The 144,179-nt window shown below is 39.2% G+C and overlaps 1 protein-coding gene across 1 annotated transcript; it reads left to right on the top strand.

Annotated features, from left to right (window-relative positions):
* The first annotated feature begins 63,454 nt into the window (after window positions 1-63,454).
* On the top strand, window positions 63,455-127,486 carry Got1 (Glutamate oxaloacetate transaminase 1). Its single transcript, XM_067152504.2, has 8 exons — window positions 63,455-63,631; window positions 68,215-68,396; window positions 72,913-73,021; window positions 84,563-84,780; window positions 95,876-96,026; window positions 101,009-101,174; window positions 118,454-118,596; window positions 127,170-127,486. The coding sequence occupies exons 1-8, from the start codon at window positions 63,520-63,522 to the stop codon at window positions 127,310-127,312; spliced, it is 1,224 nt and encodes a 407-aa protein (XP_067008605.2). The 5' UTR covers window positions 63,455-63,519; the 3' UTR covers window positions 127,313-127,486.
* Window positions 127,487-144,179: the final 16,693 nt, after the last annotated feature.

The following is a 144,179-nucleotide window of genomic DNA, read 5'->3' as shown; positions in this document are numbered from 1 at the left end:
ATGTAATTGAAAAGTCGTCAATACGGAATTAAATTTGTACTATGCAACATAGTAGGCCTACATATTTCTAGTTATTCGTGAAAAGAGGCCCTTATGTCGTCGGATCTCCTACCTGAAAAACCTCCTGTCACCTGCCGAACTTATTGCAAATATCTGTGAACAAGACTACAATAGGTCTGATGATCACCTACATCTGGGGCGGATAAGGCACGCGAAGAAGAATGTTTTCTCTTGATGGATATAATGCAAACATTCACCTTACTTCCATGCAAGTGGGATCACAATGGATACCGATCAATCACTACTGATCTGCATTTAGTTTTACGTCCCACTAACTACTTTTACAATTTTCGGAGACACCGAGTGCTAGAAATTGTATGTTGGAGGAGTTATTATACTAACCTGGCAGATAAGAGAAAATTCCATCGAACGGACCCAGGATCGAACGCGCCAAACGGACCCAGGATCGAACCCACCAAATTGGACTGAGAAATACATCTCTGCACCGCCTGAGCCGCTCTGTTCGGCCATCTTATTTATACCGACAACATTTGCAAGGGTAAGGATTTTTGATTTTGATTTTAATAACGTGACTATTTTAAAAACTAGGTAAAGGTGGCATAAGATTCTCTAAGCGTAAATGACGTTATAATGAAATATAAATAATGGTAATCTGACCTCATATTACTTGTAGAGGAGGGATGTGTTCGTCTTGAAAGCCGGGTACCCAGCATCCGACCCGAAGAAGTATATCAAGTACTTTAATAACCTAAGATCAACAATCGTGCATCGTCTTTCATATTTCCTACGGCTACTACCATTCGAACTACCATTGCCATTAGGTGGAATTTCATGCAATACGATGGTTACTTCAAGAAAGAAACAGAACTAGGTTACCAAGTACCGCACAAGAAAATATCCTAAGCAATATGGGCCAATGACTGACACGAAATATAATGACGATGATACTTGTTGTTTTAAAGGGCTTAATATCCAGATCATCGGCCCCTAATGGTACGAGATGAGACGAAATGTAATGACAATTAAATTTCAAAATTCATCCACTGACCAGAATTCAAAACATGATGATGAACAACGATGCCTATGAATTTAAAATAATCAGCGGATCCAACTCACAATATTGAAAGTTCAAATAATGCCAAAATCCATCCACTGACTAGAATTCAAAAAGACGAAAATGATTAATGATTGGATGTGTATGTTTAGTCATCAGCCCGAAGGCTGATTGGATCCTCAACAACAGTTCCGCCATGAGCTGTCATAGATGGCCTAGGCATCACTGAAGAGGCGTACTAGGGAAATGAGGAGTGAGGCAGATTCCCGTTGTTTTCCTCACCGAGCCAGAAGTTGCTATTACATATCAGTCTGCCAGGCCCACTGAAATGCATACACCAACCGACCCTATGAGCAATATTTTCACACCATTCATAGCAGGGACTGGCTGCGTAAGGAATGGCATTACTAGCATCGCTCATACCTCAGTCACTTTCATTTTGTCAAAGCCAAGAATAAGACAGAGACAGATCAATGAAAGTAACAAAATTGCTCTAGCCTATACCAGAAGACATAGTGCACTGTAAGCACTAGGTCCTGCCAGCAAAGGCATGATTAATTATTATGAACTTAAAACAATCAGTGCATCAGACCCTCTATGCTCCTCCTTCCCATAACTTAAAACAATGGTATAAACTGAATAAGGGACTGCTTCCAAAACAAAATCCTAAATCAATGATCTTGTTGTATAAAGGGGTCCAATTTTCAGGTCACCGGCCCCTCATAATGGTACTAATCGCTGATAAAGCAGAACCAGGGTGTTCCTCGTGTAGCTGAACTAATCACAAGTAACGCAGACTCACGGTGTTCCTCACACAAAGGTACTAATCAAAGGGAATGTATTACTCAAAAGTAACGTTGAGCCATGGTGTTCCTCACATAGTGGTACCGGTACTAATCATGGGCAACGTAGACCAACGGTGTCGCTCATATAGTGGCACTAATCACAGGCAACGCCCAGACCCCTGGTGATTCCCAAATAATGGTACCAATCACGGGTTACACAGATTTATGGTGTTCCACACATAGTGGTACTAATCACGGGTACTGTAAACCCATAGTGATCCACCCCAGATGATATTAATCACAGACCCACGGTGTTCCTCACATAGTGGTACTAATCGCAAGTGAAGTCGACCCATATTGTTCCTCGCTAGATGGTACTAATTTCAGGTAATCTCATGGTTTTAGATGCATCATTCCTTGACGCTTCCTTTTAGTCGCCTCTTTCGACAGGCAGGGGATACCGTGAGTGTATTCTTCGTCTGTGTCCCCCACCCACAACGGGTGTGACACGAAAGAGAGCCTCCAGATTCTCTCTGGAAAAGCCGCAGTTAGAATAGTTACTAGCATCGCTCATACCTCAGTCACTTTCATTTTGTCAAAGCCAAGAATAAGACAGAGACAGATCAATGAAAGTAACAAAATTGCTCTAGCCTATACCAGAAGACATAGGAAAAGGAAAACGGCACGGTTGTTCTGGGTGATTTCCGACAAAGGAGTCGAGTAGCGTTACGAAAATGTTGCAAACTTTGGGCTGGGAATATTCGGGAGTAAGGACGAGAGATGCTCGACCGTGCGATATGTTTCGAGTTGTCAGTGGAGAGTTGGCGTGGAATGACAGAAGTTAACGAATAAGCTCTTGAGTGGAGCTTTTGAAAGCAGGAAAGATCATAGTATGAAGATAAAGTTGGAATTCAAGAGGACATATTGGGGCAAATATTAATTTATAGGACGAGGGGTAAGGGACTGGAATAAATTATCAAGGGAAATGTACGATAAATTTCCAAGTTCTTTGAAAATGTTGATTGATTGATTGATTGATTGATTGATTGATTGATTGATTGATTGATTGATTGATTGATTGATTGATTGATTGATTGACTTAAAAATTAAAGACCTTTGTGTTTCGCAAACTTATGATCGTTGGGATTGAAAGAGAACAAGAGTAGATTACGAGAGGTAAAGGTCGGAGAGGAAAATTAAAGAGAGGAGCGTTGCATAAGTGGAATCATTGCCTTTTATTGCGGTGCCTGAGAAAGTTTACTACCTTCCGTACAGCTGTAATTTCTCAGAGCCATTTATTGGGATGGATCACTCACTTGAGCTACTACCTTGAAATACAGTAGTGTGAAAATTTAAAAGCTTAGACCCAGCGTGATGAGATACTCCTTGTGATAGAAGTGGAAAACCATATTCAAGAAATCTGACAGTAAAACCGAATGGTAAATGTGGTTAATTGTCAGTATTTCCATATATAATTCAAAACATTGTTGGAAAATTACACTCACTTGAGCTATCTTGAAATACAGTAGTTATGTGAAAATTTAAAAGCTTAGACCCAGCGTGATGAGATACTCTTTGTGATAGAAGTGGAAAATCATATTCAAGAAATTTGACAGTAAAACCTAATGGTAAATGCGATTAATTGTCAGTATTTCCACATATAATTCAAAGCATTGTTGGAAAAGTACACTATTTTTACATCCCATAACATCTACAGAGGTCAGGAGGATTACATTTACAAGCTGCTATAGGCAGTGCAGGTTAATCCCACGTCTAAGACATTGGTATTAAACATTGTGTATCTCAAAAGGATTGCAGAACACGCTAAGAGAGATTTTCCACACTACGAGAAGCAAACACATTGTATAAACACAGAGTAAGAATGTACCGAATGTTTGGCAATGACAGGTAATCAAGTCTAATTACCATCGGCTGCTCCATGTAATCAGTTTTAGATTACATGAGAATGACTAATAATAATAATAATAATAATAATAATAATAATAATAATAATAATAATAATAATAATAATAATAATAATAATAATTAAGCGTGGCCTCTGGAGAGGTCTTTCGATTTGACACCCCGAACCATGGGAATTAACCAATGAAGGTTAAAATCCCTGACCCAGCCAGGAATCGAACCCAGGGTCCCTTAGACCATAGGCCAGCACGCTAACCATATGGCCATCAAGCCGGACTGTGAGAATGACTGACTGGTAGGAAATGCATAACATTTCGCGCCACTACCTTCATCTCATCTTGTAACCACACAGAATAGGGAACATGCATGATCCGGGTTTTTAATTAAAAATATGCTAATCTGATTCAAAATTTCATGCAGAATTCAAAAATGTGATCAGAATGTACAAATAATAACTCCAAACATGATAAAAATCTACGAAAATGTCACGTCACGCAAGTACGCGATCTCATTGGTCTGACGTCATCGTACAGGTTGACTGAATTAGCAGACGAAATAACACATAGTGTGCTGTGAGAAGCAGGATACACTTCGCGTATTTCTACTTTATGTTAGTGTCTGGTATGGTTAAATTCGAGGTCTATACATTGGATAATAATCTGAGTGGTATATTTTAGACTTAAAATGAATCCTGCGCAGACAGTGAGGCAGAAAACTTATAAATGGTGTAGAGTTCCGATGTGCAATAGCACATCGCATACCATACCATACCAAACAAATTGTTTATAAATGTTCCAAAGACGCTAAAACTAGGCAGAAATGGATTTTGGCAAGCCGGAGAAATGCTGGTGATATATCGGAAAAGTCTACAGTTTATTTTTTTTTGAAGATTTTAACGTAAGATGAATTTGTTTGAATTTTCAAATCACTTTTCCATGTCAGCTGTTCTAGTGGTAAAACTTTAAATTTTAATGTATTATGCTTTATTTAAATGCTTCAATTACATCTTGGAATATGAAAGTAATAAACAGTGCATTAAATAATGCTGATTATTAAAGTATTCTCCAAACCTAACCTATGTTTTGGGTGATCCATGTCAAGATAATAAATCAAAGGGGTTATGGAACATTTTGACAGCTATAATTCTACCAATATATCTTGGCATGGGACAGTTATGTATGTCTTTATTGAAGAGCTTAATTGGTAAAGAAATTTAGGCTATATCTAAATACTCTATAATGTAACAAAGAATAGGCGTGTACATCATGAACGGAAACAACGTGAATTTAACAAACGTATAACTACACAAAACCAATGCTTGTCTGTTGGGGGTCTTATAAGTTAACAATGCTCAATTATAACAATTATCATAATATTAATGAAATAAATAACATAATTGCACACAGGTGAAAATAGTGATGTAGGTGTTTAAAATATTATCCTACTTAGCCAAAGTTTTAGGTTATACAAGCCAAGTTAATAAACCGAAGGGTAAAAATACGGCGCGAGTTGGCCGTGCGGTTAGGAGCGCGCAGCTGTGAGCTCGCATCCAGGAGATAGTGGGTTTTGAACCCCACTGCCGGCAGCCCTGAAGATGGTTTTGCGTGGTTTCCCATTTTCACACCAGGCAAATGCTGAGGCTGTACCTAAGGCCACGGCCGCTTTGTTCCCATTCCTAGGCCTTTCCTGTCCCATCGTCGCCATAAGACCTATATGTGACGGTGTGACGTAAAGCAAAAAAAAAAAGTCACAGCACCCAAAGACATTCCTGTATTGAGCGACTAAAATGTCACCAGGACACTTTTCTTTCCTGATATGCTCAGCTTGTTAAAAGCCAAATGTAATTAATGTTATTGTCTTCACGCCTCACTAACTACTTCTACGATTTTTGGGAGACGCCGATGTGCAGGAATTTAGTCCTGCAGGAGTTCTTTTACGTGCCAGTAAATCTACCGACACGAGGCTGACGTATTTGAGCATCTTCAACTACCACCGGACTGAACCAGGATCGAACCTGCCAAGTTGGGGTCAGAAGGCCAGCACCTCAACCGTCTGAACCATTCAGCCCGACTTGTGAAAACTAGATGAAGTCATATTTATCTTTATCATGTTTAATTTTTTCCCTCCACAAAGATATTTAATTCTCTTTCATGGGCCCCGGAAGTGGGTAGACCAGTTGTCCCAACCATAAATATTTTTTTTTGGCCGGGGGGGGGGGGGGAATGATAGATTATAGCCCTATAGTACTATGATCTTTCTTTCTTTCCTTCTTAATCAGTTTATCCTTCAGGGTTGGTTTTCTCTCGGACTCAGCGAGGGATTTCACCTCTACCACTTCAAGGACAGTGTCCTGGAACGTGAGACTTTGAGTATGGTGATGCAACTGATGAGGAGGGCCATTACCTCGCCCAGGCGGCCTCACCTGTTATGCTCAACAGGGGCCTTGTTGGAGGATGGGAGGATTGGAAGGGATAGACAAGGAAGAGGGAAGGAAACGGCCGTGGCCTTAGGTGCCTGGAGGAGAAGTAGGAAAATACGAAAAACCACTTCGAGGATGGCTGAGGTGGGATTCGAAACCGTTCTACTCAGTTGACCTCCCGAGGCTGAGTAGAGCCCGTTCCAGCCCTCGTACTATTTGTTTTCAACTTTCGTGGCAGAGCCGGGAATCGAAACCGGGCCTCCGGGAGTGACACACATTAACCACTACACCACAGAAGCGGACTAGTACTATAATGCTACCTATATGTTTATGTTAGTGCTGAAATCCGATTTCTTACTTTACTAATGCTGAAAGCCCGAAAATGTAATGTTATTCTTTAATAGGGGAATCAGTCTAGGAGGAAATGTTGAAAGTGATGTGATATCTATCCAGGTTCGTTGTTATCCTACTACTATGGGTTACAGTACATTGCACGTATATAAAAGACGCCACTTACGAACTTCCTTGTTATCCGCGAATTTCTGCGGCCACAAAAGTCACATTTTTCAAGAATGATGACATCTACACATGGTAGATTGTCTCACTGTGCTGTTTTGAACGTTTCTTCTGTCACTTCGAAGTTATTCGCGATCATGAATAATAAACAATCGGCTTTTAGCAACGGCTGATGCACAACGGCTGGTAGAGCTCCATGCGGTACTGGATCGTGACGTCACAGCGCGCCGCTTACGTCAGAGGCCGTTTCACTCGCCTTGCGGAAAGGCACTATTAAATATTTTTTTAATGGTAGAAAACAAGGCAACATACCACAATGTAATACGTTTACGTACTATTTCATTGGTGTACTTTTCAAAAAAAATATTTTTGAAAATGATGCATGTTCCCAATTGATGACCTATTATCTACGTAAACAGAAAAATTAATCAGCAAAACCATGTGCAATATCTTATGCACTATCTTCTCTTCTTAGGTACAATCGCCTTTCTTCTTCAATTGGAGACTCCAAAGAGCAACGGTGTCCAGTTTGCTGATGGTTAGCAACGAGTCCTGCGTAGTGCTCTTCTGGGGAACCAAGGTAAATATCTAACTAATTTACTGACCTTGCCCGTGGTATTTTACATCGCAATAGTAAAGAGAGATAGAATGATTGTACCTTCATTGTGTCCTATGTCCTAGCTACATAATAATTTCCTTTGACATTCCTGAAAGGAAAGGAACTAACAGCAATCCTCCCTTTCAAGCGTGTTTGGTGTGTAAACGGGACTATTTTTTTTATATATTTTTTTTTGGCAATGGTTTCAGTTACTTTCTTTTCTTTCTTTCTTTCTTTCTTAATCTGTTTACCCTCCAGGGTTGGTTTTTCCCTTGGACTCAGCGAGGGATCCCACCTCTACCGCCTCAAGGACAGTGTCCTGGAGCTTGAGACTTTGGGTCGGGGATACAACTGGGGACGAGAGCCAGTACCTCGCCCAGGCGGCCTCACCTGCTATGCTGAACAGGGGCTTTGTGAGGGGATGGAAGACTGGAAGGGATAGACAAGGAAGAGGGAAGGAAGCGGCCGTGGCCTTTAGTTAGGTACCATCCCGGCATTTGCCTTGAGGAGAAGTGGGAAGTAGAAATACCGACAGGTCCTGAGGACAAAGCATACAAAGAAATAGTTCCTCTCAAAGGTAAGAAAATCGAAGATGTTCAAAAAATCATCAAGTACATTCCTTCAGAGTATCAGGGATTTTACAATAATATTGTTTAGTGGTCGACCAGAAGTGATGGTCAGTCTGGTGTAGAAATTGATTAGGATAATGAAAACAAAATGTTTTCATGTAAAAACAAAATGTTTTCATGTAAGGAATTGCAATATTGAGTGGTATGCGCCGAGCTAAGAGGTATTCCTTGTATCTGTTATAGATTTATACGCAATAATTAATTGGTTACGGTGACATAAACGAGCATTCCTCTTAAAATAATTTTCAGTACCTCCAAAAATTTGAATAGTTGGAAAAACGAAGAATGTCCAAGGCTTTCTACCTCAAATTACTTTTAATCGGTTGTGAAAATGCCCTCTATCTGGCTGTCATAATGTTCCTGCTGCATAGCTTTACAACTTTCCAATGTATGACAAAACTCCAGGACCAATAACACGAATGCTATTCAGTTTTTTACAGTTTTCTCAAAACAGAGTTGCTTGGACATTCTTCCTTTTTCCAATAACCGATTATTCTTTACATGCCAATGTGAATGTTTTAAATGTTAATGCTCACAGAGTGTATTTTCTTGCAATTTGTTCATTTAATTTAGTGGTTTTTTTCACATTCAGTCATAGAAGATTTTAATGGAGTGGTGTTTACACGATTATATCTGTTTCAATATAGGCATGCAATCCTACAATGAAATGTTCTTGTCTCGATCGGTGGACCTATGTGCTCTCTTGATAGGGTTGTATGGCCAGTCCACGAGTTTGAGTTCACACTCCACACCTAGTTAGACTTTTCTTCAAAACAGTAATACCACCTTCCTCTAGTTGCCAGATATTGACAGAAAGGACACTGTAACTTGCTTAATCGTAATTTGCTATTTTAGACTTTAGGAGAAACTTCTTCATTTACAGGAATTATAAATATTTTGAAGTACATGTTTTTCAGCTTGAAGACGACTATGATCGTTGGAGCCTGGGGTTGAAACAGTTACCAGTTCAAATCAGCTCATGTGGACTAGACGATAATTATACAACCGTGTGTGTAACTCCGTTGGATCCCAAATCTAGTGCGTGCATGGTAAGTACTGTCAAGAACACGGCTCATAGTTTAATAATAATAGTGACCACCAAACAAGCGTTTACAGCAAATTCCAGCGAGGTGCGCATAATAGTAAGTAGACGGAAATGACAGGACGCATTCTCCCTAAAACCCTAGGCCTACTGGTTCTTCCCGCTGGAGACAGCCGCTGTTCTCTTCAACAGGAAGGAATTAGGAAACAGCCTGTTCATCGTAAAAAGAACAGGAATGAAATGAAAAGCAGGCAATTATTTTCCTTTTCTTATCTTCATGTCATAGAACTTGCTGAAATGATTTCCATTTTCGCCGATGTAGACCTGGAATCTTGAAAGGAAATTCTGTGACACGCGCCGTAATTAGGGTGACCATATCCAGATAGATAAAACGAGAGGACAAAATTATTTAAGAATGTGGGCAATGCCGGAAAAAGGAGGGCACAGAATCCTCCATTCAGGGTCTGAATTTAGACTTAAATATTCTAATGTTCACTTACATAAACAAAATGTATCCATTCTTACAAAAATTAAACAATGGAACTAATTTACAAGCCTTGCTGGTACTTTTCTGAAGATCCAGTTGGCTTCAGGAGTTTTGGTATGTCTAACATATACTTATAAACAGATCAATATGCAAATTCCATCATCATCATCATCATCATCACCATCATCATCTTCCCTCCAAGTATTGGGCCATGTGTCCCGTTACGGTCTTGCATTTTCCCCCCATCTCTTCATCGGACGTCCTACAGATCTTTTTTACTATGGGTTGGTATCGAAAATTTCTTTTGGGAATTTGCCAGGTTCCATTCTTTGTATATGATGTTTCCAACTTTCCTGATATCTGTAGATGTAGTCAGTTATCGGTTGTACTTTCAGTTCTTTTAGCACTTCATTCGTTTTATGGTCTCATTTTGTATACCTTGCTGTACGACGCATGAATGTCATTTCTCGTGCTGTAATTCGAGACAAGTCTTGAGATCTTAACGTCCATGCCTCAGATTCATAGCAAAGTGTTGGTTTAGCTAGGCTATTATAAAGGCGCAATCGAGTATGTTTCTGAACAAGTGATGGTTTCATGGTGTTGTTTATTATTCCTGTAGTTGTTGTGAATTTATTACTTTTTGTTGGTATATCTAATTCTGATTCGTATGATAAGTTGTACCCGAGATAATTGAACACATTTACTCTTTCCAATAATGTATTATCTAAACATATTTTACTAGGAATCGATATGTAAATTCCTTTAGATTATATTTAACCAATAAGAGGATATTCACAGATCCTACTTCGAAACGGTTTCTGTTATCAGTCCATTGTGCTGAGATCAATGAAAATAGTTTCTACATTTGCATTGTGCCTTTGTATATAAAAAAGTATTACGCAAGTTTTAATAACTCTGAACTACAATCAGTTGACTTACGTGAATTGAAATACTTTGCCCATTTCTGACTACAAGGTAACTTGTAAAATTCAGAGTCATTACCACTCTCATTCGGGAGTTGTTTGAAATGGCAGAACTGATAAAAATATTTCAAATCATCAAAATGAAAGGATTTAGACTTAGTCTACAAACACAGAATACATATTTCAACATCATAATAATCAGTATCACTTTTCAGCGCCATTCATTTAAAACAGGCTTCCTTCAAATCCCGGTTATCTCCTGTTGCTTGTCACGTTGTCAGCTGTCACACATTGACATAGCAGTGTTTTGACTGGGTGTTGCTGGGAGAGAAGCATGCAGTATACAGAGTGGTAAATAGCGAACACAATACAAGGTATGCACAGAATATACGCATGTACTGTATATCCATAACCACATTTCTATGTATCGATATTATATCGATGATGCTGTCGCGTAATGAAGGATACTTGTAAAAACGAAGTAGGGAAACAGATTACCCCAAATAAGCTAATTCACTAAAAAAGGAGGACATTTTGGTTTTTTAAAATAATCCACCCGGACCCCGGACAATGGCGAGAAAAGGAGGACATATCCGGATAAAAGAGGACGTCTGGTCAGCCTAGTCGTAATTCGTCTTTTACCATTTCAACTGTCACTCTCCACAGTCTCAACTCTACGGGGATTGCTCCAAGAGACTTCCCGCTTCAGATTTCTCCACAAATAAAAGTCGCACACATTCTGAGATCTGAAAAACGAGCTGTCCATAATCCTTCAATAATTATCCGATCATCGAACACATTTCTCATTCATCATCATCATCAATGTTCCACTCCAGTCGCCCGGGTGTGGTTAACAAACCTCATCCACTCCGTTCTGTCCTTCCACTTTTCCTGTTCCCTTACTTCCGCCACTTCCATTACTTCTCTAATCTCCTTCCAAATCTGATCCATCCACCTTCTTCTCGGTCTTCCAACTGGTCTCTTTCCCTTAACTTCTATTTCCAGTTCCCTTCTTGCTACCCGTTCCTTTCCCATTCACTTTACATGTCCGAACCATCTCAGCCTTGCTTTCTATATCTTCTGTACTAACGGTTCTATATTTAGGTCTTCTCCGCCAAATAGGAGCGTCCGGCTAGCTTGTATCTGGCGGCAGAGAAGAGCATAGTAGTGGTGAGACGAGTGCTAAGAAAGTAAGGTACTAAAAAGTGCTGTTAGACGTGTAGGATAGTGATGCTGAGGATGGAGAACAGTGTAAAAGCAATGTATAGTGAAAGGGGTCAGACACTCCTACTTTATACAAACTGAGCATCATGCCAGAAGATCCATTACGGTACTCGCACAGTTTGCTGACGACCTCATAGATTATATCGACGAGGAAAACGCATCTTTCTCACCTTGTATTTGGGCAGACGAATCCTCTGCGCTTTAGAGAACGACATAGGCGTGCGAGAGTCTTCATTCTCGTTCTAACTCTTGTTTGAACCGAATCACTCTAACATTTACATTTTTGTGAGTAACTTGAGAAGAGTACAAACAGGCTCTTACAGTACATTCAGCTAAATACTGCCGGTTCTGTTTCCGTACCAAAAACTGACAAAAACAAAGAAGACAAGTATTTATCCAGAATAAAACTGTGCAATGACAAAATGGCGAAATAGACAGATTGCACTTCTTGAAATGTGTTTCGAACAAAGCTTAAATGTTATCATTAGCTTAACACACTCACTACCAGACCATATTTATGCACAGGTCCCAGAAAACCAGGCATTTTCTGCAATATTTAAATTTATTTTTTGTTGTGATTATGCTACAAACTTTGATGAAACATATAACATCGAAGGTCTATTCTTCTGCAATTACACATAAGCAAAAAAAAAAAAAAAAGAAAACACAATTATTTCCAATACTGTAAACATCAAATGTTACGGGGGGATGTTTCAACCATGTAAATGTCACACAAAAAAGTCCAACAAAGGATCACTGTTCATAAAATTGTATTTCACTTATTGTCACTAAACCCATGGCACAAGAGTCCCGAAGGGCCATGGTCTACCAAGCGGCTGATGCTCAGCCCGAGAGCCTGCAGATTACGAGGTGTCGTATGTGGTCAGCATGATGAATTATCTCGACCGTTATTCTTGGCTTTCTAGACCGGGGCCGCCGTCTCGTCATCAGGTAAATCCTCAATTGTAATCACATAGGCTGTGTGGACCTCGAACCAACCCCCAAATCCATGACCTCGCCGGGAATCGAACCCCGGGCCTCCGAGTAAGAGGCAGGCACGCTGCCCTTACTCCGTGGGGCCGGCACACTTATTGTCACTACGGATAGAATTTATTGCATGTTTTACACAATTATTATTAATGTTAGGTAAATTACTATACGGAATCATATTGTTTCTTCGTGTGATGAATTTTGAAGCATGGCTCCCTACACACAGCAACACCGCACTGCTCACACTGGTGGCGTGCATCCTTTACGAGACGCTTTTCCGCTTGATTTCTTCTCGCGCTGTAAACGTGGCATATCCTAGCAGGATACTTATTGGCTGTAGAAGAAATTACTCAAACCACTAACTATGCATAAGCCTGGAGTTGATTTGAGTGATCAGTGCATTCGGTATAATCCACGTGGAGAAAGGACTGTGAAATGGTAAAGGAAAGTGTACTGTTTTTGTAAACGCTCGTAATTTTGTTATACCGTGTTTGTTGTATAGTATTTTTCAAGCACATACCATCAAATATACCAGCATCTAATTCCTCGTATTCTAAATCATCCACATCGTCATCTGTAGACTATTAGCGAAACAATCCTCAATATCATGCCGCGATAAACTTTGTCGAGCTTCCATTTGGGGTCGTCACGATTGCGAACACTCAATATTTGGGAAGAGTGCCAGCTCAGTTGCGTCTTTATTGCGGACAGTCTCGATTGCGGACTTCAAGTTTGTCAATCTGGAAAAAATGAAATTGGGTTACACATACAGTATTAAATATAATGTATTTTAACACATTTGCACCTAAAATTTAAATGAAAGAGTTGAAACTTAATAGATATGTGTACACAGGTCCCGATTTACAAATGGGCGGACTGGGCATTTGCCCAGGGCGCCAGTTTTGAGGGGCGGCGGCCGGCGGATCGAATAATTATGGCCTGCGTGAGTTACGTCTTAAATTAATTCCACTCAAATTATTCTTACATTCCACAAATTATTCCAATTATTTTATTAGCCTATATAAAACCTTTAAACTATTCTAACTTTAAAACCTGAATTTATATATTTAAATGTTATGAAGAAAATGTGTCTTATTTCCAAAATTATTTACTTACATACAAACTATCAAACTGAACCAACGGCTTTTTAAATAAAAATAAAAACAGCCTGATTCTTGTTTGGCTGTTACCTTTATTTGGCTTGATAAGTTTAATTATGAGAATTAACTGTATTTGCATAATGTGCTGTTTTAAAACTCATAATCTTGAAAACTGTAATATTTAATTTCTAAACAATTATTTTTAGAGGAACAGGAAAACGAGCAGAGGTGGGGGTTGGGGCGGCTAAATAATGTTTGCCCAGGGCGCTAACTACTTGAAATCGGGGCCTGTGTGTACATATTAAAATTATTCAAAAAATTAAAATATAGTTGTTACACACCTACAGTAAATCATTTCCTTTGCACTTCTTCGTTTTCTCCTTCAAACGAATCCATGTGGTAACATTATTTTTACCAATTCTAAATTGTCTGTAACTATAACCATTCAATAAAGCACATGGCTTACCTGTCTCCCTCTGATTAAATTCCTTAATAGCACAGCAACGATTAAAGAACAGAAACAAGCAAACGAACTAAAAACTCAACACAGTGGTAGAGCTAACGTTCTGTATGACAGCCAGAGCAGAACTGGATTGGTAAGACGGGTGGAAGAGGGGTGGAAACGAAAACCCTGGAACGAGCTGGCACTCTTCCCAAATAGTTTGCGTCCGCAATCGATACTGCCCGCAATCAGCACACAACCTTCCATTTCACTAACGCGCTCGCGGTGAAGTGGTGCGAGAACACTGCCATAAGAAAGGCGTGCATTTAAAAATATGTCTACTGGAGTGTCATCTCTTGCTGTCCGGCTCCATGGCTAAATGGTTAGCGTGCTGACCTTCGGCCACAGGGGTCCCAGGTTCGTTTCCCGGTAGGGTCGGGAAATTTAACCATCATTGGATAATTTCGCTGGCACGGGGGCTGGGGGTTGGGTGTAGTCTATGCGTCGTCCTCATCATCATCATTTCATCATCATTTCATCATCATCATCACCAACACCACGACGTGCAGGTCGCCTACGGGAGTCAAATCAAAAGACCTGCACCTGGTGAGCCGAACATGCCCTCGGACACTCCCGGCACTAAAAACCATACGCCATTTCATTTCATCTCTTGCTCAGTATCGTTTCTGACTGATGATGATGATGATGCTTGTTGTTTAAAGGGGTGTGACATCTAAGGTCATCGGACCATCGTTACTAACAGTAAGAGGCATAATCCTTCGACGTCCAGATCAGTAGATACACCGCTTAGTAAAATAGCATTCGTTTAAATGAGCGAGCCCGTAGTGGAGATTACGGGCTGGGCGATTTTCAGGAGGAAGGCGGCCCGTAAAATCTAGAGGATTGGTAGCGAAAGTGTTAAAATTATCTTATGAATAAAACTACTTGCAATTGAAGCAAAATATAGACTAACTTTTCTCTTTAAAATTTTTCAATACAAGTAAACTTATTTGCAATTGAAGCTCGTTATTATACGGCTTACTAATGTCTTGCGGGAAGTGGCCAAGAGGAAATCACTGGTTTGGTGCTAGTTGCGGAGTTCGTGTGCTGGCGGTAAGGCAGATTTGGGTACGTTACGGAGTTCGGATGCTGAGCAGGTAAAAGTTGCAGAGTTCGTTTGAGGTGCGTTTCATCTCTGTGGGTACATTGATTCTCGAAACACTCGACACCGGGACACCGAAAATCTCTGCGCGATACACATGATGGTATAGAAATTCCCGGGAATCGTTTGTAATACATCTGCACACACCTATCATACGATTTCCTAAAATGTTATGTTTCAACAAAAAAGCACTCGTTGTTCAGTAGTGTACTTAGTCATGATGGATAATTGTCACTGTATACTTTATAATCACTGAGCGCGTCAAGTGAATCACGTGCCTCCCTAGCACGAATACAGAGCTCTATACTAAAGACCAAGCAGTAGCGCTGACTTTGGAGGGGTTGGGCGGAGGGCGTTTTCTGACCCCGCCCCCAAAGGGTCTTAGGGGAGAAGAGTGCCATTTTGCCCCCTCAAAAATCCTCCTCCTAGATGTTAAGTCCCCTTAAAATGTGAGTCTGGTATATAGTCTTCGGAGGCTGGTAAGGCGTTAAATCTGGAGAAGGTGGTAGATAATTATATCGAGAAATGAGATTAGAAAGCGGGCATTCCTTCAGAGAACTACATTTCCCAATGGAGACTGTTTTGATGATAGAGCTTTTCACATTTCGTATCATTAAATGCCTAATTTACAGTACGGTAATAATATATTTATTAAGAAAATGTATTTATGAAGCAAGTTATACATTTTTTTACTTGCGATTATTTTTGATAGCTTCGTACAAAAAAAACTCCTTCAAAATATCTACTGCGTTTATGAATCAAGTTCTATTTTTCTGTTTACTTGTGAATCTTATCAAAAACTCCGTACATAAGACTCGTTCAATAATGTATTTGGGAAACAAGCTCTATTATTGTTCTATTTTTTTTTTCCTGTTTGTGAATATTGTAACTATATAGGAATGTTTGCATTAATAGTTGTTCCTCATTTCACATGCTTGTGTTCATGTTAATCATGCCCCACCCCTAATAATACCACTGTTGCTCATGTCCGTAGGTTTAACCTTAAATTACCCTACACATGTCCCCCGGGTGGTGCTAAGTGAGCAACATCAGAATAAGATGAGACCGAACTGTCGTATACGACCTCCCGGTCAAGGAAAATGGAGAAGAATCATACCTAGAGGCCCTTCTCAGGGCCCTCAAGTTCGTAACATTGGCCCTTCAATGAAAATATGCCAGCTTAACATCGAGGGCATAAGCAGAGCAAAGTGTGAACACCTAGCAAAGATTCTCAAAGAACACCAGACTCATATCATCCTGCTTCAAGAAACCCACACGGAAAATGATCTCCAGCTGCAATCCAGAGGGAGAATTCCAGGATTTAAATTAGTGTCCGCAGTTAATCACGCAAAGTATGGGATTGCCACCTATGTGAGGAGTGATATTACCCACTATCAAGTCTTGCCATCCTTCTCAGATAATGAAATATTTACTACCTCAATCAAAGTTTGTGATTTGACAGTAGTTAACGTATATAAACCTCCTGGAACTCCCTGGCCGTCTCCACCAATTCCATCTCTGCAAAATCCAAGTATAATTGCAGACGACTTCAACAGCCATCACACACTATGGGGATACAAAGAGAATGACAGTAATGGGGAAGAGCTCACTGACTGGATGGAAACTGAAAACCTTAAGCTTATCTATGATGCCAAGGATAAGGCTTCCTTCTCTTCTGCACGATGGAACAAAGAATACACCCCGGATCTCTGTTTTGTAACGCAGTCACAACACCCACTCAGCAACATACGACGCACAGTGCTCAACAAATTTCCTCACAGTCAGCACAGACCAATAATTATCCAGTCTGGATTGCTTGTGCCCATCGTTCACTCCTGCCCGAAACAGAGATGGAATTTTAAAAAAGCCAATTGGGAAGAATTTTCTAAACAGATTGACTCCAACCTGCGATGGATAAGACCTATCCATAGTAACTACAGCAGATTCATCGGTGTGGTTAAAAGTGCAGCAAAACGATGTATCCCAAGAGGATATCGTAAACAATACATCCCCGGCTGGAACGAGGAGAGTGAAAGGCTCTTCAAAGAATTTGAGGCCAATGGTGATCCAGATACAGCTTCGGAACTGTTACAATCCCTAGATGAAAATAGGAAGAGAATTTGGCAAGAAACAGTAGAGTCCCTAGACTTCACTCACTCCAGCAGAGAAGCTTGGAGCCTGATCAGGAAATTGGACACACCAAATAGCAAAATTAGACCGAAAACAAGCATCAGTCTAGACGACATGGCCAAGCATATGATCTGTACCTCAAAGGTCTCAGTTGAAAAGCATCATAGAAGGCACGTAAAGCACCTCCTGAAGGAAAAGAAACGTTCGGCTCAACGATCCTCTGAATTCTCTGCCCCATTTCAACTACAAGAAACTAAGCAGGCCTTAGAAAGTCTAAAACCTGGCAAAGCGGCAGGCGCTGATGGTATATATCCAGAGTTCCTTCTTCATCTTGGACCAGCTGCTGCTAAATGGCTTACTAACTTCTTCACAAACATACTAGAGACAGGTAACATACCTTCAGTCTTCAAGAAAACAAAAATAATAGCTGTATTGAAAACATCTAAGGACCCAACAAAAGTTGAGAGTTACCGGCCAATAGCACTACTCAGTGTTACAATGAAGCTTATGGAAAAGCTGATATATAACAGGATTTTTGCGACAATAAACCAGCATATTCCAGTCGAGCAAGCTGGATTTAGACCTGGACGAGGATGTGAAGAACAGGTTTTAGCACTAGTTACCCATATTGAAAATGGATTTGAGAACAAAATGGTAAGCACGGCCGTCTTCTTAGATCTGACAGCTGCATATGGCACCGTGTGGCAAGATAAGCTCCTTCTCAAATTTATCAGCATCATCCCTTGTCTGAAACTCTCCACATTACTCAGTAACATGCTGAGTAATAGGTACTTCCAGATTTTTTCCGAAGACTCCAGAAGTAAAGTACATAAGATAAATGGCGGACTCCCTCAGGGCTCTGTATTGGCCCCTCTTCTATTCAACCTGTACACACATGACCTTCCTGTAACTAAGTCCAGAAAATTCATCTACGCAGATGACATCGCATTGGTTGCCCAACATCAACGCTTCGATGAGTCTGAGTCGACGCTTACATCAGACTTAAAGATTCTAGACAGTTACTTTTATCACAACAACCTTAGACCAAACCCCAAGAAAACTGTTGTGTCTACCTTCCACTTGCGGAATAGAAGTGCTGGGTACAAACCAACCATACCATTCAAAGGAGAGAATCTACAGTATTGTAGTAACCCAAAATACCTGGGAGTCACCCTGGACAGGTCCTTGACCTACAAGAATCACCTCTATAATGTGTCAGCCAAGATCAAGACCAGAAATAACATCCTCCAAAAGCTGGCAGGTACATCCTGGGGTGCTAATGCTCAAGTCCTGAGATCCACTGCTCTTGCACTCTCTTATTCCGTCGCTGAATATTGCTGCTCTACCTGGCTTAACAGTGCTCACACTGGATTAGTAGACACCCAGCTGAACCAAGCAATGCGTATCATTACAGGATGCATCCGACCAACTAACACACACTGGCTTCCCACCCTAAGCCACATACCACCTCCATCCCTAAGAAGATCACAGTCACTGCTTAACTTGTGGAAGAAAATTGAAAACAATCCTCACCTCCCTATTCATTCTGACATAGCAGCTTCCCCAGCTAAACGACTGAAATCCAGACACCCTTCTTGGCGTACTGCAATGAATTTACAGGACACCTCCTTTAATGTATCGGACTCCTGGAAAGAACAATGGCAACAGCAATCCGCATTACCACATCACCACATCATTGAGAACCCATGCAAGTGCCCAGATGGTTTTTCTCTTCCCAGACGGCAGTGGAGGATGCTAAATCGAATTAGGACCGGCCAAGGTAGATGTGGAGCCACTCTCTTCAAATGGGGATGGAAGACATCACCGCAATGTGACTGCGGACAAGGGGAACAGACAGTGGAACACCTTGCATTTGAGTGTCCTTTGCGTAGTTACAGAGGCTCTATTGAGGACTTAAACTGTGTCTCAAACGAAGCTCTTCTCTGGCTATTAAATTTTGACATGGAACTTTAGTTATGAGCTTGAGATGGTAGTTGTATATATTGTAAATAATATTGTATTCATCATACGCTAAATAATAACCCCTAATAATTACCCGAAGTCGGCGCACCTGAGACCGAGCCTTACATTATAGAGGATGGGACAAAGACGCTCTTGTCTCCCGCCAGGTAGCCCCTTGTTCGTACCCGAGTGAAAGAATACAGCATGTTCTTCCCGTCAACTCGTTATGCGCGCCTCGCTTGAGTGACTTGAGTCTGCCGTAAACTCTTGTTTAGTGGTCACTGTGCAGTAAATCACTACATAAAATTACATGACGCAGAGTGTTGGGCGTACATAGAATTCAGCGAGTAGCACAGAGTATTCCTTTTTACCACTCCCATTTTGAGGCGATGCTGTTATTGTCGTGTTTGATATAAAGGTCTAGAGACATTGGAGTCGACGACCCAGAGAAGAATTTATTGGGTACCGGTAATGTGATCCCATGTAAAACTCCTAACACCTGCTGGGTCCGTGCTATCCCGAATTTTAATAATAACATCTATATATATAAAATAAGAGTTTTGTCTGTACATTGCTCAGAATTTGAAAAGAATGGTATTTCTTTATCGGTCATGTCCACAGCAATAAGGAAATGCACTTTTTACTTTTCCGTAATTTCTGTCTGTCTATCTGTCTGTCTGTATGTACACGCATCACTAGAAAACGGCTAATGAGAATTTAATGAAAATCGGTATGCAAAGTCGGGAAATAAGTCGCTACAATCTAGGCTATAAATAATTTTATTTACGCTGATAGAAATGGTAGTTTAGGGGAAGGCCTAAAATGTAATTTTCAAATGTTTATGTTATTAGTGATCCTATCTTAATGAAATTTGATATGCAAAGTCGGGGAATAAGTCGCTACAATCTCGGCTATAAATAATTTTATTCACGCTAAGCGAAATGGTAGTTTAGCGCAAGGCCAACATTTTACGTCTTAAATATTTACGTTATGAGTGGTCCTACCTCAATTAAAATCGGTATGCATAGTCGGAGAATGAGCCACTATAATCTAGGCTATGAATCATTTTATTCGCGCAAAGTGAAATGGTAGTTCAGGGAAGGCCTAAAATTTAATTCTCAAGTATTTATATTATTAGTGGTCGTATCGATAAATACTACATAACCAAAGTTATACAGAATTAAATTTTCGACCATTTAAGTCTTATACATTTTTACCGTACCAGCTATGATAACACATATATTCGTGAATTTGTAATTTTTTTGCTAAGTCCATATCAACGCCGAGCCACGAGAAAATGGGTTGACAGAATTTAATGAAAATCTGTATATAGAGTCGGGGAATAAGAAACAACAGTCTAAGCTATAAACACATTTATTCACCCTGGATGAAATTGTAGTTTATGGGAAGGCACCACTATCGGCAGCCCTGAAAATGGTTTTCCGTGGTTTCCCATTTTCACACCAGGCAAATGCTGGGGCTGTACCTTAATTAAGGCCACGGCCGCTTCCTTCCAACTCCTAGGCCTTTCCTATCCCATCGTCGCCATAAGACCTATCTGTGTCGGTGCGACGTAAAGCCCCTAGCAAAAAAAAAAAAAAAAAAAATGTAAATTTTAAATATCTATGTTATTGGTCATATCGTCCGACTCGTTGGCTGAATGGTCAGCTGTTCAGATGGTCTCGGGTTCGATTCCCGGCCGGGTCGGGGATTTTAACCTTAATTGGTTAATTCCAATGGCCCGGGGGCTGGGTGTTTGTGCTGTCCCCAACATCCCTGCAACTCACACACCACACATAACACTATCCTCCACCACAATAACACGCAGTTACCTACACATGGCGGATGCCGCCCACCCTCATCGGAGGGTCTGCCTTACAAGGGCTGCACTCGGCTAGAAATAGCTACACGAAATTAATATATTACTAGCTGATGTACCCGTGCTTCGCTACGGGATTCTCAGAAAGACTGACTTTGTGGTTTTCCTAACCTGAAATCAACGAAGGTCATTACAAAAACGTAAGTATGAATGTAGCGATTAAAAGCAATGCTATCATATAAAATACTCGATCAAATGGAAAGCCGCACGTTTTATCACTTTTAACGAACGTGCTGCGGTTAGATTGCGGTGCCAATCTAATAGTCCAAATTTCCAGAGCTGGGATGACCAGGCCGCAGATTGCCATGAACACTCATCTGCCATTATTCCGCTAAATATGCACACTGTTCATTCCAATCAGTGCCTCAGAGTAGGGATTGAATAGCCCGAATGCTATGATGATCCAGTGTGTTATGTACCAGTAGTATCAGAAAATTTATAAGCCAGGGGAATGGCATGCTAAAGAAGAAAGTTATCTAACTCCCCACCTATTCCCATCAGTATTCAGACAGGCTGTTACACTCTGTACGACTGGGCGAGTTGACCGTGTGGTTAGCGGTGCGCAGCTGTGAGCTTGCATCCGAGAGATAGTGGATTCGAACCCCATTGTCGGCAGCGCTGAAGATGGTATTCCGTGGTTTCCCACTTTCACACCAGTCAAATGCTGGACCTGTACCTTAATTAAAGCCTAAGGCACTTGTAGCCCTTTCCTATCCCATCGTCGCCATAAAACCTATCTATGTCGGTGCAACGTAAACCAAATAAAAATACTCTGTACGCAGCAGTAATCCTATCTACCGGAGATGAGGGGCAACAGAAGACACAAAGCACATCACGACAAACAATGGTCAATGTAATGTTATTGTTGATCAATGTTATGAGCATTCTATATTGTAGACCTTTACATTTCGTTTTCTTTCGACTCTGTGATTTGTAAAATATTTTATACCATAAACTGTAGTTTCTTATTCTCCGACTTTACATACCGATTTTCATTAAATACTGTTTACCCATTTTCTCGTTACTCGGCGCTGATATGGACTTAGTAACAAAAATCCAAATTCATGAATATCTTTGTGATCATAGCCAGTACGGTAACAATGTATAAGACATGAATAATAGGAAATTTAATACTATATAACCTTAGTTATGTAGCATTCATCGATTACACCTCTAATAAGAAATATTTGAGAATTACATTTTAGGCCTTCCCCTAAACTACCATTTCACTCAGCGTGAATAAAATAATTTACAGCCTAGACTATAGCGACTTATTTCCTGACTTTGCATACCGATTTTCATCAAGATAGGACTACTAATAACAATATTTGAGAATTAAATTTTTGGCCTTCCCCTAAACTACCATTTTTCTCAGCGTGAATACAATTATTGATAGCCTAGATTGTAGCAAATTATCACCCAACTTTGCATACCCATTTTCTTTAAAATACGACCACTAATAACAATAAATAGTTGAGAATTCAATTTTAGGCCTTCCCCTAAACTACCATTTCACTCAGCGTGAGTAAAATTATTTATAGCCTAGATTGTAGAGGCTCATCCCCCGACTTCACATACCGATTTTTATTAGACCACTAATAACATAAATAGTTGAGAATTCAATTTTAGGCCTTCCCCTAAACTACCATTTCACTCAGTGTGAGTAAAATGATTTATAGCCTAGATTGTAGAGGCTCATCCCCTGACTTTATATACCGATTTTCATCAAATTATCTTCAACCGTTTTCTCGTGATGCGTGCACATACAGACAGACAGACAGACAGACAGACAGACATTACGGAAAAGTAAAAAGTGCATTTTCTTTTTACTATGGACATGACCGATACAGAAATACCATTATTTTCAAATTCTGAGCAATTTACAGACAAAACTCTTATTTTATATATATAGATTGGGCCTATCGAAAAGTATTACATAACAAAAGTTATAGAGAATACAGTTTCCGATCATTTATGTTTTATTCAATTTTACCGTATCGACTATGGTAAGAGTGGTATTTCAGAGTCGGAAGAAAACTAAATGTGAAGGCCTACAATATCGAAAGCGCATAACATTGATAACAACAACATTACATTGACCATTGCTTGTTGTGATGTTCTTTGTCTATTTTGCTGCCTCTCAACTCCGATAGATGGGATTACTGTTGCATACCGAATATAACAGTCTGACTGAATATTGGCGGGAAATAGGTGGGGAGTTAGAAAACTTTCTTCTTTAGCATGCCATTCCCCTGCTTCATACATTTTCTGATACAGCTGTTACGTAACACACTGGTTCATCATAGTATTCCACCTATTCGATCCCTACTCTGACGCGCTGTTTTGAATGAGCAGTGTGCGTACTTAAGGCAGAGGCTCACTTAGTAGTAGTAGTAGTAGTAGTAGTAGTATGCGAGGTGGCCGTGCGGTTAGAGGCGCGGGGCTGTGAATTTGCATCCGGGAGACAGTGGGTTTGAATTCCACTGTCGGTAGCCCTGAAGATGGTTTCCCGAGGTTTTCCATTTTCACACCAGGCAAATGCTGGAGCTGTACCTTAATTAAGACCACGGCCGCTTCCTTCCAACTCCTAGGCCTTTCCTATCCCATCGTCGCCATAAGACCTATCTGTGTCGGTGCGACGTAAAACCACTAGCAAAAAAAAAAAGTAGTGGTATGGCCTGGTCTACAATAACAATTTAGGCCTATTCCAAATTATAGCACCACAATTTACTAAATAACTCAAAATTCAACCTGAAAAGAGCCGTTTCTTAAAAAGCTTCTTTCTCTTCACTTTTATTAAATTCTACATTCATGTTATTCCAAATTAGCAGTGAAGAGGGAAAATTTTGCCTCCAAGTCAGATAGATTTTTCCGCCGCCAGTGTAGTGAATTAAGATTTTTCGCTCATCGGGTATTCCTAGGAAATAGATTAGTAAAAGGGCATAGTTTTTGCCCTGGGAGTGTCCACTATTCGACCCCCTCCCCACCGAAAAAAGACGAAAAGTGTTAACGGACCACGGCTGTCTGCGGCTTTGATCATTCCAGCTCTGGAACTTTGGACTGTTAGATCGGCAGCGTAGTCCTGTTCGTTAAAAGTGACAACATGTGGTTTTTTTTATTTGATTGAGTATTTCATACGGCTCTACTTCTAAATTGACGTTTTGGAAGATTTTGGCTCTCTCTGGTGATTATGCGCTGAAGCATAGACATCCAACCAATCCCAAGCTGCCATTCATATCGATTTATATCGGCAGAGCACGGTCTCGAAACCTAGTTGCCAACTATATTATTTATATTCACCACGTGGTTAACGTATCTCGCCCAGCGTGTATTGTATTCGATATGGTTCGCGATCTTTTGCATTTTCCTTCAGTAATTAGTGTGTTTTTCATATTGTTGGAGGGTTCCAGTGACTCTGAGATTAGTGGAGTGTTGCCTTTGTAGGCCATAACCTCCTTCCTGTGCCAGCCATTAGTGGTGAGTGATGTGTTATTTCCTCATTCTCTTTTATTCTTAATAATATACTTATTAGTGTCAGATGTTGTTAGTAAGTGTAGTTTTTGTGAATTTGTTTTCAATCCATATTCACTAGTTTTTCTGAGTGCGGTATTACATTTTACAAGGGCTGTTTATCGCGGTCGTATCGCATCAGCTGTTCCAGCTGGCGTAGCGCGCTGGCAACAGAGGAAAGGCGATGCTCATTTGTTTTGCGAAACTTCAATTTAGAAGTAAGGCCGTGCGGAATATAATCGCGCCATTCCTACTGACGTCATTGTAATGACGTATATTCATTTCAGTTTGGAAAACCACTAAGACAGTCTTTCTGAGGATGTAAAAATGCAGCTGGAGAGTGAGTGTCTACCATTATAATGAAAACTTCCCAATCTGATTGTGCCTGATAGTAGGCAAGCGGGCCTACCATTACAATGAAAATTCCCTGACTCAGTCTTCATACAAGAAAAGACGTTTAGTGTCTTCCCCGTCGTGTTTCTAGGGTAACGTTAAGAGGTTTGCTCACAACGTGTACACTACCTAACCTAGAATTCTGTACACAATGTAAAATTCCGTAGCGAAGCACGGGTACATCAGCTAGTTAATAATAGTACCAGGGGAGATGGTCATGTGGTTAGGAGCGCGCGGCTGTGAGCTCGCATCCGGGATAGAGTGGGTTCGAATCCCTAGTCGGCAGCCCTGAAAATGGTTTTCCGTGGTTTCCCATTTTCACACCAGGCAAATGCTGGGGCTCTACCTTAATTAAGGCCACGGCGGCTTCCTTCCCACTTCTAGTCCTTTCCTATCCCTTCGTCGCCATAAGACTTATCTGTGTAGGTGCGACGTAAAACAAATAGCAAAAAAAAATGATACTCTAATATGTTTCTTTGGACACATAATGAGAATGCAGGATTCGAGACTACTGAAACAACTGGTAGAGTATAATCTCGACTCAAACAGATACTACAACGGACTGCAGATGGATCAGAGAAATAAGAGAGGATCTGCAAGAAATTGGCCTTACACCAGAAGACACCACAGATAAGATAGAATTAAAACATTAAAAGCTCTCGCATTCAAATCGCCCATTAGAACTACCCTATCCTTGTTGTTGACCATCACTACCACGATATCACTCAGTGCTTCATAAAACGGTCTATTTCCTCCTCATCTGCACCGTGTCATGGTGAGTACACTGAGACAATTCCCGTCCTGATTCCTCCAACTGCCAAATCTACCCACATCATTCGATAATCTACGTGCCTAACAAAACGCTGCGAGGCTCGTGGTTTCCCAGGCTGCGAAGCGGATCAGTTGCCGAGCACATGTCTCGCAGCCTGTGCGCTACTGTTGGAAGAGGAAGCGGATTATGTGTCAGTACTGGAGGGTTTTCTTCACCCCTATAGCAGTATCAATGGAAACTGTTGATGATCTTGTGATGTCAGCCTGTATCGTCCATAACCTTCTCCGGAATGAGCGAATTCCTTGCCCAAATTAACACTTTATTGGCTATTTGGAATTAACAGAAGAAAACATGATTCCTCTGGCAGCTGACAACGGAGGTAATTATATACATGATGCTTTCATTAGGATACGTCTGAAAGTATTTTAAAAATTAATGTAGTGTACTGTACAGTAGTATACGAGTAATATCCTATTAGAATTGAGTGTGCTTATTTTATTATTGTAAAATATTTGTGTAGTACTGGTGTAGTAGAGGTATCCGTAGAAACTCTTAATAAAATATTGTTGAAATTAGGATAGACTTAATTGCAGTTTGGAATTGTGTAGTTCCTGAGTATTACTTTCGATATTCAGTAATTAACAACAGATTTTATCCTGTTAGGGGTTGTAGGATAAAAAAAAAATAGAGCACGACTAAGTAGTATTGTAGTGTAGTCGTATATTAATTACCTTATTGTTGTGTACTATCCCAGACAATATATCCCTCCGTTCATTTTTTTTTGCAAATAAGTTATTTTATTTTTTTAATTTAAAATTCCCCCCCCCCCCCGCAAAGAATGGCTAAGGAGCGCGAGTGTACTTATTGTGGGTGTGGTGAGGCATTGAGGGGTATGAGGGAGGAGTTGGAAAGTTTGAGGGAGATAATTAGGATTCTCACAGAAGACAGGAAGGAAGATAGGACTCCCTCAAACAATGTACAGGTTACAGTAGGTGTACAAGAGGGAGGGGAAGGAAAGGGAGGAGTTGTAGAAGACAGGTGGTCTAATGTTCTAAGGGGAAGGAGATTGCAGGCCAAGGGCTCTATTCAGGATCAGAATTCAGGACAGGTGTCTGTGCGAAATCGGTACGAGTCACTCCAGGTAGAACAACAGAGGGATGATGAGGGACAGGGAACTGTTGCTGAGATGCGTGGAGGTAGGAGGAAGGGAAAAGGTAGGAAAGGGAAATGTAGAGTAGAGGATAGGAAAAGACAGGTGGAACAGGGTCATGGGAAGGAGAAAAGGGAGGAGGAAGTAGCTTCTGCAGCTATCAGGAAAGATAGGGCTGACCAGGAGGGGAAGGGATCAAATGAGGTGGGTAGGGTTGAGGCTCTGGTCATGGGGGATTCCATCGTTAGACACGTGGGGAAAGTGTGTGGAGGAAAGGGAACCAGGGTAGAATGTTATCCAGGAATTAGATTGAGGCAGATGTTGAGGAAAGTAGAAGAGAGGGAGGAGGGGAAGGAGAAGGTGGTAGTGTTTCACGTTGGTACCAACAACGTAAGGCAAGCTGATATAAGTACCAACATAGTTGGAGATGTGTGGGATCTGGTAAATGCAGCACGGGTGAAGTTTAAGAAAGCGGAGATTGTTATTAGTGGAATACTGTGTAGGAGGGATACTGACTGGAGGGTGATTGGGGATTTAAATGAGACTATGGAGTGGGTATGTGGGAAACTGGGAGTGAAATTTCTAGATCCTAATGGGTGGGTAGGAGATAGGGATCTGCGCTCGGATGGCCTTCATTTAAACCGCAGTGGTACGTATAAGTTAGGAAATTTGTTTGGAAGGGTAATAGGGAGGTACATTCAGGGAAACGGGATGGCCTAGGGAGCGGTGATAAGGGAACAGGGAACTGGAAATCAAGTAGGGATGACATAAAATTGTTAGTGTTGAACTGTAGAAGTATTGTAAAGAAAGGAATAGAATTAAGAAATTTAATAGATATATATTTACCAGATAATGTAATAGGAGTTGAATCATGGCTGAGAAATGATATAATGGATGCAGAAATTTTCTCACGGCACTGGAGTGTGTATCGTAGAGATAGGATAGGAAAGGTGGGAGGGGGAGTTTTCATTCTGGTGAAAGAAGAATTTGTAAGCTACGAAAAAGTTAAAGATGAGACACATGAAATTCTAGGTGTAAGGCTCATTTCTAAAGATAATAGGCAACTTGATATATTTGGAGTGTACAGATCGGGAAAGGGTAGCACTGATGCGGATTCGGAATTATTTGATAGGATAGTCAGCTATGTGGGAAATGACATGGAAAGAAATGTGATTGTAGCGGGAGATCTGAATTTGCCAGATGTAAATTGGGAAGGAAATGCGAACGACAGGAAGCATGACCAACAAATGGCAAATAAGTTAATATGGGAAGGACAGCTGATTCAGAAAGTGATGGAACCAACCAGAGGGAAAAATATTTTGGATGTGGTGCTGATAAAACCAGATGAGCTCTATAGGGAAACTGAAGTAATAGATGGTATTAGTGATCATGAAGCTGTTTTTGTGGTAGTTAAAAATAAATGTGATAGAAAGGAAGGTCTTAAAAGTAGGACTGTTAGGCAGTACCATATGGCTGATAAAGCAGGTATGAGGCAGTTTCTAAAAAGTAACTATGATCGGTGGAAAATGGTAAATAAAAATGTAAACAGACTCTGGGATGGGTTTAAAGAAATTGTTGAGGAATGCGAAAACAGGTTTGTACCTTTAAGGGTGGTAAGGAATGGTAAAGACCCACCTTATTATAATAGAGAAATAAAGAGACTAAGAAGGAGGTGCAGACTGGAAAGAAATAGAGTTAGAAATGGCTGTGGAAGTAAGGAGAAATTGAAGGAACTTACTAGAAAATTGAATCTAGCAAAGAAGGCAGCTAAGGATAACATGATGGCAAGCATAATTGGCAGTCATACAAATTTTAGTGAAAAATGGAAGGGTATGTATAGGTATTTTAAGGCAGAAACAGGTTCCAAGAAGGACATTCCAGGAATAATTAATGAACAAGGGGAGTGTGTATGTGAGGATCTTCAAAAGGCAGAAGTATTCAGTCAGCAGTATGTAAAGATTGTTGGTTACAAGGATAATGTCGAGATAGAGGAAGAGACTAAGGCCGAAGAAGTAATAAAATTTACATATGATAACAATGACATTTACAATAAGATACAAAAGTTGAAAACTAGAAAAGCGGCTGGAATTGATCAGATTTCTGGGGATATACTAAAGACAATGGGTTGGGATATAGTACCATATCTGAAGTACTTATTTGATTATTGTTTGACCGAAGGAGCTATACCAGATGAATGGAGAGTTGCTATAGTAGCTCCTGTGTATAAAGGAAAGGGTGATAGACATAAAGCTGAAAATTACAGGCCAGTAAGTTTGACATGCATTGTATGTAAGCTTTCGGAAGGCATTCTTTCTGATTATATTAGACATGTTTGTGAAATTAATAACTGGTTCGATAGAAGGCAATTCGGTTTTAGGAAAGGTTATTCCACTGAAGCTCAACTTGTAGGATTCCAGCAAGATATAGCAGATATCTTGGATTCTGGAGGTCAAATGGACTGTATCGCGATTGACATGTCTAAAGCATTTGATAGGGTGGATCATGGGAGACTACTGGCAAAAATGAGTGCAATTGGACTAGACAAAAGAGTGACTGAATGGGTTGCTATATTTCTAGAAAATAGATCTCAGAGAGTTAGAGTAGGTGAAGCTTTGTCTGACCCTGTAATAGTTGAGAGGGGAGTTCCTCAGGGCAGTGTTATCGGACCTTTATGTTTTCTTATATATATAAATGATATGAGTAAAGGAGTGGAATCGGAGGTAAGGCTTTTTGCGGATGATGTTATTCTCTATAGAGTGATAAATAAGTTACAAGATTGTGAGCAACTGCAGCGTGACCTCGAAAATGTTGTGAGATGGACAGCAGGCAATGGTATGTTGATAAACGGGGCTAAAAGTCAGGTTGTGAGTTTCACAAATAGGAAAAGTCCTCTCAGTTTTAATTACTGCGTTGATGGGGTGAAAGTTCCTTTTGGGGATCATTGTATGTAGGTGTTAATATAGGGAAAGATCTTCACTGGGGTAATCACATAGATGGGATTGTAAATAAAGGGTACCGATCTCTGCACATGGTTATGAGGGTGTTTAGGGGTTGTAGTAAGGATGTAAAGGAGAGTGCATATAAGTCTCTGGTAAGACCCCAACTAGAGTATGGTTCAGGATTACCTGATTCAAGAACCGGAAAAAATCCAAAGAAAAGCAGCTCGTTTTGTTCTGGGTGATTTCAGACAAAAGAGTAGCGTTGCAAAAATGTTGCAATGTTTGGGTTGGGAAGAATTGAGAGAAAGAAGAAGAGCTGCTAGACTAAGTGGTATGTTCCGAGCTGTCAGCGGAGAGATGGCGTGGAATGACATTAGTAGACGAATAGGTTTGAATGGCGTCTATAAAAGTAGGAAAGATCACAATATGAAGATAAAGTTGGAATTCAAGAGGACAAACTGAGGCAAATATTCATTTATAGGAAGGGGAGTTAGGGATTGGAATAACTTACCAAGGGAGATGTTCAATAAATTTCCAATTTCTTTGAAATCATTTCGGATAAGGCTAGGAAAGCAACAGATAGGGAATCTGCCACCTGGGCGACTGCCCTAAATGCAGATCAGTATTGATGGATTGATTGATTGATTGATTCATGATAAGAGACAGCTTTAAGAAATATTTTTGTAGCAGGGCGAGAGAATCGGTATGACAAAGAGAATATGCTGACAGGGTGGAGTGAAAGTTATTTTTCTAACGGACAAACATGTATTTGTTTACCTATAGTTTACTTTTTCTGTGACCCAATTAGCATAATAACGGAATGAACATCGTTATTAAAATAAAACACGTGATTTTATTAAATGAACATTACTGAACTCAAATTTTGTAAAATTGTATATATTGTCATATTTGATATTAAAGTAATGGATTTATTGGTTGATATATCATTTCTAAATCTGTTAATTATTTAATCCTTTGAAACTGAACTCATTATATTTGTTATAATTAACATCAATAATAATAATAATAATAATAATAATAATAATAATAATAGACACCCTACCACCGATCTACAGAGGCAGCTACCACATCAATGAAAAAACAAAGAATCCCAAGAACGGAGGTTCCAAATGACAGTAAATTAACATTAATCGTCTGGTACCTCCGTTTTTGGAGTTCCTATTTTTACGAATTCTTTCGTTCTCAAGACCATCGTATAATACATAAAACTAGCAACATTTATTAGCTGTTCTATCCAACTTCAGTGATATTATTTTCCATAAGTTGTCTTTCACAACGTTGTTTTTGTAGCTCTTGTGTTGAAGTTATACAACACTGGGTGTATTCGAACTTCTTTAATCAGTTCCTCGTCCACTTCGTCCGTAAAGCTCATCGTGTTGCTTAAAACAGTAAAAACAAGAACAGAAACAATGTCGCCTCGCACTGCTGTCGCCTCGCACAAATCTGGCCGGACGAATCAGTGCGCGGTGACGCTGCGAGGTCTCACTGCGAGGTTGCGCACACTGCGCACCGCGCAGCTTGAGAAACCACTTTCATAAGCTCGTGTAGTCTGGATTTGTGCGAGGCGGGCCTCGCACCTCGCACCTCGCACCTCGCACCTCGCATGCGTCGGTTATGAGAAACCAAACCTTAAGAGTGCTCGGTGAAAATTCTGTGAGGCATGATGCCACCGTCACTTACACATAGTCCAAGTGACGATCTCTCCTCTAACGTGTTAGGGACCTCCGGTGAATTGTATAGTCCTAGCCGCCTGAGCACAAAGAGGGCCATGACTCAGAATATGTCCGAGATGCCCACTCCCCTTCCATAGCAACTGGTATCTCGACTCTCAGGACCACTCAGCCGTTGCCCATAGTTCACGAACAAATACATAACAAACCATATAAACAAATGAACATCAAACACAGTAAATTACAAATTCACATTAAACAAATTGTTAAAATACTGGGTGAGGAGAGCTTCAATGCACATCGGTACCAGTAGATGCAAGATGGCCTTCCCAACCATCACTTTACTGGGGGAAAATAATTTATAATATCGTTAGGTTGTCTTGGAAAAATTCTGGAGTATCACTATTCATCTCAGCGAATCCGAAAACGAGAGATCTTTTGCCCCTGCTTGCACTATATGATATGAACCTGCGTGTAATTAGAATGGCGGAAGTGTAGAATGTTGAATGTGAGGAAAGGAACGTTAAGGACGACACAAACACCCAGTCTCCAGGCAAAGGATATTAATCATTTACAATTAAAATCCCCTGACCCGGCCGGGAATCGAACCTGGGGCCGCCGGGTGACAAGCGCGCGCGTTGCCCCATACACCGCGGGGCCGGACATCATATGGGGATAGCTAGAAATGAATTAGCGGATCAGGCTACCAAGAAAGCGATATCACTACCACCTACTAGTCGTGGAAGAAAATACGAGGACGGTTTGAAAAGTTCTCGGGATCACCGCTAGATGTCAGTGCTAGAGCAACGAGGTTCCCGCGCAATAATCACACATCCTTTGTGAGTGAACACGTGGCGCGTCAGTGCTCTAGCTGCAGGAGTGTGGTAGTGACGACTCTTTGTTGTTGTTCCCGCGTAGCGATTTGTGACAATGGAAAAAACTGAGATTCGAGCAGTGATTGAATACTTTGTAAAGAAAGGTATAATAATAATTTCGTGTGGCTATTTCTAGCCGGGTGCAGCCCTTGTAAGGCAGACCCTCCGATGAGGGTGGGCGGCATCTGCCATGTGTAGGTAACTGCGTGTTATTGTGGTGGAGGATAGTGTTGTGTGTGGTGTATGAGTTGCAGGGATGTTGGGGACAGCACAAACACCCAGCCCCCGAGCCACTGGAATTAACCAATTAAGGTTAAAATCTCCGACCCGGCCGGGAATCGAACCCGGGACCCTCTGAACCGAAGGCCAGTACGCTGACCGTTCAGCCAACGAGTCGGGCAAGAAAGGTATGAAAGCAAAGGAAATCCATGCCGACTTTCAGAACACACTGGGGAACTCTGCTCCTTCATTTTCAACTGTTGCCAAGTGGGCCAGCGAGTTTAAATTTGGTCGGGAGAGCTTGGATGATGATCCGCGTAGTGGACGGGCAAAAAGTGTTACGACCCCAGAATTTATCGCAAAAGTGTATAAAATGGTCATGGAGGATCGTCGACTGAAAGTGCAGGAGATTGCTGAAGCTGTAGGAATGTCTTCTGAACGGGTATATTATATTTTAACCGAAGAATTAGGTATGAAAAATTATCCGCAAGATTGGTGCCGCGGCTCTTGACATTGGAAAATAATCGCACCAGATTGGAAATGTCCAAACAAAGTCTGGCCCGTTTTCAGCGCAACCAACAAGATTTTTTGCGCCGGTTTGTGACTACTGATGAAACTTGGGTCCACTACTATACTCCAGAGACAAAACACCAAAGAAAGCAAAGGCCGTGCGTTCGGCCGGAAAGGTCATGGCTTCAGTTTTCTGGGATACAAAAGGCATTCTGCTGATAGATTATCTTCCTACTGGCCAAACAATTACTGGGCAATACTATGCGAACCTCCTAGACCAGGGCCATCCAGCTATTGCGCTCCGAGAGCGCGCCCGCGCTCGGGGAGCACTGGGCAGTCAGACTAGCGCTCCTTCCCCTACCACCACTACAGTGTGGCAGCGAGGAGACCTGAGACAGACGATGTTCGGACCGCGCTAACTAGATACGTACGTACAGTCGTGCGTCCGACGGCTTTTGTGGGTTTGTTGACATCATATTGATAGGGCTGTTTTGCCATAACAAATATACCGCATAAACAAATCGAAAGGTACTCCGATGTATGGAATATGCAGGAAACGAAATCGAGTGTTAAGTAAAGAATACAGTAATGAGATTTATTCAAAACTGAAATTTGAACATACCTGAGAGGAAAATTCAACAAAATTTTACCAATATTATACCAATATTCTTAAACAATTACGCGAGTTTCTATCGCTCATCGTTGCACGGTGTTTACTTTTGGTAAGCTTAAGAACCGAAAATAAACGCTCACAAATGTACGTTGAGCCGAACATTGATAGAACTTTACATGCATGTTTATATAAAAGGGGGTATTCTTCTTGCGGAAAGCCACTATAAAATTCTTCCAAACTTCGTGACATTAGAAAGCGGTCTTTAAGACGAACATTGCACTGCAGTTCAAGCTACTCTAATTGAAATAGCTGTGGAGCACTGTCTGCACTAAGAGAAAATGTTCGAACAATTGCATCTAACACCGCTTGGGGTTCTGATAATTCTGAAAATCTCTTTTCAAACTCTTCTTGTAATTGGCGAATTGCCTGCAAGTACTCATCAATGTCGACACCTTATTTCACTGCTTCAACCAATGGAAAATATCCTGTGTTCCTTGCACGCAACTGGTTTTCTCACAAAATCAATTTTCATTTGAACTCTTGAATTTCTTCCACCAAATAGCAGATATTGTGCTTTTCGCCCTGAAGCGATTTTTTTTTTTTTTTTTTTTTTTTTGCTATTGGCTTTACGTCGCACCGACACAGATATATCTTTATGGCAACGATGGGGCAGGAAAGGGCTAGCACTGGGGAGGAAGCGGCCGTGGCCGTAATTAAGGTACAGCCCCAACATTTGTGTGAAAATGGGAAACCACGGAAAACAATCTTCAGGGCTGCCGACAGAGGGGTTCGAACCTACTATCTCCCGAATACTGGATACTGGTCGCACTTAAGCGACTGCAGCTATCGAGCTCGGTAAGCGAAGTGTTCAAGGTATTCAGATGGACAGTAATGTCACTTAAAAAGGCCCAGTCCGCCACCCACTTAGGATTACGCAAAATCATTTCGGGCCGCCCTTTCATGTCATAAAAGGTATCTGTTGCATTCCGCAAGCAAAAAACTCGATGAAGCACCTTCGCCTTACTCAGCCATCTTACTTCTGCATGGTACGGGATATCCGGATACTCCACTTCGATGTCATCCAAGAACTCTTTGACCTTTTTTTGTTGCTATTTGCTTTACGTCAAACCGACACAGGTACGTCTTATGGCGACGATGGGACAAGAAAGGCCCAGGAATGGGAAGGAAGCGGCCGTGGCCTTTAAGGTACTAAAAAGGTTCAGCCCCAGCATTTGCCCGGTGTGAAAATGGGAAACCACGGAAAACCATCTTTGGGGCTGCCAACAGTGGGCTTCGAACCCACTATCTCCCGAATGCCAGCTCACAGCTGTGCGCCCCTAAGTGCACGGCCAACTCGCCCGGTACTCTTTGAATTGACGGTGGGTGAGTCCATGGGATCGAATAAAATTTACCACTCGCACAACTGTTCTGATTACGTCTTTAAGTTTGGCAACTTTTGCACAGATTGCCTCCCGATGTATCAAGCACTGGATCGCCGCCATTAGGGTAGTACCGCTCTCAGTCATTTTTAATTTTACATAGCTGAGGAACCCCGTGCGTAGACTACGTAATGCAGGAGCTCCATCCGTCGTTACACTCGTGAACCGCTCCCATTTTAATCCCATTGACTCAAAAACACACTCCACTGCTTTGAAAATATCGAAACCGGTAGTGGTGTCTTTGAGAGCTACCAAGTCTAGGAAATCCTCGGTGAGCCGAATATCGTCATCCACCCTCGAATGAAAATAACGATCTGAGCTGTGTCCGCAATGTAGGTTGATTCATCGAGGGTGATGGAAAAGGATACAAAATTTGCTGCCTTCTCCATTAATTGTTGTTCCATATCAACGGCCATATTGTCTATTCTGCGAGGTACAGTGTGAGGAGAAAGAGAGATTTTGTGAAATTTCTCAACTAGCTCCATAGGACAAATACATGCCGCCGCGTCCATTAGGCACTCCTTGATTAAATTCCCTTCCGCGAAGGGTTTCCCAGCTTTGGCAATTTGCGATGAACATTTGTAGCTTGTTCGTCAAGTGGGTCCACCAACCTCACTCTCCTCAATCTCCTGTCAGACAAAAATACGGCAAGTCACAACTTTAGTGTTATTCCCGTCTGTAAACAAGCATTTAAAAATTAAAACAATAATATCTACAGAACAGTGCTGCTTGAAATTTTCTTTCAATTCTTCCAACTTCGATTAGCGACTGGCGTCTGTCAAATCACCGTAATAATCCCTGTGTTTGGCACTGTAATGCCGTTACAAATTGTGTTTTTTTAAACATAAAATCTCAGTGGCACACTAAAAAATCGGCTGTTCTCTTCGGCCTGGCGGGCAGACCGCTCGCTCAGCTAGCCAAGCTCCTCCCACCACTACCGAAACTACCTTCCCTCAAAGCGCTCGGAGCACTGGCTTGGAGCGCGGCCAGAGCGCTGTTTGGATGGCCCTGTCCTAGACCAACTATAGGAAAAGATACGCGAAAGAAGGCCTGATTTGGCAAGGAAAAAGGTCACCTTTCATCAGGACAACGCTCCGCCGCACACAAGTGTTATTGCCATGGCAAAACTTCATGAACTGAGGTACGAATTGTGGCCACATCCACCTTATTCACCTGATTTGGCACCATCAGACTTTCATCTATTCCCCAAGCTGAAAATTTTCCTCGGTGGACGGAGATTTTCTACAAGGGAAGAACTGACAGCCGAATTGGAGAGGTATTTTGTAGGCCTGGAGGAATCTCATTTTCGAGATGGGATCAAGGCATTGTAACATCGCTGGACCAAATGCATTAGTCTACAGGGAAACTATGTTGAAAAATAAAAGCAGTTCCACCGAGGTAAGATACTTAATTCTAGTACATTCCGAGAACATTTGAAAGCACCTACGTAGAGACACCCGAATTAATATGTCAATAAAATGTTTGTCCTTTGTCCGACAGAAACAAGCTACACCAACATTTAGCTTATTTTATTCTACACTAGCTGATGTACCCGTGCTTCGCTACGGGATTCTCAGAAAGACTGACTTAGTGGTTTTCTTAACCTGAAATCAACATAGGTCATTACAAAAACGTAACTATGAATGTAGCGATTAAAAGCAATGCTATCATATAAAATACTCGATCAAATGGAAAGCCGCACGTTTTATCACTTTAAATGAACAGTGCTGCGGTTAGATTGCGGTGCCAATCTAATAGTCAAAAGTTTCAGAGCTGGGATGACCAGGCCGCAGATTGCCATGAACACTCATCTGCCATTATTCCGCTAAATATGCACACTGTTCATTCCAATCAGTGCCTCAGAGTACGGATTAATTAATAGCCCGAATGCTATGATGATCCAGTGTGTTACGTAAAGTAGTATCAGAAAATTTATAAACCAGGGGAATGTCATGCTAAAGAAGAAAGTTATCTAACTCCCCAGCTACTTCCCATCAATATTCAGGCAGGCTGTTACACTCTGTATGACTGGGCGAGTTGACCGTGTGGTTAGCGGTGCGCAGCTGAGAGCTTGCATCCGAGAGATAGTGGATTCGAACCCCATTGTCGGCAGCGCTGATGATGGTATTCCGTGGTTTCCCACTTTCACACCAGTCAAATGCTGGGACTGTACCTTAATTAAGGCCTAAGGCACTCCTAGCCCTTTCCTATCCCATCGTCGCCATAAAACCTATCTATGTCGGTGCGACGCAAATCAAATAAAAAATACTCTGTACTCAGCAGTAATCCTATCTACCGGAGATGAAGGGCAACAGACGACACAAAGCACATCACGACAAACAATGGTCAATGTAATGTTATTGTTGATCAATGTTATGAGTTTTCTATATTGTAGGCCTTCACATTTAGTTTTCTTTCGACTCTGTGATTTGTAAAATATTTTATACCATAAACTGTAGTTTCTTATTCTCCGACTTTAAATACCGATTTTCATTCAATAATGTTTACCCATTTCTGGTTACTCGGCGCAGATATGGACTTAGTAACAAAAATCCAAGATCATGAATATCTTTGTGATCATAGCCAGTATGACAACAATGTATAAAACATGAATAATAGGAAATTTAATACTATATAACCTTAGTTATGTAGCATTCATCGATTACACCTCTAATAAGAAATATTTGAGAATTACATTTTAGGCCTTCCCCTAAACTACCATTTCACTCAGCGTGAATGAAATAATTTACAGCCTAGACTATAGCGACTTATTTTCTGACTTTGCATACCGATTTTCATCAAGATAGGACTACTAATAACAACAATATTTGAGAATTATATTTTATTCCTTCCCCTAAACTACCATTTTTCTCAGCGTGAATACAATTATTGATAGCCTAGATTGTAGCAACTTATTCCCCAACTTTGCATACCCATTTTTTTTAAATATGACCACTAATAACATAAATAGTTGAGAATTCAATTTTAGGCCTTCCCCTAAACTACCATTTCACTCAGCGTGAGTAAAATGATTTATAGTCTAGATTGTAGAGGCTCATCCCCCGACTTCACATACCGATTTTCATTAGACCACTATTAACATAAATAGTTGAGAATTTAATTTTAGGCCTTCCCCTAAACTACCATTTCACTCAGCGTAAGTAAAATGATTTATAGCCTAGATTGTAGAGGCTCATCCCCTGACTTCACATACCGATTTTCATTAAATTCTCTTCAACCGTTTTCTCGTGATGCGTGTACATACATACAGACAGACAGACAGACAGACAGACAGACAGACAGAAATTACGGAAAAGTAAAAAGTGCATTTTCTTGTTACTATGGACATGACCGATACAGAAATACCATTATTTTCAAATTCTGAACAATGTACAGACAAAACTCTTATTTTATATATATAGATTTAATTACGTGGAGTAGAAGTTTTTATCGTACCCAGTTACAATTTTAACGCAGGTTGAACAAAAAAGTGCCGTTATTTGTTTCATTTCAAACGGAGCGCTCACTTTGAAAATTCATAACTGTAAAAGTATTGATGTGATCGTTTCGTTTAATACGTCTTAAAGTAACTTATTTTTGATCTGTATTCCAAGTTTTCATTTCATATGATATTTGTGAAAAAGGTTGTTGTAATTTAGTTTTTTTGCTAGTTGTTTTACGTCGCACCGACACAGATAGAGATAGGTCTTACGGCGACGATGGGACAGGAAAGGGCTAGGAGTGGGAAGGAAGCGGCCGTGGCCTTAATTAAGGTACAGCTCCAGCATTTGCCTGGTATGAAAATGGGAAACCACGGAAAACCATCTTCAGGGCTGCCGACAGTGGGGTTCGAACCTACTATCTCCCGAATACTGGATACTGGCCGCACTTAAGCGACTGCAGCTATCGAGCTCGGTAGTTGTAAATTTTGTGAAACAACATTTTCTTATTACTTGGTGGTCGTAGAAGTAAGAAATATCGGCTTGTTATGAAGTTGTCAGGCTAAACTTAGAACTGCTTTTTTCTTGCATGCAGTCGTTAGTAGTATAATAAGCGGGTTCGGCCGCCTCCTCCTCCTCCCGCCGCCTCCTCCGCCTCCTCCTCCGCCGCCGCCTCCGCCTCCGCCGCCGCCCGCGGGAAATTTGAATTTTGGCGGGAAATTTGAATTTTGGCGCGAGATTTGAATTTGTAAACAAAGCCACGTGCTTTTTGACAGCTGTCATCGACAACAACGCATCGCTAACCTCACTGCTGCCATCTTGACGGGCCTAAACCTCACTAGTGCCAACTTAACCTAACTAGCATGAGGTAAACAAAGCCACGTGTTTTTTGACAGCCACGTGCTTTTTGACAGACAACAACGCATCGCTAACCTCAGTACTGCCATCTTGACGGGCCTAAACCTCAGTAGTGCCAACTTAACCTCACTAGCATGAGGTAAACAAAGCCACGTGCTTTTTGACAGCCACGTGCTTTTTGACAGATTTGTAAACAAAGCCACGTGCTTTTTGACAGCTGTCATCGACAACAACGCATCGCAAACCTCAGTACTACCATCTTGACAGGCCTAAACCTCAGTAGTACCAACTTAACCTAACTAGCATGAGGTAAACAAAGCCACGTGTTTTTTGACAGCCACGTGCTTTTTGACAGATTTGTAAACAAAGCCACGTGCTTTTTGACAGACAACAACGCATCGCTAACCTCAGTACTGCCATCTTGACGGGCCTAAACCTTAGTGCTACCAACTTAACCTAACTAGCGCGTGGTAAACAAAGCCACGTGCTTTTTTGACAGCCACGTGCTTTTTGACAACTGTTATCCGCCATCTTTAAACCACAGAGCACTGTGCTGCCCTCTTTCATCACCTGTCATCGGCAGTGCTGCCATCTTGGCGGGCCTAAACCTTAGTGCTACCAACTTAACCTCAATAGCGTGAGATAAACAAATCCACGTGCTTTTTTGACAGCTATCATCCGCCATCTTTAATCTATATAGCACAGTGCTGCCCTCTTTAGCTACTTACCTTTGAAATGTGGTGGCGGATAATTTGAAAAATGCTTTTTGACAACAACCATCTTTGAGCACCGTGCTGCCCTCTTAAACAAACTCACGTGCTTTTTTCTGACAGCTATCATCCGCCATCTTGCATCACAAACCTCAGTGCTGCACTCTTTAGCTAGATACCTTTGAAATGTGGTGGCGGTAATTTGAAAAATTCTACATTCTCTTGTTTAGAAACAAACCCATGCGCTTTTTTTGACAGCTATCATCCGCCATCTTTAATCCAGAGAGCACCGTGCTGCCCTCTTTAGCTACTTACCTTTGAAATGTGGTGGCGGCAAATTCCACGTGCTCTTGTTTGAAACAAAGCTATGTGCTTTTTTGACAGCTGACATCCGCCATCTTTAATCCAGAGAGCACCGTGCTGCCCTCTTTATCGTAGTAGATGTAAATTCGTCACAGCTGTCATCCGCAGTGCTGCCATCTTAACGGGTCTAAACCTTAGTGCTACCAACTTAACCTCACTAGCGCGAGATAAACAAATCCACGTGCTTTTTTGTCAGCTGTCATCCACCATCTTTAATCCATAGAGCACAGTGGTGCCCTCTTTAGCTACTTACCTTTGAAATGTGGTGGCGGATAATTTGAAAAATGCTTTTTGATAGCAGCCATCTTTGAGCACCGTGCTGCCCTCTTTAGCTAGATACCTGTGGTGGTAGGCAATTCCACATGACAGCAGCCATCTTTAATCAAGAGGGTACCGTGCTGTCCTCTATGTGGTGGCGGAAATTTGAAAAATTCTACATGCTCTTGTTTGGAAACAAACTCACGTGCTTTTTTTCTGACAGCTGTCATCCGCCATCTTGTATCACAAACCTCAGTGCTGCGCTCTTTAGCTAGATACCTTTGAAATGTGGTGGCGGCAATTTGAAAAAATTCTATGTGCTCTTGTTTAGTAAACAAAGCCACGTGCTTTTTGACAGCTGTCATCCACCATCTTTAATCAATAGAGCACTGTGCTGTTATCATGCGGGCAATTTCGTCAGCTGTCATCCGCCATCTTTAATCTACAGAGCACCGTGCTGCTCTCTGTAGTAGCAGGTAATTTTAAAAGTTCTGTTAGCTGTCATCCGCCATCTTTATTCAAGAGAGCACCGTGCTGCCATCTTTAGCTAGATACCTTTGAAATGTGGCGGCGGCAAATTGAAAATTCCCACGTGCTCTTGTTTGGAAACAAACTCGCGTGCTTTTTGACAGCTGTCACCCGCCATCTTACATCGCAAACCTCAGTGCTACACTCTATATGGTGGCGGATAATTTAAAAAGAAAAATTCTACAGCAGCCATCTCTCGGCGCTAATTGCACAAGATGGTGGCTATACATGACTCCTTAAAGGTGCTTATGCAAGATGGCCGCTATACATAGGTTCTTATGAGACGTCCTAAGGATGCTTGCGCAAGATGGTGGTTATACAAGGCTCCTTATGAGGCACCCTAGGGATGCTTGTGCAAGATGGCGGTTGCTCTTATGAGGCGGCTTAAGGGTCCTTGCACAAGATGGTTAGAGACGCCCTAAGGATGCTTGCGCAAGATGGTGGACACAAGATGGCGGCTATACACGACACCTTAAAGGTGCTTGCGCAAGATGGCTGCTGTTCTTAGCTTAGAGGCTAACGTGTCGTGCTAGTTCGATTCATTAAATTTGGGGCTTAAATGCAAAATGTTAAATATCTCGAAAACGGTGCATCGTAGAGCAAAACGGACAAATTTTTTCTGACCAATACCTCGGTTCGCAGTACGAGGAACATGATAGCATAAGTCTAATGATGAGATCAACGGTTCGGTTCCTACTTAGGCCCTTTGGCATTCACTCTGTTTTAGCTTGTATTGAAGCAAGTCTTCGTAACATGATCAGGTCTAGCTATGGTAGAGAGTATAACGTGCCGTGCAGGTTCGATTCATTAAATTTAGGGCTTAAATGCAAAATGTTAAATATCTCGAAAACGGATAAAAATTTTCCACCTGATACCTAGGTTTTCAGTATCAGGAACATGATAGCATAAGAAAAACATAGTCTAATGATGAGATCGACGGTTCGATCCCTACTTAGGCCCTTTGGCATTGGCAGCTATCTAATTCTACAAGATGGCGGCTATACATAGCTTCTTATGAGACAGCTTAAGAGCGCTTGCACAAGATGGCTGCTGCTCTTATGAGACACCCTAGGGGTGCTTGCGCAAGGTAGCAGTGACAAGACGGTGACTATACACAGCTGCTTATGATACGGCCTAGAGGTGCTCACACAAGATGGTGGCTGCTCTGATGAAGAAAGTTAGCTTTGCATCGTGCAGGTATCTTTACAGCACTAAACCTCATACCTTTGAAATGTGGTGGCAGGTAATTTGAAAAATTCGACGTGCTTTTTCATAAGCTGTTAAGGCCTCCTCTTATGTCAAGGCATAGCTCTATCGAACAAGTTTAAACCTGCATCGGGATAGCTAGAGTAAGCGCGTGCTGCAGTGATGACGTCATTATGCATGTTTAGACTTGCAAATCACAGAAGAAACGTAACAAGGCTGGAATCGAAAACTGCACTCTATGCTGTTAACTTTATCATGTGATCGAAACATTGATTGAAGTATTTAGAACACGCAATAAGTAGAACCAAACACTGTACTCGATACAACATGTGTTTAGAACATGTCAGGGTATATCTTTGTTCTAAGAAGATTAGTTTACCGCACATTCCTTGGCTAAAGGGCTAATGGGCTAATGGGCTAAAGGGCTAAAGGGCTAATGGGCTAAAGGGCTAAAGGGCTAAAGGTGCAACAACCTCATCGATCGCTATCAGCAAGAACGCTTGTACTTTGTTAAGTGTAGAAAATTAATCTTTATTGGTAAATGGTTTTATGTTCAGAACAAGGAATGGAACCTAGGGGTTACGTCTTACCTAATAAAATCCCCGAGGTGCGATGAGTTACGTTTTTCGAACTAGTGTTTGGAACACTGAACTTTTCAAGATGGCAAGAGTGAGGTTAGCAATGTTCTGTTGTTGGATTTTAAATTCCGCGCTACAACATGCATAAGGTAGCAGCCTTGAGGTTTACTGCCGTAAAGATGGCAAGAGTGAGGTTAGCAATGTTCCGTTGTTGGATTTTAAATTCCGCGCTGTAACATGCATAAGGTGGCAGCCTTGAGGTTTACCGCCGTAAAGATGGCAGCAGTGAGGTTAGCGACGCTCTATTGTCCTTCAAAGTGAGGTTAGGGTTCGTCAAGAAGACAGCTGTCAAAAAAGCACGTGGCTATGTTTACCAAACAAGAGCACGTGGTCGTGACGTCACGGTCACGTGGTATGCTGCGTCAGCATGAAACGATCAATGTCTACACCTACGTAGTTAACACTGCTATATTCACAAGATTTTTATACATCACTATTCTTTATGCTTTAAGTTCATTCACATAGGCTATGCTAAGATAGCAGCACAAACACATGTGAACTTTGTACATTCTAATGGAATAAGTTTAGTACTGTGTGCGTCATGGATACATGATGTGTGCACGCATTTAATCTTGACTATACGTAATGCTGCTGCTTTGTTTACAAGATTTTTATACATTGCTATTCTTTATGCTTTAAGTTCATGCACGCATAAGCGATACCCGTACGCTCTAGCAGGAGAAGTTTAGTACGATATTCGATACATACATTATCGATAGGTGATGTGTATACGCTTTAGAACATAGCTCATCTTTATGCTTTAAGTTCATGCACATGGGTTAGGGATACACAAAAGCGATTGCTACATGCTCTAGCGGAAGAAGTCTAGTACGATAGTCGATGCATGTAAAATCAATAGGTTATGCTAAGATAGCAGCACACTTACATGATTTTAGCACAATCTAGTGGGAAAAGTTTAGTATGATAGTCGTTTCGTGCAAAATCATTAGGTAATGTGTAAACGCTTTGAAACAAGGCTATTCTTTGTACTTTAAGTTCATGTGTACAGGTTATGCTAAGATAGCAGCACAATCTAGCGTAAGAGGTTTAGTACGAGAGTCGATGCATGCAAAATCGATAGGTGATGTGTACACACTTTGAAACATGGCTATTCTTTGTACTTTCAGTTCATGCATCTTAGTTATGCTAAGATAGCAGCACAATCTAGCGGAAGAAGTTTAGTACGATATTTGTTGCATGCAAATCGATAGGTGATGTGTACACACTTTGAAACATGGCTATTCTTTTTACTTTAAGGTCATGCGTATAGGTTATGCTAGGATAGCAGCACAATCTATCGGGAGGAGATTAGTACGAGAGTCAATGCATGCAAAATCCATAGGTAATGTGTACATGCTTTGAAACATGGCTATTCTTTGTACTTTTAAGTTCATGTGTATAAGTTATGCTAAGATGCGAGCACAATCTAGCGGAAGAAGTTTAGTACGATATTTGTTGCATGCAAAGTCGATAGGTAATGTGTACACGTTTTGAAACATGGCTATTCTTTGTACCTTAAGGTCATGTGTATAGGTTATGCTAAGATAGCAGCACAATCTTGCGGAAGAAGTTTAGTACGAGAGTCGATGCTTGCAAAATCGATAGGTAATGTGTACATGCTTTGAGACATAGCTATTCTTTGTACTTTAAGTTCATGCGTCTTAGTTATGCTAAGATAGCAGCACAATCTACCTGCAGAAGTTTAGTACGAGAGTCGATACATGCAAATTCGATAGTTGATGTGTACACGCTGTGAAACATGACTAATCATTGTACTTTAAGTTCATTGGTATAGGTTATGCTAAGATAGCAGCACAATCTAGCGGAATAAATTTAGTACGATATTTGATGCATGCAAAATCAATAAGTAATGTGTACACGCTTTGAAACATGGCTATTCTTCATACTTTAAGTTCATGTGTATAAGTTATGCTAAGATAGCAGCACAACCTAGCGGAAGAAGTTTAGTACAATATTTGTTGCATGCAAAATCGATAGGTGATGTGTACACACTTTGAAACATGGCTATTCTTTTTACTTTAAGGTCATGCGTATTGGTTATGCTAAGATAGCAGCACAATCTAGCGGAAGGAGTTTAGTACGAGAGTCAATACATGCAAATTCGATAGTTGATGCGTACACGCTTTGAAACATGGCTATTCTTTGTACTTTTAAGTTCATGTGTATAAGTTATGCTAAGATACCAGCACAATCTAGCCGACGAAGTTCAGTACGAGATTCGATGCATGCAAAATCGATAGGTGATGTGTACACACCTTTTTACTTTAAGGTCATGCGTATAGGTTATGTTAAGATAGCAGCACAATCTAGCGGAAGGAGTTTAGTACGATATTTGATGCATGCAAAATCAATAAGTAATGTGTACACGCTTTGAAACATGGCTATTCTTTCTACTTTTAAGTTCATGTGTATAAGTTATGCTAAGATAGCAGTACAATCTAGAGGAAGAAGTTTAGTACGATATTTGTTGCATGCAAAATCAATAAGTAATGTACACGCTTTGAGACATAGCTATTCTTTGTACTTTAAGTTCATGCGTATAAGTTATGCTAAGATAGCAGCACAATCTACCTGCAGAAGTTTAGTACGAGAGTCGATACATGCAAAGTCGATAGGTAATGTGTACACGCTTTGAAACATGGCTATACTTTGTACTTTAAAGTCATGCTAAGATAGCAGCACAATCTAGCGGAAGAAGTTTAGTACGGGAGTCGATGCATGCAAATTCGATAGGTGATGTGTACACGCTTTGAAACATAGCTATTCATTGTACTTTAAAGTCATGCTAAGATAGCAGCACGATCTAGCGGATGAAGTTTAGTTCGATGGTCGATGTATGTAAAATCGATAGGTGATGTGTACACGCTTTGAAACATAGCAATTCATACTGCTGCTCTGTTCCCAAGACTTTTAAGAATAGCTAATCCTAATGCTGCTCTTAGCGACGTCGAGCTAAGGATTGATTACGTGACCGTGACGTCACGACCACGTGCTCTTGTTTGGTAAACATAGCCACGTGCTTTTTTGACAGCTGTCTTCTTGACGAACCCTAACCTCACTTTGAAGGACAATAGAGCGTCGCTAACCTCACTGCTGCCATCTTTACGGCGGTAAACCTCAAGGCTGCCACCTTATGCATGTTACAGCGCGGAATTTAAAATCCAACAACGGAACATTGCTAACCTCACTCTTGCCATCTTTACGGCAGTAAACCTCAAGGCTGCTACCTTATGCATGTTGTAGCGCGGAATTTAAAATGCAACAACAGAACATTGCTAACCTCACTCTTGCCATCTTGAAAAGTTCAGTGTTCCAAACACTAGTTCGAAAAACGTAACTCATCGCACCTCGGGGATTTTATTAGGTTAGACGTAACCCCTAGGTTCCATTCCTTGTTCTGAACATAAAACCATTTACCAATAAAGATTAATTTTCTACACTTAACAAAGTACAAGCGTTCTTGCTGATAGCGATCGATGAGGTTGTTGCACCTTTAGCCCTTTAGCCCTTTAGCCCATTAGCCCTTTAGCCCTTTAGCCCATTAGCCCTTTAGCCTATTAGCCCTTTAGCCAAGGAATGTGCGGTAAACTAATCTTCTTAGAACAAAGATATACCCTGACATGTTCTAAACACATGTTGTATCGAGTACAGTGTTTGGTTCTACTTATTGCGTGTTCTAAATACTTCAATCAATGTTTCGATCACATGATAAAGTTAACAGCATAGAGTGCAGTTTTCGATTCCAGCCTTGTTACGTTTCTTCTGTGATTTGCAAGTCTAAACATGCATAATGACGTCATCACTGCAGCACGCGCTTACTCTAGCTATCCCGATGCAGGTTTAAACTTGTTCGATAGAGCTATGCCTTGACATAAGAGGAGGCCTTAACAGCTTATGAAAAAGCACGTCGAATTTTTCAAATTACCTGCCACCACATTTCAAAGGTATGAGGTTTAGTGCTGTAAAGATACCTGCACGATGCAAAGCTAACTTTCTTCATCAGAGCAGCCACCATCTTGTGTGAGCACCTCTAGGCCGTATCATAAGCAGCTGTGTATAGTCACCGTCTTGTCACTGCTACCTTGCGCAAGCACCCCTAGGGTGTCTCATAAGAGCAGCAGCCATCTTGTGCAAGCGCTCTTAAGCTGTCTCATAAGAAGCTATGTATAGCCGCCATCTTGTAGAATTAGATAGCTGCCAATGCCAAAGGGCCTAAGTAGGGATCGAACCGTCGATCTCATCATTAGACTATGTTTTTCTTATGCTATCATGTTCCTGATACTGAAAACCTAGGTATCAGGTGGAAAATTTTTATCCGTTTTCGAGATATTTAACATTTTGCATTTAAGCCCTAAATTTAATGAATCGAACCTGCACGGCACGTTATACTCTCTACCATAGCTAGACCTGATCATGTTACGAAGACTTGCTTCAATACAAGCTAAAACAGAGTGAATGCCAAAGGGCCTAAGTAGGAACCGAACCGTTGATCTCATCATTAGACTTATGCTATCATGTTCCTCGTACTGCGAACCGAGGTATTGGTCAGAAAAAATTTGTCCGTTTTGCTCTACGATGCACCGTTTTCGAGATATTTAACATTTTGCATTTAAGCCCCAAATTTAATGAATCGAACTAGCACGACACGTTAGCCTCTAAGCTAAGAACAGCAGCCATCTTGCGCAAGCACCTTTAAGGTGTCGTGTATAGCCGCCATCTTGTGTCCACCATCTTGCGCAAGCATCCTTAGGGCGTCTCTAACCATCTTGTGCAAGGACCCTTAAGCCGCCTCATAAGAGCAACCGCCATCTTGCACAAGCATCCCTAGGGTGCCTCATAAGGAGCCTTGTATAACCACCATCTTGCGCAAGCATCCTTAGGACGTCTCATAAGAACCTATGTATAGCGGCCATCTTGCATAAGCACCTTTAAGGAGTCATGTATAGCCACCATCTTGTGCAATTAGCGCCGAGAGATGGCTGCTGTAGAATTTTTCTTTTTAAATTATCCGCCACCATATAGAGTGTAGCACTGAGGTTTGCGATGTAAGATGGCGGGTGACAGCTGTCAAAAAGCACGCGAGTTTGTTTCCAAACAAGAGCACGTGGGAATTTTCAATTTGCCGCCGCCACATTTCAAAGGTATCTAGCTAAAGATGGCAGCACGGTGCTCTCTTGAATAAAGATGGCGGATGACAGCTAACAGAACTTTTAAAATTACCTGCTACTACAGAGAGCAGCACGGTGCTCTGTAGATTAAAGATGGCGGATGACAGCTGACGAAATTGCCCGCATGATAGCAGCACAGTGCTCTATTGATTAAAGATGGTGGATGACAGCTGTCAAAAAGCACGTGGCTTTGTTTACTAAACAAGAGCACATAGAATTTTTTCAAATTGCCGCCACCACATTTCAAAGGTATCTAGCTAAAGAGCGCAGCACTGAGGTTTGTGATACAAGATGGCGGATGACAGCTGTCAGAAAAAAAGCACGTGAGTTTGTTTCCAAACAAGAGCATGTAGAATTTTTCAAATTTCCGCCACCACATGGAGGGCAGCACGGTACCCTCTTGATTAAAGATGGCTGCTGTCATGTGGAATTGCCTACCACCACAGGTATCTAGCTAAAGAGGGCAGCACGGTGCTCAAAGATGGCTGCTATCAAAAAGCATTTTTCAAATTATCCGCCACCACATTTCAAAGGTAAGTAGCTAAAGAGGGCACCACTGTGCTCTATGGATTAAAGATGGTGGATGACAGCTGACAAAAAAGCACGTGGATTTGTTTATCTCGCGCTAGTGAGGTTAAGTTGGTAGCACTAAGGTTTAGACCCGTTAAGATGGCAGCACTGCGGATGACAGCTGTGACGAATTTACATCTACTACGATAAAGAGGGCAGCACGGTGCTCTCTGGATTAAAGATGGCGGATGTCAGCTGTCAAAAAAGCACATAGCTTTGTTTCAAACAAGAGCACGTGGAATTTGCAGCCACCACATTTCAAAGGTAAGTAGCTAAAGAGGGCAGCACGGTGCTCTCTGGATTAAAGATGGCGGATGATAGCTGTCAAAAAAAGCGCATGGGTTTGTTTCTAAACAAGAGAATGTAGAATTTTTCAAATTACCGCCACCACATTTCAAAGGTATCTAGCTAAAGAGTGCAGCACTGAGGTTTGTGATGCAAGATGGCGGATGATAGCTGTCAGAAAAAAGCACGTGAGTTTGTTTAAGAGGGCAGCACGGTGCTCAAAGATGGTTGTTGTCAAAAAGCATTTTTCAAATTATCCGCCACCACATTTCAAAGGTAAGTAGCTAAAGAGGGCAGCACTGTGCTATATAGATTAAAGATGGCGGATGACAGCTGTCAAAAAAGCACGTGGATTTGTTTATCTCACGCTATTGAGGTTAAGTTGGTAGCACTAAGGTTTAGGCCCGCCAAGATGGCAGCACTGCCGATGACAGGTGATGAAAGAGGGCAGCACAGTGCTCTGTGGTTTAAAGATGGCGGATGACAGCTGTCAAAAAGCACGTGGCTGTCAAAAAAGCACGTGGCTTTGTTTACCACGCGCTAGTTAGGTTAAGTTGGTAGCACTAAGGTTTAGGCCCGTCAAGATGGCAGTACTGAGGTTAGCGATGCGTTGTTGTCTGTCAAAAAGCACGTGGCTTTGTTTACAAATCTGTCAAAAAGCACGTGGCTGTCAAAAAACACGTGGCTTTGTTTACCTCATGCTAGTTAGGTTAAGTTGGCACTACTGAGGTTTAGGCCTGTCAAGATGGTAGTACTGAGGTTTGCGATGCGTTGTTGTCGATGACAGCTGTCAAAAAGCACGTGGCTTTGTTTACAAATCTGTCAAAAAGCACGTGGCTGTCAAAAAGCACGTGGCTTTGTTTACCTCATGCTAGTGAGGTTAAGTTGGCACTACTGAGGTTTAGGCCCGTCAAGATGGCAGTACTGAGGTTAGCGATGCGTTGTTGTCTGTCAAAAAGCACGTGGCTGTCAAAAAACACGTGGCTTTGTTTACCTCATGCTAGTTAGGTTAAGTTGGCACTAGTGAGGTTTAGGCCCGTCAAGATGGCAGTAGTGAGGTTAGCGATGCGTTGTTGTCGATGACAGCTGTCAAAAAGCACGTGGCTTTGTTTACAAATTCAAATCTCGCGCCAAAATTCAAATTTCCCGCCAAAATTCAAATTTCCCGCGGGCGGCGGAGGAGGAGGCGGCGGGAGGAGGAGGAGGCGGCCGAACCCGCTTATTATACTACTGTCGTTGATTTTATATTTAGATTTATTTGGATGGTTGTGTACGAAGAAAGCCGCCTACCGGCCGGCGAGAACAATACATTTAGCCCTGGAAATCCTAGCGACGTTGTCGCGTTGAACATAAAATGGGCGCTCCCTGTTGTACATTAAGTGGATGTTTGTTGTTTCGTCAGTTGTTTAAAAACTTCATTGGACTAGCGCTCGATATATCAAGGACAGAATTACGTAGTATATCTCGTATTTCGCCGTAAGTTCCGGCGTATGAGAAGGACCTCTTCGTTTCGTTAGTGATTAATGCATCAGTGCACTTTGCAGAATTATTTGGAAACTTACTTTCTTTATAAGTAGAGAAGAACTCATTGTTTCTTCGAAACATCTCATTTCTACGTGAACTTTAGTAAGAGGGTACAGATTACGCTGTCGCTAACAACTCCGGTCAGCCAAGCGCGCGGAGCACAGTAGCATTTGCTTCACAGCGAGCTCTCGTAGCGCGTGCATAATTCAATGCGGTAAAGGTCGAAAAACGTGTTTTCTCTAATTTTTGTAAGAAAAATACAATTTCCCATCACCTTTTCTCCTGAGGGCTTTGGACCACCAATGTCAGGTTTTAAAATGGTGTGCTAGCTGAAAGGCTGTTGTCATTGTACTATAACACAGTATTTACAAGTTTTTGCTGCCTATTTATAAAGTTCATTTTTTAAAAATAAATCATGAAATCAAATTTAAAATGCTCCTTCGGTCTTCAGCATAATCACTATCTGATGAATGAGATTAACTGTCGTTTAAATGTATTACAAGATCAATAGTAGACTCATCTTCCGTGAGCGCACCTTTCCTCCCATAATGTTTCTCAATTTTATTGGTGTGTCCAATACATTTTTTTATTCCATAGCTAGGGAGTAGCGGATCTCAAGGCTTCTTAGCACAGATCCCATATCACCTCCATTGACCTTCTTCTCTTCGCTTAGTTAGACGTATTCACTTTAGCTATTTTATGTTTTGCATATGCTCATATCAACTTTATGGGGTTAAACTCACGATGAGCGACCAGCTGCCAGATGAGTTCAACATCAGGACGAACATGCTTTATGATATGCTCGAGTTTCTTTTCGGATGTCCGGAAGTGCGGCTTGGCTTGAACAATGAGCTCCGCTTTAGACATTTTTTTTCACAATTCTGGATTCCTGGAGGAAGTTCAATGCCTCTAGATGTGATCCACGTAATACGTGATCAGGACTGTAGGGTGAGTGGTCTATAACTTCCCAGCCAAAACTGTCCAATAAATCGCGGGTCTGACCTGCAGTGTGAGGTCTTGCATTGTCATGGAGAAGGACAATTCCCTTTGTCAGCATGCCGCGTCTTTTGTTTTGAATCGCTCTGCGTAGCTTTCTCAGGGTTTGGCAGTATGCGTCTGCATTGATAGTGGTTCCTCGTTGCATGAAATCGACCAACAAACCACCATGCTGACCCAAAACACCGACGCCATGATTTTGCGCTGAGACAGAGTCTGTTTGGCCTTCACCTTTACAGGCGAGTGTGTGTGTCTCCATTCCATGTTCTGTTGCTTCGATTCGGACGTGATATGCGAAATCCATGTTTCGTCTCCAGTAACGATCTGACTCAAGAAGCCGCCACCTTCTTCGTCATAACGAGTAAAGAACTTAATTGCACACTCAAATCTTTGGTTTTTGTTGTCCTCTGTTAGGAGTTTCGGGACCCAACGGGAGCACAGTTTCCTAAACTTTAGGTGTTCAGAAACAATGTTGTAAAGCACTGATCTCGACACGTCAGGAAATTCGTTTGAGAGACCTGTTATTGTGAAGCGCCTGTTCTCACGAATCTTCGCTTCAACTGAAGCCACCAAATCGTCTGTAATCAAAGAAGGGCGACCGGAGCGGTCCTCATCAATGGACGTTGTCACGGCCATCTTTGAATTGTCGCACCCACTTACGCTCTTTGCTTTCACTAACAGTATCACCGTACACTTCGCAAATCTGTCGATGAATTTCTGCAGCAGACAGGTTCCTTGCTGACAAAAACCGTATCACTGACCGAACCTCACTCGCGGCGGGCGAGTTGATAGTCTTAAACATTTTGAAAGCACAGAACAGAACCGTACAGGTTAGCTACAGAGCTGAAACTGAGCACAGTTGTTCCCGAGGCATGCCGGTACACGACGCACGCTCGTTGCGATATGCGCGCGAACTACTAGTGTCTACAACAAAACCGACCTTACTTAAAAAAACAGGCTTCGTAATTTGTTTTCCTCCAAGACATTGAAGGGTTTTTGTGTTTCAGGATCAACCATTATGATATGGCGCCTGATCGATCACAATATCAAATTTTGCAGGTAAAAGAAGAGTGAACACTTTTTCAAACCATCGTTGGCTTTTCCCAGGTAGGAAAAGTTTAAGCCCCTACAATGTGTGCCAAAAATTCCTTTACTCTTTTTCAGACTCCGTAACTGAACGGTCAGTGGGTTGATTTTCGGATTCAAGGGTACCGGGTTCGATTACCGGCCAGGTCATTGAAGTTTATCTTCACTCGGGGCTAGGTGATAGGGCTTATTCGAACTGTATCCTATCTTCAAGGTATCAATAGTAATGATGATGATGATGATGATGATGATGATAATGATGTTTGTTGTCGAAAGGGGCTTAACAGCTAGGTCATCGTCCCTAATTGTCCAAGGTGCAACGAAATGAAACGATAGTAAAACTTCAAAATTTATCCACTGACTAAAATCTAAAACGAATGATGATGAAAATTGACCATGAATACAAAACAATCAGTTGATCCAATTCATATGCTTCATATTCTGAGATGATGCTTGTTGTCCAAAGGGGTTCAAAATCCAGGTCACCGGCCCTTCATAATTGTACTAGTCACCGGTAAAGCAGAACCATGTTGTTCTTCCTATAGTGGTACTAATCACAGGTAACGTAGGCTCATGGTGATCCTCGCATGTTGGTACCAATCACAGGTAATGTAGACCCATGGTATGTAACACATAATGGTACCACTCACGGGTAATACAGACCCATAGTACTACTTACAAGTAACGCAGACCCTTCGTGCTCCTCACATAGAGGGACTAATCACGGGCGTCGGCTAGATTCGCAGTGTTCCTCACATAGTGGTACTAATCACAGGCCACGCATAATCATGGTGATGCTCACATAGAGGTACTAATCATAGGCAATGTAGAGCCACGGTGTGTCACACATTACGGTACCACCCACAGGTAACACAGACCCATGGTGTTCCGCACATAGTGGTACTAATCACGGGCAATGCGCAAAGCCGTGGTGTTCCTCACATAGATGTACTAATCACAGGCAGCGTAAACCCATTGTGTCCCTCATACAGTGGTACTACTCATTGGTAACGCAGACACATTCTGAGAGACAGTTTGATTACATTCACTGGAGATTTGTCTATTTTCTTCAAGGATGTTTATGGGTAGAAGCGATTTCACAGCTTTGTTGACATTGCTCTGCTAGTCTTCAATATCTTTCCAGCTCGTTCATGTTAACCATCACTGGTGTGCTACACAGAAGACTAGTACTGGCCTTACCATTGAAACTGTATGCGAAATGGGAGGTCAAAACTTCTGGGCTCCTGCAGACCCTGATAGATGAATTCAAGGATCGTAAAAGCCACTCAGCTTAATGCCTTGATGTGCATGTTGCATTTCATATACAGATATAAATGTATAATCCTAACGTTTTTAACAATGTGCAGTTCGAAAGAATGTTATCTCGGAGTGAGAGACTATGAGAAAGAGCCTGTCTGGCTCTACTCAACCTTTTCACTGCTGAATTCTTGGACAGGTTGGTGTGACCCTAGTGCTGGATTATTTCAGCCAACAACCTCAACATACATTATCACCAATTTGAACATAAAATACAAGCACTAATTACAGAATAATATTTTAAGATGATATTGTAACTCACCAGTTTGCTCATACAGTGTTGTTGGTGACAGTTCATGTTAGGGATGCAAGGTTTGATTCCTCATGAGGTGGAAAAATTAGTCTTTTCATTTGCATTATAGGCTGTGTCTTCTCTGTATATATATATAACACAGTGGAATCAACATATTTGATCCCAGCGCTCGGTACCTTTTCACGCTAGACACAAGTCTGTGCAGCCGAGCGCCCACTCCCCCACCTCAATGGTATACACACAATGGTACTAATCACAGGCAACGCGCAGACCCGTGGTGTTCCGCACATAATGGTACTGCTCCTAGGTAACGTAAACCCAGGGTGTTCCTCACATGGCAGTACTAATCGCAAGTAACGTCAACCCAGGGTGTTCCTCACGTAATGGTACTAATCACAAGTAGTCTGATGGTTCATCATACGTTGGTCACACCTTTTAGTCGCCTCTTACGACAGTTAATGGATACCGTGGGTGTATTCTTCATCTGCGTCTCCCACCCACAGGGGGTCGACATAAAATATGTGCTCAGTTAATTTTTCATGTTCTTGAGCATAAGCATGAAAAAAATATTTCTTTGCTGTCTAACACACGGTGGTCTACCTCCACTTTACCAATAAAATTATGCACTTCTATGTTTTTAATATAAGTTAAGTGAAAACATTCGCTAAAAATTGTGATAAATGCTGCTTTTCATTTTCTTAGCATCGTAAAACTACTTAAGTTTATTGGCAAAGTGTGTGTGTTAAAGAAATACACTAAATATATGTGTGGGTTTAGAACGACCGGAGCGAAACAAATGTCATTGAACTGGAAATACTGCTTGCCTCAAGATATGTTTAATCATGTTATTAAATATTGGAGTTTCGAAGCGAGGATAAGAGCATGAAACAAGGGCTTTAAAAAATTGTACTTTACCTCCCCAGGATGACATTGGCAGCCAGTTGTTCTGCGAGAAATCGCTCGTAGGTGGTGCAGTGCGTCTGGACTCTGATGGTTCCTGTCTGATGGCACCAGGACAGAACAACACGGTGATATATACGTCCATCGCAGACCATGTGCCAAATGTGGCACTCACCATACCCGCGTTGATGGAAATCCGAGAAGGAGACCTGCGGAACGACGTCAAAAGGCTCGCGGCGTCTGTGCAAATCCTCTTGAATATTTCAGTTTGGACGGTCGTGGCTCTCGGCATCCTCACATAGCAACGACAAGCGAGGAGGAAACTGTTAATCTCCGAATAGCCTACACTACACTTATGTAGGCCTACCTGGGTATTCTATATTATATTGTATATTCCATATTCGAAACTAATGTGTTATACAAAGTAATACCATCCATTGTTCTAAAGGAATAAATATTTATTCCCTGATACTGTTCTTTCTTTTTCATGAGCTAAATGTTAAGTGGTAGTTTACTTCAAAAGCACTGAAATCTGGCTTAGCGTGTGTGATAGTTCACATCGTCCTAAAGCTCCAAAACAAAGCTCACTGTTCTAAATCAGTGAGACTTTTAAGGGGACTCCTTACTGAAATGTTTGTGTTAGTTTTGTCTACATGGCCATACTGAAATTTATACTTTAGTTCTTCTACACGAAATGTTAGTAATTTATTATTATAGCTCTGATTAAGAAAACGTTGAAGTCCTGCCTAAATAGAGCAAATACACAGCCGAGCAATAAAATAGCGTAATATTTAGATGTAGTAATAATTGCTTACGCTGATGATGTAGTCTTGATGGCACAGAATGAGCAAGATCTTCTTAAAATGACAAGAGTTTTAAGGGAAGAAGCAATTAGTGTGGGCTTAAAGATGAATAAGGAAAAGACCAAATACCTTGTAGTAAGCAGAGAAAATAATAACAAATCCTTAGATGTGGATGGAGAAATTTTTGAAAGAGTAAAAGCATTTAAATATCTTGGGGCAGTACTCGGTGAGAAGAATGAGATAGATCAAGAAATAATGGCTAGAATTCAAGCAGGAAGCAGGTCAACGTTTGCAGTCGGAAAGCTGCTCAAATCCCGGCTTCTATCGAGACACACGAATATAAGGATCTACCGGACTTTAATACAACCTGTGGTCCTATACGGAGCAGATACCTGACTCTGATCCAAAAGACAGAAAGAAAACTCATGACATTTGAGAATGCTGTGCTGAGACAGATTTTTGGACCAGTGAAGGATAGAGGAGAATGGATGAAAAGAAAAAACCTAGAACTTCGGGAATTATACAAATTGCTAGACATTGTGGCAGTGATTAAAGAGAGGAGGATGAAGTGGTATGGGCACGTAATGTGTCGATAAGTCAGATAACCAGGCAGGTGGTGGAAGAAAACATCAGAGGCAAGAGACCAAAGGGAAGACCACGATTAAGATGGATAGATGGGGTCAGAGGGGATATGAGCAGAATGGGACTAACCGAAGAAGAATACACGGATCGAAAAAGGGAGATAAGGCTAATTGGCGAGGCCAAAAACCGACTACGGTTTGAGCAAGCAAGCAAGCAAGCAAGCAAGCAAGCATTTGTAATTTGGTGTTCAAGAATGTTATGTATTATATTTACAGTTATGTAGGTATATCTTCAAAATAGTTAATATGTACTCCTTTATAGAGAGGAAAGGCATTAAAGTGGTAACGAACGATAATCATGCATTTTTCTCTCTTGGCGCCAGTTGATACTTCCTAAAAAAGTTTGTATGTTTAAATATTTTGGAGATGGAAAATTGAGAACCTGTGTGACTCATCCTTACCGTAAACTTCTTTTCAGTTTTGACTATTACCATTTCATCAAATATGTGAGATCCCACTTACTAGACAGAGAAATGACAACAATGGCAGCAATGAACTTCAAATACGTGAAAGGAATTTATTCTCTCCAGAGAGACTTGACATTCAAGCCTGTTCGATATTACGAAAAAACACATCGAACAGAGGAATCCGGAAAAGATGAATGTTGTGTTGTACACATTTTTCTCCACTGGTTACTGCTGCTATTTGCTTCATGAAAGAAAACCATGCCCGTTTATAAACACAAGTTTAGACTTTTCAGACGCGGAATAGACGGTACGCTTCATGGAATCAATTTACAAAATTTTAACATTCCACGACGTCATTGACAGAACTCAGTAAATTCGGCAAAAAATCCAGATTAAGTGCATTTCTATTCGCCAGCAGATAAAATACTGCAATGATTGAATGATGATGATTTCATTGAGTAGGTTAAAATAATTCAGTTGGAATCAATGCTTGCTAAGCTGAAGCTTCTGACTAATGAGGCTGCAGATGATGTCTCGCTAACTGTGAAAACTATACCGTAGTGGAATGTGTGTCTTATCTGTTGCAAAATACGGCCTTTGATGTTCTCACTAGATGATTTTGTGGGAACGCAATAGGAGCTCTATTTAATGCAGTGAGATCGGTTGGTGGATCCAATGACATGGCGGACGCACGGACTGCAGTATATGCTATGAAAATCTGGTCATGAACAAAGGGTCAGCGAAATAGTGATAGAAAAGTTTGTGCGTCCACTGCTGGTAAATAACAGTAAGAAAAGGACTGAAAAAGTGCTCCGTTACTCGTGTAGAGAAAATTCTGAAGTTTTTATGTACCATGCAGCAGTGGGATGATCCCAATAAATCTATAAACACTGTAACTGGTAACATTTTATATGTTTTATGTTCTATATTCTATATCTTAAGCCAAATTCAAATATGAAATATTAGTTTTTCTATGGGCAATATCTTCTCAATTAGTAACTTGTTAAGGATTATTTTCATTTTATATTGGTGTTACGAACGAACACTAATTTAATCAACATGTGTTTTGGGTGCGGTAAGTGCTGCCATCTGAAATGTCGCTGTAAACGCAATTCTCTCGGCATGATGGCGGCGGCTGTGTGATAGGACGTATCGTTTGCGAGTGATAGTGAATTGGTACTTATAGAAGCAATATTGCACAATACAGATTGTATTAGTTGTGAAGAGTGTAAGAAGCAAACGCTGATCAACGGACAATAAAGGTGAGTCTGTGTGAAGTATTTGGTGTCGTTGAAAATCACGAACTACGGTTGCATGAAGCTACTTAACCTAAACGAATAAAAGTTAGGATCGAAGCTCAGACAACATCGAAACGTACAAAATAGTTCACAAGATCACTGCTAAAGTCTTATTGGAGCAATAAGTTTTTGGAACTATCACTTGAGTTGTGAGGAAACAACACTAGAGCGCAGTTATACACCTAGCGCTAATGTGGGTCGTTCGCGTAATGTTCTGGTGATAAATGGAAACATCTACTAACACAATCATGCGTGATCAAAATCAAATGGTTACTCCGAGCATCGAATCATCGAATAAACTGAAAGAATCAAACGATATCTCGCGAGATACCGACCTAATAATCCTGCGGTAACATAGCCGTAGACTGTACATACCCGCAGTGAAGGAAAGAGTGTGGGCTAAACCAATTCTCCATAGATACTACATCTGGTGAAGGAACAGAAAACTGAAGCATAGAAGACATGCCTGCTACTCATAATAATAATAATAATAATAATAATAATAATAATAATAATAATAATAATAATAATAATAATAATAATAATAATAATAATAATAATAATAATAATAACCAATCCTTAACTTCTTCTATGAACAATGAGGAAAAGTGTAGCTACTGCAACAAAGTACAGTGTGAAGGCTTACGCGCCACATGGTATCACAAAGAGTGTGCAAAACTCACTAATGGTGAGTTTGAAATCATGAAACGCGCTAAATGTAGACTCTCATGGATCTGTGGTAGGCCTACATGCAATTCGGAAATCTCAGAACCAAATAGGGGAAATCGCATCTTAAACCAGCTAACAAAGAAGCTTGAAGCCATAATGACATTCCTGTCCAAAGATATGACCAAAGCCATCGAAGAAATAGTAGTTAATGTTCTGGAACGTAAAACAAGGCCAACAACTAACACCTGGGGACACAAAAAAGTAGCTCCAAATCCTCCTCCAGCTGAAACAGCACAAATGATGACAAAGACAGGCTTAATAGAAGTAGAAAGTCTGCTAATACCAACATCAGAGGACCTTCATCAAAGGAAAGGAGAATAGGAAGGGCAAGGACAATCATCAGAGGACGCTACTCGAAAGTCAGTACAGAAAGACGTAACACATGGGCAGTCAGATGATGCAGTTCGTGAAATTCCAAAGCCAGACACATCAAGGAAGGAAGAACCAAGAGATGTCCTTATAGAAGACTCTATTGAAGAAACGGAAACAATAGACGCAACAGGGACCGAGGTGTCATCGAGAAGAATTAGAAGAGAACAATACTTCAACCAAGCAAGAGAGAAAACGAATACCTATGAAAGACATGCTATCATCGGGACAAAGCAAAAAACAGGCGAACTACAAGAAGCATAAAAATGGCATGGATGTACATAGGAAGACTAATAGATAATGCCAGCAAGGAACTCATTAAAGAATACATCAAAAAGAACGGAATACAGGGAAACAGAGTGGGAGGAGCTTCAAACAACGGGGATAAGTAAGGCCTTCAAAGTCGGCATACCATTCAAGAATCGAGCCGATATCGAACGATCTGACTTCTGGCCTGAACAGTCTTCGTTAGATGATTTCGTTTTCGAGCCAAACACAACAGAATGTTCAGTGCTATCTAATCCAGAATCACTACAAGAATTGAATGTTCTCTTATGGAATGTGGAAGGACTATCGAGCTTGGCGACAACAATTTCAGATGAAATGTTCTTGCAATACCATATTATAATTATGACAGAGACGTTTATAAAGACAGAATACAACCTGAGAGACCGATATTCACTAAATGTTTTTGCAGAAGAGGGACAATTAGGAAGACCAAGTGGAGGCATAGCGTGCTATTTGGACAAGAGTTTAGCTCCATTTAGGACACCTCACAAAACAAGAAATTACTAGTGCAGATGTGTTGGATAATCGCTGTGTATTTCCAACCTGAATACACTGCCAGGGAGATAATAAATGAACTCGGATCTGCACTCTGCAAAATCAACAAAAATAGCACCGTTATCGTGGCTGGCGATATGAACTGTCGAATAGACACACCTACTTCAAACACTGCAGACTTCTTGGAATATATGGAGGAAGAAGGCTTCTCTTTAATAAATCAGAAAGAAAATAAAACATACATATGTCATAATGGATAAAGCACAATCGATTTAGTTTTTACAAATATGGAAAACATCAAGCCAGTGGCTCAAAAGATAAGAAACACGGCTGACAGAAAGAATCTACCGGTCGAAACAGACTGTGCAAGGAAGCGCAAGAAGAAGCACCGATCACCAGGAGGTTAAAGCGAAAGCTATCAAAGGGGAAAGTGGATCCTGAGTTGAAACAACAAATATCTGAGCACATTCGGCGAGGACTCCTTAACAGTGGAGCAGCTGGTATAGAGCAGGTAATAAGAAGTGCGGCATCGTCGGTCCTTCCTGTAGCAAGAAAGGCAAAGCCTTGGTTCAATGAAGCATGTTATGCGGCTCGGCGTACGGCTCTGGACCCTTTACACATAGCAAAGAGAGAACCATCGGAGATAAACTGCATGAAGTCCGCGGATCTAAGAAGAATCTATAAACGCCTAGTGAGGGAAGCAATGAAAGAGAACCACCAAAGAGAAGAAAGTGAACTTATACGTGAAGCAGAACAGAACCCATATAAACCGCTAAATGCACGGCAACCACATTTCCTAGAAGCATTTCAATAGATGTATGGGAGGAACATCTACGCAAAGTAGTTCAAGCTAGAGATACACGCCCTGAGCTGGAAATGGCAAGTGATGTCACGAACGTCGAACCTTTTACGGAGGAAGAAGTGGCGGACGTTATAACAAGTCTCGAGAACAACAAATCAAGTGGACCCGACTCTATACACGGTGAGCATATTAAAGAAATATGGCTTGAAATGAAAGATGAAATATTTGACTTTCTTAACGGATGCCTACAGCAAAACAATATTTCGGACAGTTGGAGGAAATCTACAGTCAAAATGCTATACAAAGGGAAAGGAGACGCAGGGGATCCTAACTCATACAGAAGAATCGCCCTGGAACGTACGATGTTCAATTTACTGACTAAATTACTATGCAAGAGGCTTACAAATACAATAGACCTGAAATTACCTGAGGAACAATTCGGTTTCAGGAAAAATAGAAGCGCAATCCAAGCTATTGCCTGCCTACTCAACGGCATACAGACTAGCTTGTCAAATCCAGGACGAAAACTACATGCAATATTTATAGATTACACGAAATATTTCGATTCAATCAGCTAATAATATGGAAACTACAGCAATTGGCTGGTAGAGAGAACTATCTATTGCGAATTATTCAAAACATACTCCATGACAACAGCATAATCATCAGTGACGGTATAAATATCTCACGTCCAATTCATCAAACAAACGGGGTACTCCAAGGAGATCCACTGAGCCCTCTGCTCTTCATTGCAGCAACAGCTGACGTAGTTCAAGCAATAACATCAGAAATGGTACGTATTTATATTTATGCAGATGATATGGTAATAACATCAACAGGCTAGGTAGAATTGCATATTGCCTTCGATCAACTAGTGCAATGGACAAAGGAAAATGAGCTACAAATTAACGAAAAAAAGACAGTGTCCATGAGCTTCAGAAAAGGGGGACCACAGACCACTTTCTTCTACCAAGAAAAGAAACTAACAGCAGTGTCACACTTCAAATATCTTGGCATGACCTTACAAACACGTGGCATCATATTCAGAAAACACATAGAAGACAAAACAAACACGGCTATCAAGGCGATGAATGATATAAAACTCATCAATAGACTATCAATTGGAACGGCAATGAAATTATTCAAAATTAAAATCACTCCTATCATACCATATGGACTAGAATTCATTTGGATACACTGCACACAGAGAAATCTGGAACAGATTGAGAAAGTGAATGCTACTTTTCTGAAGAAATTATTGTGCCTTTCCAAATTCACACCATCTCGGCTCGCATACGAGCTCACCGGGGAGCCTTTCTTCATTGAGGAACTACGACTGCAGCTACTTTTGCCAGCAACTCCTGCATATAAAGGCCTCATGGAAGTGCTTTGAAAACAGAAAAATGAAATATGATCAGAGTTCTACGCTACAGACGCTATGATCTACAGCGATTGGCAACAAGGAACCATGAGCTGAGATATTTAGTGACATGCTATGCCGTTTATGGCTTCCTCTTCAAGGTGTGTATGACCATCAAATACCATAATCCCGACGTCACCTGTGTTTGTGCTTTGTGCAACAGAAGCTGTGATCGATATCACGCAATGATACGCAATGAAAGGAAGTGCTCATTGAAAATGCCTTGCAGTGAGGGACAGTGACTATCCTAATAACTATTGTAAACTATTTGTTTTTCCTGCACATTGTGCGCTTTTCCTCTTTAATATAAAATTCTCCCGGCACAGAGTAGGCAGTATATATGGATTGGCCTAATCTTTAGTCTGCCAAGCAAGGACGAATTCCATAGGATTTTATGCAAATGATAAGAATTTGACGTGACCATTCAATATTTTATATATTTATTCTGTGCAGAATGTGATCATTTAATGTTGCAGTATCCTATTTATACCGAAAAAAAATTTCAAAACTATTCATGACTGCACTATGAGTTGTAACTTATCGATAAAGAACCATCGGGAACAAACATGGAGGAAGAGTAAGATGCTAACTTGAAATTCGAGTTACCTTGCATTGCATGGAATACCCATGGCGAGTTTGTGAGAATATATCTTCCATGAACAAGGTCATTCAAGAAGTGGGAAGGTCATTTCACACTTATCGGCGAGTGATCACTGTGACTGTGATAGTTAATATCTCAATAAGTAAATATGTCTTCTAGATTTTCTGTTGTAAAATTGGGCCCTCCAATTGAGGTTTTTGCCCTTAACAAAGCATACCTGGACGACAAGTATGAAAAGAAAGTAAACCTTAGTGTTGGAGGTAAGTGCGGTTGAAGTTGAGGGTATTTTAGGTAATTTTTTATCTAATTTAAATAACCATGATAGTCACGCCTTCATTCTTTAACAGACTTATGGTTGTGTGCTGTATTTTATCCTTTTCTTGCGGTACCTGCTGCAAGTTCGTCGTTGGTTTAACATAACATTTCTAAACATAACATCTGTAAATTTTCGTAATTTAAACAGTTTCCGGCTCTTCAGGGAAAATATTCGTAAGAGTATGGTAATTCGGACAAATTCTTATGAAAAGATTCGATATTAAAAGCTAACCTCTTGATTGGTGCCAACTGTGGTTACGTAAAATCGCTTCACAGCTGTTATCTAAGAAACAGCTGAGCTGGCGAAGAAAACCGAAGTAAGTGCGTGCGAAGAGTCACGTGTATTCCCTTCGTCATGAACTGTGAATTGCCCGCGGGAAACTATGCAAGTCCAAAAATTGAAATTTTCAGGAAACAAAAGAAAATCTTTTTGCATCTTGTTTATTGATGATTTTACATTTTTGAAAGCTTTATCAGTACCTCTTAAGTTTAGACTGTCATGTGAAAATGTGATGCTATCAATAAGAAAAGCATAACAAAAAGCAAAATTGTCGTTGCCTGGGAAAGATACGTGTACAGTACTAGTCATTACCACTTGTATGTATGTTGGGTATTCAGCCCAAAGGCTGGTTTGATCCTCTACAGCTCTACCAACAGCTGTCATAGATAGCCTAGGTGTCACTGAAGAGGCATACTAGGGAATTGAGGAGCAAGGTAGTTTCCTATTGCTTTCCTCATTGAGCCAGAAGTTGCTATTACATACCAGTCTGCCAAGCCCACTGAAATGCATGCACCAACCTACTTATTCTCTTTGCACCAACCGATCCTATGAGCTATATTTTCACACCATTCATAACAGAGACTAGCTGCATAAGGAATGGTATTAATCACTCATACCTCAGTCCCTTTCATATTGTCGAAGCCAAGGAAGAGACTGAGACAGGTCAGTGAAAGTAACAAATTTATTCTAGCCCATACCAGAAGACATAGTGCACTGTAAACACTACATCCTGCCAGGAAAGGCATCATTACCACTTAGTACAAGAATATCAGATGCAGTAAATCATTATGTTGACGTAAGTGAATATAACAAATTGAAATGCTAAACCTTTCTTTACTTTAACCTGAGTTTAGGCCTACAGTCTTTGCATAATATTACTTCATGTACACAAGTAAAAGAAAACTTTCAAATGTGATGAAAAATAGTCACTTGCTAATATCTTCATGTAATTTGTTATTTGACATGTGTTGTTAACTCCAACATGGATAGAGGACTTTTATTCTCTGCAGATTCCCCCTCCCATTTGGCAGTATGAACTTGTCCAAATTGCAAGGTTCACAAGTTTTGCTCCTTTTCTGATTTAAGGAAAGTAGTCCAATCCTTTTCTTTTTTTATAGTACTGTATATCATGACTTGCAGAAGTGACCCTGATACAAGACACCTGTGAGATCTCAAACATGGCAGTATTGGAGAACCCTATCATCTTCAGCAACAATATTGATCGAGTTACAAAGAGAAGTAGGAACATATATCCTTTACTGGGCTGTTGGTCGTGGCATATCTATATATTGGACTCCATGAAGAAACAAAAAATTAAATATTCTGGCACTTGGATCGTTTTCCATAGACGGTTCATAATTATTCGTCAAGTCAGTCATTCACCACTGATCTGCATTTAAGGCAGTTGCCCAGGTGCCAGATTCCCTATCTGTTGTTAGATATTTCCCGCAGTTTCGTCAGTAATGCTCACGATGTCGGAGCAACAGGTGCATCCCTCCACTGCGCAGCATGTAATTATAAAATTTCTTGCTTGTGAAGGAGTTACAGCGGTGGAAATTTATCAGAGATTGATTGCACAGTTTGTTGATCAAATATTATCAAGGACACGTGTGTTTGCCTTGTATAAAATGTTCAAGGATGGATGAGAATGTGTGCGGTTAAAGACATTATTGACGACGATTGACAGGAGAGAGTATTAGGAATTACAGAAAAAGTCTGATTCAGTTATGGGAGCTGTCAAGCAATCATCACAAACGACCTACAGTTCCGTAGTGTATTCCAGATGGGTCCCTCACCTTTTGACCGAAAATCTGAAGTTGACACTCTTGGAGGTCTGTCAGAGGCTTACAGCAAGGTTTGCGGAAGAAGGTGATGCATGTTTTAGTCGGATCATCACCTGCGACGAAACATCGGTCCAACACTACAGTCCCAAATCCAAACAAGCCAGTAAGAAGTGGCGGAGGAAAGGGTAGGCAGCACCAGTGAATCCAAGGTTATAAATTTCATTATTGGTTCCGTATTGAATTAAGAGTACATATACTGTAATTTAATTGACAAAGTTTTAATCCACCTACTCAATACTATACAATAGAGCACCAGTGCAAGCCAAGATTCGACTGTCAGCTGGCAAGGTTCTTTCAGTCGGCGAGGCATTTTGCTGATTGATGATTTTGCATGAGCGACGCACAGTCAATGCTGCTTACTACAGCGAGCTGTTGAACAAGGTGAGGGTTGCCTATCACCGCAAAAGACGAGACCAACTGATTCAGCAGGTCATCCTCCTCCACGACTGCGCGGCCCCATACTGCAGCTCTGTTTCCAAGCTACAGGCAATGCACTGGACTACACTTGATCATCCTCCTTACAGCCTGGACTTATCGCCCTGCAATTACAATTTGTTCGGACCGCTTAAAGAAGCTCTAGGAGGGCAACGATTTGAAGATGACCAGAGTGTGGAAGACTTCATGCGCAACTGGCAGGTGACATGACCCTGTTCTTTTTACGATGAGGGCATTAAAAAGCTGCCCATATGCTGGTACAAATGCATTTCCAATCCAGGGAACTATGTGGAAAAATGAATTGTAATTGCCTTGTTTTTTTCAAAAAATGAATTTAAATAAAAAATAAAATCCTGTTTATATTTGATCCCCCCCTCGTATATTAACAGTTTAAGTAAGTTAATCATTTTACACCCGTATATTGGATTTTTGTTTTCAGAGGTTTTGTTTTTTAAATCTTGCACAAGACTCTGGAGCAGATCTACTGCATTCATGTTAAATATCAGCTCTCTAAAGTCATGAGTGATACTTACCTTTTTATTAGCTTATATCATAACTATTGTCTGAATCAATCTGAGGAATGTCGTAACTAAATGTGCACACAACCATCTAGACCATAATATAAAAAATGCAACAACTGTATGGCATTGTCACAAAATTTGAATCTTGGTCAGTGCATGTGGAATCTTTGAAATTAGAAAATATAGCTCAGTTGGGATGTCATCAAGCCCCATTCCTTTGCCATTCTTCATCTTTGACATAACTGCTTGAATTCAGAGTTGGGGTAATCTCAGGTGTTGATACCTGAAGGTGTGTAGTTTTGAAGTTATGTTCTTTGGAAATATTTAATTGAGCTACTAATTGAAGTACTTCCTCCAGTGATTCTTTTTGGCATTGCCCTCAGCGAGCAATTTCCCCTTATTGTCATGAATATAGCTGATTTGGTGGAGGGTTTGTCACACTGAGTGGCAACTTTGTAGATTACTGTTACATCCTCTGGCATTTCCAGGTTTTTGAAGCCCAACACTGCAGGTTCTTTAGCTTCTGCACCTACTATCTTTGCAAGTTACTTAGCGACCATATACCTCATCCTCAGATGTGGCTCATCCTTGCTGTTCCTGAACCTCTGGCCTCTTCTTGAAAACAGCTTGGGGAACCTCTGGCCTCTTCTTGAAAACAGCTTTCTTCTTCCCACTTCATCTTTCCACCTCTACATCTTGTTAATCTTCAGCTCCCTTTTTGTTCTTGTGGGTTTACTTTACAATCAACAAACTGTTTGAGCAGGTCATGGTTGCAAAGGGTGCACTGAATATTTCACCATGACCGCAATGTGTTTGAAGTAAACTTTCAGCTAATTAGATCACTTTTGCTCTGTACTTAACATCTCTTTGGCATATATTACTGTATACGGACTCGACTGTACCCAATAACCACACCTGGGTGACTGGAGTGGGACATTCATGATGATGATGATCCAATAACTGAAAGTCCCATTTCCAGTAGATCTTAAATTTAGTATGAGTTCTTAGCCATATAATTGACAAAGTGTTTGTCCTGTCCAACATGATCATTCAGGTTACTGAGTAAGATGATGTGCTTATCTTGTGGCTGCTGTTGCAGCTGATCTTAATTTAAAATTAAATTCATTTTTGTATTTATAACAAGAGGTTTTCTTTTTCTTAATGTTAAAAATGAAGTTCTCTGTAGGTAAGAATTAAACGGTAAGCAGAGAAATGATTTTCGAGATAAATTAGCAGTTTTACAAATGTGAAATTTTCATGTTCCGTTCTAACCCTCATCTGAAAAGCTGTTACACCACTATGGAGCAATAAAATCCATTACTTTTATTAATAAAAAGTAAACTGTGATGAATGTTAATACTTATGAATATTATGTTAACTTTGTAAATAATGATTTAATTTTATTATTTTAGATAGTGAAATAATTATGAATTGTTTTCTTTTCTTAGCTTACAGAACTGATGATGGAGTACCCTGGGTGTTGCCAGTTGTTCGCAAGATGGAAAAGAACATGGCTTGTGATGAAACTCTCAATCACGAGTATTTACCTGTTCTTGGGCTGGATGCTCTTAGTTCAGCTGCCACTAAGATGTTACTAGGACCAGAATCCAGTGCCCTCAGTGAAGGAAGGGTATTGAACTTCAGCGTTTCATTTTGTAATACAGTGGAACCTTGGATTGCGAGCATAATTTGTTCTGGCAACATGCTCGTAATCCAAATCGCTCTTATATCAAAGCAAATTTTCCCATAAGAAACTATTGAAACTCGGATGATTCGTCCACAACACAAAAACATTTATTTGCATAACATTTCTAAAACAAAATATAACGTAAAAGAATTAAACTGCACTTTACCTTACAATAGAATCATTGTTGGTGTGAGGGAGACGAGAGATGACATGGAAGAGTTACTGTGTAGCACGAATTTCACTAATGGAATCACTGCCATCGGTTGGCTCATTGGAAGTGCTTTCTTTTCGTGCAATTTTAACGAGGAACCTGTCCAATGACTGTTGCTTTTGCCTCTTTTTAAGGATTTCACAAAAATGTGACATTGCATTGTCATTGAACAGATTCCATCCACTGTAATCATCTCCTTCTTCTGACCGAATTCCTTTTTAGCCTTCTTTTCGTTCACAGGGTCCATCGTTGCAGAACAGTTATATCACAGATGACAGAAACAAAACATGTACACTCGTACGCTGTTGACTATGCGAGCGAGACACGCCAACTGAAGTCCAGCTCGGGAAATGATTACACACACTTTCCCAGGAAAGAGAGTGGCAGGGGGAGGGGAAAACAAAGGCATAGGGGAGGTGGAAACGTACGTACACGTGACGCTCGTATTGCGAAACCTCACTCGCTTATCAAGTTACAATTTATTTAAAATATTTGCTCGTCTTGCAAAACACTCGTAGACCAAGTTACTCGCAATCCGAGGTTCCACTGTAGTAACTTTCCTTTTGTGGAAAATATGGGTAGGCCTAAACTTATTTTTGTGTGTGGAGATACAGAGGACACATGGGGGTGCATTGTGCACTTAAGACTAATTTTGGGAGAAATGTACAGTAGACAAAGTTCCAGTATTGGCTAAAAAGGGAAAGAAGGGACATTTTTTTGTTTGCCTGTTTTGCCTATTTAAGCCCTTACTGCCTTCTGTAAAGAATTGCTTTTATTTTAACCCTGGAACCGGCAAGCAGTTTACCTTCAAGCGGCAAGCATTTAGGCGAGTTTTGCAAGCAACTTTAAAAAAATTCATAATAATGTTGTTTTTCAATTTATTTTTATGTATAACAAGTCATTTTATCCAGTAAAGGACGAAGAATACTATAGTAGGAAATTAAATTTACCAATTTAGTATCCTAAAGCAGTATGGGCGAAGTATCCAACACACACTAAGTATTCCAAAATAATCCGAAAGTTCTGGGCAACGTGTACGTAAAACGTAATATTTTATGACGATTTTACTATATACAAAATTTGCACAATTTTATGCGGATTAAATATGTAGAAAGGTTTCACTACATTGAAGTATTGTAAAGTAAAATAGAACTGAAATAACACAAGCACATCTCACCAACACGTGAGTCTACTTAGTCAGATTCATCCTTGCTACCTTCGGGGTGGCTCCTCTTTCTTCCTGCTTTCATAGGCCTCCAAGAATGTCATAATTTATGATAGTACTGTTGATGGACACCACAATTACATTCTGGGCACCAGAAGTGGGTGCGTAACTTTTTTTTCTGCAGTCGAACAGACAGGGCACAACCGCAGTTTCTTTCCTGGGAGGCACACCAGCTGATGTTTCATTTCTCCTGAAGGTCCAGGTGGAATGCTTTGAAGAGTTTCTTCATTTTCAAGACCTTCGACAACACCAACCATAAATTTCTCATATTCAAGGGGTTTGTCGGTGTTCAAACTATAGAGTATGTAGGTATCAAAAATTGCCATTACCAACAGGTTATAGAATATTTCTTTCCAGTCAAAACGTTTTAGTGACATGACTTTTGGAAAATATGGAAATATTTGCGATTTTGAAGTGCATCACTATTTTTCAGTGTTATTATGGTTCAGACCCATATTTATAACTAGATGAATGATTTTTTTCATTTCTGATACTGTAACGTCAACCCATCTTTGCAGACGAGAATACGGAACCATATTTCTGGAATTCGTTTTATTTTGAATAATTTCCTGTGCGAATTTATTAGTTTCAGTCACTAAAAGATTCTAGATAGCATTGGAGAAAAACAAATGGAAATATGTTAGAGGAGGACTGTTTCGCGGAGGGCAATTTCGTAATCCTGCGTTTTGAACCTTGAACTTCTCTTCCACTTTTATTTGTGGCTCTGAAGGATAAACTCTTGTCCACTTCGGTTCTGTTTGGTCAACTGCATTACCATCATTATCATTATTATCATCAGTGGCTGGTTCATTGTGTTCCACATCATCATCAATATCAGTGTCAAAATCACTTAGCCAAGGCTCATAACTCGCCACTACCTGACGAATTATTGTCAAAATCATCGTCATTTCCTTCTAAAACTATGTTGCTATCACCTTCGTCATCCAGATCAAACAAACAATTACGAATTTCACTACTTCCTGACAATTCACTCATTTTGCGCCACGAAAGCTAATGCACATGGACAACCACAGCAAGCACAACAGAATGACCATTTGCAAAGTGTTCTCGTTTTTCCACGTGTATACCGCACATTCTGTCACACTAAACTACTTCAGAATTATGCTGTATTTATAGAGTAGAGTTTTCTCTTCAACATGATGCAAGATATTTCATGAAGATGTTGAGTGTCAAGCCGCTATCTCGAAATTAGTCAGCGCTGGCGTAATGCATCTCGATAGCGACTCTGCCGGTTGAGTAACAGGGAAATTAGTCTCAATCGCGACGACTGCCGGTTCCAAGGTTAAGGTCATAAAACATTCTCATTTATTCAATATTATTTTCTTCACATTATTTGGAATATACTGTTTTAATCTTCAATCTCCCAATCTTCAGAGTTCCAATAAATTTAACAAGTGGGCCTACTGTGCTCTTTGGCTGTCATGAAATTCCTAATGTACCTTGCCTTTCTCTTTCACTTTCATCTCACAACGGCACCCTACAAAGGCAAGGCCGAACTTCCTGTAAACTTCAGTGGTAGGGCTGGCATAAAAAAAATAAGCTAATTAGTTTGAGCCTCATAATGATAGATACTGCTGTGTAGAAATTGTTTTGTCAGTTCCCCTTCCTCTGCTCAGTAAGCTTTCCCTTTAATAACTCATATACCAAAGTTAAGGATGTGATTTTCTTTGAAATGTGTGACTCACTATCAACTCTTAAGTAGACGAAGATGTATTGCTCTTATCACATGTACATAGTTAACATGGCAAAGTTAAGCAGACCATTGACCAGTAAATTCTATGGTTACATTTGTGAGTTTAGTGCTGACATAGTTTCAAGTGATGGAGCAGTTTTATTGTATAAAGTCTGTGAAATAAACAGTTAACTACCAAAAAAAGAGGTGTTTAACCAAGCACATTTCCACGACTAAGCATAAATCGGCACTTGCTGCCAGAAGTAGTCAAAAGATTTTTTTATATTTATTAGAATTTGCTTTACGTCGCACGGGCACAGAGAAGTCTTATGGCGATGATGGGATAGGAAAGGGCTAGGAGTGGGAAAGAAACTGCCGTGGCCTTAATTAAGGTACGGCCCCAGCATCAAAAGAAGATATTGCTACTATCAGCAGCTGTTGCAGCATCTAGGAGACAGTCTCATTTCTCAATAGATTTATGTAAAATTTTTGTTGATTCTGGAATTCCTTTCCGAAAGATCAAAAACCAAACCCTGAGAACAATCCATGGCTCTCATAGAATTGCAGAGAATGTACACCGTTTGTTCACTGACATAGACAAATTAATTTCTAATGTAAAGAAGATATTTATATTGTCAAAGCTCCATCTCAAAACCAGATTTGCGATGAAGTTGTTCCTGAATTCATGCTGCTACCAGCCAGTGTTGACAAGATTTCCTTAAGACTGGGAATCTGTAAAGTAATTGTAATTTTACTCGTTACTTGTGGAAAAAATAATTCGTAATTGTAATTGAGTAAAATATTTCTCAGGTAACTGTAAATCAGCCCGATTACTTTTTTCTTGTTCCTTTATTGTCAAAACAATTATATATTTTAAATAAACTTTTTCTAAATATTTAATGCTTCTTTTACATATTCTGTCTGCCTTTTTGCCTGCCTGTCTTAACAGTTTTAAGATCCTAAATGTCTGGGCTCATATAACAATAATAATAATAATAATAATAAGAATAAGAATAAGAATAATAATCATCTTGTTTGACTTTGCATTTTCCTGTATGGGCAGGGTCCGCTTTCTGGATTGACGAGTACCATTTTACTTGGCCATATGCAATGTTCACTTCAAGCTGAGTGATCTTTATGTTAGTGACTAGTGTAGCTTGCTACCATTATCTTAGTGCTGTGTTTTGAAGGGAGGGTTGGGGTGGGTGGGAGGGGTACTTTCCAGTGACGAAGTTATAGGCATTGGGATGTATCTCATTTATGTTAACTTCATTAATCTTTGTTCTGAATCTGAAAATACAGTAACAATGACCTTTATGTTCCATTGCAGACAATTGGTGTACAGACGCTCAGTGGAACAGGTGCTTTGAGGCTTGGTGCAGAGTTCCTGGCTCGACATCTCAACTACAGGACATTTTACTACTCGATCCCAACTTGGGGTAAGCTGAAGCATATTATTATTGTGCCTACATTGAATGACATTGTGACGTCTTCTATCTACCAACATTGATTAGAGATGTCTGTCTTTTAAGGCTAAATATCGTATTTCCTCATGTATTAGACCCCCCCCTCGACCGAGCTCGATAGCTGCAGTCGCTTAAGTGCGGCCAGTATCCAGTAATCGGGAGATAGTGGGTTCGAGCCCCACTGTCGGCAGCCCTGAAGATGGTTTTCCGTGGTTTCCCATTTTCACACCAGGCAAATGCCGGAGCTGTACCTTAATTAAGGCCACGGCCGCTTCCTTCCAATTCCTAGGCTTTTCCTATCCCATCGTCACCATAAGACATATCTGTGTCGGTGCGATGCAAAAACAAAAAAAAACAAACCCCTCGCTAGAACCCCTCTGGCTTTTCGAGACAATTAATATGAAAAAAAAAAAAGCTTGCATGTAAGAATGTAATTCTTCAGAGAAGTACAAGTTCAGGCCGTACTACAGCTCCAATGACATCGCAAAAATTTGTGGATAGTTTCGGCTGTCTGACTTGCGCAATGAAAAGACACATCAGTCATGTGCTACAGCTGTATTTCATAGTTAAGAAAAGACCGCCTCCGTAGCATAGCATACTGCAGCTCCGATGATATCGCACAAATAGGTGAATAGTCTCGTGCCTCACCTGCACACTGCAAGCATGCATCAGTCATGTGATATGTCTGCGTTTTGTAGTTAAGAATGTACGCCAGCATAATGATTAGGACAATTAGCTGCCGTTCTTGGGGACCCGAGTTCTGGTACTGCCAGAGATTAAAAAATGGCATGAAGGTTGATATGCGATAAAATGGTACATGCAGCTCACCTCCATTGGAGGTATGTCTACAAAGAGCTGCACCACCCCAGGATGAGGGCACAAGTTTACTTTAGTTAAGAAATATTCATGGTTGTTGCTATTATTATAGGAGGTGAGATTATTAACAGAGTGATTGTTTAATACTCATAACTCAGGCCAGTAGAGGCCTAACTTAGATAATTTTTGGAGAAGTAGGTTTAGAATGGGGTAAAAACAGTTCTATCTTTTTGTTTACTCATCAGCGTACCTAAGAAATAATAATACAGTAGAGTCTCGCTCATCCGACCTTCGCTTATCCGACATTCCGTGTTATCCGACACTGTCAGACTTAATTTCAACTTTTGGTGGAGATTAAATTCAGGCACACCCGCTGTGGAGGGTGCGACCATGGGACAAGCACTGGCCTGAACGCTGGCGGTAGGACTGGGTTTTTCTCAAGGACAGGTGCAGTGAGTCTTCAGTCATTGTAGTATTGGTTGGGTGCGGATGTTATAGTTTTCATATCCTCTGTGAGTAGGCGAGTAAATGGAAGAAAGTGACTGTTTCTATGCAACACAAATTGAGTGCATTAAACAGACTGGACAAAGGGGAAATTCTTCAAAATGTGGCTTCAGATTATGGTGCTGGACGTGTTACAGTGGGAGACTGGAAAAAACAGAGGGAAGAAATTGAAAAGTTGTGCTCTACCAGAGCAAAGAAAAACAATGAAAAAATGTCAGTACGAAAAAGTAAGTGAAGCACTATTTCTTTGGTATCTCAACACCGGGAAAAGGGCCTGCCAATATCTGGCACCATTCTGTAGGAAAAGGCTGTGTATTTCCAGAAGGAGTTTAATGAAGAGGACCCTAATTTTCCTGCCAGTGGTGGGTGGCGTGATCGGTGGCAAAAACGGTACGGTATTAGGTAGCTTAATATCTGTGGAGAAAAGTTTCTTTTCGTAAGACATCTGGAATGTTTTCGTTCAATACTGCATGTACTGTACAATTGAACTGGTAGAGCACCGTAAAACATGTCATTCCTGTTTGCTTCAGTTCATTTTCAAAGTTATTCTGTATTATCCGACATTTTCGGTGATCCGACGCACTCCAGGTCCCGTTTAGGTCGGATAATCGAGACTCTACTGTAATAATAATAATAATAATAATAATAATAATAATAATAATAATAATATTTGTTTTACGTTCTACTAACTACTTTACAGTTTTTGGAGATGACAAACAAATCATACGCTGCGTTAATAAAAACGTGAAGACAAAGGACATACTAAATTAATCATTATGATAATAAAATGCATCACCTCCAAACCTGTAGATATCCATAAATATGACAAGCTTCCCTGTTATTTATTTTTATTTTTTTCGTCGTGAAACTTCTGGCACTAACTGGGCACTTGATAGCATACCTAACCTAAACAATGCGGTGTCTCTTATCTCAATTGAATGAAATATACTTAAAATAAAGCTCTGGCTTTCAACGGTCGCAGTTATCTAAAGAATACTTCTAGTCACTATGTATTACATTGAGAAGTACAATTCATAACATATGCTAGCGATCAGCTGGTGAGTTGGCATGCTTTCTTCAGCACAGCTTTGTTTGGAAGGGGTGACTTCTGCTACATGTACACGAACTGTGAATAACAGAGACCATCTCCAGAAACCATTTGCGAATAGTTTCTCACCATTTGGACTCTATAATCAGGAACAAAACTATTTTTAAAAGTTTGATAAAGACGGGATCTCGAATTCTCTCGTTAACAGTGAAGATGACATTTGGGCTGCTGACAATGCTGGTAGCAGGGAAGTTAGTGGCACAAGATGGCAATTAATATGAAAGCAGTTACTGTATTAGATTTACTGTGTGATAAGCCTACTGCTCAGCTGACAGACACAAATGACTGGCCATGAAGTTCTTTTATATTAATATTGCATAATACAATAAATAGAACTGTATGTCCATTCCTTATCCTTTTTCTCTACGGGGTCAAGTATGAAGTGAGACGAATCTTTGTAGCGAGTTTTTACAACCGGAAGCCCTTTGTGATATCAACCTCATCAGGGGAGTTAATAAGATGAAATGAATGACGTGATATAAGAGTAACTAAAGCTGATTGTATTTACAGTATATGTAAGCCCCTAAAAGTCATGTATTCACCATTTATTATTTTCTTTATATTTTAAATTTGGAAATGCTCCCTTCCAACGAAGGTAGCCAGTAAGACTCAGAATACATTCACAAATTTGTTAAAGAATAATGTAGAATACATACATGTACAATTTCTATTTCTTTATACCTAGAAGCCACTGGAAAAAATGGGATGCTATCGCATATTGTCTGTCCCTTCTCCTTCCTGCACCCTTTTTTTTTGCGGTTATCAAAGCAGCAAGAAAGGGGGCCTAGAACACTAGGAAATATGGTATTGTAAATTTTGAGTGCAGCTGAGAAGTCATTGCACCCAAATGCAAGTGAAGCAAGCTAAGCTAATACAAAAGAAACGCACACAGGGGCGAAACGCTGGCAACCAGGAATGAGTTAGCTGGAAAATATATAATGTCCAATAACAGACCATTTATATTGGTATTATAAATTTACTCATTTGGAACAAATATTTCAGATTCCCTATGGGAATCAACATCAATATCATCGGCCGTAGAGAAGGCGTGCGGTTTAAATAACCAGGAAAGGTGTACCCCTGCTACTACATCCAACATACAATAGTTTTCGTTAGGCATGTAAATGAACACATGATTATGATAGATTTGGCAGTTGCAGGAATTAGGACAAGAATCATTTCATTGTATTCACCATGCGAGGGAACAAATGAGGATGACGTAGACTAGTTTTATAAAGCACTGTGTGATGTTGTAGTCAGGGCAGTGGCGGCGTGTGGATAAAGCGTCTGGTGGTTCACTGCTGTCGAAAATAACATGTTGAGATTTATTGTTACTTGATGTTTACATAGATGTAAAATAGTGACATTGCTTGATTAGAAATACGACTTTCCTTTGAAGGGACGTGGCTACAGCTTGAAGTTACCAAAACAATGAAGATGAAAGACTGAGAATATGAGGTGCAGTTACTTAAAGCTGATCCAATTTCCTCTGATTTTGGAGACATTGCTTGCGTACAAATATCTTCTTCAAGAACGTGTTAGGCAGACTACTGTTGTTTATGTATTGACGTATTTTGCTGCTTACTTTTCATAAAACACGTATTACTAATGAAAAGCTCCAGGGGCTCTCAACTTGGGAGCATGGTTTGGCGACCACGGGGCCCTTAGCCGAGTCCTGGCATTGCTTCCACTTACTTGCACCAGGCTCCTCACTTTCATCTATCCTATCCGACCTGCCTTGATCAAGTCTTGTTCTTTTCTGACTCCAACGGTATTAGAGCACTCGAGGCCCAGGGAGTGTTTCATTTTCATGCCCTTCGTGGCCTTTGTCTTTCTTTGGCAGACACCTTCATTTTCGAAGTGTAGGATCCCGTCCATTTTTTCCTCTACGATTAGTGTTATATAGAGGATGATTGCCTACTTGTACTTCCTCTTAAAACCACTTATTAATGAAACATTTCATTAATTACATAAACTTAGGCTACGTATGCCTATTGATGCTATACAAAACTCAGTTACCAAAATATCCTGCCTCATTGCGGTTAATTACATCAGAATTGCAAAATCGTCAAATTAAAAACCCCCTCAAACCTATCACATACGGCAAACTGTAACTGCACGCTCTGACAGCGCTTCGGCTAATTTTGGAACTGCTCAATGTAACTCGTGTCTATCGCTCGTCCAGTCACCAGCGATTCCTGGGCTATGTTTTCCCTGCTCCTCACAGCCCCTCGCCTTGTGCACCCTCCTTACGTCTCACCGCCCCGCTCCCACAGTCCTGAAATTGAACCTCTTCGCTGGTTAGGAAGAGCAACAGAGTGTTGTCAAAAATACCGCTACGTGCGTGGATATACAGAGCTTATTAAAGGAATAGGCTATAATAAAACATTTTACATAGACTTACCTATTTCTGGGGGGTTCACTGAACCACTGAACATATAGAATGCACCGCCACTGAGTCAGTGTCAACAGCGAGTACAAGATGTGTTAATGAGCGATTTTAATACAATAATTAGAAATAGAACTGCAGTGTATAACAAGGTAATGAGGTGAATATGTGGAAAATACGTAAACCAAGGGGAACAGGAAGTGTTTATTGGATTTCTGTGCTAGTATGGGAGCTGCAGTTGTAAATTCATCCGTCAAGCATAAGGCTATTCTCCACTACAAGTGAGAGGGTGGGGATGCTAGATTCATAATAGACTATATCATAACTGACTTTGAATTTACACTGCCTGACAAAAAATTGGAAGCACCCAGAAGGGGAGGAGGAAACTGAATGAAACTTCACTTGTTGAGAGGGTATGTGATGTTCTTTCAGTGATTAAAAAATCAAGTTACATTTACAAAGAACTTGGCAGTACAAGCCCTCTTATAAGTATGATGTTGCACCCCTCTGGTGTAGATGCATGCACTAATTCAGTTGGGGCAACCGTCCCTGTATGGCTCCGTCTCCACCTCGATCTCTGGTGCCGGTGCCTCCGGCTCCGCAACCTGCTATCACCGCTGGTGCAGGTGGCCGTAGTGCCTCCTGTACGAGGTACCAAAACTCACATATTGCCTCCGTAGAAGTCATCATCTTCACCTGGCTGCCCTCGCTGTTGTCCACCGTCGTTTCTGTAGTGCCTGAAACACACTCGAAAAATAGCGTGCTCTGAGAAGTGCGCTGGCACAGACAAATGCTGCTCTTTCCTGTTTGTACTAAGAAGTACAGTTGCCTGACTAGTACTGATGAGTACACATAGCCTGGCGAGTTGTGTGACTCGGGAAGAAGCACGTACGTCCTCTCGCTGTGACTGCCAGACTCGTCCTCATCAGTATCTGATGCTGTTCATGCCCCTTATGTATCCTACCAGGCCTGGTCTAAACATGAACACTAATGCACTCTGTGGCTGTTATACCTGTCACAGAGAATTGCAACACTCATCATTTACATACCCGCTGATGATGTGTACATGTACGAAGTTACATTGACACCTGATCACTTCTTCCGGGTACTTCAAAATTTTTTTCTGTCAGACAGTGTATATAAATATAGCAGAGGAAAAACCAAGTGTCAAATCAAGTCTGAGAGAAAGAGAGACTGGGGGAAAAGAAAGGAATGCTTGAAATGGGACGAACAAAAAGTCCTCATCTCCTATTTCTTTTGCTCCCTCTTCCCACACTGACCTGTAGAGCATGATTTGGACTGAACAACCTGAACTGCCCTGGGGCTACTTGTGTCAGTTGATTTTTCCATCTCTCACTTAGACTAAACTCTGCCTGACTAGTACTGATGAGTACACATAGCCTGGCGAGTTGTGTGACTCAGGAAGAAGCACGTACGTCCTCTCGCTGTGACTGCCAGACTCGTCCTCATCAGTATGGCAAAACTCGCATATTGCCTCCGTAGAAGTCTTCTTCTTCACCTGGCTGCCCTCGCTGTTGTCCACCGTTGTTTCTGTAGTGCCTGAAACACACTCGAAAAATAGCTTCTTGCCTGTGATGAAAATCTTGGGAATATTTTGGTAACTACATGGAAAGGCTTGCTCAAGCAGCAGGGAAACCTTTCTGGACTGTGATTAAGAAACTTGGAGGGAAAAGGGAAATGAATAGTACTTTGGGTAACTAAACCGAACTCATTGTAGATCCCAGAGAATCACTGGACAGATGGAAGGAATAATATGAAAATCTTGTCATTTTAAAAGGAAATCTTTACGTTTGAAGTCCCAAATGATAATGTTCATGGGGAGGAGAACAAAAATGGCTGTAAAATTATGCTTGAGAAAATGGAAAGGATGGTAAATAAATTGTCATATACATATATATATATATATATATATATATATACACGGGTTAACCAACAAATTTAGAAAAAATGAGTTATGTGCTGCCATCTATTGTGGAAGGTTCAAACTATTTTCTGTGAGTTGGGCTAACATGAGGTAATCCTGTATGATGAGAAACAACACTTTGAATTTATGCCATTTTATTTAGACCAATTTTGTTATTGCAAAATCGGGCTAACAGACATTTACGGAGGAGGCCGTAAAGATGGCGTTGCTGTATATGTTGGTTAGCAAACCTTATTCCTATGTATGCTTAGAGGCTGTGGGTGTTTCTTGTGTTTTTGTGCCAGATGAATGGATGGATTTAGTAAAAAGAGCTAGAGTAAGAAAGCCATTTCAAGAAGTAAAAGTGGCAAGTGGTAAGTTTGTGAGCACTCAACCTTTGCTAGAAAAAGTAACCAAGAGAATATCTGTAAATAAGCAAAGAGTACTAGGTAATTAGTAAGGTTTCAGGCATATTATTTAAGAAAGATGAACCATTTAAGTATTTTATTAAATATTCATATGTTATTGTTGAGGAAAAAAAGAAAAGCTACCTGAAGAATGGAAATGTGCACTTATCCATCCGGTACACAAGAAAGGTGACAAAACCGATGTAAATAACTACAGAGGGATTTCTCTCATTCAAGTCACCTACAAGATTCTCTCCGCGCATCTTCTTCAAAGAGTACAAGAACAGCTTGAACACAAAATTGGAGAATATCAAGCCGGTTTCCGACCTGGGCGGTCCTGTGTTGAACAAATTTTTAACTTGAAGACGATATTGAAATATAGAGCAACCCGAAACTCTCCGATTATTTGTAGTTTCATCGACTTCAAGAAAGCGTACGATTCGGTCAATCGACAGTCTCTCTTTAACATCTTAGAAGAACAAGGGCTTGACCCAAAGACATTAAGACTCATCAAAGAAACACTCACGGACACAACGTCAAAAGTTAAATTCATGGGTGAAGTATCGGAGCCCTTTGCCATTAAGACCGGCGTGCGACAGGGTGACGGACTGTCACCACTGCTTTTCAATCTTGTTCTAGACAAAGTCATTCAGGAATGGGAGAAGGAATTAAAAGTTCAGAAGCACTGGAAACCCATTCAACTTGGCCGAAAGAACGATGACATTACGGTCAGTTGTTTAGCTTTCGCAGACGACCTAGCGATACTAACAGACAGTGATATTTCAGCGATCAAAGAGATTGAAATCCTCAAGGAATGCGCTGAGAAAACTGGACTAAAAATATCATTAAAAAAGACCAAGTTTATTTGCACTAAATTCGACATTCAGGAATTACAAACAAAATATGGACACATCAAACGAGTTCCATACTTTAAATATCTCGATGAGATCCTAGAACCAGGAAAAGGAAGCACAGAAAGTTTGATTACAAAAACTCAAAAGAGCATATTGGAGAACCCGTGACATCTACAACAAGAAGTGCATGTCCATCAAACATTATAATACGGTGATTAAACCTGAAGTGCTGTATGCAAGTGAAATCTTGGTTCTTAATAATAAAGGTGATCTAGAAAACATCTTGAAGGAGGAAAGGAAGATCTTGAGGAAAATTCTGGGCCCAGATAAAAAGGAAGAAGGGTATAGGCTCGAATCACGCAAAGCTACGGAAAGACTGTCTAACCTTGCTGCAGACATCAGGAAACGAAGACTGAAATTCTATGGACACGTTCACAGACTATCGTCTTCAAGCCTAACCCACAAGATTTTGACATGTACCGAAAAACTGAAGAACGTACCATGGATACAAGATGTCAAAAATGATCTGGAAAAGGCCCAGATAGAACCATCAGAAATAGTGGACAGAAACATTTACTGTCACAAGATACATAGATGGGTAGTAAAGCCAGAGAATGAAGTCCCTAAAAGATCGGGGACTAAGTGGTCAGAAGAAAGAAAACAGGCACACAGCGAAAGAATGAAAGCAATATGGTCTGTTAGAAAGGCGAATCATAAACGTTATGCGTGATCCAACAGGGTCCATACGCAAATAATTAATTAATTAATTAATTGTTGAGGAATATGATTGTGTTGACCTTCACAAAAGGAACAGTAATGGTGGTCGGCCATCACTAGCTAGTATTCAGCTGTCACCAATGTACACTGTTACAAGGCCAATGAAGTGAGCAAAGCTTAAGGACTTGCTTGAGCTACTTGAATATGTCCCTGCAAGATATCACTATTATTACAGAGACCTGACAGCTGGCAATGGCCAAGAAGTGACTGAGGAATCATTTTCCAATGCATTAGAATATGACCCATATGACTGATGATTGTCCCATGAGGGAAAGTTATGTCATATTTCAAAATAAGTCTGAAGCATCTTTATGTCTAGTTTACTGTATAAAACACATCTTTTGTATTGTATGATCATAAAATAAAGTTTGGTTACGAATCTAATGTAAACTATTAACTATAGCTAGGTCAACGCAGAAGTCAATTTTCTTCTGTTTTTTATATTCCTATTTTTCCAAGCGCTTTTCATTTTTAATATAGTTTCAATATATGGTATTGATAATTTAAAGGTATTATATCAAGATAAAATAATGCAACAAATATTTTTATGGTATAGTTTTTGTTTTTTGACATTTGCAAAAGTTGATTTATCTTTGTTCTGACAAAATGTTGGGTAGTCTTTTTTTGCGAGCACCCATTCAATTAGACCGTAATAATGATAAAATATAAGGGGAAGACAGGGATGAAAAGATTTCAGAGACTAATAGAATTAACATGGAACATGAGTGAGGTGCCTTCTCATTGCATGAAAAAGTAATTATGCCTAACTATAAGGAAGGGAACAGTATGGATTTGCAGCAACTTACGAAGTCAGGCAAGGTGTTCACTGACGTTTTGGAAAGGAGGGTGCGATCAGTGGTGTGGTTTCAGACCATAGCCGGACGTGATTTTCAGTATGTATGAAGTCACTGAAAAATTTTACGAGAGGAGTAAAGAGTTATTTTAATATTTTGTAGATCTGGAGAAGGCATATGGCAGAGTACAAAGGAGAAGTATGTTAGTGATACTGAGGAATTATGGGGGTAGGGGTAGGTTATTGCAGGATCAAAGGTGTCAGTCAGGCCAGAGTGAGAATATTGATGATAGAATGAATTCTTGGTTCAAAATAATTATGGGAGTTAGACAAGACTGTAATCTTTAACATTTGTTGTTGTTTGTATATATAGATCATTTACTGAAAGGTATAATGGCAGGAAGGGATCCAGTTGAGTGGAAATGTAGTAAGCAGCTTGGTCTTGGTTGGTGACTTGGTCCTGATGGCAGACTGTGTTAAAAGCCTACAGTCTAATATCTTGGAGCTTTAATTGAAATGCAGCAAGTATGATATGAAAATAAACATTTCCAGGACTAAAGCCATGTCAGTAAGGAAGAAACCAAAGAAGAGTGAATGTCGAGTTGGGAGTATAAAATTGGAGCAAGTGGATCATTTCAAGTATTTAGGTTGTGTATTCTCCCACGATGGTATTATACTAAGCAAAAATGAATCAATGTGTGGCAAAGGTAATGCACTGACCTTGCAGTTGTGATATTCTGCAAGAAGAAAAACTATCTTTAGATCTGTTTTCATACTGGCTTTACTGTATGGGAGTGAAAGCTGGGTGGACTGGGTTTGTCCTATCATTAGTTGGAAGTAACAGACATAAAGGTAGCAAGAATAATTGTTGGTAAAAGTCAGGTGGGAATGCTGGCAGGAGGATGCTCTGAATGAGGAGATAATAGCGTAAGTTTGGAATGAATGGGGTGGGTGAAGGTATGTGCATAAACCGACTTTAGTGGTGTGGTCATGTGTTGTTGTTTGAGGAAGATAGGTTACTTAGGGGATTAATGGTCTTGACCATGGAGAGCAAGAGAAGCAGTGGAAGATTGTGCAAGTGTCTAGTTAATTTACATAGGTTTGCCTACTGAACTCTGAGAGGCATAACAATCTGTAATGAAAGATGTAAGCTTGTAATCTGTATAGATATTCAAAAATCCATGCAACAATTGGTTAGCTATTTTTCAGTCTTCACCTACACTCTCACTACAAATATTTTTTAACAGAAAATTTGTTTCCTCCTGATCACTGGCTTCTCACCAAGGCAGTTGTGGTTCAAATCCCAGCAAATGCATTTGCGACATTTGAAATAAAATGTCACGTCCCTCTCATTTGGATTCCACACAAACCTGTAGGTCCAGTGGCTATGATAACGATATCAACAGTTACACAAGACTACAAGCTTGCTTGCTATGTTTCTTCCTGACTTAGGAGAAAATTGGACATTCTTTAATTTTCTACATTTTGATGATCATGTGGAAATCTTCAGTGCCAACCGTTACACAAACACATTCTTTGAAGGGAAATCGGCAGTGATGTATTCTTGACTTTGGACAAAATGAAAAATGTGCTCGACCAATATTGCTGAAGTCTGAAGCAAATTAACATTACTAATTTCTTTGATAAATAAATTTGGAGTTTTCTTTTGTATAATTAAGTCTCTAATTACTTTCATGGAACAGATTACATAACTATTGTTTTTTTAATTTTTTCTTCATTCTGCACTGATGATTCAATTTTCATTAGTAGCTCTCAATAATTCAAACTACTTCTGAAGTCTCTTGAATTTTTTTATCATCAAGGTTCAGCTGAAGTACCGGTGTATGTGCTCATGTGTTTTATGTTATTGTAGAATCACAACAGTCATAATTTGTTTTATCTTTGTTAAGTGATACTTTTCAACACAACTTCTGTTTTACAGAAAACCACAAACTGGTGTTCTTAAATGCAGGATTTAATGACCCACGAGAATACCGTTATTGGGATCCAAAAAATCGTAATATTGATTTTGAAGGTTTAATAGAAGATCTTAAAGCTGCTCCAGAAGATTCTGTCATCATTCTCCATGCATGTGCACACAATCCTACAGGTTCTGATCCCACCAAAGAACAGTGGATGAAGATTGCAGATGTTATGGAGGTATGTTGAATAACATTTTACTGCTTTTGTTTTGTTTTTGTGTATATATATATATATATATATATATATATATATATAGATATATACTTGTGTATGATGCCACTAGATGGTGTATGTAAACAACAGTGTGGGTCTAAGCATGCCCCCAAGTTCAGTGTGTGAGTGAGAGCATCACAAAATGGAAGTCAGCAAGTAGGAGCAACGATTATATATTAAAATAGCAGTTCTCTGCGGCAGAAATGCACGCCAATGCCATGCAGAGCTGCAGGAAGCATTAGGTGTGCATGCCATGCCGTATAGAACAGTGGCGAGGTGGGTGGAGACATTCAAATAGGGTAGAGTATCAACTGCCGATTTGCCTCGCCCAGGCCGTCCAGTGTACATGGACAAAGATGTACGGATTATGGTGATCGATCAGTGTCTGTAACCAGTGTAGACCTGTCATTTGTATGTAGTCTTGTGTATTTGCTGTCTATACCACAATAAAACGTTTACCAATGGCCTGAGTTCTGTCATTTTCCTATGAGAATCTCCTGAAGTAGGAATTTGTCTTCAGGCACTCTGCACAAGTACATGCCCTATATTTCCAAATGCATATCTTAGATTTTCCGTGTTATCTCCTGTTCGCTAGAAAGAAAACAGTTGCCATAACTTATGACTCGACCCTCGTATCTACCATTTCTAAAGATGAGAGGAAAGTATTTAAATGGGGTGACATACAAGAGAACAAAGATCAAAACTTTTTCTGCTGGGGATTATAAATTAACAAGTGCACTGAAAGGTGTGAAAAACACCAAACAACAAATATGAAAATATGTGCACGGGGGCCAATAAAAATAAAGTGTTATTGCAGATCACACTCTCTCCAAAACAAATATTAGTAGAAGCCTTTTATTTCAGAGCAGTGGGTTATTAAAGATTATTTTCTGGTGAATTGGAGGTTACACTCGACCATGTGTGACCAAATTTTCCAGTTAACTCATTCTTGGTTGCCTGCGTTTTGCCCCCATGTGCTAAGTTGGGCTCATCAGTTGGTACTTAGCACACCCACCAAGACGCATGGTTAGGGCATACCGTGGAGGCCACTGCATAGGCTACTTGAAGCCACCAGCAGTGCCAATGCATTATGAGAGACTTTGTCTCATTTCCAAAAATTGATACCTGCCTGGCCATCAGATGATATAGATGTTGATTCCCATAGGGAATATGAAATATTTGTCCTGAATGAGTAAATTTATGATACCAATATAATGGTCCGTTATTGGACATTAATTTGTCCACTTTCTGACAGAGTTTAATTTTGTCTTCCTTAGTAAGGAATTTCACGTCTTTTACCATATCCATAACTAGGTTATCAAAAGACAAATATACACCATGTTAGTCAATTTCACATGATTATGTTCCTAATCTAGGTATATCACGCGACAAATATTCGCTACACTTCACTGTACCACTCAACACAAAATAAACTTGTAATTTCTGAATAAAGTGCGAAATACAAGCACAAATAGTCTCGCTGTGTTATTCAGCAATCTCGCAGTTAACCAGCAAGCAAATCTAAACATTCCTGAGGCTGATGGTTTGCTCCATGAAGATGCAATTTATCCTGTGAAGTTCAGGATTTCAAGGCCTTTTCCTGTAATCACGTAACTGTGGTGAAGGCTCTTACCAGAGTTGGAAATAGTCTCTTTCACAGTTTGTTGTGCTCGTCTCAATTTTTGAGGTCTACTATCTATGGATGCGCTTTTTTATTTTTATAGCATTCCAAGTTATAATCTCACCAAGATATTTAAATTTGTCTACAACCTTTATTTTCTGAGTATTATTTAACATAATCTGTGAAGTGTCAACTTGAAAAGATAGCATCATTTCTGTTTTCTCAAAATAAATTTTCAATCCAACCTTCGCTGCTACCCCCTGTGGGTGGGGATGCAGGTGAATACACACACGGTATCCCCTGCTTGTCGTAAGAGGTGACTAAAAGGGGCGACCAAAGGATGATAGAATTAGAACCATGAAACTACTTGTGATTAGTACCATCACTACGAGTAGTACCACTATGTTAGGTACACAATAGGTTTGTGGTTTCCTATTTTCACACCAGGCAAATGCTGGGGCTGTACCTTAAGGCCATGGCCGCTTCCTTCCAACTCCTAGGCCTTTCCTATCCCATTGTCACTATAAGACCCATCTGTGTTGGTGCGACGTAAAGCTACTAGTAAAAAATAAAAAAATAAAGTTTGTGATTAGTAGTAGCAGAGAGCGGTTCACTGTGGGTTTCCAGTACCTGTGATTAGTACCACTATATGCAGTACATCACGGGCTTACGTTGCCTGTGATTTGTACCATTGTGTGAGAAACACTGTGGGTCTGGGCATTGCCTGTGATTAGTACCACAATATGAGCGACACCATTGGTCTGCGGTGTCTGTGATTTGTACCCACTGTGTGAGGAACATGGGATAGTAAGAGTCCCTATGATTAGTACACCTATGTGAGGAACACCACGGGTATGCATTGCCTATGAATGGCACCATTATGTGAGAAACACCATAGGTCTGCGTTACCTGTATGACGTACAATACTTGTGAGTAGTACCATAATGTTTGGAACACCGTGAGTTTACGCTACTTTTGATTATTACTGCAACTTCAGAAATACCATGTTTCTACTTTACAAGCGATAAGTACCATTATGAGAGGCCGTTGACTTGGATTTTGAACCCCTTTAGACAACAAGCATCATCGATTCAGGATTGTGCTTTGGAAGCAGTCCCTTGGTCAGTAATATAGTTTCTGGGAAGGTGAGTCATTGTGGGTCAGATCCACTGATTGTGTTAAATTCATATTCGTCTGTTCATTCTTCATCATCATGTTTTGAATTCTGGTCAGTGGATTAATTTTGTACTTTTAAATTGTCATTGAATTTTGTCTCATTTCATACCATTAGGGGCCAATGACCTAGATGTTAGGCCCCTTCAAACAACAAGCATCATCATCATCATCACCACCAGCACCTTCACTGCTAATCGTTCCAATTCCAAGTACTATTTGCAAATAATGCTAGATCATCAGCAAATGTGAGATATAGTCGAATATTTCTTTTAATCTTAACAGTCGGTGGACATACCGTATTCCATTCACGCATGATTTTTTTCTAGCACGCAGTTAAACAACAATAGGGATAATCCATCTCCCTGTTGAAGACCAGTATGAATTTCAAATGGCTCAGAGATTTTATTTCTGAACCTAACTCTAGATTTTGTATTTTTTAAGAGTGACCGCAATAAGGAAAACAAGTTTCTGATGTAAATCAAATTTAGTAAGGATATGCAATAATGATTCATGATGGATACTTCTTCTTCTTCTTCTTTTATGACCACATAGGATCACTTTAGTCAGTCCGTCGTTCAGGTCTCTTTGAAGGGATTGTTCGGGCTTTGCGGTCCTCCCAGTACTTCTTCAGACGCTCCGATCTTCGTGCCCTTTCCTCAGTTGAAAATGTGCGTGTTGTTGGTTTGTTTTGTGTAAGGGTAAAGCGGAGGTTTGTATTCTTGAGTTTTGTATTCAATTTTATCTTATTTTTGGTGTCTTCTGTTGTAAGGCCTATTTCCTTGAGATCCTCTCTTACTTCTCTGATCCATTTACATCCTGTTGTGGTATTTTTTGAGACGAGATTGTGTTGTACTAGTTGTTTCAGAAGTCTCGAGTCCTGCATCCTCATGATATGTCCAAAGAATCCCAGTCTCCTCTTACGCATAGTATCTGTAATGGGTTCTAGCTCTTTGTACACGACTTTGTTAGGTATTAACCGCCACTGTCCATCTTTCTGATATTTTTTGTTGATACAGGTTCTTCCAATCCTCCTTTCAATTTTCTGAAGTCTGTCAGTCTTTGATTGTTTATTCAGGTAAAAGAGTGTTTCTGCTGCATATGTAGCTTCCGGTTTTATAACTGTGTTGTAGTGTTTTATTTTTGTATTTATTGATAGACATTTCTTTTTGTAGATATCCCATGTTAATTTTTGTGCTTTAGCTAATCTATTTGTTCTTACTTGGATTGAGATTTTTTCATTTAAGTTATGTGTTATTACTTCTCCAAGATATTTAAACTGAGTTACTATTTTGATTTTATTACCATTTATGGTGACTTCTTTTAGCTGTGTTGGTTTTTGGGGCATAATTTCTGTTTTTTCAAATGATATTTTGAGGCCAATTTTATTTGCAATGTTTTGAAGTTCTGATATCTGGGTTTTTGCTTCTTTTATGTCCACTGCTAGTAATGCTAAATCGTCAGCAAAACCCAGGCAGTTTGTTTTGATTTTTCGGCCAATCTTTATTTTGGGGGGACATTTTCTAAACCATTCCCTCATTACCATTTCTAGAGCACAGTTAAATAATAGTGGTGAGAGCCCATCTCCCTGCCGTAGTCCAGTTTTAATTTCAAATGTCTCTGATGTTTCACCCCTAAACTTCACTTTTGACTTGGTATTGGTGAGAGTCAATTTTATCATGTTTATTAATTTAGGGTGTAGTCCAAGGTGTCTTAAAATTTTAAACAGCTTTTTTAAAAATTAAAATAAGTGATCACTAAATTTTTGCTCCTAATCCTGTGATGTTTTATAATCCATCTGAGACTGATAATTTGATCTGGACAGCTTTGTCCTGGATGAAAACCACCCTGATATTCACCAAATTCACTATCAAATTGTTCATTAATTCTGGAATATGAAATCTTAGAAAAATCTCATAATTGATATCCAGCAAAGAAATTCCTCGATAATTACTAGGATCTGATCTATTGCCCTTTTTGTGTAGTGGGTGTATAATTGCAACATTCCATTCTTCAGAAAGACTAATGCAGCAGTGATGACTTGTTAAACTAACATAATAGACGGCAAAACAGCCATACATGAAACGGTACTCCTCCTATTCCGTCAACATCCACGTGTACCAACCACCGTTTATCTTCTCTGGGCCCTCCCCATCCAGTTACCATAGACTTCAGGAGAACCTCTGGCATCAACCTCAAAGACATTACAGACTTACAGTCTAGCAAGTACTCTTGCCTTTGCAGTACATACCCCTAGGCAGTAGGTAGTAATGATCTTTCTTTGAATGTTAAAGCTTAAAATAGCATTTGCTAAAATAATATCATTTATATATCCATTATGGTAAGCCACATAACATAAAGAGTTTTATGGTATTAGCTCCATTTAAAAATTATTGTTAAGTCTAGCATGGTTGAACTTTGAAGCCTGAAATATTCTTCAGCAAAAAACAAAACAGAAACAAAAAGAACAATATTGCTAAATTTTGATTTTATATTTCACCTTATAAACCCCCATTGATCTATCAAAGTTCTTGCTTTGACGTCACATTTATGATATTTCATTCCAAATAATTGTCTCCGTATACTTTATTCACCTAAATTAATAGATATTCAACTTTTAGAACACCCGTGGTTGGTGGTTTCCATACTAAGAAAACCGTGACTAAATAGCCATGCTATTATTAGTTGCATGCATACTTAAAAATAAAATGGTTCTCTTTTTAAATATTTTTTTTATTGCCTGCTGGACATTAATTATTATGGGAATGATTGGATTTGCCCCATGCCCCCTCTCTACAGTACTTGTATGCAAGATTTTCTTATTTTCCTCTTGCTAAGGTGAGAAATATGACTAGATTAAAGCATAAAATGTGTTGTACAAGGAAAAGGCTTAGCATAGGCTGGCTTGAACATGAGATTATGAGAGAGAGAGAGAGAGAGAGAGAGAGAGAGAGAGAGAGAGAGAGAGAGAGAGAGAGAGAGAGAGAGAGAGAGAGAGAGAAAGTGTGTGTGTGTGTGTGTGTGTGTGCGCAGTCCACTGTTGGAACTAGGTACAAAGGGAGGTTTTCTTGAAATCTCATTAAGAGCAGCTCAGTTTTAGATAATTATCAAATTCTGATGGAAATTGGATACTTTAAAAGTATTTGAATCAAGCCAGATTATATTCTGTAAAGTACTAGTAGTACTGGTGCCTTCTGCAGACGCTAGCCTACAGTGAACTTGAAGACCTGCATTTTGCTGCCCTCTTGTAGCATGTACTGAACTCAATTCGTACTCGATTGTTTCCATACGCAACGACAATATTTTGATCATCTGTTGTTCTGAATGGAGGATAGAAGAAAAATCTTGCCCATGCTGTTGGATCTTTAAAATTACATACTGAGCACGGGAAAGGAAGAAAATGTACCCTTTTGATTCAGGGTAATGCTGTTGCCATGTGGCGATAGCCACAAACCAACTTCCTATTTATTTTATCTGTTATCTTGGGAAACCATAAGTACCTAATCTCATCTTCTTGACCCTGGAAGTGCATGGAAGTGATAAGCAGTAATTATGAGTGAACTGTTCTGTGTCGTTTGGTTTATCTTCAACTAAATTGTACTAAGTAATATTTAATTACCTCTGTGAGTGAGAATTTTGATTAACAAAAGAGACTGAATTTCTGGTTATGTTTATTGTGAATAGGTTATCAACATTTCTTGGAGCTTTTATGTAATTATTCATAGAATGATTTTGGGTTGTTAATCACTCTGGAGACGTTTTCTTTAAATGAAAATTTATATATTGAAAGATGTTGTTATGACAAGTTTGTCTCCCTACTACTATACCTTTGAGGGTGCATCTTAATTAAAAAAAAAAAAAATTAAGATGCGATAATTCTGCCTGGAAAATTGTGTGAAAATGGGCGAATGTATGGTGGAAAATCGTTTTTAAATGACTAGTTTTATCCTTGGTAGATTATCTTTGGTTGGGTAGCCGTTTTATCTTTCTTAAGTCATGTGACCAGTTACTATGGTTACATTCACAGCCAATGGTAGGAGTATGTTGTTATTGTGCTTTGACATTTGACGTCTGATACCACTGTTTCTGGTTGACATATGATGTTACGTTCGTTAATTGAATGAGTTTTGTTCTTGTTGAATGCGAGACAGTACGTGCTTCGTATTTCTGTGGTTCTTGGTGTTCTAATGTATTAATATTATAATTAAAAAATTATTTAGCCTCTTGGCTCTTCATAATTATTTTCACTCTAATGTTTTGTATTAATTACACGTCCCTGATCTGTTGTTTGTGGAACTTGGGGATCTGTAACTGATCTTTGTCCCTGATTTATGTTGAATGATTTTTGAAGTAGTCGTAGAAAAACATTTTTCTACTCCAGTCATTGTGTAATTGAACGAAGAACTTGGGGTTTAAGACTTTCATTAAGTGCTATGTTTCCTAATCTATTTTGAAACAGATTCCTAATTTATCTTACAATTTGAATTGTGAAAGCAGTTTCTTTTAATTTTGATTTGAATCTAACTTAATGTCCCACGTTGCTTAATTTAATCTTCTCTGTATCTTACATTCGGGACTTATTTGTTTCTGTCAACTATTTTCTTTCCTATTATTAAAGTTCCTGTTTAACTTAAATCTGTTGTTATTTTTAGTCGGTAGTAAGTTATTTATTCTTTAATCCACCTGATCTCGGTGGGCTCAAGTAACTTCCACGCGTTGCCACGACTTCTCGTTTGGATAATCTTGGTAAGTGTATTACATTTATTTAATATCCTTTTTCTTACTGTTCCTGGTCATGAAACTATTATTGCGCTATACCTCTTCGAAAGTACGCGATAAAATACATTTAAAAGTTTATGGAAGTGATCTCGTAGCACCTGTTACAGTAGATCTTGAGTGGACTTCTGCTTCGTGCTGGGATTGAATTCTCTTAACACTCGAACACCAAGTCGTCAATATAGTAAAATAGAAGTTTAGTTGTCCACTTAGTCAATATAATTATATTTTATTTTCAATTTAAAATTGCATATAATTAGTGATCAGGACATATTTTGGCTATCTTCGGCTGTATTAAATTTAAAAAAAAAGACATGTAAAATATCTGAATGTTACATAATGAATCTTTAATTCTTTTTATTGTATAAGAATGTAAGTTAAAATGTTGCATTTTAAACATCAAAAGGAAGAATGAGTCACATATGTTTTGGAATGATTAATAAAATTGAAAATGTGGTCCTTAAAATCCATAAAATCTTGTGGGAGATATAGTAAAATGTTCCCATATGTTGAACCATCAGTGAACTGGCATGTGGTTCATATAGCAACATGAAGAGGCTAGCAGAAGATAGTCAGATGTGGTTACAGTGACAAGGCATTGCCTTTAGTAGATGATAATGATGATGAATTTCATTTAATGATATTGTCCGAAATTCGTGTTAAAAACCAAATTTGTTAAGTCCCAAAAATGTGTGGACTGCACATCATTATATTGCCAACCAATGGAAAACGTTGACATTTTGAATTAGAACTGTGACAGAAGCACCTTAAAAAGGTGTAAAGTATCTAAAAGGAAGAAGAAACAAAATAAATATTAAAGAAAGAAGAAAAAAAGGAAGAGAACAAGGACATAAGTGAAAAATGAAAATTATTAACTTGCTCTGTATTAGCTCTGTTATTGTAGCACACAACTTGCCAGCTAGGCCGACAACTCGTTCGCTCTTGCACCAGTAATAGTAGCGTTATCAGAGGAAGGGAGAGTGGGAGGGGACATATTATTTGCAAAATTGTGGTTGTTATCAAAGTTTATAATTTCATCATATAAAATACTGATTTATTCCAAAATTTTGTTAAGACTTAAAGCTGCATTCAATTGCTGTTCTAAATGAATATAAATGACTTCCCAAATATTGAGCAATCTGCCTTTCTGTAATATAGTTAATGCCATATCGTGTTCGATTGAAGTATAAGAATGATTAAAGTCCTTCATGTGTTTGCTCATAGCAGAAAATCTGTTATGTCTTTTTGCGTTGACGTCTTCTTGATTACAAATGTTGAAGCTTCTACTGGTTTGGCCTTTGCAGGTAGTATGACAGTGATTACATTTCAATCTATAAACACCTGAATTTGAAAATTTATAGCCAAGGGAGATATTTGATAGATTTCCAACTACTTTGAAATCATTTAAGAGAGGAGTACGTAGATAAATAACTGATAGGCAATCTGTCACCTGGCGACAGCCCTAAATGCAGATCTGTGGAAATTGATTGAATGATTGATATTAAAGAAGGAAAGAGCATTAAATTAAGATAAAGTTGGAATTCAAGAAGAAAAATTGGAGCAAGTACTCATTTATAGGAAGAGAAATTACGGACTGGAATAATTCATCAAGGGAGACGTTTGATAAATTTCCAACTTCCTTGAAAATATTTAAGAAAAAAACTAGGTAAACAACTGATAGGCAATCTGCCATCTGGGTAACAGCCCTGAATGCAGATCAATGGTGATTGATTGATCGTATGCCAGTATCGAGCCCTTCTTGTGAAAATGGTTTGGCATACATCTCCGCAGCTGCACTAGCATTCTGCCGTATTTTGCTGTAAATTAAAACCGTGTCCAAATATTCCCTTGCCAGGCTGCGTGGCTCAGACGGTTGAGGTGCTGGCCCTCTGATCCCAACTTGGCAGGCTCGATCCTGGCTCAGTCCGGTGATATTTGAAGGTGCTCAAATACGTCGGCCTTGTGTCGGTAGAGTTACTGGCATGCAAAAGAACTCCTGCAGGACTTAATTCCGGCACCTTGGCGTCTCCGAAAACCGAAAAAGTAGTTAGTGGGATGTAAAGCAAATATTATTATTATTATTATTATTATTATTATTATTATTATTATTATTATTATTATTATTATTATTATTATTCCCTTGATGTGAACTGTGCCATGGTTACACACAGGCCATGTTCAGGTTGTAAACATTATGTCACAGGTTGCTTGTCCCCTCCCAATGAGGCTGCTGACCTTTTCCACCATTCTCTTCTTTGTAGCTGCATTTCTACATGTTCTTTGCTACCATTCAAGTCATACCTTTTAATTTTTATTGCTAAACATATTGAGATACAGGACAAATAACCAACAAGCATTTGTTCTGACACTTATTCCTAGGTGTTTGTAGACTCCATCGTCTTGCATTTCGAGGCATTAACCATTTACATCACTGATTTCATTGTCATATAGCATAATGGTGCAAGATACACAACTGAACTTACGACATTGTGATCCTCTCCCCAAGATCTATTTCTTATGTTCATTTGGTGCATCATTTACCTTCCACTCAGTAAATACATTACATTACATTACATTACATTACATTACATTACATTACATTACATTACATACATACATACTACAGTCGTATATAGGAAACTGATGGGGAGCAGCAACTTACTTTATCAGCATGCCGTGAAAACATTGACCAACTTTCTATATTGGCTAGCTATCAACAAATTAATATGTGGCCATCGCACACTACTTTATGGAAGTGAAATCTGGATATTAGGAAAATAGGAGACGAGGCTCTTTGAAGCAGCAGAAATGTGTATATGGCATAAAATGACGAGAACAAGCTGGACTGAAAGAAAAACAAATCAAGGTATATTAAGAGAAGTAAAGGATACCAGAAGAATTTTGATGACATGAAAAGTAGGAAATAAAGTTTATTGGCCACATCATTAGACACTACAATTTTAACACTAATATTTTTGAAGGCAAAGTTTTTTGGAAGAAAGACAGAGGTCAGCCTAGGAATGTTAATGTAAATGTTTATTTTGGGAGCTCTCAGAAGCTTCATTTCATATACGAAAGATAGTATGTTTTGGATAGTCTGAGAACTTCTGCATAGTGTTAATATGTATGGAAAATAAGACAACAGTCTTGGGAAATCCTGACCAACGACTTTATTTATATTGGAAATAACTTTTGTGAAAGTCTTTAGAACTTTGAAGCTTGTGCTTCTAAATGTATGAGCCTTCTGAGAACATGAAATGCAATTCCTGTAGTGTGTAAGTAATCATATGGTCACAAATTTTTGTAGTCTAATTTGGTAAGTTGGAAATCAAAGTAATGTTCATCCAAACAGAAGCTTTTATGTAAGCATAGGGCTATATGCATTAGTTGATTAGAAGTACTCTTCAATATACATTAATTTGTGTATTTTCTATCAGTGTTTTCTTAAACTTCATTTAGTTGTATATTTGGATGTTTTGTTTATTTCAGGAGAAGAAACTGTTCCCCTTTTTTGATTCTGCATACCAAGGTTTTGCATCAGGTGATTTGGAGAAGGATGCATGGGCTGTACGTTACTTTGTCAGTCGAGGTTTTGAGATGTGCTGCGCTCAGTCCTTTGCAAAGAATTTTGGTCTTTACAGTAAGTTTTCTATTATTTAATTTCAAAAAGCTTTTTCTCATAATAATAATAATAATAATAATAATAATAATAATAATATTGATGTATACATTCATTAATTGCATCCTACAATATAATGCTTATTTTCACTAGAGTTCAATCCTGATGTAAACAAACAAGTGGAGCATCTTGTCTTCGCACATGGACGTAGACTCTGTCGACTGTATGAGAGTTCTAAGAAAAATTAATGCATCACATTAATTCCTAGTTTATTACTTTTGGAGAATTTGAAAGATTATAAAATAAAATAATAATACATTTATCATATATGTACTGTATAACGTACATTTGCATTTGTGTATAAAAGATTAGCTTAGGAGAAATGAAGGCACAAGGTGTGGTGTAGTATGGGAAATTTCCTTGCAGTGTGGGAAAGCCGTGAGCTCTACAACATGAAGGTAAAGTTTCTCATCCTGTATCGGCAGTCAGTGAGTGATTATTTAATGTGAAAGAAATGGAGCAAAGGCTAGACCATCATGTGTTGTGAAGCACATAAGAGGAAAACTGTTCAGTGGTGCATTGTGAATGCTCAATAGATTAAGTGAATAGAATCCAGGTTTAGCAGTAAAAGAGGTAGAGAAATTAAGTGCAGAATTGTGTAGTGTATTAGCCAGTTCTGTCCATATTTTGCGGACAGAGTTTCGAAAGACAGGCAAAATAACAACCACTGATAACTGGAAGGGTTGCATTTAACACCAGAACGGCCGAACATTCCTCATACCTATAAGGGCTGCAGGCGGTCATTTTGACCGCTGCCACTTACTGACATATACCTAGGATCCAGGATCTGGGAAACATGCGAATGTTCAATAATTTATTTTGGAACAACAGTTAACCATTAGGATGTATTGTATACAGATCAATCCATTGTTAAATATTAATAATTGTTCATATTCTCTCACTTGTAATAGGTAACAATGAAATATTTTGGCAGATTTGCTATTGAATGCCTTTGTGGAAAATTATGATAAAAATAAGTCTCTATTTGTTTACAAGCAATTTATGCAAGCTATTACCTTACACGAGCATTTTCCACAGACTACTTTGTTGCACGAGGAACATGTGTGGGAGGTTTTGTTCTGTTTACAATTGGAGTTCACTTGACGTTGTCGTCGCTTACGACTGGGACATTGATCCTGAATCTGAAGCTCAGGCTGAAGTGTAGGGAGTTCAATCAACCGGGATCTTGTCTTCACAAAATCAGTTCTTAGTTCTTGTATTACTTCAAGAATATAATCATGTCGAGAGATTCTCTGTCCTGTAACTTCCTTGTAGACTGTCCATGAGTTTATTGCTGCTAGATCAAGTACGTTGTAAAATACATGTACAGGCCACCTTCGGCATCCAGCTCTAGTGGTGTATTTACGCGCCATTTGATCAGCTACATCCACACCATACTTAGTCCCATTATAAAATTCAGTAGTACTAGGGAGCTTCTTGTTATCTTCACTGACTTGAATGCTTGGGTGTAGAGTGCTTAGCAGAAGCACATTCTTGTTCACTTTTCCTTGATATACTGTGAGAATAGTGTGATCTTCCTTCTGAAGTACGACAGTCTTGTAGAGATTCATACTAGTGCTTTGATTGACACTGGGATTTCCTTCCTCAGTCGATTGATTGTTCCAACAATACTAGTTTCCTTCTCTTTTAGTCTCCCAGCCAACTTAACCAATGTAAAGAAGTTATCAGTGGTGACATTACGTCCTTTCATGAGGTATGGGTCCATGAGTTTCACGACAACATTTTCAGGCAGTGACTCATTGGCGGGTTGTATTTCGTCTTTCCCAAGATAAGAAACCCATTGCACACATACTTTGAATCAACGTCTACCAGTAGCCAGAATGTTATGCCAAATTTATGTGTATTGTTGGCCATGTACTGCGTGAACCTGCACCGAGCTTTGCTGGGGAAGAGATGTTCATCAGCTGTGACATTCGCTCCTGGTTTATAGCATGCGTAACAATTCTCAAATCTATTCCAAATAGCTGACGCCAAGCAAATTTATCTGTCTGCAAACGAGTGGATCTAGTTTTATGGAGATCAAAGCGCAAATACCGTAGAATTTCTTTGAACCTGTTTCTTGTCATAGTGTTAGTGAAAAGAGGGGGACCGCATGAAGAAGACCACATATGATCTACAGCTAGACTAGTAAGTTTATAAGCAATAAAAGCATCTAATTCTTCCAAAGAAATAGACATGCCTACTATCTTCCAAATACTGGATACTGGCCGCACTTAAGCGACTGCAGCTATTGAGCTGGGTATCTTACGTATTGTACACAAACATGTCTAGTCAGAAGTTCAAATCTCTGCACTGTTGTCTTATACAAGTTTACATAAATGTTCAGAAAATTAACATAATTTTTTCTACTATTAAAATATCTTGGAGAAAACATGACACACACCTTAAATGAGAAAGAAACATGGATGAATAGAACGAACAAAAAAGCCCAGTTTCTAACCTAATCAACGTATAATATGAAATATCCTGTCATTAGACACTAAGATCCAACACTTTCAAACCGTTACTCTCCCAAAAGCCACTTGTGCTTTTGAAACCCTGTTCCAAATTAAAAACTAAAGAAGAACTGGTCAGGACCTAAAAACTGCAAGAAGAATTATCAGAACTTGCATAAATAAAAAAATACCAGGCTGAAGGAGTCTGGAGAATCCTTCCTAATGAAACTGTCTATCGAGAGTTTGACCCAATCACTGGTGCAGTGAAGAAGAAAAGAATCTTATACTTCTTTCACATCTTGTGACTGTCAGGAAATCTGCTTTGACAGGTAGTGATGAGAAATCTTGGAAAGAAGGTAGGAGGGCAATGGATCCACAAAATTCAGCAAGCTGTCAAAGCAATTGGATCAAGATAGCAGATGCAGAGAACAAAAATAAAATTAACACCCTTCTTAAGACTCACAAATTTTCAGCACAAATGACATATAGAAGGGCTATAGCGATTTCAGACGAATTGAGAAAATTATAATCAGGATGAATGAGAAAGTGTTGGGCAGGTTACAAGAACCAAACAGTATAACCTTCAAAGAGAGAGTGAACGTGTAACGACTCAAGTGGTCCAATAATAATAATAACAATAATAATAACAATAACAACAACAATAATACAATACCCAGCGATGTACGTCCAAACACAAGACGTTGACGGGGTGGAGCGTGATACTACATACTGCAAATCATAATTCTTTCTTTGGCAGAGGCGTACAGGTACCATGTTTACATCAGGATTCAATTCTCGTGAAAAACAGCAGTGTTCTCCCCAGAAATTTTCATCAGCTGCGTGGCAGGAATGAGTAGCAAGTGGGGAATACTGCTTGCTTGTCAATTTTGACGTTCCATTTTACTCTAGGCCTACTGGATGACAGAGTAAACCGAATCTCTCTTGGGTGTCGAAGGCTTAGTTTTAGTGAATTTTATTGGGTAAACACCAAATATGTCACCAGAAATCTTTTACATGCTGACATCGTTTGACATGGAATGTTGCCCTTCAAACATCAGACTACCTCTGCCGCATTCAAACTCACTGTCTCTACCACTGATCCACGAAGGGCATTAACAGTAATATCAGACAGGTAAACATTAACTAATTTAGTGTTATCACAAACAAGATGTTCTAGTGTTCTTTCTACTGCTTGTTCATAATCAGACACCGGGGCTTACTGCTCGTTTACTGTTGAGTGTCATACAGGTTTGTGACTTTATGAGAAATAGACTGGTCTTGTGCGATTCCACGCTAATCCAGACACCGCTTGTGCATGACACTATGTTATAGTCAAGCTAAACATTTAAACTTTGATGTAATTGGTGCGATATGCTAACAATAATAATTTATCATTTAAATGAACAGTTTTACAGTATTTACATTTTAATTTGGAGCACGCAATGACTCGAATATGTATTAATATTACGTAACTAGCATGTATCTGGGTTATGTTAGCCGGGCGGTCTGTAAAAACAGCAGGGCGGTGGGCCCAATAAAATGGTCCTAGCGAGAACCCTTTTTTTTTTTTTTTTTTGCTAGTTGCTTTACGTCGCACCGACACAGATAGGTCTCATGGCGATGATGGGACAGGAAAGGGCTAGGTGTGGGAAGACAGCGGCCGTGGCCTTAATTAAGGTACAGCCCCAGCATTTGCCTGGTGTGAAAATGGGAAACCACGGAAAACCATTTTCAGGGCTGCCGACAGTGGGGTTCGAACCTACTGTCTCCCAAATACTGGATACTGGCCGCACTTAAGCGACTGCAGCTATCGAGCTTGGTAGGGAGAACACTAAACAGCATAGAAATATCTCTTAAGATCCTCTTCTCCTGCCTCTCATTTATAGGTATTACTAGGTTTTCAGGTATCTGCATTGTCACACAGCTGTTTTACGCTCATTATGCAGCAAGTGGTGAGTTCACAATGTCGATCTCTGTGTAGGTGATATAGATTTCGATTCCCATAGGGAATTTGAAATAATTGTCCTGAATGAGTAAATTCATAATTACAATATAATTGAATTAATGTATAAGTTTTGTCATTTTTTAATGTATACATACAGAGCCTAATGCTTTGTCAATGTGCAGTTATAAGTGGCTGAAGATGATCATTACATGATCGAAACTAGTCCCACAATGTGATTATATATATATGTTACATATAAAGAAATATAAGGATTCCACCTAACCAATACATGTCTATCTATTGTAATTGTATCAATATGGACCAAATAAAAATAATTGCATATGTTGTAGTGGGAAGGTTAGCATATCATTTAATTGAAAGAGTGGGAGAAAGGTGATAGAGTAAGATCAGATAGATTGGAGAACTGAAAAGATGAAAGAATGAGCTGGTATGCCTAATTCATGAAGAACAGGGATGAGTGTCAGGAAGTATTTTTGCTTGGTGATAATATCTATTAATGAAATCTCAACATTTCTTTACAGATGAAAGAGTGGGCAACTTAGCCCTTGTACTGAAAGACAGTCAGAGTTTACCTCAAGTTAAGTCCCAACTCACGCTTACTGTCCGAGGAATGTACTCAAACCCCCCAAACCATGGAGGAAGAATTGTGGCAGCTGTGCTCAACAACCAAGAACTCTATGGAGAATGGTAGGTCATTGGAAACAGTGTAGCATAGAAGTTTTCTGAGAACATTTGTAAAAAATAGAAATTATTCCTTTAATTAATAGGTTTAGTTTTTATAGTTTGTTATTCATCATCATCATCATCTTTATCTTTCCCCTTATCCAGCTCCTGCCGGTTTGGGGTATTTATGGCACTTCTCCATCTTCTAAACTTCCACCATTCTTCTTTCACGATCTTATCCCAGTCTAAATTTCGTCTTCTTATGCCGCTCTTCACTGATTCAATCCACCTTGTTCTAGGTGTTCCTCTTGCTCTCTTGCCCTCGCACTTTGCCTTCAGCATTTGTCTTGGAAGTCTATTCTCCTCCATCCTCTTTACATGTCCAAACCACCTTAGTTTATTCTTTTCAACTCTGTCACTTAGCTTTCCTATCACAACTTCCTTGCTAACATCTTTATTTTTCACTCTGTCTTTCCTTGTCTTTCCTATTATACTTCTTAGGAATTTCATCTCACTGGCTTGAATTCTGCTGTCTTGCCTGCTCGTCGGAGTCCAAGTCTCACCTGTATATGTCAGTATGGGTACATAGTACATTTTGTACATATTTCTTTACCTTTCCTTGATACTTCTTTGCTCCAAACAAGTTTTCTTATGCTTTGGTAGAACTGCATTACTCTGCTGTACCCTCCTGCTAATTTCTGTGTCTACCCTAGCATTTTGCATTAATTCACTTCCTAGGTATTTAAAACTGTCCACAATTTCCAGACTCTGACTTCCAATTTTCACAGTGCCCTTTCCTTGCCTTTCCCCTCTCGACATCACCATAGTCTTGCTTTTCTCTGTACTGATTTTCATGCCATACTTCTCAATTTTTTCGTTCAGTACATCTAGTTGTTGCAATTTTTCGCTGTCCTTTCCCCAGATCACAGCATCATCTGCAAATAGCAGTATGTTCATCTCTTTATCTTCATAGGCTTCCTTTTGTTTCCTTTACAATTTCGTTCATGACCATAATAAACAAAAGTGGAGACAGCACACTCCCCTGTCTTAGTCCAGTCTTATTCCTAAACCATTCTGTCTTTCCAACTAGGGTCAATACTCTGCTAACACAGTGGTTGCACATTGCTTGCACCATTTCTAACATTTCTCTTCCAAGTCTCTTTTTAACCAAGGTTTCCCAAACCTTATCTCTGGGGAAACTATCATATGCCTTTTCTATATCTATGAAAGTCATGACCAGATCCTTTTCATATTCCCAGTTCTTTTCCATCAGCTGTCTCATGCTAAAGATTTGGTCCACTGTAGATTTTCCACTCCTGAAGCCATATTGTTCCTCTTGTAACTCTCCTTCAATATTTCTTCTCATTCTTCTTTCAATATCCTTTCCAGTATTTTCACTACCTGCGATATAAGTGTGATTCCTCTAATAGTTACCACAAACTTTCTTGTCCCCTTAAACACTGGTATTATTATCCCTTTTTTTCAGTCTTCTACTACACATTTCTGTTTTCATGTACACTTTTGTAGTCGGTACAACCATTGCATAACAACAGGTCCAGCAGCCTTTATCATTTCCACACTGATTTCATCCATCCCTGTTGCTTTTCCCATCTTCATCTTTTGTGCCACTAATTCCACCTCCAGCATTGTTATATTATCCTCTGTTGTTGAGTCCTCATACTCTATTGCTTCTATGTCCCCTGTACAGTTCTTCACATTCAATAGCTTATCAAAGTTCTCCTTCCATCTTCTCTTTATCTCTTTTGGGTGTATTAACAGTTTCCATCTTCCTTTTTCACTAGCTTTGTGGCAATTCTTTCAGTCCTCTTACTTCTCACAAGTCCATACAGCATCCTTTTACTGCCACTTACATCCGCTCCCATTTTTTGTGTAAATTCTTCCCAACTCGTGTTCTTTTCTTCTCCTACCACCTTCTTACATCTCTATTTGCTGTTGAGATACTTCCTTTTGATTTCTTCTGTTTGATCCTGGTTCCGTTCTCGCCAGGAGGTCTTCTTTCACCACTTTCCTCACTTCCTCATTCTACCACAGTGTCTCCTTTTCTTTCACTCTTGTAGATGTCCTGCCACAAGCATCTCTGCTGCACTAACAAATGCCTTTTTAAAATTGGCCCACTCCTCTTCTACATTTTCCACTTCAGTAACTGGGATTTGTTTCAATCTCTCCTCAAAATCTTCCTGTACATTTTTTACATTTTTGTCTTTCAGTTTCTAAACTTTTATTTTGCTTTCTCTTATCTCTTTTAGTTTTTCCATTTTTCCCCACTGTAATTTTGCCACCACAACTCTATGGTCCCCATCAAATACTTCTCATGGTAAAGCTGTCACATCCATCAACTTCCTGCGATTTGTCCTTTCCACCAAAAAGTAGTCAAATGCTGATTTTGTTCTTCTGTCACCCCAACTATATCTCGTAATTTTCCTGCTGTTTCTCTTTCGAAACCATGTATTCCCCACTAAGTGCATTCCTCTCACAGAAGTCCACTAGTTCCTCTCTATCACGTTTCTTTTTCCCATATTCATATGGTCCAATGATTTCTTCCTTTCCTTGTCTCTGGTTTCCGACCTCTGCATTCAGGTCTCCCATAATAACCACTTCCACACATGAAAATTCTCTTTCTACTTTCTCCAAGAATCCTTCAATATCTTCTTCCCTGTTTACTGTCCGTGGTGCATACACTTGTATGAAGTCCATCACTTCATTCTTCATCTTTAGACTAATCATTATTCTGTCACTCGCACATTCTACCACTTCAGCATACTCCTCCAGATGCTTCGAAATGATTAGTCCCACTCCGTTTATTGCCTCTTAGCCACCACTCCAGTATAATGTATATCCTTTCCTTCATTTCTTCCTTCCTTTACATTTCCATTTCACTTCACTCAGCCCCATAATTTCTACCTTCTTCTCCATGAAATCTACTACTTCCTCTGCCTTTCCTGTCAGGATCATAAGATTTACTATTGCTGTCTTAATGTTGGTTACTGGTCGCCCATTTCTCACAGTTCCCCAGTACCCTGAGAACTGCACGCCGCTTTAAGCAAGGGACGCCCTAGCCTTTTCTGAGCTTGATTTCCTAAAACCATACCATATACCCAGTATAGGCTATTATCACGATGTGGTCGCCACTCCCACTGCCAGATGTTATTCTAGGCCGCTCCACTGGAATACCCTGAGCTTGGCCCTCCATATTTGTGAGCCCTGGAGAGAGGGTGTCCCAGTATTATAAAGCCCCCAGGAACTGGACTGCCTGTTGGTCCGCGGGTTGCATTGGGTATTTCAACCAGCCCTACTGAATTGTAGGGTCCCGCTATCTGCCACCTGGGGACACGCCCTCTAGGGGTTAACAGGCTACCATAGTCAATTCATAGTACAGGGCTTTAGAAATGAGTCTCCGCAGCAAGCAGTGCAGCTGTGGCCTAGCCGAGTGGACAGTTCAGGTCGCAGCAATGTCTGCTCAGGGTCAAATGTGAGCGGGCAGCTCAAGAGATTACAAGCACAATGGTTCTCTAAAAATGTGTGTAACAAAGATTGATTGATTGATTGATTGATTAATAGATAGACTGTTAATAAAGCCAATAAGAAAGTGACTTGAAAAGTAGTAAATTGTAAGCCTAATGATTGTTGTACATGTACCAAGTTCACAGCAGATTTATAAGGCTATACTGTATATTTACAGTAGTTTCTTTGTTACTGCTAAATGTGCCGTGAAGACAGATACATGAGTGTGCTGTGCCAGTTTCTGCATGGTTAGATGGACTTTTAAGGAGCCTGTTGGAAATAACCAAATGTTTCTCTTCCGTTAAAATCGGTGGTCTACTGCTCTTTGGAGTATCGAATACGGCACTGCAACTATGAAATTTACTTATTAACACTATGCGCCCGCCGGTAGTAATATTACTACCACACGGCGTGCGCCTGAGTGCCGCTGTTAGTAATACTACTACCACGATCTTTGAAATTCAGTCACTCGAAAGCTATTAACGTTATCGAATTAATTTTTACTTTGACGAGTTGTCGATTTCCTTTACTATCATTAGGTGGTGTTGTCGATCGACAGTGATTGATGGTGCAACTTAGGGACGATGTTTCATAGCCACGTGCGCTCAGTTAGATCTTACGTAATTGCTGACATACGTACTCCTCGCGCGCTCCGGTTAGATAAGCTCAGATTTATGTAGGTGTGTTCTAATGATAGATTATATGACTTCAGAGATTTAGAATGAAAGTGTAGTGGGGCAACAGTCTGCAATCATCTCTCAAGTAGTCGATTTATACTGTATAATTATTGAGATATGGATCCCGGAGCTTGTAGAAATAAAGGAAATCCTACGAGTGCATACAGCCCACGGATAAGTGAACAGATTATTACGGAACTTGTGAACGATTCAGATTCTGATCTGTATGAAAGTGATCATGAAGAAGAAAATGAAAATATACAAGTCCCTCAGGATGCTGAATCATCAGATTCATCACCAGAAGAACCAGTCGCAAAAAGGCGAAGGGAGGTGGGAAGCACGGGAACGCAATGGAAACAAGATATTACTCCTGTGAACAGGCCTGCGGGAAGGCTAGTAGGTAGAGATCATTTTCCACACAGAATACCTGCAGTAGGCGCGAAGAAGGAAGGACACGCGCAGCATATGTGCAAGGTTTGCTACGACAAGTCCAAACAACACCGAAGAAAATGACAACCATATATTGTCGTAAATGTAACGTAGGTCTTTGCATAGGAGAATGTTTTGAGTGATACCATACCAAAGCTAAGTATTGGGAATAACAATGTGTAATTCTGTTATTCAGTGACTAAAATCTATCGAACTTTTCTAGTGAATTAGAAATTCAAGTGCGTGAACAAGGATATCAGAATGGACCAATATTGTAACTTAAGTTTCTTTCCAATGCTGAAGGTAAGCATCTATTTGCTTTCGTACAATATGTATCTAAATTTATTAATTTATAATGCGAAAACTGACAGAACTGTGATTTTTTTTTTTGAGAGTCTAAATTACGCCGGCACAGGGTAGGGACGCCATCATGAAACGTCCGGGCTCATAGTGTTAAATCTTGCACAATATCACTATGCTATAGAAGTGAGCCGGGGAACAGTTCGTAAATCTTTTCACTGCATCCATGTATTTGTCACCTTCTCGGAAAACCCACTCCACTAAAAATGTTCGCTCCTCTGCAGTGTCACACACTACTGACTTCCTCCCCTGACCTTCACTTTAACAGCATTGCATCTTGCTCGGCTTGAGCGGTATCAACATACCCGGTGTCACCACCAGCCACATTTCTAATGCACTGTACTACAGCAGCGTGCAAATTAATCTGAGCAAGATACAGAAAAGTGTTCTTGTAATAAAAGTTATACCATAAAAGCTACTGAAACTCAGTTCTGCAATTACAGAAAGTCATGCCTTAATACTTTGTGACCTCCTTTGTTCTTCAAAACAGCATTGGCAATTTTTGGCATGGATTCCACCAATTTTATGCAAATATTCTCGATCTCTTCATCATGAAACCACATCTTGATAAGCATACTATCATGTTTACTTTTGTTGACCTATCCAGTTTTGCCATTCTCTTCTTAAAAATGTTTAATGGGGTTGGTATTGGGTGAGTTGCAGGGCCAAGGGAGCACTTTAGTGTTTTCGTCTTCAAAGTACTGTATTTGTTGACAATTTTGAATGTGTTGCATGGTGCAAGATGATGTTGACAGTACTTTACTCTAGCACTACCCTCCTTCAAGTGATTTCTATGTACTGGTCACTGTACATCATACCTTAATGGGGACTAAAGGTTGTGGCCCCTTGTGGGTAAAACATCCCCAGAACATCACTTTTGGAGGATGTTTAGGTGCTTGTTGAATATGGGCCAGTGACATTTTCTCTGATGTTCCTTTATGCACATCAAATTTTCTTCCAATCTTCCACAGTCCAGTCTTTATGTAGTTTAGCCCATATCGATCACTTTTTGCGCACAGCTTCCATCAGAAGCTGCTTCTTTACTTGTCTGCATGCTCTTCTTCAATGTCTGCGGTGAACTGTTGTAACGTGAACATTTTGCCCGCTCTGACTTAAATCTTGGTTGAGGTCAACAGTTGAGAGCCTGAGGTTTATTGTACTCTTGTTAATTAATAAAGTGTCTTCTTTTGGTTTAGTCCTGCATTTCTGATCCTTCCTTTCTTCTTTCCTAAAAATAATTCAGTTTCTTGGTATTGCTTCAAAATTGAATTTACCATAGCCACACCAATACCACATTGTGAGGCAGTTTCTTTGTGTCATAGAGATAAAGTCAATTTCTCCATTTTTCCACAGGGTGGGATCTTTGATCAGTTTACAGTACATTAATACAACACCATACTGAAAACATATACAACCTTACCCAGAGACATTGAGCTTATTACTGCTATATAAAGAACATCCAACAGTGCCCAGTAATGTTAACAATAATGCTGCCATACACCTTCAGTGAGATTAGCTTAAAAGTGGGAACTGTGTTTAGGGGGAACACTCAATTCTGCCTACATTAGTTATAAATAGTCTTAGAAATAATTGTGTTCAGATTAATTTGCATGCTACTGTATGTGTTTGCTTTGAGATAAGTAGTACTGATGGCCTTATTAAAACAAAATATATACGTAGCAATAAGAGGTAAATTGATGTCAAAATAAGAGATGTATTCAGAACGTGAGTACAGTAGCAGTAATTCAAATCTCTTTTGTTTCATCCAAGTTGTTCCTGTACAAACACAGAAGGTATTGACCCCATATATTAATAGACCAGAAATTGTATTTTAGAAAATAATTTCTGTATTCTGCTTGCTTTTGTTCCATCGTGTTTTACTCGTCTAAGACCATGTCAGTGGACAATAAAGTACTCTTCTTCTTTTTTCTTCTTGTGTCATCATCATACAATCTTTGTTGATGACATTGTGGTTGTGGGGCTGTTGCTTCTGCTGCTGCTGCTGTTGTAGATTCTCCAGAGTTAGCAGAATACAGTCGCACTTTGTTGTTGTATTCATATTGGTATTGTAAATTTACTCATTCAGAACAAATATTTCAGGTTACCTATGGATATCAACATCTATATCGTACATAGCTTTCTTCTTCTTCTTCTTGGTTGGGTTGTGAATTAAGTACCTCCACAGTCTTATCTCTCCGCCATTCTCTTCCTCCATTATTTTTTCTACTTTTTCTCCACTCTTCTCTATACACTCCTTCACCATATCCATCTACCCCTTTCTGAGCCTTCCCATTGTCTTCTTCCTATTATTTTCTCTGTAATTATTTCCTTTGGAACTGTCCGACTCGTTGGCTGAACAGTCAGCGTACTGGCCTTCGGTTCAGAGGGTCCCGGGTTCAATTCCCGGCTGGGTCGGGGATTTTAACCTTAATTGGTTAATTCCAATGGCACGGGGGTTGGGTGTATGTGTTGTCTTCATCATCATTTCATTCTCATCACGACGCGCAGGTCGCCTACGGGAGTCAAATAGAAAGACCTGCACCTGGCGAACCGAACCCGTCCTGGGATATCCCGGCACTAAAAGCCATACAACATTTCATTTCATATTTCCTTTGGAACTTTATCTTCTTCCATTCTCATCGTGTGTCCATACCTTTCAGCTTACTGGCCTCTATCTTGCCTTGCATTTTAGGGAATCCAGTTCTCTCTCTGATGTCTACATTTCTGATGTTATCTCTTAGTGTCTTCCCAATTATTCCGCTAAGAAATTTCATCTTGGCTGCTTGGATTCTGCTTTCATAATGTTTTGTTGTTGTCCATATGCCTGCTGCGTATGTCAGAATTGGTCTGTAATACCGTATTTACGCGAATAATCCCCGCTTATTTCTTTTAATAAAATTGAGGCACAAAATTGGGGTGCAGGTTTTATTTGCGTCAAGGTTGGCAACATGCTCCTTGTTCACGTAGTTTTCGATGTTGGGTGTACAGTAATGCTTTGTGTAACCGCAGATGGAAGAAAACTGTCCCATAGGTCATATTTAAATGGAAAAGAATTCAGACCTTTAATTCAAAACTGTCTTTACCTTTTTTTAAAGTAGCATTTTACAGAGTAATTTAAATTTGAATTTTCTCAGTGTCACGATAATATGCATCTTCCGCAACATGCAGGGGTAGCTTTCCGCACTTTCACTTGCTTCGGTGTGTCTACAGTGTGTTTCATAGTTGCTAAGTTTGAGTGAAATTGTAATTTGTTTGTATTCAGCATTTTAAGGAATGCCACATCGTCATGTAGCAGGCAGTATGCGGAGAAACAGAATCCGTGAACACTGGCGATGCTGACAGTTGCCGAAAAAGCGTGGCTCATAGTAATAATCAATTCGTTTGCACCGAACAATATTGTCAATGCCGATGAAACTGCATTTTTTTAAATTCCGAGATCAGCGAACTTATGGTTTTAAAGGAGATAAGGTCACTGTACTGTGTTGCAATGCAGACAGAAGCGAGACACTTCCTACTTCCTAGGAATGTTCGATAAGCCATGATGTTTTAAGGGCATCGAGTACTTTCCGTGCAAGTACAAAGCATCTAAAATGCATACAGTACAGTAGTCCAATGAATAAAAGGAACCAGCATAGATTTCTCGTCATCTTTGAGTTTTTTCTTTCGTTGCGTGAGGTTATATTTGCAATGAATTATCCAATTGCATTATTTGAATACTGTAAATGCGCCTTGATGGATACATTTTGGAAATAGCTTTTTCCATGGGATTTGAAAGGTTTAAACTGTGAATCAATATTAATTGCTTGCAGTAACGGGTCTTAGAATACGTTGTGAAATATTTTTGAATTACAAGATGGCAGTTAATTCGCACTCGCGTAATTCAGTCACATATTTGCATCCATACAACTTCGAATTAACGAGGTTTTACTGTATCGCAAAAATAACAAATGAGTTCGCAGGTGTGTCTTTTTCAAGTGTTTACATTGCATGAAAAGAATTATCCACCACTGGTCGTGTTACTATCCGAGTAAAAAGACCGTGTGTGAGAAACGTTTTAGATGTGGAATGTGACGAATTTAGGAGAGGATTCTAGTGTTGCAAGGGACGAAGAATCTTCCGATCTACGGTGAATCGAGCCTATTGCAAGCCCAGATGACTGAAATATCTGTCACGTAAGAAGGCCTACTTGTTAATTTTCACGGCAAAAATATTCTATAGCAGTGATAATGCATTTTTATCATCTCAAATATGTTCAAGCAAAGTAACTACAGTATATCAGTCATGTTTATATTTGCGTAAATACCACGTGGAACTCGCGGAGCGATACGAAATGTTTGTTTGTTTTAGTTCATTTCATGTTTTCAAAATAGTCCTTCCTAAAATTAGGGTGCGGGGATTATTTGGTGGCGGGGATTACTCGCGTAAATATGGTGTACCGAGTACAGAATTTTCTTGCATGTCTTTGGGATATCCTGGTTCCACACTATATGTTCTCACACATTGGTAAAATCCATTGGCTTGTTCGATTCTTTGCAACTTCTTTGTTTATTTTCCCATCTTCTGCAAGTATACTCCCTAAATATTTTAAGCTTTTCAGAACTTCTAATGGTCTTCAATTTACTTCAATATTCTCTCTTCCTTCTCTATTACCTTTCGTCATCACTACTGTCTTACCCTTCTCCACACTTAACTTCCATTCCATATTCCTCTGTTTCCTGATTCCATACAGTAACATGTTCTTGTACTTCCATTTCTTCCATTTCATCTTCTCCCCATATTACTGTGTCATCTGCAAAGTAAGGCCTTTGTCTGTTTGCTTCCCTTTTGTTGTTGTACATGACTGTGATGAAGAGTAGAGGGGATAATACACTGCCTTGTTGTAGTCCTGTTTCTACACTGAACCAGTTTGTTTGTCCTTTCTTTGTCTTCACACTACTTGTACACTTTGACCAATGAATCCAAGACCAGTTGCTGTGGTGCACTGTCATATGCCTTCTCAATATCTATAAAATAAAATGGCGTATGGCTTTTAGTGCCGGGAGTGTCCGAGAACATGTTCAGCTCACCAGATGTAGTCTTTTGATTTGACTCCGTAGGCGACCTGTGCGTCGTAATGAGGATGAAATGATGATTAAGATGACACATACACCCAGCCCCCATGCCAGCAAAATTAACCAATGATGATTAAAATTCCTCACCCTGCCTGGAATCGAATCCAGAACCCCTGGGACCAAAGGCCAGCAAACTAAACATTTAGCCATGGAGCCAGACATCAATATCTATAAATGTCATCACTAAATCCTTCCTGAACTTAATGGTATCACTGCAAAATTGAAATTATCTTAGCCACACCAACACACATTGTGGAGCAAAATTGTGTTTGTGTCATAGTGGTGTGCTCAGATAATGTCACAATTTTTCAATGTTTCTGCAGGGTGGTATCCATCTCAGACATTAAAAATGAGGGTGATGACGAAAGGTAATAGAGAATATTGAAGTAAATTGATGACCATTAGAAGTTGTGAAAGGCTTAAAATATTTAGGGAGTATACTTGCAGAAGATGGGAAAATAAACAAAGAAGTTGCAAAGAGAATTGAACAAGCCAGTGGGTTTTACCAATGTGTGAGAACATATAGTGTGGAACCAGGATATCCTAGAGACATGCAAGAAAATTTTGGACTCTGTGTACCGTATTTACGCAAATAATCCCCGCCGCCGAATAATCCCTGCACCCTAATTTTAGGAAGGACCATTTTGAAAACATGAAATGAACTAAAATTGATGATTGTAATATCTTGTAATAATAATAATAATAATAATAATAATAATAATAATAATAATAATAATAATAACTAAAATTCCTTTCGTTGAAAGAGTAACGTAGGCATAAACAAACATTTTGTATCGCTCCGCAAATTCCACGAGGTATTTACACAAATATGAACATGACAGATATATTTACTTTTGCTTGAACATATTTGAGATGATAAAAAATGCATTATCACTGCTGTAAAATATTTTTGCCGTGAAAATTATGCCTGTGGCCAAGCAAAACTTGGGCTGGGCATGTTAGGCATGTGACTGAAGCCCGATTCAGACTCGGGCTGCAACCTGTGGTTATTTCTGTAGAAAAATTAGTTGTTTTTGGTACTTAATCTCTGTGCGCAATTGTCTTTCAGTATGGTATGCACTTGTTGCCATCTAGTGAAAGAAAATACCAAGCAAACTAGAAGTTTAATGTGAAAATTGTTATCAAGATCGTACCTATGGGACCTCCAGTTTTAACTGAGATGTGTTGGCTGAGTGGCATAGTCTTTAATAAGGCAGCCGTGGTTTGAATTCCAGCCAATGCATGCGAGATTTTTGAAGTGATAGGCTACGTTCGGATTCCACTTAAAACTGGTCCCATAGCTACGATCTTGATATCAATTATCATGTTAAACTACATGTTTGCTTGGTATTATCTTTCATACAACATGACAAAATAAATTATAGTTATGTATAAAAGCAGGAGTTAAGTGACACCAGCAGATCCTTATGAACTAAATACAGTAGCTGTAGCTCACTAATTGCTTTCATTTAACTCAGTAACAGTTTTGTCTTTTGAACAGTGAGCCTATAAACGAAGTGGAGTAGATGTTTAAAATATGTTCTTTCCCCAGGTAGGAAGTAGTTCAATTTCTTTTGTTTATTATTAATTTTTTGTGTGTTTTATATCTTTGTGGTAAGAAACATGTAAAATATTGTTTTCTTCAAAATTGTTCTGAACAGTTGTCCAAACCAGCCTGATGCCACACAGTACCGCTCAGCTTTCATAACAGTAAAATTCTCATTAAAGGACAATACTGTTTAATTATATTTATGTATCATTTATCCTTCTTGGGCATAAATTAAGAATGATAACACGTGAAACTAATTATATGAATTATTAGTTAATTTTGTGATGTCTATGTAAAAAGATTCACCTTGTAATACCTAATTATAATCAATTAAAAAGAAATTATTACTGTTCAGTGCACATATTTTCCGCATGACTCATGACTGACTTAGAAAATCAGAAGTTTCTTAAAACCAAAAGCAACAGATTGGTATCCCTGAAAATAAAATCAGCATCAGGGCTGAATTTAGTCAAATGGTAAAAAGCCATCAGAATTTCAAAGTGGAATCAGAGTCCAGAAGACAGAGAGCATTTATGGGTAAAGATCATAAGGATAAGAGATACTGGCAGGATATCAAGGCCTGCAGAGATCTAAATGCTGAAAATGAGACTGGTCGTCAACACACAGCCCATAGAGGCTCAATTCAAATGTAAAAATGTCCTCTTCTGCATAATGCAATAATGTACAGTCTACATCTGGAATGTACCTATGGTTTGGTGTGGAACTTCCCAAAACAAGCAACACAAACACTCCGACCTTACACGTGACATACTCTTTTCTTATCCAGGATTGACAACTTTCTGTGGCACAGTGACAATGCTGGCTTGTTGCAGCGATCAAGTATATTGCTATATAATTTAAAATAAAACTAGCAGTTTCCCGCTGGCTCCGCCCGCAATGTACAGAGTATGGTGTTGTTCGTTACTCTCCTCATGGATGTATTTGCAAAGTTTTGATTTAATGAAATAAAGCACATGATCTGCTGTGGTAATAGAATGTAATATTATGTCAACAAAACGCTTGAAAATACATCACACAAAGAAATTGAATTAAACTTTCCTTGGAACAACACTACATGCCATCGAAAGAAAGTGCTTGATCCACTGAGTGTTTTTAGACCAAAACGAACTGCGTACCTCAATTAGAACGAAAGATATGATTGCTTCAATGAGAAAAAATGTTGAAGAAATGAGATGTCAAATTGAATGTGCACTTTCCTCAGAATCATCCCATTTGAATAGTTAAGAGCTGAAATGAAAGAGCTTGATCCACTGAGTGTTTTTAGGCCAAAACAAACTTCATACCTCATTAGAACCAAAGATATGATTGCTTCAGAGAGACAAAAATTGAAAAAATCAAATAATTTGAGGAAGGCAGAAGTTAAGTGATTTAGAGTACCTAATGACAAACCTGTGCATGAATACCTTTCAGTTAAAAAAAATGAAGGAAATCTACCGGATAGAATGTCTGGACTGACTGACTTTAGTTTTCATAAATTTTTTTAATATATAGATAGTTTTATATAGAATTGTGTTCTCTAACCATACTGAATCACATGAAAGTAGACCTGGAGAAATTCTTATTTCTGAAGCAGATTGTGTTCCCGTGTAAAACAGGTGGCCGTTCGGTGCGAGGTGAATTAATGTACCGGGTGAGGTACGTCTTCATATTTTCTCGCCAGAATTCTAGCTGAGGAATGTCTCTCTTTGATTTTCACAGAAGTTGTCAAGCATTGTGTACCGTCGTATCCGGAAGCCACGTAAAAATAGACTACCGCCTGTTTTGCCCCTCAAGCTGGTTCTATAAAAAGGCCTTTTCATCCATGCGATCTGCCCCTTCCATTTGGCAGATATACTTGCGAAGCATATCACAGACAGGTGGTTGATCATATCGATTAGTGGTGTTGCAGCTTTACCGTAATCTACTTCATACTGCTCATTTGCAAACTGGTTCTTTCCTTGGTACATCTGAAAGGGCATCAGCGTTAGTTCACCGCACCTTGAAACCACATCTTATGGTTTACCCCCTAATAAATTGCTTGCGTCTGTGCCTTCCATAATAAGCAGTCAGATCATCTTCATCTCTGAAATTGTTATGGCACATTTATTGCACTGTCTTTATTAGAGGTCTCAATTTCAGTAGCTTATCATTTGGATTCATATTATTGTTGTCAGTGAAGTGAATACGCCACATTTGCTTGCATACCACGAACCCTTGTGTAAATCGTGCACCTACGTTTTACGAGACATTATCAGGGAAAAAATTAATGACAATATTTTCTTGAAACATATGTATGTATTAAACAATAGTTAGCTATAAAAGTCTATAAGCCTATCTAAGAAGTACAGTAAAGAAACAGGGCCCACAAATGCAGTTGTCGTAATACTGGTGGACAAGAAGTCCATCGGAATTCGATCTAAAACAAAAGAAAAGCGTAATATTAGATGTTGGTAAAAGTGAAGAAATGAAGAATTACGTTATAGCTAGAAAATGATTAATTTAACATTCATGTTTCAGGAAAATCATCCATTCTCTTCATTAGTGATGTCAGTTCAAGGAATAAAACATGTAACACTAACTTTTGTTTTTTCTTACAATTTAAAGACGTATTGTATCCTAATTTCACCATATCAATGAATAAAGAAACTAATGAAATATTATGAAAATGATCTTTACATAAAATTTAATATTTTGTTGAATTGAATGAGAATACCTAAATCAATTTTTAAGATCTTAAAGTTTTTCTTCTTTAAATGATCAAATGCTAGTTTGTACAATGGGTTCACTTCTGTATTGACAAGGTGGACTCAAAATAAAACTATAATAGTTTCTTTAATAGATTCAGACACGTCAATACAGGATCAAATAAAAGACCTATTGTGGTTAAGTTTATCAACAGTTATAGCTAGTATCACAAGAAACATTTAAAAGCATTTTACTCTCCATTTAAAAGTAGCTCTGCAGTACCATAGTCTTTGTCGGCACTGCTGAATTTGTGTGCAGAACTTGGAGTCTCATCATCGCTGTCCATTGCATTTGATATGCTACATTTTGTGAAGGTTTTCATGATGAGACCCTCAGCAATAGAATTCCACATGACTTTAATCCATGTTGCAATTGTGGCACCAACCTTTCATTAAGTATACCCTGGTAGACAGTCCAGTAATGGAGCTTTGGAAAAATAAGAGGCCAAAAATGTGTATTGCACTCATTCCAGCCCACACTATTGTTGGTTGTAAAATCTGTGATTTTCCTTAGCCCAGAAATCAATGTTTTGAGAATGAGTCCTCCAGTAGATAAACACATTTGTCTGTGAAGAGGACATTATCATGGAAACTTTGAGACTACGACACTACTAGAAGCATCCTAAATGCTGCTTTCTGCATATTGATTTCAATATTACTCAGTTCATTGACATCCAAGGGATTGTGGGGCTTGAGATCTGAATCACTTTTCATGTTCATCATCATGGCCGAATCCAAGCTCTGCAGATGCTTTCTGAGAGGATTTGTGAGGAGAGTTATATGTTGATACCTCACCAACATGGCATTGTCAGCCTGCAATTTTGCCCATAAAAAGGGTGAAACATGTACCTTAAACTTTTAAGTATTATGTATAAATTTTAACCACATAAAATAGTGGATTTTATTGTATTGAATAGGTGGTTTTATAAATATTATTATGATATTTGTGATATACATCATCTTCAATACAGAACAAAAATGAGAATAGTTACTTGTAACTCTCTGTCACCGTTATTGAAGTCTTTCATGAAGTCAGACCACTGTCACTAATCTCTGCTTGATGGTAAATGGACTAATCAACCATCTTTGTTTATTACTCCCTTGCACAACCTAACTGCACATTCTGTGGTTGCCAAGGTTAATAATGTGATTACTAAGACAATTACTGTTACTTCAACATACATTATTGTGAAATACAAGGAGTACGCTCACTTTGTGGCCACAGTGTATATCCCAACAATTATGCTCAGCTTAAGACACTTGGAACCTCTTCGCAGTACACGCATGTACTCAGTGTGGGAAGATTGATATTATGAGAACCACGTGTATGAACACCAGGCTGATGGATCATGAACATCATTGTTGCCTCAACCAATCAGAAAAATCTGCAGTGGCAGAGCACCTACATTCTTTCCACATTCAGAAAATCAAACTATAGGAAACTATTGTTCTGGGTACTGTCGTGACCTACCTGTCCTGAGAGACGTTCTTGTAGGTTGGTCACCAGGCAGTTGGATGTTGAAGTATTACCTGTCCTGCCGAGCAGAAAGTAGGGAGGTAATTGTAGGTGTGACTCTGTCCTGCAACTCACGAAATGAAAGAATTGATAATCTCCACTGTCTTTTATTTCCTAAGACGACTAAGTCTATTATTTACAAGTATTTACAAGTTGGATATGTCGTTCTGAAAAAGAAGAGAGCTTGCCCCACGCGCCTACTCTACAACTACTCGTATATCTGAATTTTGTCCTGCGGCACGTATAACTTCCTGACACGAACAACTGCTCGAAAGAGCCTCGTTCTGAAAGTATGAATTACTGGTTGGGAGAGAGCCCCGCGCCATCTTGGCCTAGGGTTATGTCTGCTCTCCTCAAGCAAAGGTCGATCCCTTCCCACTATCCTAGGGGTTGGGTCTTATGGGCATTACTTAGCTGTTCACCTTGTCGGTGGCACCCTCAAATAATTATCCCAATACGTGCTGCCCTCTGGGCACTGCTGTCTCTGTCTCACTTCGTACTTTTCTTTCCTCATCTCCCGAAAGTGCAACTGTACTGGGGTTTGTTCCCTGCCTTGTCCCTTTTCGGACGTCGGCAAGCCGCTTAGCTCGCATACCAACTCTGTTTGTCCACATCAAACAAACAAGTAAATATCCTTTCTTGTCAACAGGCTTTCGTTAGCCTATTTCACAAGCTGCTCTCCGCTACATGTAACTTCTTGAAAAGTTCCTTCTTCCTTCTAAATATTAATTCTGACTAAAATTATTATACAATTACTCTGATACTACAAGGTGTCTCATATCGATGATTATTATTCTGATACTAGTTTGTTTCTCTGGATACCTTGAGTTCGAGTTCGGCTGCGAATCCCGGCTGCCGTCCATCTGGCAGTCCGCCGGTTCGAGTCCCTGGGGAGGTCGGTACACAACAGTACCACTCACCAGTATCATACTTGTCACTAATGAAAAGCTATTGAATACTGAAGTATATCACTTGATTCATCATGTCGTTGAATTGAATATGCAGTACACCTGTTTTGAGTATCAATAAGGGTTAACAGTACAAGGTTGTTTCAGTCTGTCTTGTTTCCCTTTAACTTAAGCTATTCCTGGAAAGAACTGTATTTTATTCACTTCAGTCATTCATACAACAATATTAAGTTCTTCGTACTAGAAACTATTCTAACTGTTGCTGCTTTATTTCAGGAGTTTAAGGTTATATGTTCATTTGTCATGTTTATTTCTCTAGAAATATCTCATAACCTCTAACAAAATTAAAACTGGCTTTGATAATCATTTTTGTTGTTATTACGATTTGTTGATAACTTATGCCTGTATTTAAATAGTGAATAGTATGTAAATAACTTTTATATCTGCAAGACAATTGTATTAAATGAAGCTGTATTTGTATCTTCAGGACGGATTGTGTTCGTGTGATGGCTAATCGCATTCTGTCAATGCGAAGTGGGCTGAAGGAACGCTTGCAACGTTTGGGTACACCTGGTTCATGGGAACATATCACTGAGCAAATAGGAATGTTCTCCTTCACTGGACTCACACGTAAGAAATATTTACTAAATTGGTTGTAATTTCTTACGGATAATGTTTACATGATTTAGAGTTACTTTTCAGATCTCTGTAAAATGTAAATTTGGGTATTATTACTATTATTTTTTTGGATTCATTATGCCCAAGTTTGATCGTACTAGCACTCTGTTTTTCTTTTTCTCTTCCTTTAACTTATTATTATTATGTCCGGCTCCATGGCTAAATGGTTAGCGTGCTGGCCTTTGGCCACAGGGGTCCCGGGTTCGATTCCCGGCAGGGTCGGGAATTTTAACCATCATTGGTTAATTTCTCCCGCACGGGGGCTGGGTGTGTGTGTGTTTTCATCATTTCATCTTCATCACGATGCGCAGGTCGCCTATAGGCCTCAAATCGAAAGACCTGCACCTGGCGTGCCGAACATGTCCTTGGACACTCCCGGCACTAAAAGCCATACACTGTTTTTATTTTTATTATTATTATTATTATATTTTCACAGCTCAACATAGTTTGATTTTTGTTAGTTTATTTTAATCTCAGCAAGATAATACATATTCAGTTTTGTAACATTATTCATAACATTTTTATAACATTAGTACTTGTGCTCTTTTATCATTGCTGAGTAAGTTTCATTTGAAGGAAAACTAGGAAAACTATAATCATTATCATCATCATCATCATCATTGTATGCTCTATGATGGAGTGGTATGTTTAACTCATCGGACTTCCTCCACAGTGTGGCCTGTTTTTAACGGGATATATTTTTAGCGGTTCAATTTACGTCTGTGTATGCAGCTTTTTGAAGTCCATTCTGACCTTAACAAGGAGAGTTGATATTTAATGTAATACCTTTACCAGATCAATAGAACCACTGGATCTGTTATCAACAACTGAAGCTTTTTCATCCATTTTAGTTGCTTTACTCTGTATTTGGAGATTTTAGTAGCAGTTTAAGATGTTGGATGTGCTGAGGTATAAGTATGCAAGTTTGTGTATTGCTAGTACAATAAAACCCTTATTAGCCAAACTTTGCTAAACTGAAACCTGAATTAACTGAAACTATGGTAAAAAAAATAAAAAATAAAAATAAAAATGCAGGACTGATGCTCAAAATTAAGCTGGCAATGTTCCTTGCAGCAAGCAACCTTATCCTTTTATCTGTACACCACATTCCAGTACCCTGTATACCATTAGGTAACTTTCTCTCTACAGCACATTCCACTTAGCGAGCTTGATAGATACAGTCGCTGAAGTGCGGCCAGTATCCAGTATTCGGGAGATAGTGGGTTCTAATCCCACTGTCGGCAGCCCTGAATGTGGTTTTCCGTGGTTTCCCATTTTCACACCTTAATTAAGGCCACAGCCGCTTCCTTCCCACTCCTAGCCCTTTCGTGTCTGATTGTTGTCATAAGACCTATCTGTGTTGATGTAATGTAAAGCAACTTGTAAAAAAAGAAAGAAAAAAAAAGAAGAAAAAAGTGTGTTATAGTACCTGCTTTGCTGTGTATTGTACCGGGATTGACCATACATCAAATATTTCTTAAATAAAATACGCCATAAAGAATTTATAAAGTATTAGCGAGTGTATTTTCAGCGCTCATACTAACAAAGTCTTGCAGGAGCAAGTAATCAACCTGCACAATGCTACTTACATCATCATACAGCCAACGCAGTGTCAAGGACAGGTTGTGTCATACGATTTGGAAACATCCATCCAAGAAAATTTTCTATATCCTAAACCAATTGAGGTATTGATTCAGAAACAACAGCATCTTATACTGCACATTTCAAAGGTCTCCTCATGTTAATTTCTCCAAAATCGATCCAGGGATTACGGAGATAATCAAGATTTTATAAAACATTATGTCAGAGCTACATCTATATAAAAGGCAATCGCCCGTGGTCCTGACACGGCAGTTCACACTGGCAACACGACAATTTTGGTTCGCCGCATGATACGGAGTCAGCCTGCATGGCGAGATTTTGCCTAAGTGACGTCCAAGTTGTGGAACATAAGAATAATTGTGGCGTTAGGGTACTGATAAACTTTCAGTAAGTTGAACCTCATTGAGGGACAAATATTGAAGAAGGTGATTCTAAGACTTGTATAACTAACATTTACGTGTGTGCTAGAAGCCATAATAGTGAATTTTTCAAGTGAACTCGACTTAAACTTTTACATTTTGATGTAAATAACAGAATATTCAGAGACTTTATTTTTCGTACAAGTGTTTAACCATTCACTTAGACATTATATCAAATTTGGTAGTGTTGTTTTTCTTCGAACAGACTTTTCACAACAACAACAATAATTGCTTTGCATAAAATGCAGTAGGCCTAGTTAAGAATGATAGTGAGTTTTCATAGTGATTTACATGTCATAGACACAAATGCATCCATAGATATTCATGTAATGCAAGTGAAATTTCCAAGTGAACTGTGCTTCTAGTAGGCCACTACAAACATCCAGTTTCTTTAGAATTATAATTCTAAGAGTACAGTTATTTCATCAGACGTTCTATTTCTCAACGTGATGAGTTCCAATGAACAGTGCAAATATTAATTTGACAGAAATCGTCGCCATAAGACCTGCCAGTGCGAAAAAAAGAAAGGGGGGGGGGGGGGGCAGAAATACTCTATGCAAGTGATAGAAGTCAAACGTTATATCTTCTTGTGGAAAGCCACCACAAGTTTCTCAAGTGCAGCTTATTTTTCTAATTTTTCGTTTCGGTTCTAAGTTAGAACCAAGACAACGATTACAATTCAAAAAGTTCTGTGGCTTATGTGAATCATTCCGATACTCGGGGGACTGTTAAATGTGGACACTCGCATAACATAATCAGTGAGTGGTTACCCTGCGCCGGGACCCATTGCTGTCTACAGGGGATCATGGTTCCCTGGTTTGGTTGCTACCTATAAGGGATCATGTTTCCATGGTTTAGTTGCTGCACACGAGGGATCGTGTTTCGCTGTCCATCAAGGAGGATCTATGGAAACAATACACTGTAACCAGTACAATTGTAAGGTGAACCTTTCGTGAATAAATTCAGTTCAAAGAGTTTGGAACTCATTGTAGTTAGGACCTCTCTCTGTACCCAGCTCCAGGTCTACTGTACATCCATTGTCTCCTGTGATTACCTTTACTCTCCTTTATATCTAGTCATGCCTTATTATGAAATAATTTCCTGGTACAGTATTGACCAGAAGGTCCTATGTACTACTTTATTTCCATTTTGATGCTGATCAGTATAAATGTTCTAAGTCCTAGGTCAATGGGATTTTAGGGTGTTTGAATGTGACAGCTCTTCATGTGGTTTGCTTCCAGCAGGTTACAGAATTCAGGGCAAATTCACATCTGCCAACTCTCCAGATTTAGGCCGGAGAGTCCCGATTTATCATCATTTCTCCTGCCCTCCTGCTTAATGTATTAATTCTCCCAACTTTTCAAAAATCCTGCGCATAATTTTGGTCTAAAAGTGCAAGTTGAAAACTCCAGTCCTTTGAGCAAATCAATTAGAAATTGTTTTTATGTATTTTGAACTATGTTTTGATACTGCAGTTGCACATCATATCAATAATTTATTGTTAATTTTCCGTAACAGTGTGTATGTACTATCTCCCGCATTGTGTTTAACTGATATGGATGTTGATTCCCATAGGAAACCTGAAATATTTGTCCCGAATGAGTAGATTTATAATACCAATATAAATGGTCCCGTTATTGGACATTATAAATTTTCCAGCTAACTCATTCCTGCTTGCAAGCTTTTCGCCTCAGTGTGTTAAGCTGGGCTCTCTCTCATAGTGCATTGGCACTGCCGGTCTCTCCAAGTAGCCTGCGCGGTGGCCTCCATGGTATGCACTAGCCATGCGTCTTGGTAGGAGTGTTGCCAACCCATAAATATTTTCTTCGCTAAGTTTCAATTGAAAATCCGCTAAGTTCCACTAAATTCGAACTGAAGCAAAGTAATATATACTAGCTGTTTTAATAAATGAGATTAACTCAACACTCAGCAGTTTCAGAACAGGAGTTCATCATCTACTCCTCCCCGCACTATATGCTCTGAAGCAGATGTGCTGTGGTTTCATATGAAGCCATATGGTACTACATTCATTTTTTTCAAAATATACACTGGCAGTCACAGCAGCGAAGCACGTACGGAAATTTTCTAGTCTATTTCAAAAGTCCTTTTCACTTTCATTGCTGTTTTCATTGTTTTTGATAAGTGCGGAAAGAAATAATGTCAGACAATTTCGCATTTATATTGCACTGCCAATAAATGCACCGTCCGTGTTTGGGATCACTGGAAATCTGAACCAACTAGACTTTTAAAATTTAATTATTTTACCACTGTTTGCAAAATATCTGACTACTTTTTAACCTTTTTTTTTCCGACATATTGACGTATTAAAAAAGAACTTGATGTCAAAAGGAATACGATATCAAACACAACACTACCTGGCTCATCAAGAGTACAGTACTGATTGCAACAAATTCTGGCTGAGGCTGTGGGCCAGAGCTGGTCTAGAAAATGACTAGTAGTATGCAGCATAAGTTCAGTACAACATGAATAAGTATGCTATTATACCATAGGAAGTTCTGTATTATTTTTTTCTCCTAGTGATGAAAGGTGATACTGAAAATTGCTAAAGGAAGTTTGAAAATCCATCAAAAAGTCTGCTGTCCGCTAAATGGAAAATTTATCCGCTGTTCCACTAAACAATCCGCCAAATTTGGCGGAAAATCCACTGAGTTGGCAACACTGCTTGATAGGTCTACTATTTACGAACTGATGAGCCCAACTTAGCACACTGAGGCGAAACGCTGGCAACCAGGAATGAGTTAGCTGGAAAATTTATAATGTCCATTAACGGACCATTTATATTGGTATTGTGTTTAACTGGCGTCAAACAGCTTTGAAATCATTGATGGTTAATTTAGCGTGTGTTGTTGGAAGTTTTGTGTAATAGCGTATGGGTGAGAGGTAGTTGTAGGTTGGAAAATATTCTATAATCTGTTTTACAGATGTAGAACTTACATGGTGTTGGCATTAATAGGTTGGTAGGCTATTGTGATTTTCAGCCTGAGTGATTTTGTCGGTTCCTCAGTAATATGGCAAAGAAATATGATGTGACGTTTAAAAGTGTGTACTTGGATAAATTTCTGTATATAACCGAGTCAAGAAGAGGCTCAACATTTGCAACAAAGACAGTGGAAATGACCATCAATAGCGAAGGAACAAGCTCAAATATATTTCTGGAAGGAGTAAAAGTCAAATCAGCTTCCTACTTCAAGTACCTCAGAAGCACAATCTCGAAAGACAACACTGTTAGGCAGGAAATACTCATTAGGACACAGAAAGCATAAAATTTCTACAGTCAAGTCAGAAAATAACATAAAAAGCAAAAACAATCATGTACCACACTTACTTTTGTACCAATCCTCACATACGGTTCAGAGACATGTACCCTACTAAACAAAGACTTCAATAGAATCCAAGCAACTGAAATGAGATTCATTGGAACCATGAACCAAACTACCAGAAAGTACAAAATCAGAAATGAAGGGAATAGGAAAGTAGCTGGTATCGAGGTTCCTATTACCATTGTCATAAAGAAACTCAGACTTCAGTGGTATGGCACAATAATGAGAATGAACAGGGAAAGACCTGCCAGAAAATATTTTGACCTTAATCTCATAGGAAGAAGACCACAGGGAAGACCACGAAAATGCTGGATAGAGACTGTAAGATCAGGTTTGGAGGAGAGAGGACTCAAATGGGAGGATGTACTGGAACAGAAGATGTATAAAGACAGAAGGAGATGGCGAGCGCTTGTAGACCACACCCGGGAAACTGGAGTTGGGAAATGATGATGATGAGTGTTTGTAAGTGTGATTTCACTATCTTGCATGGGTGGGAAGGGGGACATTCCAAAACATGTGCTCACAAGGAAACATGAAGACACTGCCCAATATGTTGAAAGAAAGCAGAAACTTGATTTCAGGTGTAAGGAGGACGACACTGACAGTACAACATATGCTGAAGTATTGTTCATGCCATTTATTGTTGAATATAACTAGAGATGGGTCCCTGATACTTTCAGTACCTCGATACTCACGATACTTGCATGGTATTGACATCGAATGATACTTCAGAAAATTTGCTAGATACTTTTTTGATACGTTGGTGGTAATTCTGCAATTTTTATTTTATTTTAAAATCACAAAATATTATTGCCACAAGTAGAACACTTTAAAGTGGTTGTAATGACCCTGTAGACAGTAGAGACGAAGACTGGGATACGGCCAGGAAGACCCTTCCTTCAGTTCCTGCTTATTCAGTACAAATCCAAACATCTAATTACCTCATTGCAAGTCAAGCAAGAACCTGACTAATTACAAGTTGAGTTGAATTTTTTAGGAAGTGCTTCTTTACGATTTTCTAACAATAGAGAAATTACCTTCGTTGTGTTGTGGGAAAAATGAAACTACTCCTAAAAGAAATATATGACAGATCAACTTACAGTTAGAGCTTTCTGGTGAAAGTGTCACTTGAATATAGTATCGAATGATAAAGCGGTCTATTTTGGTATGTTCTTAATTGCCATGTTTGAATGCTAGCGCTGTCAGTTGAGGGGAGGCATCATCTGCAGGAGCTCTGCTGCAACTGCTAGGAATTTCCTTGTGGCAGGGGTTGGTCCTCATTACCTTAATTTCTAGATTTCCTACTTGCTTGTCTGGAGGTAACTAGAAATATCAACGTAGATAAACAGACAACTTCTTTGGGAAAACCAAGTGTAAGGTAAGGCCCAATGAGGTTAACCACCTGCCGTGAGCATTAGTTCTCTCCCTCTTCCATTCCCTGACCACTCACCAAATTGATTATTTTTTCTTCAGTTGCTACCTCTACGTGACGGAAGATTGTGTTTTGTTTCATGGTACCGTACCATCTGTATTCTATTTTGTTCAATATGAGTGAAGCGTGGAACTATTTTCAAATAGACCCCCATTGTGATGATTGCGCTATTTGTCATCATCTCCAAGCGCTGTGCTCAATACAGTATCATCTACACTGCCCTGATCCACCACCTTTGGTTTTCTTTCTTTCTTTGTTATTGTTAATATGTATATAATGGTGTAAAATTTGTTTTTTTGTATGTAGCCGATTTTAATGCTTCTGACACAACAATAAATATGTAACATTGCGTTAGCTCTCGCGTGAGGTATGGCCATTTATAGTTGTCCAAGACTAAATACTGGCTCATTTAGAGACATTCCAACCTTGTTGTAAGTTAGCCCCTGATGTGTTGGAATTGCCTTCCGTTAGGAAAATATGTGCAGTACCAGTACATGGTGAAAAGTTCTCCAAATATCAATGTAGAGTGTACTCCTGTAGTGGATACTTCAACTGGAGGAGAATAAAGACAGCAATTTCTTGTTAAATCACATAAAAATATATGGTCATAAAAATTCCTTCTTTTAAGGGCACATTGATAATGGTCAGAAAGAGAATTTTAAACTTTAAATTGAGACCATACCAAGCTTAATGGGTCTTGTTTTTTTTTTTGCTAGGGGCTTTACGTCACACCGACACAGATAGGTCTTATGGCGACGATAATGGGTCTTGTTGATCCTTCAGTTGTCCTGTTACAAAATTGCTGCTCCATATTAATATACCAAGGTACTGGTGATGTATACACAAACAGATAAAGGAGTTGGGTTAAATTGAGGTCCTGCCATTTTCAAGAACAAGTTATGGCATGTTATCTGCCGGGTGAAGAGTGGCAAGACTGCTGTGCTGATAAAGTATGCAAGGAGCTTCTTAAACTCCTGGACAACAAAGGAATCGGTATACAGTACTTGAAAGAGCTCTTCCACAATCTATTATCCCGATCGGAATAATCCCAGTATATTGTTTCAGGTTCACTTTTATCTCTCTTCTCAAAAAGACAAATGCCAAATTATGAAAAGAGCACAGAACCATCAGTCTAATGAGCCATATCTTGAAGATATTCTTGAAAATTATTCACAATAGAATTCGTGCTAAGTGTGAAGAAGTGATAAATGAAACACAATTCAGATTTGGGAAAGGTCTTGGGACTGGAGATGCACTTTTCTGTATACAAATGCTTGTCCAGCATTGCTTAGAAATGAACCAGGACATCTATGCATGTTTCACAGGCCATGAAAAACCACTCAACAAAGTTCAGCATAGAGGCACTCAGCACCGAGGTTATATATATTGTGGAAGCCTTTACTTCACAGAGTTTCCTTTTCAATCCTCCTATGTTCTTCATGGCCTGTGGCGATGCTTTGTATATTAGATAAATTCTGTTGCTATGCTAAAAATTATGAACATAACTAGGAAGACTTTGTATAAACTTTAGAGTGACTTTTGGTCTTACGATTTTTCAGTTTATTCAATATGGGCATCCTCCAATATGTGATCTATACTAACACATAGTCCAATTGTGTCTGTTTCCTCCTTAATATTCAACTCTCCTGAGTCTGATGTGTCTTGAATAATAATTTTCTATTATTTTCTCTGTTTTTTTCATGAGTTTGAAAAAAAATATTGTAATTGCAGCTCGTCAAGTGGAGCATCTTGTGAATGAGTACCATATTTACCTACTGAAGAGTGGCCGAATCAATATGTGTGGCCTCACTACAAAAAACATTGACTACGTTGCTACTGCTATTCACGAAACTGTTCTCAAGTTTCCAGAGTAAGTTGAAAAGCTAAAATAAAACGCATTAAGACTACCAGAATGTATTACATAAATGCTTTATGGAACTTTTAGCATTAGTTGCAATTATACTGAACTGCAAGTGATAAAAGATTGATTTTGTGAATGAAGACACTGATTTCATATTACGAGTTAACTAGGAATGAATATAGATAAGCTTAAGGGACACTGGGACTGAAATTTCCAAATTCTATATAAATTGAGGTACAGCTTTGAAATTTTGTATGCTTATGAATAGTCATACCATAAACCACTGTGATAAATTTGAGCATTGCAAGTTGATTAGTTCTTGAGATATTAATTATTTTATACATTTTCATGTGTAAATTATTCAATATTTATAAAGGTCTGCTGCATTAAACCAATCAAGATAGTGTAACTTTTAGATAATATTCTATTGCATTAATACAATTGGAAGAAACCTACGGATTCTTTTTTGAATTGCATTAATGAGTATGAAGAAATAATTTTTTTTAATATCAAAGTTTTTAATCTACAAAAAATCTTCAATTTTTTAAGTTTGAAATTTTTTTGCAGCCAGACCAAAAGTGCAATCCAAAAATCGATCCGCAGGTTTATACTCAATGCAATGAAGATAATACATGCAAATTCTGAAAGCAATATCATAAGATTTATGATGCGTGTAACATTTTGAATGCCTGAAAAAGTGAAACAGAGAAAAAAGCAATTTTTTAAAATAATGGACAATGCTCATAACCTGTATTGCCAGCTGAGAATCTCAAAGAAATTTCTTGTTTTCTCCTACTTTTGGATTTTGGCTTACGCCACCGAGAACTTATTGTATGCATTTCACCACAGAACAACATCAAACAATAGTAGAAAATACTCGCATACCTCAACACAATCAAACTGGAAAACAACTTGTTTGTAAACAAACAGGATTTGCACATGGTATGTACGGAAATAGTCGTAAATAATGTTGAAACTAATAAATATTTCTTTAATAAGTAATCACTGTCCTTGAAAATAGGCATAAAAATTTACTCAATATATTATGCAAGGCCACACCACCACCTGTAATTTTCATTCAGATTTTTCAAACTTTTGTAGTTCTTATATAGTTTACATAGTATAAGTGCCTACTTCCTCCACTAGAAAGCAGCAAATGCAGACCGACAGATGTAGGAGGCCTTTTTGAAGTATTCCTATGAAATGAAATCGTAAAATCTGCTTGAATACACCACTAATGTGTGCTGATCGTGAGTCGAACGAAAGTGGGCGTTTAAAGGACTGCACGCCAGGCATTTAAAAGCTACGCTAGAGCTTTAAAAATGGAGGAATTTGGATGAAAACACTGCTATCTGATCCGCGGGGGTTAGGGGTGTATTAATATGGAAAAAGCCGAAAATCAATATTTTACATATATTTTGCCAAAATTTCAGTCCCAGTGTCCCTTAAGTTTGGAATTTAAAGTATGTTAGTCGGGATAAAATTCGATTCACATACTTCCTTAAAAATAAAGAAAAAAGAGAGAATGCTTGCAATCAGCAATGCACAGCATGAAGGGAACAGAGGCTTCTTTAGTTTTACCAAACAATGCATTCTGTTTTATAAATGTTTAAATACTATTCAATATATTATTGAAATACATTAAGATTTTTGATATGTCATCTGTTATACAGTGGCATTCTGGAATTTAATTTCCAGCTGAAAATGCCATACCATATGTCTGTGAGGACTGTGCAATAATGTGTTCTTTAGATTTTAAATGTATGGTGTTAACTGGATATTTTTGGAAGATTTATGAAAGAAATTGAAAATCACTTTTGATACATCTGATTTTTTAAAAAGTGGGATTGAAGAAAGTTCTCAGTGCTGAAACTATGTATTTAACTTACTTTTGACCTTTTGGTCTTGCAAAACACTTAACATGCAGTAATGTTGTTTAAAAATGTGTATAAACTTTTCCTTATTGTTGTCTCTCATCCTAGAGATCAGAAATGTGAGACTTTTATTGTATTCACTAATAAAATGTCGCATGTCATGGTTGAGAAAGAAACAATTTTAATTGTTATATGTGTTAAGTTGTTGATGACAGATCTTTGAAAGATAAGTTTTTGGTGTTTATTCCTTGAGAGTTGTTAATTGTTAAATTAATTTGGTTATTATAACTGTTGGGCTGAGCATAAATGTAGGTATTGTATAAATTATTGTATTTTGGGGCTATCTTGAAGAGTTATGGGTGGGGAAATTTCTCATCCTCATTCTAAAATATTCAATATATTACCAAACGAACTTTCTGCTTATGTTTACATTTACATTTTATCATGAAAAATCTCGATTGATCATTGCTATGTAGCTCCAAATTCTAATTAATGGCATGGACTTAAAAACAATACTCATCTTTAAGTTCCTAACAGATTTTATCTATTGTTGATTGGGAGAACTTGAAGGATATCACGAATAAGAATGAAAGGAAACACTGTAGCTCTTGAAAATTAATATTAAGAAAAGACTAAAAATATCTGAGACCCATGGAAGCCAAAGATAAATGATAAGTGGTGAGTAATCCAATGTTCCTAACAATGTATCCAAACTTTAACATATCTTGCATGACAGAGTAGGCATTAGCTTCATAAGTATCTGATTATGATCCCAAGTGTGCAACAACCTGATTTTCTTATGGTGGACAGAAATTTTGACACACTATGCCAAAGTTGTTGAGATATTAACCAGCCGTTGGCCACGCTGAAGTTTGTCATGTGGGTGAGCACTGTGCTCATCATTGCAATATTGCAGTTATAATTATTTATTCCTCTTGTTTTGTTACATTTATCTATGATTTTTTTCTCATATTTGGTAGGGTATAGTGATATATTTATTAGGGAATAGGAAGAACAATATTACGATCACTTACTTTGCTTGCACAGTGGAACCTCGATTCTCAGTTTTTGGAGGGACCACTGAAGAAAACGTGCAATACGGGTAATTGAAAAATCTGGGAATGAATTAAAAAATCAACAGTTTGGCTTAATATCTCTACAAAATATGTATAATAATAATAATAATCTTCATAAGCTCGTACATAAATTACGTAAGTTAAGAATCTCTGTAACTTACCTGGGGAAACTATGTTACTTTCCTGTGAAAACTTATTTCAGGTTAGCAACTTTGATCAGCGTAAGTTTCTGGAAGTGTTGTATCGCATGAATTACTCCTAAGCCTATTTGACTTTAAAAAAAGTGATTTCTCCAATGCATAAGGAAATGATCTCTGATTATGACGTTTGATTTTTCCGTATTTGGTATCGAGAACTGCAATGGTGTTATGACAGTCGTCATTACTTCAGTTTTTTAAAACAATATCCGGAGACCTAAAGCTTCAGCTATTATTTGGTATGTTTCAACCTGGAGGTGGATGATGTTGAGGTCATCTGCCATTAAGACTACATCATCTGCAACAGCAAGGGTGACAAGTGTTAACCGTGGTCCAAAGAGGCCAAAACAATATCTTTAAAAAAATTCAGCTATAGGATTGCAGGTCTTCTGAAATGGTGCCATTCAGGCAGCTAGTTTTGACGTTCAGAAAGCTGCTATCCAGCAGCAAAGTGAGGAGAGCAGTTCATTGCTTTGGATGTAGTGCCCAGCCAAATACCACTATTTGGTAGTCAGTTCCTCCACTCAAAGATGACCTATTCAAGAACCCTGTTAAAAAGAGTGGGTGAGAGTCTATCACCTTGACGAGCAGCAGTCTTAATATGAAGGCTGTAGAGATTTTCCTTCATTAATTTCACTTGTGAATAAGTATGCCAAAGTTAGTTTGATGATGGAATGAGTCTTGTTGTCCACACTCATCTCCTTGAGGCTATCAAGAAGACTGAATCTGTTGATTGTATCATAGGCCTTCTTGAAGTCAGTATAAGTGGTTTGGCATGAAGATATCTGATTTTGATGATGCTCTGTAGTGAAAAGTTTTGTTCGCTGCAGGAGCGGGTCTTACGAAAGATGGAACCCCTTTCAGTCACCTCTTACAACAGGCAGGGAATACTGTGGGTGTTATTCTACTGCTCCCACCCATCCTTCAATAGGATTCATGTCTCTAGAATTGCAAGAATTTTGACATTGTGTTTGTCTAGAGCTTTTGAGAGCTCAGTCTGTTTGCCCAGTCTAGTAAATATCTGGACATTGAGAGTTGCTCTGTTGGACCCTGATTCTTTGAGATGAAGAAACTTTCGACTAGTCCTTGATGTTCACACTAGGTGTAGCGGCCCTCGATTCCCTCAGAGAGGTTACTGGCTGGGATATCATTTTCATTTTGTATTTTTTCCACGAGTACTTTTGCCTTCTGTCACCTAAGTGATTATCAGCTTCAGACATTCTTCTGTATTGCTGCTGCTTTATGGATTTGAGTGATATTTCCTCCACCCAGCGGACCATCACCCCATCTGAAGGGACTTACTTGCCCAAAGCCGTTGGCCCTTTAGGGACTAGTTATTTACTGCCGCTTGACATTGGGCATTGAGACACTAGTTGTATTGTCTACTCTATTGCCATAGGGAGATAACCCAGCCAGACATAATAATAATAATAATAATAATAATAATAATAATAATAATAATAATAATAATAATAATAATAATAATATTACTGTATACATAAATCTTAGTATCATGGCACTGTGCAAAATATGTGAAGATTGATAAAATCATTGTATAACATTTGAACTATGTGAGAGAGGCTGACATGACATTCAAAGCCAAAACTCAAAAAAAGCTTTAGCGAGTTACTGCCAAAATTCTAGTCTTTTGATTTAATTTGCATGGGCTTAATACCCAAAGTAGTAGCCTCACTGTTGTTAGTCTTATGAATGGTAATCGCCAGTTATATAAGTGTGAACAGAAACTGGAATATATTATAGGGATTGGTTTTGAATATACATGTTTATATTTAAGTATTTTGAACTATTATTTGTCTGAACATGAGCCATCACAAAATCAGTCATTTATCTAATAACTGTTCTGAAACAATAGGGATGGTTCAGTTGAACATTTACTTTGAGAATGTACATCAAATAGCATTTTCATGTATCATCAGAAAATAAATGCATGTTTTACTGCATATGTATGCTCATGGAGCAAAGTTAATTTATGTAATTTGAACTGAAAGTATAACTGTCACTATTTAAATAAAATTGTTCATCAGTACCCTGCAGTACTGTGCATTAATGATTCCTTAGTTGAGTTTGACAATGGCTGTAAAGAGGGTAGTGGGATTTGTATAATATATTAAAGATCACTTAAAAAGATGAAATTTATGAAATCTTAAATATTTGTTAAAGTTACCAGAGAGAGATAATTCACCTGATAGCCACCCTTATTAAGGAATCAAAATGATTGGCTTCCTGCTCACTTCATATGAACAATATTTAATTATGTTTAGGCAGGCTGAGTGGCTCAGACTGTGAGGTGCTAGCTTTCAGACCCCAACTTCTCAGGTTCGATCCTGGCTCAGTCCGGTGGTATTTGAAGTTGCTCAAATACGTCAGTTTCATATCAGTAGATTTACTGGCACATAAAAGAACTTCTTCGGGACTAAATTCTGGCACCTCTGCGTCTCAGAAAACCATAAAAGTAGTTAGTGGGACGTAAAGCCACTAACATTATTATTTAATTACGTTTATCTGTTATGACTGTTTACTGCACATGTATGCTCATGGAGCAAAGTTAATTTATGTAATTAATATTCAGGTGGACTTTCTCTTTCTGATTTTATTGGAAAAAAGGAAATCCAGTACATGTTATTTCAGGACAGGGAGTACAAATGTTGTTTAACTATTTTTCAGCATAGAGTTCGCTGTGGTCTGAGTGATGATGTCCGGTTTTTTGTTTTGTTTTTTGTTCTTAGGTATTGTCCCTCTAGCGCCGATCATAAGCCCAACAATAGCCAATTTTTTAAATTCCATACTTCTTTCTGAGATCTTTAAGTTCATGTTTCATATAAAATGACCCTCTCCTCGCATGCTAATCAAGGCTGCTGTTCATTTTCCTCGAATCTTAGTGTGCTAATAATAGCCTTTCATTCAGTGGCTGAGGGCTTTCAGGTTAAGGTACACAATTTTCTCTATTATGAGAGTATATGCAAGTTCCTCCCTCGTGTATGCTAACGTATTTTACTCCTCTGCCTTTGAATATGACACAGCTCTTTTAAAAATGGATATACAGTTCAATATCTAATGGCATATTTTATAGGTGACTAAAGATGATAAAGATCAGCTGCTGAAATTGTACTGCCATTTTACGGTGTGTAATATTATCTTTCTTTAGATTTACAAATTGCTAATGACTAAAATTGCTGGCATGATTCCTGATCCTTCTTTGAGTAGCATAAGCTGTGTAGAAATGGATATTGCATTAGTTTGGAATGCTTGTCATAAGTAGATGGGATTTGGCATGTCTAAATGATTTTGCTTGGAAAATTTGGTATAAAGTTTATCTGATCAATGTTGCATGGTAAGACAAAAGAAAATAGTATGTTTTCATCAAATTGACCTTCCTAGAGGCTTTTATAATCTTGACCATTTTTATTTTTAACTTGCATTTTTTAAAAGTGCATGACTTAATGTGTCATATTTTTAAATTTTTATTGGCATTGTCCCTCAGTTCTGATTACTAAAAGTATACTGGTAGTGATGTTAGATTACTGGACTATAATAAACAGTAGTCATACCTTTTATTTGTTGACATCATTTCATATATGACCACGTCCTACAACTTTGAATTAAATAAACCCATGTGAAGTGAGAGATATTAGTAGTAATGATATCATTAAAAAGGTACAATCAATGTTAGATATAGTTTGAACTCTTAGGCCTGAGATGAAAGAAAACTACTTAAATTTTCATATTTTCATTATTAATTTTCTGGATTAAAAAAAAGATGCATAATTTTTTCATATGATCACAATGTGTATTATTTATAAAATTTTGGGATTGACATAGTACACATTCTGAATTTTGAGTAATCTTGCAAAGTAAAATAACTGAATAAATCCAATTCATAAAATAGCATGGTTTGAGAACAGTGGTTTTGTTTTGAAAAGTTCTGTATCCAATTTAAAGACTACTTCTAGATATACGATTAAAAAGAAAGTCATGGTAAAAGTATTCTGACATTCATATGGTTATAGTTAGGAAGAGAAATTCTTGATCCATTTACCTCTGCAATGAAAGAACTAATCTCTTACTGATGCAGTGCTAAATTTCTTGGCCTGGTGCATCGACTGTGATGGAGTGAAGGAATTCTACATTCAAACTGAACCATCCCTAAAGTGGTGTTATCTCAGGTAATCATATCATTATTTGTTACTAAAGATTTTCAAATTTAAATTAAAGGAAGTTTAAAACAATGACAAAGAACACCAATATTGTATTACTGGTAGTATGAAACATTAGAGTTACTGTTCAGTGAAATGTTATTTTATATAATTTGGTCATTATAACATATAGCATACTTTAGGTTGCTGGAATCTTGTGTCAGCTTGTATTAGTAACTAATTTCCAACAAAGAATAGCCTGCAGGGAAGTGAAATATATTATGCAACTCTCAGCTCAGAGAGCAATTTTGTTCTGTTACTTCACAGATATTTTAAATAATTTTGCATAAGTGTGCAAATATTTCTAAGAAGTGTTTTAAATAAGACTGTATGAAAATATAGTCATTTTTATATAAAAAGTTCTGTGAAGTAAGGCTGAACTTTAGGATGTTTAACTTATGTAGAAGGTATACACAGCAAATTTTTTTCATTATAATAATGCTGTTAAGCTTTTTTTTTTGGCAAGGTTTCATGACTGAACAGTAATTCTACTTTGGTAAACTAAGTGACCATTTTCTCTTAAATATTTTTGAGGACAAACTTTTAAGAAGATCCTTGAGTCGAGAAATCATTGTAGTTTTGTAATTGAATATAGGCAGTTCTTGCACAGTAAGTAGAATTTCTCCCTTTAGTTAACTTTAAAGGGTTGGTTGCCTAGCTGAACTTCGCTTTAAAACCACCCCTGCCATTTACTTTTCAGTGATATTAAACAGTGTAAATGAATAGCCATTTTGAGATATACATTTAGATGTGTACTTGGCTTCATTTTGATTTCTCCCTGCTCCTTCCACAACTTGCTGTAAATTTGTTAACAAAATACATTTTACAGTATTAAACTCAATTTGTGACAATGTGTAAAACTGTTCACCCAATCACTTGGTAGCAAAATACACATGATTCTTAAGAGCCAGTATATTTTAATGACTAATGCACTGAGATCTTTCTTAAAATAACTGTTAAAACAAATGAGCATGGTTTTGATATTAAATTTCACAGCTTGTTCACATGTCAGTTCACTTTAAAGCTTTGTCACACTGAGAAATGGGGCAGAGATAGCAATTTTTTTCTTATGCCCAATTGTGTTTCTACAACAGAATGAAAATATGAATAAGTGTCAATTTTTGAACAGGTAACATATAGAAAAATCAGGTACTGAACTGTGTTGGAGTCAGTATGTTTGTCTAGAAATGCGGCCTAATTCAGGGACTGTCTTCGGAAATTGGAGAGTAATGGTCACATAATTGATAAAAATCTTTTTGTATTTTATGAAGTAAAAAATTTGCTCAAATGTATATATCATCATTTCATCTCGGCATTAAATGCAGTTATTGTTTTTAATTGCTTTTTTTTTATAAAGGTGTGTGTGATTTACTTAAAATTTAAAGCAAAATGAAGACAGATGGATGAAAGTCATGGACTTATACCTAACAGAATGCACACTGAGGATGGAGATTTTCTGAAATTTATTTTAGGAAATGGTAAACAGTCTCAGAAGGTACATATTAAATCATTTAACGGTCCTGTGGAGAGCATCGTCACTTCCATTGGCTATTTCTGAACGACGTAAATGAGCTTTGAGATTGTGGACCAGGTTGAAGTGTCGTGTAAAAGACTGGAGATGTAGAGGAATGGGAATGTTCATAACCCTTCAGCAGGTTTTTTTCTGTTGTGTTATTGGTAGATGTATTGATCACGAGTTTGTAAGTGCTTAAGAGGTTGAGGAAGGAAGTCTTAGAAGTTTTTTTTAATGGACACCACCAATTCTGCTTTTATATTGTAGTTTTGGAGAAAGTTAAGTGAAGTGTGATTTATTCATAACTAATTCATAAAATACTTATCAGCTTCTATGAGAGATAACAGAATTTGGTGTGTTGTCATACCAATTATTTCTTGCTTGTTTTTCATCACTTTTCACAACCTGTTCAAATCACTAAACCAAAGTCAGTCACAAGAGATGTTATTTACCAGGAGATAGAAACTGGTTTATAATTGCCAACAAATGCCAATATGCAGATTGAAAATGCTAGTAATGCAATCATAATGCTACACTATCAAAATATGTATATTTCTTCAGCATCAGAGAAAATTTCTCTGTCTGCATCATTCATTTTCCATTTATGTACTTTGTCACATCTTAAGAAAAGTATCATAACATTAATTGAAAGATATAAAAATTATATCCAGATATCTGAGGGAAGCAAATTTCTTTTCTTCACATTTCTTAAGTCTGTATTAGATGTGTTAGCTGTTTGATTTAGGAAATCAAAAACACAATAGTGGAATTTCTAATTCTTGAAGTGAAATTTATTTCTGCAAAGTAATTTTGACTATCTGTTATTTAGAGCTAGCAACATGCAATATTTAAGCCTGTCTCAACCTCTTCATTTCATCATGCGTGCAAATAAGTACTAATGTTGCTACAGTGATCGTGATTCTCTGGGCTCATTGGCTTTTGAAGCAGATGTCGAAATTGAACCCTCGGCATCTACTTCTGCGCTGAGCTATTACTCTGCAAAAGCAGTTTCATCAAAATGAATGTCCTTGTCGACACCTCAGCAGCTGACAGAATATTTTCTGTGTTGATGTTACCCAAAAGTACCACTAGAGTTTCCATGTAAAGATTGTTAAACCTTGTTATAGCACTGCATGCAATGCTTATGTGATTTATTCATTACACAGTCCAACATGCTGGATTCCAATAATCAAATTGCATAACTACTTACTTCAGCATGTTTGAGACAGGGATTGATTGAATGATTGTTATTTGTGGAATTTCTACACTTATTAGATAGGGTTCAGAGTTTCATTCCTATTTCAGAAAAACCTCCCTTGTCTTCTGTGGATTTTGCTTTCAACTCTGATAACTTTGCCTCCACTGTATGTTATTTTAAACATTTCTACTTACTATGAGTCACAGTAGAATATTAACTCTCAGTATATCTTCAGTTTCCTACACATGATGTGTTTGTGAAATTCATCCATCTGTTTTTACCCTTTTATGTTTTCTTTGGTTGTGAGCTTTGTACTTTTCTGTCAGATTTAGCATAATTTTATGTTACATGTACACTTGCAGAAAAAATAATGTTAAATTTTAATTGATAACATTCAATGAATTCTATGCTGTTAGTGTGCTATTAAATGTGTGGTTATAGGTAGATGGAATGGTAGTAATACTGACAATATGTTGTTTGTTAGTGCAAGGTAAATATTATATGGCATGGTCAAATAAAATGTTAGCAGTGCCTGATAGAGCTTATGAAGCAATATAAGCACACTAGCTCGAGAGGATTTCTTTGAATTTAGCTGTAAATGGAATGCTTTACTCTGTTAGAAAACTGTAACTTCAGTGGTATAACTTTATCATACTGTATTTGTTCTGTACATATTAATTTGCCTTATGGATTTTAAAGACCTTTTGATCAAGATATTCTGTATTTCACAGGGCTGTTCTTCATGAAAAATATGTAAAATGCATATTATACCTCAGATTAATATAAAATTTATAATTATGATCTAATTTCATCAAATCTTTATGCAAAATACCTTTCTTGAACTTACTGTTTATAAAAAGGTTTAGATTTCCTTACTTAAAAGTTAATGATAGAAAACAAGCATTTGATTTGATCTGTGTTACTGACTACTTAAAAGAAAGTCACCAATGATGTGCATATGACAAACTAAAACTTTTATTAAAAGTAAAAGATATTCTTAAAAGAAATGTCATTACTTTCATACATGCTTGTTCATTATCTATAAAATTATTGTTGACAACATTTACTTCCTTCTTGTTAAAAAGGAATCACTCCTTTCAATTCAGAGATTGTTATTTAAATATTAAATGTAATCCAGATAAACACACCAGATTACATTATATAATTTTCTTTTGTTTAGAATTTGTTTTAAAGCATATATTTTACTAGGGTCCTTCACTTATAACTATCCCAAAATGGCATCATAATCATTTATGTTCGATTATTTTTCTAGTGATATTCCTTGCTGTCAGTGGGATTGAAACCTTGACTACCACAACAAAAAACTAACAGCTAAACCACAGAGCTATCAAGTCTCCCTTCAGTAAAACCTCATATTTAGTCTTGCGTTTAGGGTACTAGGTACTTGAGGATAAAATTAATTGGGTTTTGTTTTTATTGGAAGATTGTAACATTTGAAAAAATATGTACATGATCAACTTTAACAGAACACTTTGTTCTAAACATTTTTAAATAAAGAAAGCAGTAAAGTGCACTGGCAATAAATTGTATGAAAGTCTGGCTTGCCAGTCACTGATTAAAAGTGAACCTAGACTTGTCAGCCAGCACTGTAATATATTGCTTTGTGCACACAATATTTATGTAGGCCCCCAGTTTATTGGGGTTGGCATTTAATGCAGCTATGGCCCAGTTTTACAGGTTAATACCCTACCTGGTGCCAACTCTGTGTGAAGGGAAGTATTCATTACTGTACTTTCTGTGATAGTTGGTAGTGTGATGTGTGGTATGTACATGAAGAGAAGTGTATTAAGGAGAACACGAACATCCAGTCCCTAAGCCATGGGAATTAATCATTTGCAGTTAAAATCATCAGTCTATCAGGGAATTAAACCCCCCATTTGAATATTTGTTGTGCACTAGATGGCTGTACCATTCTCAGACAGGCAAAGTTTCTGGAGGGTGATCATCACTGCCATTATTATTAACTGTAAATCATTGCTCATGCATTATGAATGAAGGACTCTTGGTATAGTATACCCATAACATGGAGTAAATAACATACACCTCTTAATTTATGAAGAGGTTTAACATTTTCTTTTACTGTCACAAACATTGGTCACAGAAGTAGAAACCATTGAGTGTACTTCTGTTAGAGGATTGCTTTATTTCTGAACCAGTTACCTTTTACTCTGTATTGTACTACTATTACTTTTATAGCAGGTAATATGGGTATTTAGTTTGGAACTTCATTGTTAATAAAGAAATCTGTGATACAGAATTTGGCTATAGCATTTTCATACGCATGCTTGGCTTCTTCATAACATAGCATTTATTTTGTAGAATATGTATTTATGGTATGTATTAATTTGTTAAATATTCATGCTATTCCTTATAGTTGTGTATATATTGTATTTATTTTAATGGTTAATACATGTTGCTACAAGCATCCTCAACATCTAGTTTTAAATTGCCCCTTCCCTCTTGAAATCCATTATTGTAGTGACATCATTTGACTTTAGGAGAGTGTAGACAAACAGAACATTATGCTACATTTCCACCTTCTGTCAACTTACTGTATGAGGGCTGAAAATAAAGTAGTGGCAATATTGATAGAACGCAATATTTAATGAACTGATAAGTACAATTGCATTACATTCCTTCATTGTAATCACCCGCAAATTCTTTTACGTTTTGCCAAATGTCGGGAAACCGTTTGGGGACTGTTGGCAAGGCATTCTCTGTTGATGACAGCAACGGAACGCTCTAGTGCACGGAGTAAAGATGCCACGTCAGGAAATCGGTGGCCTCGGGGTTCCTTCAACTTCAACATGCATTGTCGTAGATGTCGCTCCAAAAATCAGCAATAGTAGTCACTGTTGATGGTTTGTCCCTCAGGCACAGCATGCGTAAGAATAACATCATCGTAATCATATGCCACAATCAGCATAAGCTTCACCCGACTGGGTTCCTGTTGAAATTTCTGTGGACGTGGTGAACCTGGGTGACGCCATTCATTTGATTGACGCTGTAAAAGAGGCTCGTAGGCCCACGTCTCATCAATGACGACTTGACGCTGCAGAAATGCGTCTCTGCATGCCGGTGCCATTTCTCTACGTTGGTGAGTTGATGTGGAACCCAACTGTATCCAATTTTCCTCATGTTAAGGCATTTTGTCAGTATGTGCCACACCGTTTGATGACAGACCAACCTCTACGCCGGGCTGAGCGGCTCAGACGGTTGAGGGACTTCAACTTGGCAGGTTTGATCCTGGCTCAGCCCTGTGGTATTTAAACGTACTTATACACGTCAGCCTCGTGTCGGTAGATTTACTGGCACGTAAAAGAACTCCTGCGGGACTAAATTCCGGCACCTCGGCGTCTCTGAAAACCGTAAAAGTAGTTAGTGGGACGTAAAGCAAATAACATTATTATCAATCTCTACGGATAATTCCCGGTCAGTCCATACTACGGAAGCGAGACCACTCACGATGTCAATCTGATCTTGAGGAATGAACGGCCGACCTGTGCGGTTTTAATCCGCAGTCTCATTTCGACCCGCACGGAATGCCTTGACCCATCGTGCAGAAGTCGTATACGGTAATGCATTCTCGCCCCAAGCTTCACGTAGTCATTGATAATATTCTGACGCATTTTTGTCACGGGCAACTTCAATTTTAATCCACGAACGCTGATCATCTTTTTAAAACATGTTTTAGAGCGGTGAAATCGACACACTTCAACGCTACACAGCAACAACTTTCCGAACTGGATGACCGTCAAATACACACTACACATCGACAAAAGAGTCACCTGACCGCTCCCATATCCTATTTCCGCATGCCCGATCTCCTGCGAGTGTCTGGACCACTTTATGTACAGCCCTTATCTTTACTCGAGTATCATGCAGCCTTGAATTTCTTTTGGGGGAATTGTGGACTGATAGCGAAGTGATAATAATTGCTTAGTTTTTTAGTGCTATTTCTGGTACTTTTTTAAGGCTTTTAACGATATTATTTGGTTTAACATGGAAATTCATCCATTCTGTGCAGGTATTCTTTATGCCGTTTATTATCTATGATAAGGCCTGTTGTAAGAGGTGACTAAAAGGGGCTTCATGGCCTCTTAACTTGGGAGTGTGGGCTGGCCATCACAGGGCCCCGGCATTCCTTCCACTTACTTGGTGCCAGGCTCCTCATTTTCATCTGTCCTATCCGACCTCCTTTGGTCAGCGTTTTCTTTTCTGGCCTCAGTGGTATTGCAGCATTCAAGGCCTAGGGAGTCTGTCATTTTCACGTCCTTCGTAGCCCTTCTCTTTCTGTGATCGATACTTCCATTTATTTTTCGAAGTGTCGGATCCCTTCCATTTTTTTCCTCTGCACTTCCTCTTAAAACAATAATTACCACCACTGTTATTATTTTGCTTGTCCTAAGACAAAGAACCTTCCTTGAGTGCTTCTTCCTGGGCTGAGTGGCTCAGACGGTTGAGCGCGAGTCTTCCGAGTCGAAGTTGGCGGGTTTGGTCCCAGCTCAGTCCAGTGGAAATATAAAACGAAAGTAAAAAAACAATGAAATATTAACATTAATGTATTTACTGTTGCTGGTATGAGTTCCCTTTAGTCTATAGGCCGTTCACAGCTAAACAAAAGCTCCATATAATTGAAGAGGCAGAGAAAATTGGTAATCGCTCTGCTGGAAGAAAGTATGATATGGATTAGAGTTGCATACGTGATTGGAGGAAAACAAACCTTGTCTTGAACAGACAAATAGTAACCACTGGGCATTCCGCGGACAAAAAAGCGGAATTTCCAAAATTTGAAGAGGCTAGCCGCGAATGGATCATGCGCATTTCTGAACGAAATAATTTCAGTTTCCGAAGGAAAACTAGCATTGCGCAAAGCTTCTCAGCCAATTATGAGGAAAAGATTGTTAATTTTCAGATCTGTCATCACATTAGTTTGCGCCAGAGGAATTCGCATTTGCTCTCGCAGATGGGTAATGCAGACCAGTCACCAGTATACACTGACTGACAGAGCAAATGCAACACCAAGAAGGAGTGGTCAGAACTTTATGCCAATTGCAGGGTAGACTGACGTCACTGAGGTATGCTCATGATGTGAAATGCGCCGCTGTGCTGCGCACGTAGCGAACGATAAATGGGACACGGCGTTGGCGAATGGCCCACTTCGTACCGTGATTTCTCAGCCGACAGTCATTGTAGAACGTGTTGTCGTGTGCCACAGGACACGTGTATAGCTAAGAATGCCAGGCCGCCGTCAACGGAGGCATTTCCAGCAGACAGACGACTTTACGAGGTGTATGGTGATCGGGCTGAGAAGGGCAGGTTGGTCGCTTCGTCAAATCGCAGCCGATACCCATAGGGATGTGTCCACGGTGCAGCGCCTGTGGCGAAGATGGTTGGCGCAGGGACATGTGGCACGTGCGAGAGGTCCAGGCGCAGCCCGAGTGACGTCAGCACGCGAGGATCGGCGCATCCGCCGCCAAGCGGTGGCAGCCCCGCACGCCACGTCAACCGCCATTCTTCAGCATGTGCAAGACACCCTGGCTGTTCCAGTATCGACCAGAACAATTTCCCGTCGATTGGTTGAAGGAGGCCTGCACTCCCGGCGTCCGCTCAGAAGACTACCATTGACTCCACAGCATAGACGTGCACGCCTGGCATGGTGCCGGGCTAGAGCGACTTGGATGAGGGAATGGCGGAACGTCGTGTTCTCCGATGAGTCACGCTTCTGTTCTGTCAGTGATAGTCACCGCAGACGAGTGTGGCGTCGGCGTGGAGAAAGGTCAAACCCGGCAGTAACTGGAGCGCCCTACCGCTAGACAACGCGGCATCATGGTTTGGGGCGCTATTGCGTATAATTCCACGTCACCTCTAGTGCGTATTCAAGGCACGTTAAATGCCCACCGCTGCGTGCAGCATGTGCTGCGGCCGGTGGCACTCCCGTACCTTCAGGGGCTGCCCAATGCTCTGTTTCAGCAGGATAATGCCCGCCCACACACTGCTCTCATCTCCCAACAGGCTCTACGAGGTGTACAGATGCTTCCGTGGCCAGCGTACTCTCCGGATCTCTCACCAATCGAACACGTGTGGGATCTCATTGGACGCCGTTTGCAAACTCTGCCCCAGCCTCGTACGGACGACCAACTGTGGCAAATGGTTGACAGAGAATGGAGAACCATCCCTCAGGACACCATCCGCACTCTTATTGACTCTGTACCTCGACGTGTTTCTGCGTGCATCGCCGCTCGCGGTGGTCCTACATCCTACTGAGTCGATGCCGTGCGCATTGTGTAACCTGCATATCGGTTTGAAATAAACATCAATTATTCGTCCGTGCCGTCTCTGTTTTTTCCCCAACTTTCATCCCTTTCGAACCACTCCTTCTTGGTGTTGCATTTGCTCTGTCAGTCAGTGTATTCTGAAATGCTGCTGGACTGTACTAAGGAAGGAAACGACGCGACGAGTTCTTTAATAATAAGTAATTTATTTGTGGACTTCAAGTGAAATATTCAACAAAACTTTAAAAACTATTTTCCTAAAATGGTGTTTTTCGATTATGGAGATTTTTCGCGTATGTACGGCAATCTTGAATTTCACTGCCAAAGTTTCTCTCGTCTTTCACTTACTGCCCATTGAATCTTCATCAGCTCGTCAATGTTTTTTTCCCAGCTTACTTTATACGATTACTTTTGGCATATGGTAGACTGAGTTTATTGTTCTATTGATTGTCCTGTTTCAGTCCATCTCATCTTCCACGTTTCATCTATGAGCACATGAGCAGGCATATCAA

This window comes from Anabrus simplex, chromosome 8 (assembly GCF_040414725.1).
Source record: "Anabrus simplex isolate iqAnaSimp1 chromosome 8, ASM4041472v1, whole genome shotgun sequence".
Taxonomy (NCBI): Eukaryota; Metazoa; Arthropoda; class Insecta; order Orthoptera; family Tettigoniidae; genus Anabrus; species Anabrus simplex.
The sequence above is the reverse complement of the archived record's forward strand: the minus strand, read 5'-3'. Positions and strand labels throughout refer to the sequence as shown.

What these genes read in the sequence shown, in the direction of transcription:
- Got1 (XM_067152504.2), top strand. Translation starts at nt 63,520, where the DNA reads ATGTCTTCTAGATTTTCTGTTGTAAAATTGGGCCCTCCAATTGAGGTT. An exon ending in AGTAAACCTTAGTGTTGGAG is followed by an intron (nt 63,632 to 68,214) that starts GTAAGTGCGGTT and finishes TTCTTTTCTTAG; the next exon opens with CTTACAGAACTGATGATGGA. An exon ending in CTCCTTCACTGGACTCACAC is followed by an intron (nt 118,597 to 127,169) that starts GTAAGAAATATT and finishes TTGTAATTGCAG; the next exon opens with CTCGTCAAGTGGAGCATCTT.